Source organism: Myotis nattereri (assembly GCF_964212035.1).
Source record: "Myotis nattereri genome assembly, chromosome: 5".
Lineage (NCBI taxonomy): Eukaryota > Metazoa > Chordata > Mammalia > Chiroptera > Vespertilionidae > Myotis > Myotis nattereri.
In genome coordinates, this window is record NC_138080.1 from 68,078,691 (window position 1) to 68,214,586 (window position 135,896).

At 39.5% G+C, this 135,896-nt stretch overlaps 1 protein-coding gene and 1 pseudogene across 2 annotated transcripts; one reads left to right on the forward strand and one right to left on the reverse strand.

The window, feature by feature from the left end:
- Window positions 1-23,547: 23,547 nt before the first annotated feature.
- LARP1B (La ribonucleoprotein 1B) lies at window positions 23,548-120,769 on the reverse strand. The gene is given in 21 exon segments (XM_081091639.1): window positions 23,548-24,789; window positions 26,451-26,578; window positions 27,217-27,326; window positions 32,074-32,218; window positions 33,061-33,221; window positions 38,600-38,706; window positions 39,156-39,322; window positions 53,208-53,331; window positions 73,185-73,550; window positions 75,028-75,134; window positions 75,137-75,199; window positions 80,488-80,662; window positions 89,643-89,787; window positions 94,289-94,454; window positions 94,928-95,071; window positions 99,663-99,686; window positions 101,643-101,783; window positions 108,731-108,905; window positions 110,572-110,631; window positions 111,012-111,070; window positions 120,099-120,769. Coding segments are annotated over 21 exon segments (3,351 nt in total). The 5' UTR covers window positions 120,637-120,769; the 3' UTR covers window positions 23,548-24,543.
- Window positions 111,173-111,618, forward strand: LOC308519237 (large ribosomal subunit protein uL15-like; annotated as a pseudogene). Its single transcript has one exon. The product of its transcript is annotated as a large ribosomal subunit protein uL15-like (transcript).
- Window positions 120,770-135,896: the final 15,127 nt, after the last annotated feature.

A 135,896-nucleotide genomic window follows, 5' to 3' on the forward strand; every position in this document is an offset into this window, starting at 1 on the left:
CCTTTGAAATCCCACCCAGGGAGTCCTTTGCTCTCCTCCACAATGTCCTCCCACACTCTACCCTCTGCCCCCACCACTGCATCAGAGGCACTCCGCAGCTCCTGGTCTATTTCAATGATTATTTCGAAAAAGACAAGTTGAAGTGAGAAGCAAGTTTAAGTTTGATCTTGCCAAAGACACTGCAATGTAATCAAAGTATAATGAAGACAGTCCAGCCTACTACATTTGCCTGGGAAGAAATGCCTTACTTCTGGGGGAATACCTTTGCCCTCACAATTGTGCTAAAAGAGAAAAGCAAGATTAGAGGAATACATAGCCTTTTATGTGAGAAATATAAGACCAAACTGTTAATTCCTTCTGTGTTTTAGCTGTGTCTATAGTGGAAAGTGTTTAAGCCTTGAAGCGGGTGTGCTGTTTTTTGGTGACCTCGAGCAAGTTTCTGAGCCTCATTTTCCTCATTTGTTAAAAGGGACTAACAGTATCTGCATCACAGGTGAGAACAAGATAAAGGCCATCAACTCCATGACATATATACTACATATTCCCTTCATCTACTTGGCGAGTAGAAAGACATTTAAGTATCTTTTCAGGTGGCATATAATTTTCTAATTTAAAGTAACAATTGGAATAACCTTTTGTTAAATTGATAGTCCTAAATCTGAAAAATATTTCCCACAGTCAATCAGGAACAAAGTATTGATTTATTTAGGGATAGCATTAATACAATATTAAAGTTCAGCTATAATGTCAGGAGTCATAGATCACATTTATTAATATTCTCACATGCCCAACTCAACTTATTTAGAATCTGGACTCCCATGAAATGGAGGTTATCCTGAAATCATTTGCATAATTTAATCGCTGGATGAGATTTCAAAGATGGAATGGTGTGACTATATTAAATTGAGAACACCTCATTACTGAGCACCTTCATTTCAGAACAGTAAACACATTGTGCATATGTTAACTCTAGGAGAAAAATTGAAAATGCTACATTGCAACAAAGAATTCAGTACCAGTTAGCTTCAAAGATTTGTCCACATTGTTTTAGTTAACCTTATTTCAACTGCCATAAAATAATTCAGAATCATCTCATAACCCAACTTGTATTAAGCAAAATTAATGACTAGGGTGCTCTCTCTCCTGGTAGTGGGAGTACGCCCAAGCCTGTGCCTTTTCCTCTCCCTTTCCCCTCCCTGCCCCAGGCTTGTTAACATTGGCTTCCTCACTCCCAAGCTCCAAGGGCCCTTCCTTTACCTCTATAACTTGTTTCCTAAGTCCATTTCTTCTAGGAATTACTTATACCTCTGTGATTACCAAATAAATGTTCTCTTACAAAACAAACAAACAAAAACCCCAACTAATGATTAGAATAACTAAATATATTGCCAATGTACTCTTCAAAGATTTTCCTCACATGACTGAGTCCCTTACAGCAAATTAAAATTTCAATCATCCTAAATGTAAAAATCTTACACATCTAACATATTCTTGAGCAGTCAGAACTTAGTTCAAATTGGAATTTACTTATGGTTAACTACATGTCAACTTGGCTACTCCATGATGCCCAGTTGTTTGGTAAACGCTAGTCTAGATATATGTAATTAACATTTACAATCAGTAAAACTATCCTTCATAATCTGGGTGGATCTCATCCAATCAGTTAAAGACAATAGGAGCAAAGAGTGCGGTTTCCCAAAAAAACAATTCTGCCTCAAGACTGCAACAGAGAACTGCCTGAGTTTTCAGCCTGCTGACCTGCCCTGTAGATTTTGGACTCAAGGCTGCACATCAGCTCTTACCTGATTTCCAGCTGGATTGGCCTACAAATGTCAGACTTGTCAGCCCCCACAATTGTGTGAGCAATTCCTTAAAGTATTTTCTCATTATCTATCGATCTATTGGTCTGTGTCTCTGGTGAACCCTAATACAGTACTATTTTGTAATTGTTGGTACATGTGAGATTTTTGAAGTTTTAGTTTATTTTCATAATTAAATGACAGATCTCTCTTTATTCAGTACTTAATATTTCATCTCATACGGCCACCTGGGCTTCAGTTACTAAACTTTGACAAGCATTTCAGCCATGAAGTGTAATACTTTTAATATGCCTCCCATTGTTTCAGATAAAAATCTGAGATAACTTTTCATCTACTCTCTGAAATAAGATTTCATCAGAGGTCATGAGCCTGCCCGAGAGGAAAGATGAACACAGTCCTGCTCTTAATGATGCCAAGGTCAGTGTAAAAGTTAGAAGAGCATAAGGTAGTAGTTTTATTCAAAACACTTAAATTGACCCCAAGATTGATCTTTAAAATATTTTTTAAATTATAAAAACAGAAGTAACAAAACTCACTCCCTTTGGGGGGAAAAACCCTAAAATATTGCTGCTAATGTATTGTTGAATTAATGCTAACGACAACCATGGTTTTGTTTAGTGTGCATCCTCCTGATCTTTTTTTTAAGTATATATATTCATGTAGCTGTACCTGTGGAAACAGTGCAAAGCTTGAGTTCCAGAATCTGTAGACAGACTTCCTGGGTTTAAATCCTAGCTGTGTGACTTTAGGCAAGAGACTCACTTCTCCATGGCCTGGTTCTCAAATTTTTAAGAGATTATAAGAGTACCTAATCCATTGTTTTTTTGGGGTTTTTTGGGGGGTTTTTGAGGATCAAATGGGTTCATTTCTGCAAAGCACTTAAAACAGTGCCTGGCAAGTCATAAATACTATAAAAGATTAGTTATTATCATAAAATCTACCTTTTAAAAACTACTTCATCTCATTTTCCATACAATGATTTCAAGCAGTTCCTTACTACTTAGAATATTTACATTTACCCAAATAGTTTATCCCTTTTTTTATGTGATTCATCAAACTAAAGTATGGGTAGGGGGAGTGCTTGATAAACAAAAAAGCAGGTATATATTTGCACAGATGTCTTTGGATATCAGTGAGTTACCGCTTCACTGTCTTGAGTGACAAAGGGAGACAAATGATTGGTCCAGTTGAAAGTGATGTTTACACTGCAGATCTGCTTTCTTTTGAAGTTCCCTTTCCAGTGCATGTTCTCTTGTGAACCCAAAAGGATTAGGATTGCTGCCCAGAGGACAAGGTGAAAGGGCAATGTGCTTTTCTGATCTTCCTGGCATTACCTCAGGCTGCTCCTTAAGTGTAGACACAGCTCCTGGTACGAGGCCTGACAAGAAGCAGGCATTCAGCAAATGTTTTCTAATTAAATAAGTAAATGGATGGCCGAAACCGGTTTGGCTCAGTGGATAGAGCGTCGGCCTGTGGACTGAAAGGTCCCAGGTTCGATTCCGGTCAAGGGCATGTACCTGGGTTGCGGGCATATCCCCAGTAGGAGATGTGCAGGAGGCGGCTGATCGATGTTTCTCTCCCATCGATGTTTCTAACTCTCTATCTCTCTCTCCTTTCCTCTCTGTAAAAAATCAATAAAATATATTTAAAAAAAAAATAAGTAAATGGATGATACCTTTACTTTTCTCATGGGGGGAAAAACTTTTATTTTTTAAAAGGTGGGGGAAGGGTTTCTGTATCATCACTATCGGTTTCTGTCTCTGTCCCCTCTCTCAGATCCTCACCCTGTTGCATGAGCTCTTAGGAATAGAAATTGAATCTTTATGTATATAGCTCTAGACAGTATCTGGTCATAAATATGAATGAATAATGAATATAACTAAATTAGGTCTGTCCTAAACCAACACTTTCTCCTTAGGTTAACTGGAAACACGAGTGTTCTCTGAAGACATATGATCTGAGGTTCCTCCAGGGCAAAACCACCCTTTTGAGGCTGAGTCAGTACTAGTCTGCTTAGGAATCTTTTAGGAATTGGAGACCAAGGCAGATGTGCCTGGGGCATTTGGGCATTTTTCCATCCACCAAGCTAGGAAGTACTTATGCTTAACCAGATGGTCTTTGAGCTGATGCAATTGTGTTCCAGAGGTCATAAGAGAAAAAGTTGATGCAATAGTATCTGAAAGAGCCAATGCCTTGTTTCTGTTTATGTGGGAAGGGTTTTCACAACAATCCGCCTTCTTAAGAAGTGTACACACAGTTTGCCTGACCAGGCCCCAGTGGGAGACAGAGCATGAGCCCTGGTCAAGTGGAAAACACGTTTGCACTCTGAGAGACTAACCACCATCAGCACACTGGTCAGGGTGCTCAGAAAACAACAAACATACCATGCTTTACAAGAAAGAAGGAGAAACCCTGAGTCCTGGTGAGAGTTTTCATGTGGATCCCAAGACTAAATGGAATGAATGTTGCATTTCTTCATCCAAATGCAGTTAGTGAAGGGACAGGATGGAACATTCCAGCAGGCCCAGCAAGGATACTGAACTTTTCAGTTTGACAAAGGGTACTGTAAATGCATCGGCTAAGTAGGGACAGAAGTTAAAACAGTGTACTTACTATCAAATGATTGCTTCCTCTATTTCTGATTCCTTGTAGCGCTCACATTTGTTTAGCTCAGTTGGCAGAAAGGAAGTCAGCAGCAGATTTTAGGACCCAAATCCATCCCATCCACTAGATCTGAGTTCCCAGAGAATCCTGGGGAAGACTGGGATGATCTGTTAGGGCAAAGCACGGCAACTCCAAGAGAAAAGAGGGACCAGGAGAGCATTTTAATAATAAATTATTTTCCTGCCTTCATTCCTAAGAGCATACAGAGACTTTTACTTTCCTGGTGAGATCACAAAAACAAAGTGTGTTAACTCCAAACTCTTAGGCATTGATTCTTCAGGGAAGATTACAAACTACAACTCTTCCCTGCCCCATTTCATTCTGCATGAGGCATTTAAAACAAGGCCATTCAAAATGCTCCTCCAACTAGCTTCCTTTCTGAACATGGACTTTACAGTCAGCAGGTCTAACCTTGCAGTTAAGTTTAGCAGATGCCTTATCTTGCTAAAACAAATCATGTACCCTGAACTTCATGTAAAGGGATAATTTCACAAAAGTCTTAACCCATTTAGGACTTATATAAATTATGGCCCTAGGTTATTCAAAAGTCAGACTCTGTATATGTCTCCTCATACAAAGCAGGGCCTAAATTGATGGGGCTCTAAAAATGAGTTTCTTACCTGGGCATTCACCAGGATTTTGAAGCAGCCAAGAAATAAGGAACTGGAAAGAGTCAGGCAGACACCCTCTCTGGAAGCTCTCAGCCCATCTGTAACGTCCTTCACAAGGACGGACATGAAAACTTTCTTCAACACAGTCCCTTTGTGACCATACGGAGCAGGTGCATATTCAAACATACTCAAGATTATATATATACTAGAGGCCCAGTGCACAAATTTGTGCATGAGTGGGGTCCGTTGGCCTGGCGGGTAATAGGGGCCATAGGAGGTTGGCGGGAGGGGGGGGCTGCAGGAGGTTGGCTGGCCTGGGGAGCCATGGGAGGTTGGCAAGGGGGGAGGGGCCACAGAAGGTTGGCTGTGGGAGTGCACTGACCACCAGGGGGCAACTCCTGCATTGAGCGTCTGCCCCCTGGTGGTCAGTGCACATCATAGCGATCCCTCGAGCAGTCATTGGGTCGTTCAGTCACTTAGGCTTTTATATAGATAGATAATATATGTATATATATAATATATATAAATAATATATATATATATATATATATATATATAGCTTTATATATAATAGCTTTTCCCTTTCCTTGTAACCTGACTTGATCTCTATTTTGAACTTGCATTTCCCTTTGCAATGGATGTTAAAATGGCCCGAAATTCTTTGTAGCTCTTCAGATCAACAGGTGAAATCTATTTCCCACCTTTTGAATCTGGACTGACCCTGTGACTTGCTCTGACCAACAGAATACACTAGAAGAGCCATATGACTTCTGAGCCCAGCCTCAAAAGGCCTCACAACTTTTGTTCTTTTTTTATTTTTTTATTTATTGCTTAAAGTATTACAAAGAGTATTACATATGTGTCCATTTTATCCCCCCGCCCTAGACAGTCCCCTAGCTCCCCCTACCCCCCAGTGTCTTATGTCCATTGGTTATGCTTATACAACTTTTGTTCTTAATGCTCTTGGAAAGCATCTACATTGTGTGAAGAAAACTGGGATGAAAGGCTTGTGGAGAGAGGCCCAGCCATCCCATCTGAGGCACCAGGCATGTGAGTGAGGCCATCTTGGATGGTCCACCCCAGGCAATCCCCAGATAGCTGCAGCTGCATGTGCGACCCCTGCCCAAACCCTGAAGAGCCACTCCAGCCCACTGCCAACCCACAGAAACTATAAGCAAACGAAAGATGGTCATAGTGTATGGTAGTGCAATAAAGGATGGAAGGAAACCCTGTTAGGATACTATACATTGGCAATAGCACTTCATAAGGAGACCAGAATCCAGGTTCTAGTTCCAACTCTTCAGTGATCCTTAACAAGGATCTTACCTCCCTAGGGCTCAGCTTACTTATTTTCATTGATCTATAAAATGAAGACTATACCCCTGCCCTGCAAACCTCCCAGGGATACACTGCGACTCAAATGGCGTAAAGTGCGTGGCAGTCCTTGGGGTGCAGTGAAGCACTCTAACATGGAAACAGTTATCACCCATGTGACCTCATCATCTGGTCAGGTCCTGGATAGGTGTTAAGTAGGGTTTTCAGGTCAATAAAAGTTCAAAAGATACTCCCAAGGTCATCAGTAAAGTTTGTCTAGTCTTAGTTGACAGCTATTTAACCCATCACTTCCTGTCAACACCAAGAGGAAGTTGTGCTCTGCAGTGACTGCTTCAGTCCGTCCATTTCATATAGGCATCTGGGAAAAATCTCTATCTCCTGAACCTGAAAGAAAATACACTATTACTTATTCATTTATGAGATTGCTTTTGACTGGTGAAACCGCATGGGCTAGTCCAGGGGTAGGCAAACTTTTTGACTCGAGGGCCACAATGGGTTCTTAAACTGGACCGGAGGGCCGGAACAAAAGCATGGATGGGAGTGTTTGTGTGAACTAATATAAATTCAAAGTAAACATCATTACATAAAAGGGTACGGTCTTTTTTTTTTCAATAGTTGTATTCATTTAAAACGGGCCGTATCTGGCCCGCGGGCTGTAGTTTGCCCACGGCTGGGCTAGTCACAACAAAGGTCCTTTTTAAAAATACAAAACATGCAAAAACAGCAAAAGCTCTCCCCATTAGCTGTTGGTTTCACTTTAGAAGCAATTGTCAGGAGTCAGGCAGCAAGTTGTTTGGGGGCCCTCCTGACAAGATGTACATGTGATCCACAGAAGGAAGAGAGAAATCTCATCTTTGCATGTTAATTAAGAAGGACAGATGGCTCTGGGATTATTCAACCATATGTAGGTCAAGACTAAATGAATTAATAAGCAACTTAATTCTCAGCTGCCTCTAAGAGCTTATGGGGCATCTATGAACAAACAATTGCCATAGTATCCTGGGAAACAAGAGATGGGAGCAGGAGAGAGATTAAATTTCCTCACTGCACACTCAGTTCCACAGCCTGGGAAGGAACATCTCCATTTCTCTGCCACACACTGTCTTCTATATTGTATTTGAGATGTTAAAATTGAGTCAGCTTGGCCAGTGTGACTCAATGGTTGAGTGTTGACCTATGAACCAGGAGGTCATGGTTCGATTCCTGGTCAGGATCGGTGCAGGAGGCAGCTAATCAATGATTCTCATCATTGATGTTTCTATCTCTCCCTCTTTAAAATAAAAACATTTTCTAAAAAAATGAGTCAAAAGTTATCTTGGTTTCCTGCATATAAATTGTATAACTACAATTCATAGGGTCTCTCTCTTTTTTTAGGTTAAGCTTTCCTAACATTGATCATGTTAGGGCTGAAAGCAAAGGGAACAGCCATAAGGAGAAATGTAACAAGACAGGTAACACATGCTGGGGACCAAAGAAGGGGTTGGGCAACAAGTTCTGAAAGGCCTCCCAGGAGTAGGGGTTGCCGGAGGCAGAGCTTGAGCTGGACCTGGAAAGGCAAATAGCAACAATTAAAGGGAGAAGAGGACCAGGAAAACCATGAGCAAAAGGCAGCAGGAAGCTGTGCAAGGCAAGTAAGGGATGGGAATCCAGCCAGTATGCCCAGATGACGGCAAGGAATTAGATAAGTCGGTACAGGTGATTATCAGCAAGACAGCCCTGGACAGCTGCAATGCTGACACCTTACAGGACGAACCAGTCTTTCCTCTTCCAGCATTCCTGCCAGAGACCAAAGAATAGAAACTAAAAACCCTCCAGGAGTTTGTACTGTGCTAGGAAGGTAGTTTCCTCCCTCCTCTCTGCTCTCTCCACCCTTCCTGTACCAGTTACTGGCCCTCCCCAGCTTCTCTCTCCCTCCCTCTTACCAGGCTGACCTCTCTGTAGACCTGACTGGTTTTCCCTCTTCATCTCTTCTTCTAAATGGCAAGCCATTTGCATCTAAGGAGAGGCCTACATTTGTTCAACTATCTCTGGATGGGCAAGTTTAATTTTCTGAGCAAAGGGTGAGTGTTACAGCCAGTAGTCAGATCCAGCGCTACTGGTATTAACACGCATTTTGCCCCTTCTGCTTCCTGGGTAGATGAGAGCTGGTCTGGAGCACTGAAGGGAAAGAAAGGAGCACAGCTTCTCATCTCCTTAAAAACCAAACACTGAGCTGCTATGATTTGTCTTTACAGCAAAACCAAAGGGATGTTAAGATGAATCAACAGGAATACATCCATTTCTCAGTCTTGTGAAGCAGCTTAGGAACTTTTTTTTTAAAAGTCTTTTTAAAAATATACTATAGCACAAAATTCAAAAGGAATAGGGCAAAAAGTCTTCCTTGCACCTAACCCTCCAGTTACCCAGTACTCCCCATGGGCAACATTATCACTTTCTTATTTATCCTTCTAGGGTTATTTTATTTGTATACAAGCAGATATGTGTATTTTTTAACCAAAAGGTAGAATCCTAGAAATGATGCTGTGTTCCTTGCATTTTTCCTGTAACATAGCTTGGAGATTATTTCTTTTTTTAAAAAATATATTTTATTGATTTTTTACAGAGAGGAAGGGAGAAGGATAGAGAGTTAGAAACATCTATGAGAGAGAAACATCGATCAGCTGCCTCCTACACACCCCCCACTGGGGATGTCCCGCAACCAAGGTACATGCCCTTGACCGGAATCAAACCTGGGACCTTTCAGTCCACAGGCTGACCTCATATCCACTGAGCCAAAACAGGGCATATTATTTCTTAATATCCCATTATTCCATATCAACTGTTAAGTTACCACATTTCATAGAATCCCATTTTATAGTCATACTAGAGGCCCAGTGCATGAAATTCGTGCATGGGGGGGGGGTGTCCCTCAGCCTGGCCTACACCCTCTTGCAGTCCGGGACTGCTGGCTCCTAACTGCCTGCCTCCTGCCTGCCTGATCGCCCCTAACTGCCTCTGCCTAACTGCCTCATTGCCCCTAACCACTCACCTACCTGCCTGATCGCCCCTAACCACTCTGCCTGCCTGCTTGATCGCCCCTAACCACCTCTGCCTTGGTCCCCACCACATCAGCTTCATCTGGAAGGATGTCCGGAATGACATCCGGAAGGTCGTTCAGCTGTCCGGTCTAATTAGCATATTGTGCTTTTATTATTATGGACTCTTAACAATCAGTCTCTTATGGATAGTCAAGTTGTTCCTAATCACAGGTTATTAAAAAATGCTTCCATGACTATGCTAGTATGTATATCTTTGCACACATGTACTGACTATATTGGTAGGGTTAATTCCTGGAAGTGGAATTGCTAGGTCGAATGATAAATGCACTTCAAATTTTGAAAGTTTTTCTAAATTTTCAATCATATAACTTTTGTACCAATTTATACTCCCAAGAACAATGGCTAACACTTTTCAAAATATTGTTCTCTTGTGACTCTCCAATCCCTTCCTAAATGCAAGGACTCTAGTAGTAAATCTGAATTTTAAGGTAGCTAATGACGTAATAAAAAAGGTCAGGTGACACCAGGTAGTGTTTTAAGCGTATATGCTGTTTACCAGGCATGACTTTTGCAATCCCACAGCCCTCCCAGCTTCTGCTGCAGGCATGGCCGCTATATTCATCTGCTGGCTCAAATAAGTCCACACTGTAAGCAGAAATATTATATGAGGTAAAGAAATTGCCATACTCAATGTCTTGAATTCTCTTAGAGCTTTAAAAGAATTATAAGGGAAACAAACACAGGTGGCGGCTGACCTAGTTAACTCTCTGGTATCACTTTGGAGCTACTTAAAATAAAAGTCCCGTGGAACACAAGGAAGGACATTCATAAAGTCCATGCTAAAATCATTATCCTAGCCGAAACCGGTTTGGCTCAGTGGATAGAGCGTCGGCCTGCGGACTTTAAGGTCCCAGGTTCGATTCCGGTCAAGGGCATGTACCTGGGTTGCGGGCACATCCCCGGTAGGAGATGTGCAGGAGGCAGCTGATTGATGTTTCTAACTATCTCCCTTCCTCTCTGTAAAAAATCAATAAAATATATTTTTAAAAAAATTTTTTTTAAATAAATAAAATCATTATCCCAACATAAAAGCAATTTTTTTAGTAACTTTGAAATCTGAGATCTATTTTAATTGCATGGTCGACTAGAATCAATTTAAGTTAAAGCATATCCATGCATGCTTCTCGTTTTTCTTTTACATGTTGCCTTGCCATCCTTCACAATGTTCTCCCAAATAAAGTCCTTTCCCATGCCATGCCATCGTGTAACAGAGCTTCTTACTTTGGTTCATGCCTCATGTTCTAAAATTATCCCATCTCCCCAAATAAGGTTCTTTTTTAAATTTTTTATTGATTTCAGAGATGAAGGGAGAAGGAGAAACATCAGTGATGAGAGAGAATCATTGATCAGCTACCTCCTGCATGCCCCCCACTGGGGACAGAGCCCACAACCAGGGCATGTGCCCCTGACTGGAGTCAAACTCAGGATCCTTTAGTCCACAGGCTGAAGCTCTACCTACTGAGCCAAACCAGTTAGGGCAGTTCATTCTTCTCTGAACCTAATTTTTCATGAATTTTCAGCTGAGGGGCTATTATTTCCCCCTCCTAAAAGTACTTAAGATTTTCCTTTTCCTTTTAATCCTCACCCGAGGATATGTTCTTATTGATTTTAGAGAAAGGAAGGGGGAGAGAGAAAAATGTCGATGTGAGAAACATTGATAGGTGGCCTCTCATATTCACCCCGACCGGAGATCGAACCAGCAACCTAGGTATGGGACCTGAGTGGGAATAGAACCCATGACCTTTTGGTGTATGGAACAGTGCTCCAACCAACTGAGCCTCCCAGCCAGGGATATACTTAAGATTTTTTAAAAAATATATATTTTATTGATTTTTTACAGAGAGGAATGGAGAGGGATAGAGAGTTAGAAACATCGATGAGAGAGAAACATCGATCAGCTGCCTCCTGCATACCTCCCACTGGGTACGTGCCCACAACCAAGGTACATGCCCTTGACGGGAACCAAACCTGGCACCCCTCAGTCCACAAGCCGACGCTCTATCCACTGAGCCAAACCGGTTAGGGAATACTTAAGATTTTTAATAGCAAAAACAGATTAGTGCCAGATAGTAATTTACATGTATTTTCATTTATATATTGGAGTAGAAAAAATAAAAAATAATTAAACATTGGAATAGAATAAGGGCCCATAGATTAACCTAGTTTTCCCAGTTAGGGCACGTTAGCTCAGAATCAGAATTTGGATGTAGAACTACTTAACTCCAAGTTCACAGTTTCCTCCCTCCCATTAGTCTTTTTGCTTGAAAACCCCCTAAAATACTTTTCATACACTTTGTACCCTTCATGTTTTAAGTTGACATTTAATAGTTGCAAAGGTTATAATTTTTAGCATATAGTAAACAGACACCTATAAATAAAAGTATAAACATCACTTTTTAAGTGAGTCCAGTAAAACCCAGATATAACTTCTAAGTCAATGTTTTAAAATGTATGAGCAAGCTCTTCTTTAACATTTAGAAAACTTACACCTTTCCCTTTTCTCCTTGAACTTGTACTTCCATTTTCTCCAGGTTTTTGTTCTAATACATTTTAATGTTTGAAAGTCTTATTGACCACCAGATATAGATATGTATCTGCAACAAAAATAAGTATATAATTTAAATTTTATTTACTTTCCTCTGACCATAAGTAATTTTAATAAAAATTTTCCTCTACATTATTATAATTATTAATACATAATTGATCAAGACAACATGTATGCACATTTTGATAATTATTTAGAGTCCCAAAGGGACTTGATGGTGATTCAGGGGAGGTTTCTCCCATCTTAGGGCTCTGCTCTCTTCAGCATGTGGCTCCCACACACCGCAAAATAGAGACAATGAGCAAGGATGTGGCACATGGGCAGGTCTGGAAGTGGTGCCCCTTACTTCCTCTGCCTTCCAATACCCAGAACCAGCTCTCCCAGCACACGTAAAGCAGCAGGAGCATGGGCATGCTGTCCAGCCGTGTGACCAGGGAAGGAGATAGGGATTGGATGAACAGCTTTCTGCCACAAGTTTATTGGAGATACAGTGGGGCCTTGACTTACAAGTTTAATTCGTTCCGTGACGGAGCTCGTAACTCAGATTACTCGTATGTCAAATCAAAAAGTGAACGAGTGAGACATGTGATGCTGGGCTGATATTGTGGCGTTCACTGTGACGTTCGCTGCGCCAGCTAGCGGTGGGGTATCTGAAGCTGACTCATAACCCGAATTTTAGCTCGCAACTCAGAGCAAAAAATCGGCCGAGAGACGGCTCGTATCTCAAAAAACTCATTAGTCGGGACACTCGTAAGTCAAGGCCCCCCTGTACATGATTGAGAAGAATCATGATCCAACTTTTAAAATAAATCTAATAAAAGAAACACTTTAGTCTGCTAAAAATGTCTGTCTGGCAGCCATTTAAAAATAAGGTCTAGCCCTAGCCAGTTTGGCTCGGTGGATAGAGCGTCGGCCTGCGGACTGAAAGGTCCCAGGTTCGATTCCGGTCAAGGGCATGTGCCTTGGTTGGGGGCACATCCCCAGTAGGGGGTGTGCAGAGGCAGCTGATCGATGTTTCTCTCTCATCGATGTTTCTGACTCTCTCCCCTCCTCTCTATAAAACATCAATAAAATGCATTAAAAAAAAAAAAATAAGGTCTAGCCCTAGCTGGTTTGGCTCAGTGAACAGAACATGGGCCTGCAGACTGAAGGGTCCCAGGTTTGAATTCTGGTCAAGGGCATATGCCCAGGTTGAGGGCTCAATCCCCAGTAGGGGGCATGCAGGAGGCAGTCGATCAATGATTTTCGTCATTGATATTTCTCCCTTCCTCTCTTAAATCAATAAAAATATTTTAAAAAATTAAAAAAATAAGATCTAGCCCAGCCAATGTGGCTCAGTGGTTGAGCATCGACCTATAAACCAGGAAGTCATGATTCTCCCGGCCAGGGCACATGCCTGGGTAGCAGGCTTCATTGATATTGCATCTCTCTCTCCCTCTCTAAAACAAATTTTTAAATTATTTTAAAAATAAGATCTTATAAATAGGAAATAGAAAGTTTTAAATATTTTATCAGATGATATTAGACTCAGTTACCGTAATATATATTTTGTATGATTTAAGAAAAACATGCTCTAACTTTATCATTGTAACACATTGAACACCAAACAAAAATACCCAATGCCTTACTCTCAACAGAAATATTTATAAAGAAGAGAAATTCAGCAAGTCTTATAACGTTATGGAAGGTCAATGAATCATTCAAGGTTTTACCTTTGTGTGGCTTTCACTTCTAGAGCAATATTTGGGACTAGAGGCCCAGTGCGCAAAATTTGTGTACTGGAGGGGGTTGTCCCTCAGCCCAGCCTGAGCCCTCTCGCAACCCAGGGCCCCTCGGGGGATGTCAGATTGCTGGTTTAGGCTCCCGAGGGGTCCCAGATTGTGAGAGGGATGTAGCAGTGTGCCAGGGGTTGGTGGCCAGGGAGGAGCCAAAACCAGGGCCAGGCACTGCAACGCTCACGCTTATCCTGGCCCGCCATGCCTGCTGCCACCACTTAGTGCGGTGGAGTCGTGAGAGGCTCCCGCCTCCGCTGCTGCCCTCATCAGCTGTGAGCCCAGCTTCTGGTTGAGCAGTGCTCCCCTGTGGGAGCACACTGACCACCAGGGGGCAGCTCCTGCATTGAGCATCTGCCCCCTGATGGTCAGTGTGCATCATAGTGACTGGTCGACCAGTCGTTCTGCCATAATGGTCGCTTAGGCTTTTATATATATGGATGGATAAAGGCAATGCCTTTCTTTTACAAACTGGGAAAAAGACTTTTAGGAACTTGAGCATATAAGATCCATCAATTTTAGGGGGAAATGCTTATGGAAGTTAATAATGTGGAAACTGACCTTTTTAAAATGACCTATGCCTTTGTAAACTCCTGTTAAAGTATTTATGTACTCCTGGCAAGCCTCCAATTTAAGGACTACTGCATTATACCATATTGCCTCAACTACCCAAAGGTTTCCAAAAGTATGTTTTTGACAAACTCATGAGATATTTTGTTGCTTCCCTTGGTTGACTATACATTCTGTTTTATGCAAAAGGAAGTAAGTGGCAGTGAGAAGGTCACTGTAGTGCCCCTGAGTCTACTAGAGGAATAGATCATAGAAAGGCAGATTCTCATATCCTGCTGAAGGACTGGATATTTATGATGTGGCAAAAGTAACAGATTGTAGTGATGCTGGGTAAAAATGAGTAAAATTGTTAACTGAATGAACAAAAGGAAAGAACTACAAGTGAGACATTACCATAGTTCAGATTCCTGACCTGGTGAGTGCTTACTGCATGCAGACATCATGTTAAATGCTTTCTTTACATCTAATCTTTAGAACACTATGAGGTAAGCACATTTTGTAGATGAAGGACTGTAACAGTGAGGGGAGCCAGGATTCAATTCATGTTTCTAACAAGTTAAGTTTGGAATAATAAATCCTAGTAGTAATCTGATATAAGTAAGGATTATCTTCCCCAAAGAACCCATAAATATACAAAATTCTACTAAATTTTGGAGTTTCATAGAGCCTCCCTTCTCAAAGCTGTTAAAAGTCAACCTTACCTTAGAATATACTCAAGGGCATTTAACTGAAAACCAGAAAAGTTTAACATTAACATCATAGTACCATGATTATGTTCATATTGTAATGAAGATCTAATGTATCTTAATGAACCCTGAGAAAGGTACTCAATTTTGTAGACCTGGCATATTAAAAACAAAAAACAACAAACAGCATACCTGCATTTTTAATGAAGCAAATATGTATATTGGCAGAAACCATTCTATTAACCAAATCATGTCTTAACTGGCCTAGTTAAAAACAGACTCACTGTAAAGAGTATGAAGCGAGAGGTTCTTCCTGTTAATTAACCATGTGGCATATTCCCTTCAAACTGTGAACACTGACTAGAATATCATTATTTCTGAATAATACTATAGTATTTTCTGTTGACAATAATCCTATAATACTAAATTTTCTAAGCATATTATAAAATGTTCAGTTTAGTTTTTATTTTACCTTACCTATTTGTGCAAAACCATTTGTTTTTTTGTTTTGTTTTGTGTTTTTTTTGAAGTTGGAGTAAAAATGTATCCATTTATTAATGATCAGTAGTGTTACATAACTAAAATTATATTTGTGAGTTTAAATAACTTGCTTTTATTTATTTATTTTATTTATTTATTTTTTTTTTAAATTAAATCTTTATTGTTCAGATTATTACATTTGTTCCTCTTCCCTCCCCCCCCCCCCATAACTCCCCTCCTCCCAGTTCCCGCCCCACCCTCTGCCCTCACTCCCCACCCACTGTCCTCATCCATGGGTGCACGATTTTTGTCCAGTCTCTTCCCGCAACTCCCACACCCCTTTCCCCCCCAAGAATAGTCAGTCCATTCCCTTTCTATGTTCCTGATTCTATTATAATCAACAGTTCATTCTGTTCATCAGATTATTTATTCACTTGATTCTTAGATTCACTTGTTGATAGATGCATATTTGTTGTTCATAATTTGTATCTTTACCTTTTTCTTCCTCTTCCTCTTCTTAAAGGATACCTTTTAGCATTTCATATAATCCTGGTTTGGTGGTGATGAACTCCTTTAGCTTTTCCTTATCTGTGAAGCTCTTTATCTGACCTTCAATTCTGAATGATAGCTTTGCTGGATAAAGTAATCTTGGTTGTAGGTTCTTGGTATTCATCACTTTGACTATTTCTTGCCACTCCCTTCTGGCCTGCAAAGTTTCTGTTGAGAAATCCGCTGACAGTCGTATGGGTATTCCCTTGTAGGTAACTTAGTTTCTTTCTCTTGCTGTTTTTAAGATTCTCTCTTTATCTTTTGCTCTTGGCATTTTAATGATGATGTGTCTTGGTGTGGTCCTCTTTGGATTCCTTTTGTTTGGGGTTCTCTGCGCTTCTTGGACCTGTAAGTCCATTTCTTTCACCAGGTGGGGGAAGTTTTCTGTCATTATTTCTTCAAATAGGTTTTCAATATCTTGCTGTCTCTCATCTTCTGGCACCCCTATAATTCTGATGTTGGTACGCTTGAAGCTGTCCCAGAGGCTCCTTACACTATCCTTGCATTTTTGTATTCTTTTTTCATTTTGCTTTTCCGGTTGGGTGTTTTTTGCTTCCTCGCATTTCAAATCATTGACTTGATTCTTGCGCTCCTCTGGTCTGCTGTCGGGAGTCTGTATAATATTCGTTATTTCAGTCAGTGTATGCTTAATTTCTAGGTGGTTCCCCAATATAAGATCGAGGGTCTCATTAGTTTTCTTGTAGATCTCATTAAGTTTATCTGCGGCTTCTAAACAGTTCTTGAGAGACCTTAAAAGTGTGGTTCTGAACTCTATATCTTCCATTGACAATTTTGTCCTGTTTCTTTGTCTCTGCATTTTGTTATGCTTCCTTGGTGCACCCCCTAGTGGTCTTTGTTCGCAGTCTTATAGTTAAATCTTGATTGTTGTAGCTAATTCCAGGGAGGGTTTGACCTCCAGGCCAAGTGGCTATGAGAATCAGCTGTGTCAGCAGTGAGAGAACTTCTGTCCTCTAGGGAGGTGCTAATCTAGCCTTTGCCTGAGGCTATCCGGCAAAAGCCTCTGTGCAGGGCTTGGGCAGGGCGGGTTGCACAGGATCAATAGGGTGGGCCGGAGAGAGCAGTTATGGCGGCTCTCAGTCCTGTCCCCAGGGGCTCTGCCTCTCTGAGTCCCAGCACCCGCTGCAAACCTCGGAGAGAAAGCTGCACTCGCTCTGATCGAAGCCAGACAGTCGCGCTTCTCCCGTTTGAGTCTGGGTCCCTAAAGACTCGCCCAGATCTGGAGCTCAGAGTCTGTGACTCCCTCCCGATTGAAAACGCCAACCGCGCCCTCCGCCGCCAGCCCGCTCCGCGCACTCCGCACCTCAGAATTTGACTTCAGCACTGCGCCTCCTCTGAGTGTCCGTTCTCTTTCCTCCTAGTTGTAGGACTTCCACTCAGCCAGCGTTCCTGTGGTTCTGGATGATGTCCCTTCCGTTTTTTGGTTTCACTTTTGAAGTAGTTGTTCAAAGCAGCAAACTCCTGCGTTAACCTATGCCGCCATCTTGGTTCTCCTGCAAAACCATTTGTAAGAGTAACATCTAGTATTAAGTTTCTCAATTTCAGGCAGGACCCATTTGCTAACTTGCTGTGTGATTTAGCTACACAGCTTAAGTTAGCCAGACATTTAAACAGATGTAGTTTACAATTTCCGTGTGTTTACAAACTGAGAGTTCATCACTAGTAGTGCTAATGAAGTACTTCTAACTTTTTTTTTTAGCACTTTTTAAAATATCTATATTTTTATTGATTTCAGAAAGGGAGAGGGAGAGATAGAAACATCAATAATGAGAGAGAATCATTTACCAGCTGCCTCCTGCAAGCCCTCTACTTGATATTGAGCCTGCAACCCAGGCATGTACCCTTGGCCGGAATCAAACCCAGGACCCTTTAGTCCACAGGCCTATGCTCTATCCACTGAGCCAAACCAGGTAGGGCCACTTCAAATTCTTAAGTAAAAGGTCAAGAAAACAAAGCAATAGTATTTTTATCTTTAACCATACACAAATCTTAATGTTGTTGCTGTATTTACTAATAACTAAGCACCACTTGACGTTCCCCTAACAAGGTAGTCAGGACTTGTTAGGAATGCAAGAGTAATTGATATAATTATATGTCACCACAAGATGGAGTTAGAGTTCTCCAAACACACACTCATTCTGTCAAAAGACTACAGATCTTATTCCATCCTGCCATCTAGTGGCAATAAAAGTAGGCATTACTCTATCACAGCAATTTTCAACCTTTTTCATTTCATGGCACATACTAATTACTAAAATTCTGTAGCACACCAAAAAATTATAATCTTGCCATTCTGACAAAAAAAAATAGGTATAATTTTGATTCATTCACACTACGTGGCTATTGTGTTGTTTGTTGCCTTTTTTTATTTGATAATCCAAGGGAAAAGAAGGTCAGTGCCCCTAACTAGTTAGGTATTGCATGCTTTAAGAATTCTTTTCTCTCTTTTTGTGTGTGTGTGTCTTTCTCTCTCTAAAAATAAAGAATTATTTTTTAGGGATTGGAACCAAGATGGCTGCATAGGTTAATGCCAGAGTTTGCTGCCTCGTACAACCACTTCAAAAATACAACTAAAAGACAGAACGGACATCATCCAGAACCACAGGAAGGCTGGCTGAGTGGAAGTTCTACAACTATGAGGAAAGAGAATAACATACCGAGACTCAGAGGAGGCGCAGCGCTGAAGTCAAATACTAAGGTGCGGAGGTGCACGGAGCGGGCTGGTGGCTGAGGGTGCGGTTGTCTTTTCCAATCGGGAGGGAGTCTCAGATTCTGAGCTCCAGATACGAGCGAGTCTCTAGGGACCCAGACTCAAACGGGAGAAGTGGGACTGTCTGGCTTCGGTCGGAACTCGAAGGCAGCTTTCTCTCCGAGGTTTGCAGCGGTTGCTGGGACTCTGAGAGGCAGAGCCCCCCGGATGGGACTGAGAGAAGCCATAACTGCTTGCTCAGCCCGCCCTGTTGATCCCCTGGGACACGCCCCGCCCAAGCCCTGCACAGAGCCATTTGCCGGATAGCCTCAGGCAGAGGCTAGATTAGCACCTCCCTAGAGGACAGAAGTTCTCTCTCTGCAGACACAGCTTATTATCACAGCCACTTGGCCTGGAGCTCAAATCCCCTCTAGTATTACCTACAACAATCAAGGCTTAACTACAAGACTGCGCACAAAGACCACTAGGGGGTGCACCAAGAAAACATAAAAAAAATGCGGAGACAAAGAAACAGGACACAAATGTCAGAAATGGAAGATATAGACCTCAAAACCACACTTTTAAGGTCTTTCAATAATTTTCTAAAAACTGCCGATAAGTGTAGTGAGATCCTCAAGAAATCTAATGAGACCCTCGATGTTGTGATAAAGAACCAACTAGAAATTAAGCATACACTGACTGAAATAAAGAATATTATACAGACTCCCAACAGCAGACCAGAGGAGCGCAAGAATCAAGTCAAAGATTTGAAATGCGAAGAAGCAAAAAATACCCAACCAGAAAAGCAAAATGAAAAAAGGATCCGAAAATACGAAGATAGTGTAAGGAGCCTCTGGGACAGCTTCAAGCGTACCAACATCAGAATTATAGGGGTGCCAGAAGATGAGAGACAGCAAGATATTGAAAACCTATTTGAAGAAATAATGACAGAAAACTTCCCCCACCTGGTGAAAGAAATGGACTTACAGGTCCAAGAAGCGCGGAGAACCCCAAACAAAAGGAATCCAAAGAGGACCACACCAAGACACATCATAATTAAAATGCCAAGAGCAAAAGACAAAGAGAGAATCTTAAAAGCAGCAAGAGAAAGAAAATCAGTTACCTACAAGGGAGTACCCATACGACTGTCAGCGGATTTCTCAACAGAAACTTTGCAGGCCAGAAGGGAGTGGCAAGAAATATTCAAAGTGATGAATACCAAGAACCTACAACCAAGATTACTTTATCCAGCAAAGCTATCATTCAGAATTGAAGGTCAGATAAAGAGCTTCACAGATAAAAAAAAAAAAAAAAGCTAAAGGAGTTCATCACCACCAAACCAGTATTATATGAAAGGCTGAAAGGTATCCTTTAAGAAGAGGAAGAAGAGGAGAAAGGTAAAGATACAAATTATGAACAACAAATATGCATCTATCAACAAGTGAATAAATAATCTGATGAACAGAATAAACTGTTGATTATAATAGAATCAGGAACATAGAAAGGGAATGGACTGACTATTCTTGGGGGGGAAAGGGGTGTGGCAGATGCGGGAAGAGACTGGACAAAACTCGTGCACCTATGGATGAGGACAGTGGGTGGGGAGTGAGGGCGGAGGGTGGGGCGGGAACTGGGAGGAGGGGAGTTATGGGGGGGGGGGGAAGAGGAACAAATGTAATAATCTGAAACTGGCTGGGTAGCTCAGTTGGTTAGAGCATTGTCCTGATTCATCAAGGTTACAGGTCAGGTCACATACAAGAAGCAACCAATGAATGCATAAATAAGTCGAACAATAAATTTATGTTTCTCTCAAAATGAATTTTAAAAATTAAAAATTCTTGTGGCACACCAGTAGAAAATCACTGCTGTATTGAATCAGTCTTCCTTATGCAAGAGGAAAATAAAGATAAGCAGGTCACAAGAGCTAAGAAATTAGTTGAAAGGCAAGATTAAGTACAGGGAAAAAAAAGTAGTATCATTTAGTATAATGGCAAGAAGCATGAGAAAGTGTCAGATTGGAGTACCAAACTGGCAAATAAATTGAAAAAATAAAAACCTCTTTCGCTAGCTACCAGTAAGGTGCTTGGTCCTTCTGAAGACACTAGGGCCATATTGGGGTGAGGCCCTCAGTTCATCAGGCAACTAGCACTGTGCCCCAGCATGGGCCCTGCACTCATCCACACCATGGCCTCTGTCTCTGAGCTCACCTGCATCTACTTGGCCCTCAACTTGAGGATAAGATCAATGTCCTCATTAAAGAAGCCGGTGTAAATGTTGAACCTTTGTTTTTTTAGTTAATCCCTCACCTGAGGATATTTTTCCATTGATTTTTAGTTAGAGTGGAAGAGAGAGGGAAAGACAGAAACATCAATTGGTTGTCTCTTACACGCGCCCCAACCAGGGCCGGGCTGGGGAGGAGCCTGCAACCAAGGTACATGCCCTTGACTGGAATCGAACCTGGGACCCTTTGGTCCTCAGGCAGACACTCTATCCACTGAGTCAAACCGGCTAGGGCAATGTTGAACCTTTCTGACAGGTCTGTTTGCAAAGACCTGTTGCAATATCAACAAGGGGAGCCTCATCTGCAGTGTAGGGGCTGGTGAACCTGCCGCAGCAGCTGTGCTGTACCAGCAGGAGGTCCTGCCCCTCCACCACTGCTGCCCCAGCTGAGCAGGAGAGTGAAAGGAAAGAAAGAAAAATAGAGGAGTCTGAGGATGACATGGGCTTTGGTCTTTCTGACGAAACCTCTTTTGTATCACATTCAATAAAAAGCTGAACTCTGCAAGAAAAATAAAAATATACTTTAAACATAACTTCCTTCCTTAATCCCTTTTAGTAGGAAAGTAGTTTTGATTTAAACTTTTTAACACTGCCTTTTGTATGAAATAAAATTTTTTAAAAACCTGCAAAATAATAAGGATGGAAGCATCTAAGGTCAGTAGGGTAAATTTTGGGTAGGGCTCTTTAGATTTATAGCCAATAATGTTTTCTTTTTATTGAATAGCAATGCTTTTATTTGAGTTTGATTTGCTGGAATTCCTTTAAGGAGTATACTTTTTTAAAAGTTTTACCCAAAAAATGTACATACCATGTCAAATATACACTAACAAAATTCAAAAGTGAAGTGTTAATATACTTGATAAGTAAAAAAATAATATAGTTAATGAGCAATATTATCACTCAGTAGCATCTTGATGAAAATGATGACATTAGCCAGGTTGGTGTGGCTCAATGGGTGAGCGTCAACCCATAAACCAAGAGGTCTCTGGTTCAATTCCAATCAGGGCATATGCCCGGGTGGCAGGCTCCATCCCCAGTAGGGGGGTGTGCAGGAGGCAGCCGATCAATGATTCTCTCATCATGGATGTTTCTCTCTCTCTCCCTCTCCCTCTCCAAAATCAATAAAAATATATATTTTTAAAAATAATGACATTAGAATACTATTTTTTGCTGCTAAATCTTTCAGAGAAAGATTGATAATAAGCAGTGTTGGTGAGGATGTAGGAAAACATGCTGAAGAAAGTATAAACTGTGCAACCATCTTAGAATAGTACGTTAAATGGGAATACATTTTTACTTAGAATTTCTACTTCAGGAATTTATGCTAGGCAATAACTCCAAGTTTATACATAAAAGATTTTATCTATAGGGATGTTATTAAATTGCTGATTGTAAAGAACCCAAACCTTCCCACAAGCTAAAGTTAAACAATAGATGATAGTTAAATAAACTATGGTGAGTACAATAGATGATAGCTTAAAAAAAAAAATAGATGATAGCTAAATAAACTATGGTGAGTCCACATGCTGGAACACTATGTAAATGGTAAAAGTCATGTTGTGGAAATATCAATGGCATCAGTAAAATGCTCACCTCCATGTGAGAAAACAGATTATTATGCTATATGTATAGCATGATACCAATTTTGTTTTTTCTGTTTTAAAAAGGTACTTTTATTCTTTGTGCTTTTCTAAGTTCCACAATGTACAGACATTAATTTTATAATAAAAATGTGACAGAAATTACTAATTTATTACACATCACAAAATTCTTGATTACTATATTTTCATACAAAATATACAATTTTCCAATCAAATTTAGGTAAGTACAAAAAATCTTATATTAAATACAGGTTTCAAATGTATGTGTTCAAAAAAAAACGGATATTGAGAGAAAAATTTTAGATCATTTCAAGAGATGACTTAAAGGGAATAAGCATGGTTTGGTAATTTCTTACTGAAAAGCCAAAGCTACATATCCACTTAAGAAAACATTTAAACATTTATTATCCTAATTCATTAGCTGTTTTGCATTGTCTATTCAAAACTCTAAGTAAAATTTATTTTATTTTCTAAATATTCAAATTTGACTGTTTCTTAAAATTAAAACATCAAAATGACCCCCAAAATATTAAATATTATAAAACTGAAAGTTATTTATGCATGGGAAATAACCTAATGAACATCTCTTATTAAATAGCCCATTTATCCAAACAAGATTATATGTATTTCAATGTTGCCATTTTATAGGAAAAAGACACCAAAAAGAAAATAATAAATTAATTCAGTGTATTAAACCAGCTGAATACAAGAAAATATGTGCTAAATAAAAATGAATATGTTTATAACTGAAACTTTATTCACAAAATATAATGGTCTTCTAATAGCAATGTTTGAATATTACAACTAAACAAAAGTAATGAAAAATCAATTCAAATAACTTAGAAAGTGCTTTATTTTTTAATTCCCACAAAAACTGAAACTATCATTTACATCAGTTGCAATAGCAATAAAAATTAGAAATCAATGTACTATAACTCTTGAAAACACAAGCATAAAAAACTAAAAGCAACAAGAAGGAAATCTAAGTGCTCCTTTTAAATTGAAGATAATCTGTTTGTGATATACCCACCTGCAGATGTACAAAGAGCATTCAAAACAGTGCAAGATTTAATTAATTTAGGACAACATTCCAACCCAGTTTTCACTACTTTTCAATTGCTTTTGCAGGTTTATGTAGAATCACAAAAAGTAAATCACTCCTAATATGTAACCAGCTAATACCAATTTACAATACTCCACACCAACACAACAACAACTATAGAAATCATGAGGTTAAACTCACAGGGGAAAAAGGAAAATCTTGCATCCAAAGTGCGTATGCTTTAATATAACTGCAATATATTTCTACTTTTGTTAAAAACAACAAAAAAAAGGTTTTCTTTACACATCTAAAAGCAAATGTATCATTTCATATTCTTTTTCTGAATTAAAAAATATTTACGTAATCTTCCTTTGTTTTTAATTTCAAATATGAATTGATAGTGGGGTAATTAGATTCTTTAAGAAAGCTCTATAGATGAATACAACATACTATATCTTCTTTAAGAAGTATGACCTGAAATGTTAGGCATTCCTTGTGTTGTTTTTGAATGTATTTTAAGGAATGCTGTTCTTGTAAACAATGGCCTTAAAAAAGAAATACTGAGACCTATTCATTACTAGAGGATCTCTATAATAGATCACCAAAACTATCCTGTTCATGAAGTCAGGGAAAACATTTTTAGAATTTATCTTGCTATGGAAAAAAAATGGTACCACTTTCTTCCTTCTTCTTTTTTCTGATCATCACAATTAAACATCAGGTTTTCCCAAATAAATACTGATGTAAATGTTGATTTCAAGGGCAAGCAACTTTCATAAGCATCTACTTCTCAGACATTTCACCATTTGTGGAGACTGAGGCAGCACTGTTCTGGTGTGAATTGTCACTGGACTCCTGTGACATATTCCTTCTGGGAGAATGTATTGGAACCTGAAGTTGACTGGCAGATGCAGGCTTAGCAGCATTTGGTGACTTTGTGGAGGAATTAGATGGAAGTCTATGATGATCACTCTCTGAATCAGAAGTAGACGAATGTCGTTTTCTTCCAAATTCCTCACTAATGGGGGGCTGCAAATTATGAAAGACAACACAGTAACGATTATACTATTTTTCCTCCATTTAAAATCTAAGGCCAGACTTCTCCAACAAAGAGGAAACTGTTTGTGCTTCAGCAGATTTTATTAGTATACAAAAAACTTAACAGCAATTTAAGGTATTAACTTGAATGTCCTTCCAATTAAATCATCTTGCTAGTATTTTTTCATTCTTTCACTCAACACATGTTTATCAAGCATCTCTTATGTTTTAGGGCTTGAACTACACAGCAGGTAATAAGTGTAAGCTTGGGTTCCTTGCTTCAAGAAAATGTTTCACAAGGATTATTTTCCATCTTTATTCAACCTCTATCAAATGTTAAGCATTTATAACTTTAGTCTCTTCCTCAGCCATAACCTCCTATCCTAGGCTTGCTTAAATGGCAATGTTTAACAAACAGATAAATGGAAGCAACGGGGGGAAAAAGAGATACCAAGTCAAACACCTTCAGCAAGTTTGAAGGTTTCTCTCAAATTTCTAGGATAAGGACTGGAGAGCATTACTGATAGTACTACATTTAAACACTTTCAACCATAAATATCCAACCCCTTCAGACAGCAAGGACAGAGAGGCAGGTAGAAGAAAGGTATCCTGCGTTTTTTAAAATCAGTCTTTTAGGCCTTTCCAGTGACCAAGATTTTAGAGCCCACAATGACACACAACCAAATATTTTCATTTGAAAACAAGTTAAGACCATAATCTCCTCCACCAATATTCTATTGTATTTGAAAGTGGAGGCCTGAATTCTTAGCTTCAATTCAGAAAGGACAAAAGTCACTATTATAAAGATAGCAGGGATGTCTCTGTGACAGAAATGGTTAGGCCACTCTAGAAACACAGCTCTTCAGTCCATTAACTCCATCCCTGAGCCATCTAATCCAGCAGTCGCCAACAAGTGGTCTATGAGGTCCAAAAGGTTGTTGACCACTGGTTTAAGAAAACCTTTGGAGCTGCGGTCACCAACCGGTGGTTTGCAGACCACTGGTGGTCTGTGAGGTCCGCAAGGTTGGCGAGTACTGATCTAATCCATTTAGATACAAAATTTCAAGACATAGTACAGTACTAAGTAGCGATGAACCTAGCCTTCCTTTCATCTCTATTTTATACGTCCTGATGCTTCTTTGTCTTTTCTGATTTCTCTGTTCTCTTCTTCATCCTTTTTATCTTTTTATGTTCATCCCATTCTTTTTCTAATGCCTTCCTCTTTTAAAATCACATTGTTTAAAGCCTACCCTATTATCTCTACAGATGCACCTAACATTCTCGCCTAATTTTATTATGCAGGGAACCCAAGATTCATGTTACATCAGCATATGTTACAAAAACTATAAAAGCATATCAAAGGTGAAAAAATTTCAAGCTGCTAAGTGAGAAATTTGCAACATATCCACATAAAAGTTACTAAATCTATAATTTAACTATAGGAACATATCAAAATTGAAGTGAACTGACAATTGCACTGTAGTTATGTAAGATGTTAACATTTGGGAATTCTAGGTAAAAGAGTATATGGGAATTCTCTACTATTTTTGTACCTGCTTTAAAGTTTGATTTCAAAACTGGAAAGTTAAATTTTCAAAATAAAAAGTTAAAAAATAAAATTAGTAATACAGAGGAAAGGACTTAAAACTTACATCAACGCGGAAGTCTTCTAACCTCTTGAAGCTACAGAGGTATTCCTGAAGTTTTGGGTCAATAGACTGTGTATTAGATTGCGAATATTTTAGATAAGCCCAAAACTTTTCTAATCCATACAATTGACCTAATAACAGAAAAGAATATACATAATTATATAGAATTTTTTAAAAAATGATTCATATTGAACATAATCCTACCAGCAATAAACCATTTACCTTCCAATACACATATTGCTTAAGTCTGGAGAATAAGACATTTTAATGAATAAAGGCAGCTAACATTGAGCATTTACTATATACAGTGGTTTATTACATATTAAACTAATCTGAAGCATATACAACCCTGGAATATAGTTGCTTTTGTATATATTACTGGTGAATAAGCTGAAACTAACAAGGTTAAGTAACTTGCCCAACATCACATAGCTAATAAGCAGTGGAAATGGGACTCGGACCTCACCCAGGCCCTGTGCTGTCACCCACTGTGCTGCCCCACCATTCCAGGCACATCCACTGATGCTACACAGAACTCTTACGTAACAGAATATCAGTGAGTAGCCACATTTGTCAAGTGAATAATGACAAATACAACTCTTCACAGGAAAGGTCTTATTCCTTATGGTGCCCCAACCTTCATCAAGCACCAACTAGGGGCCTGAAGATATTAAGTGGTCTGCTTTGAAGACAAAGTTATGAATTCCCTATTCATTGATACTCAGGTTTACAATGAACAAACAGAATAAGTTAGTTTTTGTTTTGTTACCAGATTCGTAGTCTTTTTTGGTTTCTTCTTGGAAATCCTTAAAAATTTCTTGTCTGAATTTTTTTTCCAGTCCGTAACTATAAAACCTGAAAAGACATTCTAATCCATACCTATGAAAAAGAAATAAAATACTCATAATTTCTTTGCCATGACAATATCAATATCTCATATTTAACAGCACTGATACAAGCAAATATGGCACAAATAACCCCAAACAAAGAAAAAATGTTTTAAATGTTTAGCATGCAGATGTTTAGTTGAAGCAGTAACTAGTAATCCATAGTTGGCTTTGCTGTTTTTGTTGACTCAGCCATAGCACTCCTGGAGGTACACTGGGAGCATGGAGAATGAGAGGAACCCTTGGACAACGAGAATATAACTTCTTTAGACTGACAAAAGATCTCTCCCTGGAATTGCTAAGGAACTAGTCAAAAGATTTAATGATAAATTGGGAATGTTTTAGATTTTTCCCAAACCAAGGTTTATAATGGTGTGTTTGTGCATGGTATTAAATATTCTTGAACATAATCTTTACTCTAGAGAGATAAAGACCATACTCTTATGCTCTAAACCTTAGGTGTTGTTGACCCATTCGATAAAGTACATTTCATAAAAGACATTTTGCTAAAAGAATTTTAATCACTAAATAAATCAGAAAACAAATGTCCTTGTTTTCCTCTTTTAAGTACCTAGAAAATTGGAGCCCTAGCCGGTTTGGCTCAGTGGAATATTGGCCCACAGACTAAAGGGTCCTGGGTTTGATTCTGGTCAAGGGCAGGTACCTGAGTTGCAGGCTCAATCCCTAGCCCTGGTCGGGGCATGTGCAGGAGGCAACCAATCAATGGGTCTCTCTCACATCGATGTTTCTCTCTGTGTGTCTCTCCTGTTCCCTTCCACTCGGGTGGAAGAGTGTCTTTTCAGGTTTTATAGTTACGGACTGGAAAAAAAATTCAGACAAGAAAATTTTAAAGATTTCCAAGAGAGCCTGAGACAAGTTGTTGATAGTGGATCAGCAAACTACATGGACTCAACCTCCAACTAACGGTGATGAGTAGAACTCATGAGAGCAGACAAAAATCAACAGGACAGCAGTGTAAGGGCCATGTCTAGCTCACTCAACTAAAATATGCCACAAAAGATTCCTCATTTTTAAAATCCTTGTCAGTCTGGGTGCCTCAGTGTATTAGAGAAGAAGGGTGTGTGTGTGTGTTTTATAATTAGCTGATTTACAAAATAAAGAGTAATAGTCCAGAAGAATATCAACCTGCCAAGAGAAATGCAGGACTACCAACTACACACCCACAGATGAACTGGAGCCCTGTGCTCTGGTAGCCATAAGTGATGCTACTCTTGAGCTTGTTTGACTGAAGGTTAAGGGAAGGAAGGATTAAAGGAACACCAGTCCAGAATGACAAATCTGCCTTGACTCTCTTCTTAAGGGATCATATTACATTGATATCAGTGGTTCTCAACCTTGGCTACATCTAAGAATCATCTGGGAGCTTTTAAAAAATACTGATGTGCAGGCTCCACTGAAAACCATTAAAATTAGCATCTTTGGGGATGAAGCCTAAGCCCCTTTCTTCTTTTCTCTCTGAAAAGCAGAATTTAGAACTTTTGGGTTTTATCAAATTAATATTTTAGAGGAATGTTAGAATTTTTAGATTTTTGGAAAGAGCTAGTAGACTACTACAACATTTGAGTTTTACTCTTATATTTTAACAAATCAATTCCAAAGACCAAAAGTATAACATTAATAACACAACCCAGCCGAAACCGGTTTGGCTCAGTGGATAGAGCGTCGGCCTGGGGACTGAAGGGTCCCAGGTTCGATTCCGGTCAGGGGCATGTGCCTGGGTTGCGGGCACATCCCCAGTGGGGGGTGTGCAGGAGGCGGCTGATCGATGTTTCTCTCTCATCGATGTTTCTAGCTCTCTATCTCTCTCCCTTCCTCTCTGTAAAAAATCAATAAAATATATTTAAAAAAAAAATAACACAACCCAAATATGCAGCATAACTGCTAGATGAAGAGCACGGCAAGTGACCAGCATCTTAGTTGTCATTTATTCACGTACCACTCACTGTGAGACTGCTCAAAGACTAAGAACCAGAAAAAACTATATTTGAATTCTAGGCTTATAACTATATCCCTTTAAGTAGGGATAAAAATATCCTACTTTTTAAGAATAGATGAGATACTCATTGTAAAGCACTTAGACCATGGCTGGCACATTAAAGATATGTAATAAATGTTATTTCTCTCCCTCCTTGAAACCATCTTAATGTTACTTATTGTCAATGGATATATTTAGTAAAAATCTTCTTCCTAATAATAATGACCACTCATTGAACACTTGCTATGTATCAGGTAATATGTTAAGCTCTTTACATGGTGTTTTGTTTAATCTTCACAATAACCTTACAAGGGTATCTACCATAATTTCCCCAACTTTATAACTAACCTAAAGCTTGGGGGGATTATAATTTGCCAGTCACAATAAATTAATGGGCTAGAACTCAAAACTATGTCTCATTTGAAAGCCTCCCAGTGCTGAACTATTATGCTCTACTTCCTAAGAAATAGCTAATCCAGTCTAGTCATGAACACTGAAGAAACAGACCCAAAATTATAAAAGATGTTGAAAAGCTATTAGAAACATACACAGAGAAGGAACTCCCAACCTAGACTTGGGTAGGAATGGAATCAGAAAAGTATTAGAAAGTCCTGCAGAAAAATAGTTTGCTTATTAAATAGCAAAATATGCTGAAATTAATTATAAGCATGGCTTTCAAACTTTTCTGAGTTTAATAGTAAGAAAAATATTTTAATTTGTGAACAAGTCAATACAACACTCATATACACTGTGTGTGTACATAAAAGCACACGTAAGTTTTTTGAACTACTTTTAAATTTCTACGTATGTATGAATTACGAGATAATTTAATCTTACTATGTTCAGTGCAGTCGTATTGTATTTTCTACAGTTTATTTTTAAGCAAGTCAGGATCACTACATTGATTTCTCAACTCTTCAATGGGTTACAAACCACACTGTGAATGTTAACATCGAGATCAGAAATGGCCAAGTTTGCCTTTTATGTCAAATCTGGTAAACTAGCTAGCAATGACATGTGCCTGTCATTCCTTACCAAGATAAGATGCAAATTAAATGGGCTTTATTTTTACAAGTCAGTGCAAATGTAATGTTTTCTAAAAAATTTTCTTGCAGCAAATTTTTCCCTCTTAAAGATCACAATATCTTTTTTTTTTTTTTTTACTGATTTCAGAGAAAAAGGGAGAGGGAGAGGGAGAAACATAAATGATGAGAGAGAATCACTGATTGGCTGCCTCCTGCACGCCCCCTACTGGGGATTGAGCCCACAACCCCAGGCATGTGCCCTCGACCAGAATCAAACCCAGTACTTCGGTCTGTAGGTCATTGCTCTATCCACTGAGCCAAACCAGCTAGGGCTAACAATATATTTTTATTTGAGATTTACAAGAGGAACCCATTTTTAGACCTTGAAGAGAGGTAAATTTAGAAAATATTGAGTGGAAAATTATCTTTTTTCTTCTTTCCATCACTACTTCTTCCTCCCTTTACCCAGGAATAAATAGCTTGTAGTAGTCCACTCCGTGTTCTTTCTCACTCTCTTGGTCTGGTCTCAACTCAGCCTTATAGGCACTCTCAAAATTCCCCTTGAACATTTCCTCAAAAAAAAAAGCAAGGTTTAACTCAGGGGTCCTCAAACTACGGCCCGCGGGCCACATGCAAATACAGATATTGTATTTGTTCCCGTTTTGTTTTTATACCTCAAAATAAGATATGTGCAGTGTGCAAAGGAATTTGTTCATAGTTTTTTTTTTAAACTATAGTCCGGCCCTCCAACGTTCTGAGGGACAGTGAACTGGCCCCCTGTTTAAAAAGTTTGAGGACCCCTGGTTTAACTGGACAAAAAGAACGAGTTAGCAAAGCAGAGGGAGAAAGAAAAGAACAAACAGGTAAGGATATCTAAAGACAATTTGGATGCTAGAGAGCTTGGTTCACTCAGAGAACACATAGTTCAGTACCACTGCTGTCTAGAGCACTAACTGCAGTAAAAATGAAATTGGACAGGTAAATCAGGTCATATCATGAGAGGTCTTAGTTTTTCTTGGCTCAAGCACATATTAATTTGGGGACATATATGCACATGCAAGGGAAGTCTGTAATAGTGGGGACAAGAGAGAGAGAAATCTTTCAAATGTCATTTGGCCTTTATGCCATCCCTAAAATGGTCCCAAATGATCCCACCTCCTGGTATTCACAATCTTGTACAATGCCCTCCCACACTGTATCAGGGTGGGTCTATGAATGACACAATATGGCAGAAGTGATAGTATGTCACTTTCAAGTATAGATTATACATGACACCGAGGCATCCCTCTTAGAAGTTCTCCCTCTTTTGTGGTTCACCAGCTCTGAGTCATGTCGTGAGATGCCCTAAGCAGAGGCCTGTATGGTCAAGACCTAAAGGCTCCTGCCCATAGCCATGTGAATGAGCTTGAAGAGGATCCTCCAGCCAGTCAAGTCTGTCGCCCTATCCAACACTTCAACTGCCATTTCCTAAGAGAATAGAACAAGAACAACCCAGCTAAGCTGTTCCTAGGGTCCTGACCCATAGAAACTGTGGATTAATAAATGTTGTTTTAAGCGTCTGAGTTTGGGGGTACTTTGGTGTGCAGCAATAGACACTAGAACAGCCTCCCTCCAGTTATGCAGGCTACTTTCACAGTTCAAAATTGGGCTACTTTTCAGGCCTAGTTCTTATTTTTAAAAAATCTCTCAAAGTGTAAAAATACAAAAAAATGTTGGACCTGTAATTTTCTTTTGCATCTTCCCAAGCAAGTTGTTTAAATTCCTCGTACATTTTTTTATTGAAGTGGTCTCTGAGGAAAAAGGACCAGAAACGAAAGAGAGTATTCATTTCTTGGGACTGGCCAACTCCCAAGCGCTTTCTGTCTGGAAAAAGTTAAAATAATAAAACATTTTTAAAGTAAAGATACTTACTGAAAGCAAAACAACAGACGTTTTACATAACTTAAAGAAAACTGAAACATATTAATCCTCAAAACATATTTGGGTTTCTTCTAAATAAATTTAAGCATTTGTCAAAAGTAACAAGAATATGGTAAACTTTCTTTCTTCCTTTTTTTTAAACTTTATTTCTTAACTAGAGGCCCGGTGCACAAATTTGTACACCAGTGGGGTCCCTTGGCCTGGCCTGCAGGATCGGGCCAAAACCAGTTCTCCGACATCCCTCAGAGGTTCCAGATTGCGAGAGGGCAGAGGCCAGGCCGAGGGAGCCCACCTGTGCACAATCGGGGCTGGGGAGGGATGCAAGAGGTTGGCCAGCTGGGGAGGGACCAAGGGAGGGCTCCAGGGTGTGTCCGGCCCGTCTTGCTCAGTCCCAATTGGCCAGACCTCAGCAGTAAGCTAACCTACCAGTAGGAGCATCTGCCCCCTGGTGATCAGTGCATGTCATAGCGACTGGTCGACTGTCTGCCCCCTGGTGGTCAGTGCACGTCATAGTGAGCGGTTGAGTGGCTTTAGCGTATTAGCATATTATACTTTGATTGGTTGAATGGCCAACTGGACACTTAGCATATTAGGCTTTTATTATATAGGATGTGTCTAGGCTACAAAATACATGAATAAGAATATATATAAACATATTTACTTAAGGTAACTATAAGTAAAACAAATAAAAGAATATCTTAACCTAATATTAAATGTCACAATTTGAAATTTTTAGAATTACATTTTAATTTTAAATATAGCTATGTAAAAGACAAGTGTCTTACCACTTAGGCATCTTCGATGATATTTGTGGTACACTTGCTGGGTAAAGCCATTTTCCTTCAAAAGTTCATGAGAAGGATGCTGGAACTTCGGGAATGAGTGAGGAGTGCATCCATAACTTCCTATGAGTTGGGAACCTTCTGAAGGTGAAGCATTTGAACTGCTGTTTGAGGAGGGGGGGAAAGCCTTCAAACTAAAATATCAAGAACCAAGTGTTTAAACCGATTTGCACTACTGGTTCACTACTGAGAATATGAGCAATGGAAAAGACATTAGTCCCCAAAACGCTCCTAAACAAATGACATAGAATTTAAGCTCAATACACAGGTAAATTCAGAAGTTGATTTAAAAAGTCATAAATTCTGAACCTAAAATAATAACTAGAAGCAGATAACTGAATAGCTAGCTTATTCCTCTTCCAGATCCATTATTTAGTTTAGATAATTTTTTGTGGTAGTAGAAAATTTTTCAATTTTCTTGAGTAATTAGGCTAATGATGTAAATTGAGTAAGTGAAAATAATGAATAAAATCTGGCATAAAGACAATAATTTCACATACCTGCAATTTTGTAAATCAATTCCACTTCTGAAATATTTCCTAAATTCATTTTTTTTTGGATTCCATTATTCAAATTATACTTTCTGACGCTTTCAATGGAACTAACTGTTATCTTTGTTTTTCCATCACCCTCCCTCTATCTTGCCACCAAAGTTATCTTCCTAAGACATTGTTCTATATTGTTGGTTCTCAATCTGTGGTCTGTAGATGCTTAAAGGGATCCCAGGAATTCTGCAAGGTCAAAACTAAAATCGTATTTGCTAAATTTACCATGTTAACATTCATACTGATTATACTAAAGCAATGGTGTATATAATCACTGATGCAAACTGAGACAGTAGCACCAAATCTCATTTTCTAGCGCTTGTATTATTTATTGCTATGCACTTGCAATTTCTGATGTCCTTGATGAAGCAAAAAAAAATTTTTCATGAAATCTCAACCCTTGAGTATATGTCCTATTGTGTATGACAAAATGGAGCAGAAACTTTCTTTAGTAAAATGAGAAAGTTCTGGAGATGTTTTACAACCAAATGACTATACTTATCACTACTGAACAGTACACTTAAAAATAGCTGAGACAATAAATTTTATGTTATGTTTTTTTTATCACAATTAGAAAAATATGGGATGGGAGGAAGCAAAAACACTTTTGTGACAAATCAAAGTCAATCGACTAAATGTCTATTTCATTCCTAGCCCCCAATGTGATGGTATTAAGAAGTAATTAAGCCAAAACCGGTTTGGCTCAGTGGATAGAGCATCAGCCTGCAGACTGAAAGGTCCCAGGTTCGATTCCGGTCAAGGGCACGTACCTTGGTTGCGGGCACATCCCCAGTGGGAGATGTGCAGGAGGCAGCTGATCGATGTTTCTCTCTCATCGATGTTTCTAACTCTCTATCTCTCTCCCTTCCTCTCTGTAAAAAATCAATAAAATATATTTAAAAAAAAAAAAAAGAATAGTGTTCTGAACCATATCAAATTCAAAACCATATTTAAAAAAAAAAAAAAAGAAGTAATTAAGTCATTAGGGCACAGCTCTTAGGAGTGGGATTTGCCCTTCTTGTAAGAAGAGACATGAGAGAGCTTGCTTCTTCTCTCTCTCTCTCTGCTCTCCATCATGTAAAGATACAAGATGGCCATGTGGCCGAAAACCGGTTTGGCTCAGTGGATAGAGCGTCGGCCTGCGGACTGAGGGGTCCCAGGTTCGATTCCGGTCAAGGGCATGTACCTGGGCTGCGGGCACATCCCCAGTGGGAGATGTGCAGGAGGCGGCTGGTCGATGTTTCTCTCCCATCAATGTTTCTAACTCTCTATCTCTCTCCCTTCCTCTCTGTAAAAAATCAATAAAATATATTAAAAAAAAAAAAAAAAGATGGCCATGTGAAAACTGCAAGTGGTCCCTCACCAGACACTGGATCTGTTGGCATCTTGACCTTGGAACTGAGAGAAATGAAGATTTCTAGTTTAAGTTACCTAATCTATAGCATATTTGTTATAGCTCAAAGAGAAATGTCTTAAGTCAAAGCATGTGTGTGATAAAGTTGTAAGCTGAACTAAGTGACTTTTTCATAGAATACCATTTTTAATTAGAATAACCAATAAAATATGGTTATTCAGATTTTGTTTTGTGTAAGACAAAAATGAACAAAATTAGTCTATAATATCAAGGAAAAATTTGAGCTCTCATGCAAAAATTAAAATTTTGGAAACCTGTATTTGTCCCCATGAGTTTGACAGTTTCCACTAATACCTAAAGACTTTTTTTTAAAAAATATATTTTATTGATTTTTCACAGAGAGGAAGGGAGAGAGATAGAAAGTTAGAAACATCGATGAGAGAGAAACATCGATCAGCTGCCTCCTGCACATCTCCCACTGGGGATGTGCCCGCAACGCAGGTACATGCCCTTGACCGGAATCGAACCTAGGACCTTTCAGTCTGCAGGCCGACGCTCTATCCACTGAGCCAAACCGGTTTCGGCCCTAAAAACTTTTCTAATGAAATTAGTGGTGACTTTTTTAGGAGTCTGTGTGTACAAGTCTCTGTGAGTGGTAAAATATACATGACCCTTATAATGTAGTAATTCTAGCAATCAGATTCTTCCTTTTCCCAAGGCTTTGTCAGTTTTGTTTTTGTTTGTTTTATTGTTACAGGGTGTTTCTATGCTGGAGAGAAGCCTGGGATAAAAGCTTAAAGTTTTCTGAGGATTTTTCTGAGCATGCATCGTTCCTTGAGCATGTGTGGTAGTTTTCTACGTTGCCCTCTATGAGCGGTTGTTTTTTGAATGCCCCCAAAATAGGACATTCAGACAGAGGGCAATGAAACAATGGACACCAGACACTGTGGCTGCACCTTGTTGATCAGAGGCAGTTCGCATTCAGAACACAGAACTCCAGCAAGCCAGACCATAAAGTGGGTAGCCATCTTCCAGTCTGTTCACAGAGCTGGGAGGTGGGAGATAGGTAGCTGCTACCATATCAAAGGCTGACACTGACCAACATTAACCACAATTTACCAGATAAGCTTCCCCTGGAAGCTTTAAATGTTAAAACAGATGCCCTAGCTGGTCTGGCTCAGTGGATATAACGTCAGTCTACAGACTGAAGGGTCCCCGGTTCCACTCCAGTCAAGGACACATGCCCAAGTTGCAGGCTTGATCCCCAGTAGGGGGCGTGCAAGAGGCAGCCAATCAATGATTCTCTCTCATTGATGTCTCCATCCCTCTCTCCTTCATCCTTTCTCTCTCTGAAATCAATAAAAATATATATTTTTAAAAATCACTGGTATGAAAAGGTCATTGATATGGTTTCATATTCCACACTGCAACTAAATTTTTTTTAAAAACTACCACCCATTCAGCTTTGGTATAATATCAAACAAGAATATCTTCAAATTATCTGAAAAATGCCGAAACCGGTTTGGCTCAGTGGATAGAGCGTCGGCCTGCGGACTGAAAGGTCCCAGGTTCGATTCCTGTCAAGGGCATGTACCTGGGTTGCGGGCATATCCCCAGTGGGAGATGTGCAGGAGGCAGCTGATCGATGTTTCTCTCTAATCGATGTTTCTAACTCTCTATCTCTCTCCCTTCCTCTCTGTAAAAAATCAATAAAATATATTTTTAAAAAAATTATCTGAAAAGGCTAAAAAATATTCCTCCCTTTCCTGAATTTTATTCTTCTACTTCAACAAAATCAACAAATTACAATTAAATTATATTAACTTATAATGGATTTATTACTGTTATTTTAAAATGAATATTTATATTTTTTCAGTTTTACTTTTTAATTCAGTAAATTATATAACTCCCAAAACAAAAGCTCTCTGAGGTCCAATCATTTTTTCAAGTCTAAAAAGGTCCTTAGGCCAAAAAGTTTGAAAAGCATTTAACTAAATCACATCACTTTTGCTGCTCAAAACCCATTACCTACAGAGTAAGTCCAATTTTCTCAACAGGATATTCAAAAGGGCCTTACCAAACCTTGACATAATTTTTGCAAGAATCATTTCCCATAAAATCCCATTATGGTATTCTCATACCTTAGGCTCCAGGTGCATGTAAGTGATGTGCTACACTACGATATATTTTTATATTTCTAGTAACTTTGTTATTTCCTCCCTTCTAAATCCTCTACCTATTTCCTACCTTGGCCTGTTAAAATCTTACTCATCCATCAAGATCAATACTAATTGTCCATGCCCAGCAAGTTTCTCATGACATCCCCCAGGCAAACCTAATAAACCCTGGGAAAATTAAAGTTATACAAAGTAGTTCTATATTCAACACCATTTGTTCACACAAGGTCATATCTGTCTTGAAGTGGGAGAAGTAGTTTCATTCACCTGGTCTTTTACTGAGTACTACCTATACCAGGCACTGAGGTTCTGCCATCCCTGAATTTACTATCTGAAGAAGACACATACAAAAATTTAAATAATGCCTGTAAAACATTTAGCACAGTGCCTGGGGCACTGCTGAAAGAATGTAGTAAGCATTAGCCAGCATTAAATAACTGCACTACTGCCGAACCGGTTTGGCTCAGTGGATAGAGCGTCGGCCTGCGGACTAAAGGGTCCCGGGTTTGATTCCGGTCAAGGGCATGTACCTGGGTTGCAGGCACATCCCCAGTAGGAGATGTGCAGGAGGCAGCTGATCGATGTCTCTCTCATCGATGTTTCTAACTCTCTATCTCTCTCCCTTCCTCTCTGTGAAAAATCAATAAAATATATTTTTTTTAAAAAAAATTGCACTACAATAACTATACCAGTGATGGAGAACCTATGACACCCGTGTCAGAGGTGACACGCGAACTCATTTTTTTGGTTGATTTTTCTTTGCTAAATGGCATTTAAATATATAAAATAAATATCAAAGATGTCTTTGTTTTACTATGGTTGCAAATATCAAAAAATTTCTATATGTGACACGGCACCAGAGTTAAGTTAGGGTTTTTCAAAATGCTGACACGCTGAGCTCAAAAGGTTCGCCATCACTGAACTATACCATGGCTGATACACATCACAAAGAGCCAGAAAGAAAGAACTTTCAAAAGAAGGAGCAGTGAGAGACAAGGGAAAGCAGAGATAAAGAAGCCCTGCAGTAAAATAGAAGGCAAAGTCACGGTACAGGTAGGCCCAGGAGCCTCCATCTTGTGAGGAAGTCAATTAAAGATTAGTGAAAAAACTGTAGATGACACAGATATCAGAAATAAAGAATTACTTTGATGGGCTGGACAGGACACAGCTGAGGAAAGAATTAGTAAATTTGGATATACATCAATCAAAATTTCCAGAAAAAGATTAGGAAAAAAGATAAGATCATCCAAGAGCATTTACTTCTCCTCCTTTGGTTTCTCTTCAGTATTTTCATTGTTCTATAATTTGCTAGTATTAATTTGTAAGTTATTTCCAACTATCTAATTAATTACTGTTTTCAACAAACTTAAAATCAAGAAGAAAACAATGTTTGACAAATAGAGTACCTGACAGAGGGTGTTCTTGGCCCGTGATCTCTGGAATCCATTACCCAACCAACATGACACTCCAGAGGGGGATTTGTACTATGTCTTGTTTTTCTCTTTCTTGGACTCTAAAGAAAAGTCAAACATTGCAATAACTTTCACTAGTATGAACTTCTCAAGTAAATTAAACCCCTCTGACTGTAAACCAACTCAAACATTTTCATACTGTGGATGACACATTATGAAATCATATGAAGTCACAAAACTCAAACTATCACATACAAGTTACAAAACTTAACAAATAAGGCCCTTGGCTAGACTTCAAACTAAGGATGAAAGGAAATACAATTTAGCATAATTCTCCATTATACCTTATGATCATCTTTTATTATACTATCCAACTGTACAGTAGTTATTCCTTAACCTAAGAAAACATCACTATAGTAAAACACCGTTTTTAACAAATTCTTACAAGCTAAAATACACATTTTTAAATGTGATATAAACTACAAAGTCTCATTTTGTAATGTTAAAGGATACAGAATGTAGGCTTTATATTCCTGGTTGTTTTGAGTACCTTTATATCAAGGGCTTTTGATTCTTTAACCACAGGATAAAATCTTGGTGTTTTGTTTGGATCTTGTAACCTGGGTGTTCGGGGTGTTTTGGGTATCCTTGCAGGATAAATTCTAGAAGATTCTGGAACTGCTGTTGGCAGTGAACAGACTGTTGTTGAAGATATTTCTGAAACAACAAACAGTTTCTGAGCTAATTCATCAGTCAAATCAGCAAAATAAAAAGCTACTAATAATATTTGGATGCTAGACAAATTATTTTACTTTGAGAAAAAGGGTAATTCTGAAATTCTTTACTCTCAAAGGATTTCTTCATTGGAAACAGTTCAAATATATAAGAATAAAAATTTAAAAAAATCACTTGTTTACAAATTACCTAGCTTTTCTAAATTTTAATTTTGCTGTATCTTTTTTTTTTTTTTTAATTAAAAAAAAACAGCCTGGAGCCCACTGTCTAACCTTCCCTAATCACATTTTACTTTTCCTCCTCAGAGATAACCAGAGTCTTAAGTTTAAGATTTTTATCAATTATTATACATGTAATAATATTATATTCCATAATAAACTTTATATAAGTGACATCATACTATATGTATCATTTTGAAAGCTTTTCCAGTCAATATTTTGTGACTTGAATAGTCATATTTGCATAGCTCTGGTTTATTCATATGACTGCAAAATATTATGCTGTTATACAAACATATCAGAATGTATTCATTCTCCTGAACATCCACATTTATGTTATTTCTAGTTGTTTTGTTTGTTTTTTGGTATAATCAACACTTCTGCACTGACAGTAAAAGAACATGTCTTCTAGTACAGGTATGAGCATATTTCTAGTTTTCATATCTGAAATGGAAATGCTAAGTCAAATGGCACATGCATCTACTGACTTACTTAAATACTGACTGCAAGCTGCTTTGTATAGTGGCTTCATCAATTTATAACCCCACCAATTTCACACCCTGGTCAAGACTGGTTTTTGTTCAGATTTTTAAGTATTTTTCCATCTTATGAGATTTAAATGGTATTTGTATTTCCTTGGTTACTAGTGAAGTTGAGCATATTTTCATATGCTTAGTTATCACTCCGAGTTCCTTTTGTGAACTTTCCATTCACATCCTTTGACTATTTTTCTATTCATTTGTTTCACTAATTAGTTTGTGAAAATTCTATAGCAAAATACTAAGCAAGCACATGAATTAAGTAGTAATGTCAAAAGTGTAAGCTCCAGCCCGCTGGTGTGGTTCAGTGGCTGAATGTCGACCCATGAACAGGAGGTCACAGTTCGATTCGTCAGAGAACATACTTGGGTTGCGGGCTCAATACCCAATGTAGGGCATGCAGGAGGAAACCAATCAATGATTCTCTCTCATCATTAATCTCTCTCTCTCTCAAATCAATAAAATACATCTATCATCTATCTATCTATCTATCTATCTATCTATCTATCTATCTATCTATCTAAAGTAAGTGTCAGCTCCAGCCTTCACCAGAGATGCTCAATTGATTAGAGCAGTGATGGTGAACCTTTTGAGCTCCGTGTGTCAGCATTTTGAAAAACCATAACTTAACTCTGGTGCCATGTCACATATAGAAATTTTTTGATATTTGCCACCATAGTAAAACAGACTTATATTTTTGATATTTATTTTATATACTTAAATGCCATTTAACAAAGAAAAATCAACCAAAAAATGAGTTCGCGTGTCACCTCGGACACGCGTGTCATAGGTTCGCCATCACTGGATTAGAGCAACGACCCTTACACCAAAAGGTGGTGGGTTTGATTGCTGGTCAGGGCACATACCAGGTTGCAAGTTTGATCCCTGGTCTGAGCATGTGGAGGAGGCAACTGATCGATGTTTCTCTTTCACATCCCTGTTTCTCTTTCCCCCTTCCACTCTCTAAAAATCAATTTTTAAAAATGTAAGCTCCATTTCTATATGATTTTTCTTCAGACTTCTTTAGATTCACACAAAAATCTTTTGTTCATTCAAATACTGAGTGCCCACTATTCTAGACAAAAGTTTGTAAACTCAAAAGTGAACTTACCCACTCTATTAGCTTGTCTCCCTGTCTTGCCATCTCCCCTCCCAATCCACTTTCTGTACTGTTACCAGACTTTCCTGCTTTTGTCATCTCTGCATTTTATCCATTTATTATTTGATTTATTAAATTAAAATTTATTTTCTTACAGATCATCCTATTAGAGACTTAGCTAAGGCTAAGTCTCAGTGCTTCCCTAAAAGAGCCACAATCTTTTATTAGTGCACTAGTGCCTATAATAGCATTTAGAAAAGGTATATCCCCACCAAATGACTGATCAATTTAACAGAATTGTATTAATGCTGTTTTTCCTTATTCCAAAAATATAATCTCAAGGATAACATTATGATCTTATACTGAAATATATGTAAAAATCAGTGCCTTTGTAGAAGATCTAGGAGCAATAACAACCCAGAAACAGAAAATTTCCCAGAAACCAGACTATAGTCTTTAAATTCCATTTCCTACTGACTTGGTCTGCTAGAAGAAATAAAGTCTGGAGCAAAGCATAACATGAGCCTGGAAAATCTGGAGCCAGACAGCAATGAGGTTAATAAAGAAAATACTGCCCAGCTAGTATGGCTCAATGGTTGAGCAGTGATCATGAACCAGGAGGTCATGGTTCGAGATTCCCAGTCAGGGTACATGCCTGGGTGGCGGGCTTGATCCCCAACAGGAGGCATGTAGGAGGCAGCCGATCAATGATTCTCTCTCATAATTGATGTTTCTCTCTCTCTCCCTCTCCCTTGCTCTCTCTGAAATAAATAAAAACATATTTTTTTTAAAAAAAGAAAAGACTAGCTTAGGTCATGAGGACACAACAGAAAACTTAAGGGTACCCCACTAGTAAAATGAAGTGATCTGACCACTAAAAATAATGACTGAAATGAATTAAACATATCAAATAAATAAGCTCTATAAGTTCATAATGGCACTTTACAACTTAATCATATTTGTAGGTTGCTGGGACACCAACTCATTCAGAAAATTGATACATTGAATAAAAAAGAAAGAAACAAGTATTTACCCTTCCTTTCCTGTAAAAATTGAGTATCAGGGTAACCAAAAAATTGATAAGAGTATTCTTTCAAGAACTGAAGGTAAGGGGTAAGAGATCAACCAAAGGACTTGTATGCATGCATATAAGCATAATCAATGGACACAAGACGCTGGGGGGTAGGGGAGACTGGGGGAAGGTCAAGGGGGGGAAAAAGGAGACAAATGTACTACTTGTTGTAATATTTTAAGCAATAAAAAAAAACAGTAACAACAAAAAATAAATAAATAAAATAAAAATAAAAAAAGAACTGAAGGTAAGAAATACAGAAGGAATTTTTTTAAAAAAGAGACTACTGTAAATCTCCATTTAACATCATCAATAGGTTCTGTGACTTTAATTGAAACAACATATAACAAAATCAACTTTACCACAGGCTCATTTATATAGACAAAGAGTTAAGTTCCTATGGCATCTTATCAACATTTTAACAAATGATGTTCAATGAAATGACATTATTCAAGGACCTACTGTATATTGCAACTTTAATGAAGTATAAAATCTAGGGAATATTCATCAATGACTGTATAAAACCAGTTGGTAAAACACAGAAGGGAAATTCAACACTGAAGACATAAGCCATGAAAGAAATAATTGATAAGGTGGACTTCATTAAAATTAAAAATGTATGCTCTGCAAATGAGACTGTTAAGAGAATGAGAAAGAAAACAAGCCACAGACTGAGAGAAAGTATTTGCAAAAACATAGCTGATAAAGGACTGCTATTCAAGATAAAACAAGAACTCTTAAAACTCAACAAGAAAACAACAAATGCTGGCGAGGATGTGAAGAAAAAGGAAGACTAGTTTCACTGTTGGTAGGAATGCAGGCTGGTGCAGCCACTATGGAAAACAGTATGGAATTTCCTCAAAAATTTAAAAATCGAACTTCCTTCCCTTGACCCAGTGATCCCACTTCTGGGAATACATCCTAAAACCCCCAAAATTCCAATAAAAAAAGAATATATGCACCCCTATGTTCCCAGCGTTATTTACAATAGCTAAGATTTGGAAACAGCCCAAGTGCCCCCATCAGTAGATGGATGGATAAAAAAAAAACTGTGGGACATTTATACAATAGAATACTATGCAGCTGTAAAAAAGGGGGAACTCTTACCCTTTGGGACAGCATGGGCAGACCTGGAAAATATTATGCTAAGTGAAATAAGCCAACCTGAGAAAGACAAATATAACATGATCTCACTTATTTGTGGAATCTAATGAGCAGAATTAACTGACCAACAAAATAAGACCCAAAGCATGGAGGCATAGAACAGACTGACATACCTCGATGTGGGGTTGGGGGGACAAGAATAGATAAACCAGAGAACTTATATACTTACAGGCATGGCCCATGGACACCAGCAATAGGCTGGTGAAGACATGGCAGGGGGTGGCAAGGATGGGACTGGGAGGATGGAGGTAAAGGGAGGGAAAAGGGGAGATATCTGTAATACTATCACAATAAAAAGTTTATTTAAAAACCATGAGTCAAAGATCTAAACAGGTATCTTAAAGATGTACAGATTGCAAATTAGGAAATAAAAATATGCTCCACATCATATGTCATCAGAGAAATATGAATTAACATGAGATACCACAACACACCTATTAGAATGGCCAAAATTAAGAACACTGACATCACCAAATGCTGCAGAGGATGTGTAGCAATAAGAACTCTCTCTCATTCATTGGTGGTGGGAATGCAAAACAGTACATCCAGCATGGAAGATAGTTTGGTGGTTTCTAAACCTAAACATACTATCCTATATAATAAAAGCCTAATATGCAAATCAATTGAACGGCGGAATGACCGGTTGCTATGACGCCCACTGACCACCAAGGGGCAGACACTCAAAGCAGGAGCTGCCCCCAGCCCACAGGCCCCAGGCCAGCTAAGGTGGGTGCCAGCAGGGGCCCCCTGGTCGCCCTGCAGATTGGTCCTGATCGCTGGCCAGGCCTAGGGACTCTACCCTTGCACAAATTTTGTGCATTGGGCCTCTAGTTATTATATAATCTAGTAATTGCCCTCCTTAGTACTTACCCAAAGGAGCTTAAAACTTATGTTCACACAAAAACCAGCACATGGATGTTTATAGCAGCTCTATTCATAATTGCCCAAAGTTGGAAGCAACCAAGACATCCTTCAGTAAGTAATGAGTAAATAAATTGTGGTACATCCAGACAATGGAATGTTATGCAGTGCTAAAAACAAACGAGCTATCAAGCCATGACAAGGCATGGAGGAACTTTACTGCATATTACTAAGTGTAAGAATCCAATCTGTAAAGAATCTGTAAAGGCTACATACTGTATGGTTCCAACTATCCAATATTCAGGAAATGGGAAACTATGAACAGTAAAAAGATCTGTGATTGCCAGTGGGGTGGGGGGGAGGGATGAATAGACAAAATAGAGAGGATTTCTAGGGCAGTTAAACTATTTTGTATAATTGTATGGTAGATACATTTCATTATATAATACCCTAGGGACATACAACACCAAGAATGAAACTTATGTAAACTATTAGAGGCCCGTTGCACAAAGAGATTTGTGCAATAGGCCTTCCTTCCCCTGGCTGCCGGCACCGGTTTTTCTCCGGAACCCGGGACCTAGGCCTTCGCTCCAGCCACAGCAGAGAAGGCCAGCCTCAAGGCTTTTCCGCTCTGGCCACAGCGGAGAAGCCAAACATCTTCAGTCTTCAGTCATCTTCAGTCATCTTCAGTCTTCGCTGGGGCCAGAGCCTTCAGTCTTTGCTCTGTGCCTGCATATGCAAATTAACCGCCATCTTTGTTGGATTAATTTGCATACTCATCCTGATTGGCTGGTGGGTGTAGCAGAGTGACACCAATTTGCATGTTTCTCTTTTATTAGTGTAGATATTGAGTGATTTCTACAGCAATGAAAATACTAAGTGTAATCTACACTAATAAAAGAGAAACATGGTAATTGGCGTACGACCGCTACCCTTTTCATTGGCTAATCAGCGAGATATGCAAATTAACTGTCAGCCAAGATGGCAGCTGGCAGCCAGGCAGCTTGAAACTAACATGAGGCTTGCTTGCCTCAGAGACGGAGGAAACCAATGTTCCCCGCCTGCGGCTGCAGGCCTCTGAGCCGGCAGTTTAAGAAACTCTGTAACAAATACCGCCGGACTTCAGCCAGCAGATTCGCAACATTGTAAGCAAAGGCCAGAAAGCTACTTTCAGCCACGGAGGCCTAAGAGCTAGAGCCAAGCCTCAAGCTAAAGCTGGCCCAGAATAAAAAAAGAAAAAGAAAAAAAGGAGCAGTTGGGAGCTTCAGTCACCCACAGCCTGAAAACAGCCCTCAGCCCCTCACCCACACTGGCCAGGCACCCCAGTGGGGACCCCCACCCTGAAGGGTGTATGACCAGCTGCAAACAGCCATCATCCCCTCACCCAGGCTGGCCAGGCACCCCAGTGGGGACCCCCACCCTGATCCAGGACACCCTTCAGGGCAAACCAGCCGGCACCCAACCGTGCACCAGGCCTCTACCCTATATAGTAAAAGGGTAATATGCCTCCCAGCACCGGGATCAGCGGAGCCATGAGGCCTCCCGGCACCGGGATCAGCGTGACAGGGGGCAGCGCCCAAACCCCCTGATCGCCCTGCGGCTCTGTGTGTGACAGGGGGTGGGGCCACAACCTCCCTATCCGCCCTGCTCTGTTCGTGACAGGGGAAGGCGCCCCAACCCCCTGATCAGCCCTGCTCTGTGCCTGATAGGGGGGAGCTCCCCAATCCTCCCCCCACCCCCCACGGGCCCTGCTCTGTGTGTGACGGGGTAGAGCCATAACCTCCCCATTGGCCCTGCCCTGAGTGTGAGAGTGGCGGCGCCTCAACCACATGATCAGCCCTGCTCTGTGGGTGATAGAGGGCGGCGCCCCAACCCCCTGATGGGCCCTGCTCTGGGCGTGACCGAGGGTGGCACCGCAACCTCCCCATCGACCCTGCCTTGAGTGTGACAGGGGGCGGTGCCCCAACCCCCCAATCGGCCCTACCCTGAGCGTAACTGAAGGTGGCATCACAACCTCCCAATCTGTGCATGATAGGGCGCGGCGCCCCAACTCCCCAATCAGCCCTGCTCTGAGCCCGACCAGGGGCTGCACCGAGGGATTGGGCCTGCCCTCTGCCACCCGGGAGCAGGCCTAAGCCAGCAGGTCGTTATCTCCCAAGGGGTCCCAGACTGCGAGAGGGCACAGGCCGGGCTGAGGGCCCCCTCCCCCCCCCGCCGAGTGCACAAACTTTTGTGCACCGGGCCTCTAGTCCTATATAATAAAAGGATAATATGCAAATTGTTCCCTCAACCTGGAGTTCGACTGGTAGTTTGACCAGGGGGCAGGGCCAGGGCCAGCCTGCCAACCGCCCACGGCCCCTCCCCTCAGCCAGCCTCGCCCCCAATTGGCCCTACCACCCTTATCGGGGATAGGGCCGGCCAACAACCTTCCGCGTCCCCTCCCCCTGGCCAGCCCAGCCCAAATGGCCCCGATGGGGTGGACCCACCAGACCCTACCCATGTACAAATTCGTGCACCAGGCCTCTAGTAATATAATAATGGATACACTTTATCGTAAATTTGTCCAAACCTATAGAATGTACAACATCACAGTAAACTCTAATGAAAATGATGGACTTCAGTTGATTATGATGTGTCAATGTAGGTTCATCAATTATAACCAGTACACTACTCTGATGTAGAATGCTGCTATGTGGAAGCAACATCCTTCACCAGGTGGGTGATGGCTATGCCAACTTGGGGGCTTGGAGTACATAGGAAATTTTTGTGCCTTTCTTTTAATTTTGCTGTGTGCCTAAAACTGACAAAAAAAAAAAAAAAAACAAGTTGAAGGGAAACTATGATGAATCAGGCTGGTAACATGTAAACCTAATGATCAAATCAATCAAAACACCAGTAAAAGTGAGCCTGAAAGACATTGTATGATGTAATAGAAGTAAACAACTGTGCCTAAGAAACAGTCTAGCCACCAGAAATAAAAACCCTGAATATACTAAATCCTCTATATCTAAATACCAGTTCCTAAGAAACAGAGGAAATAAATAAACATATTAAATGATATGAAGATACAATCAAGTAAATCATAAGAAATCCTATGACAGCCCTAGCTGGCTTGGCTCAGTGGATAGAGCGTTGGCCTGTGGACTGGGGGGTCCTGGGTTCGATTCCAGTCAAGGGCACATGCCTGGGTTGCGGGCTCGATCCCCCGTGGGGGATGAGCAGGAGGCAGCCAATCGGTGATTCTCTCTCATCATTGATGTTTCTATCTCTCCTTCTCCCTTCCTCTCTGAAATCAATAAAGAAGTATATTTAAAAAAAAAAAAGAAATCCTATGACAAATTAACCAGTTTCTTTGACAAATCACTGGCATAGAAAAACAAAAGATGAATTATTATAGATTAAGAGTAACTTAATGGTCCTATTAATCAAATGCAATAAGTACACCTTGTTTGGTCCTGATTCAAACAACTGATTTGAAAAAGATATATTTCAGTTCAGTCTGTATGGCTCAGTAGTTGAGCATCTACCTATGAACCAGCAGGTCATAATTTAATTCCAATCAGGGCACATGCCCAGGTTGCAGGTTCAATTCCCAATAGGGGGCATGCAGGAGGCAGCCAATCAATGATTCTCATCATTGATGTCTCTCTCTCTCTCTCTCTCTCTCTCTCTCTCTCTCTCTCTCTCTCTCTCTCCCTCTCTCCCTCCCTCCCTCCCTCCCTCTCTGTAACTCTCTGAAATCAATAAAAATATATATATTTTAAAAAGTAGTTAAGATAGTAACACGTACAAAAAATATCTATAGATAAAAGTTTTATTGCTATAAATATAAGTGATTAAGGAACAAGAATATATTAAAAATTTTTAATCATCTATAAGCCTCAAGTGACATAAATATCATCTAGATATTAGAACTTTTTAATCAAAATCAGGGGCCATCTCTTGCACATAAATGTTCAAATAGCATTTTTCATAACAGCCAAAACTTTCTTGAAAACATCCAAATATTCATCAACTGGATAAACAAAATGTATCTGTCCATACTACAGAATACTACTTAGCAATAATAAAGGAGCAAAGTACTGATAGATGTTACATGAATTAACCTCAAAAATATAACTAAATGATTCCAGCCGAAACCGGTTTGGCTCAGTGGATAGAGCATCGGCCTGCGGACTTAAAGGTCCCAGGTTCGATTCCGGTCAAGGGCACGTACCTGGGTTGCGGGCACATCCCCAGTAGGAGATGTGCAGGAGGCAGCTGATCGATGTTCCTCTCTCATTGATGTTTCTAACTCTCTCTCTCTCTCCCTTCCTCTCTGTAAAAAATCAATAAAATATATTTAAAAAATATATATATATATATATATATATATATATATATATATATATATATATATATAACTGAATGATTCCAGTTAAATAAAATTTTTAGGAAGTACAAAACATACAGACAGAAAACGGATCACTGGTTAATACAGACTGAAGCTGCGTGTTGAAATTAATTGCAAATTATCACAGGGAACTTTTTAGCATGATGGACTTGTACTAAAACTGAATGGTGGTGCTGGTGTACAACTATACAAATTTACTGAAAAGCATCAAACTATATACTTAATGTGGGTTAATTTTATGGTATATAAATGATGCCTTAAAAAAGCAGTAGAAAAACAAAAGATTAGACCATCTGCTCTTCAAGGAACCTCAATTGTGATTGTTTACCACACAGTTTCTGCTAAAAGTTTATCAGAGAAGACTGATATTTCAGAGGACTAGGCTAAAGCACTGATTTTCAAAGTGTTTTCCCAACCAGTGGTATCAGGATAGCCTGGGAACTTGCTAGAAATGCATAAACAAGAAACACTGGATACAGAGCCCTTTAATTTGTTTTAACAGTGACTCTGATACTTGATAAAGTTTAGGAACTAGTGCACTAAAGGGTGTGCTAGCTAATATACTAATTTTCCAAAATTTATTGTTACAAAATCAAATCAGTTCACAGCTATATACCTGGACCATGTGAAGCTTGCCCATAGTACTCATTGTCTTAATGGACAGAAATTGCCTTTATAAAAACAGAACATTATTTTATGCTGTTTATGTTCACCGAAGGCTGATAATTAAAATGCTACATGCCCTGCCGGGTGGCTCCATTGGTTAAGCGTCATCCCATGTACCAAGAGATCTCTGGTTCAATTCCTGGTCAGGCCACATGCTGGGGTTGCAGGCTACATCCCTGGTACGGGGTGTGCAAGAAGCAGCCAATTGGTTTTTACTCTCACATCGATTTTTCTCTCTCTCTCCCCGTCTCTCTTCCTCTCTCTAAAGAAGAAGAAGGAAAAAAAAGATGCCACATGACAACTGCCACTTTATTTATTTACTTTTTTAATAAATAAAATGCCACTGAAGCAGAACTCAGCAAAATTTTTGCTTTTCCAGTCATAAAGTCTAGGAGAGAGAAAAAGTGCAGAGATAAAAAGTTTTTTGAAGCTGAAACCGGTTTGGCTCAGTGGATAGAGTGTTGGCCTTCGGACTAAAAGGTCCCAGGTTCGATTCCGGTCAAGGGCATGTACCTGGGTTGCGGGCACATCTCCAGTAGGAGATGTGCAGGAGGCAGCTGATCGATGTTTCTCTCTCATCGATGTTTCTAACTCTCTATCTCTCTCCCTTCCTCTCTGTAAAAAATCAATAAAATATATTTTTTAAAAAAAAAGTTTTTTGAAGATATAATAGCCCAGACACAGCACACTCTAAATCCTTAAAACTTAAAATTCTTGAAAGCAACTGGAAAAAAATAACTAATGTATCAGTAAGATGGATAACAGAAAGGAAAATTTCCAAGCACTCAAAAATTAATACATTTGTAAATAATCCATGAATCAAAAAGGAAGTTTCAAGAGAAATGAGAATACTTTGAAGAAAAGAAAAATTAAAATATAACATCAAATTTGTAAAATGCAGTTAAAAGAGTGCTTAAAGAAAAATATGTATGATTAAATACCTAAGTAGAAAAGTCTCAAGGCAATAATATAAATTTCGTTCTTCATATCAAAATTGGTGTAATACACCTAAACAATGCTTAAAACGTATAGTATTAATTGCTTATAATAGGAAAGAAGTTCTCAAATCAATTATCTAAGCTTCTGCTTTAAGAAACTAGAAAAGGAGTAGCAAAATAAACCCAAACCAAGCAGAAATATTAAAGATTAGAACTGAAAATAGTACAACTAGAAAAAATATAGATCAACAAAAACAAAAGATTTTAAATATTTATATCGAATGTAAAAATTTAAGTCTCAATATGATCAAGCCTTTGTAGCAAAATAATACTTATTGAAAATTCAGGACCAGAAAACAGGTTAAATGAACCCATTAGGATGCAATCCGTAAAATCCAGAATGTGAAAAAAAATTCTTAGTATAAACAATCCCATTTCTTCAACAATAAATTGCAAGGAAAAACAATAATATGAACCTATAGACTAAAAGAGCCATATCAACCTATTACATTGTTTGGAACTTACATGGATATGATTTTTAAAAAACATGATGAATGAGGAAATTTGAAAACTAAGTATTCTATATTAAGAAATCACTGTTAATTTTAGCCCTAGTCAGTTTGGCTTAGTGGATAGAGCATCGGCCTGCAGTCCCAGGTTCGATTCCAGTCAAGGGCATATGCCCAGGTAATGGGCTCCATCCCCAATAGGGGGTGTGCAGAAGACACCCAATCAGTGATTCTCTCTCATCATTGATGTTTCTATTTCTCCCTCCCTCTTCCTTCCTCTCTGAAATCAATAAAAATCCTACATATTAAAGAGCTAATATGAAAATGGTCGTCACACCCTCATGACACTGTCACAACTCTGACACTCAACACTGGGGAGAGAGGAACGGGGACCAGCCAGGCACAAATAAGCTCGTGAAAGAGGAATGGGGACCAGCCAGGCACAAATAAGCTTGAGAGAGAAGAATGGGGATCAGCCAGACTGTAGGCTGGGAGAGGGACAAGCTGCCTGCCCCGCAGTCCTGGGCACCAGCGGCTGCGCCTGCACCCATGACCCAGGAGAGGGAGAAGTGGCATGTCCCGCGGTCCCGGGCACCAGTGGCTGTGCCTGCAGTCCAGGAGAGGGACAACCCACCCGCCCGGCAGCCCCGGGTGCCAGCGGCCCAACTCGGGAGAGGGACAAGCCGCATGCCCTGTGGTCCCAGGCACCAGCGGCCAGGGCTGTGGCCTGGGAGAGGGACAAGCCACCTGCCCGTGGTCCCCGGCGCCAGCGGCTGAACCTGCGGCCCGGGAGAGGGACAAGCTGCACGCCCCGCAGTCCTGGGCACCAGCAGCTGCACCTGCGGCCCGGGAGAGCAACAAGCCGCCCGCCCACAGTCCCCTGCAGCTACAGCTGGCCCAGGCGAAGCTGGCCTGGGTCCTGGGTGCCTGCGGCTGGCTAGAGGGAGGGAAGCCCAAGTCCGGGGTGACTGCAACTGGCCGGAGGAAGGAATCCTGGGTCCTGGCTGCAGGGCAAGGCAGAGACAGTTAGGGGCGATCAGGCCAGCAGGGCAGCAGTTAGGGGTGATCAGGCCAGTAGAGGAGCAGTTAGGAACTATCAGGCAGGCAGAGGTGGTTAGGGGCAATCAGGCAGGCAGGCAGACGAGCAGTTAGGAGCCAGCAGTCCTGGATTGCGAGAGGCAGTCGGGCATCCCCCGAGGGGTCCCGGATTGGAGAAGGAGCAGGCTGGGCTGAGGGGACCACCCCCACCCCCGTGCATGAATTTTGTGCAGCGGGCCTCAATTATATTATAAAAAAAAAATTACTGTTAATTTTAGATATGGTAATAGTGTTGCTTATGTTAAGAGATATTCCTTATACCTATTTTTAAAAATATATTTTATTGATTATTTTACAGAGAGGAAGGGAGAGGGATAGAGAGAGTTAGAAACACTGATGAGAGAGAAACATTGATTCAGCTGCCTCCTGCACACCCCCTACTGGGGATGTGCCCACAACCAAGGGACATGCCCTTGACCAGAATTGAACCTGGGACCCTTCAGTCTGCAGGCCGACCATCCACTGAGCCAAACTGGTTAGGGCTATTCCTTATATTTTTAAAGACACATACAGAAATGTTTAGAAATGAAAAAATATGAATAATATGATTGGGATTTTGCTTTAAAAAAATCAAGTGTCAGGTGGCGTTGAGATGAAACAAAATTGGCAATGGTCTAATAAAGTAACTAGTAGTTAGGTAATAAGTACACAGAGGCTTCATTAGATAATTTGCTCTACTTTTGTATAGGTTTGAAGTTTTCCAAATTAAAAGTTTTTCTTTAACCTGACTTCAAGAAAAGACTATAACAAAGTCACTTACACTTGCCTTGAAAAAGTCAGATTAATTTTATGATTATTCCAAATGTATTTAGATTTCCATATAAAGCTAAGATCTTAAGACGAAAGAATGAACTAGTGGGGTATTTTTTAAAATCAGCAAGTCAGTGAAAATTTATCTAAGTTTTGAGAAGAAAAACATTCCCACAATCTCAAAATCAAAAGAGACACATAGAGGACCAACTGATTCTGCCTACTTTAAAAAAATAAGCAACCAGGTTTGAGACAGTCTGGTGTTATAACAGATGACTCCTAGGTCACCTATGTAATCACCTGCCTATTCACTAAGAGTAAAATGGCATTCAAATTCTGCCCGTTTACTACAAGGCTATCTTACCAATCTTAAAATCTGTATTTTTAGGTCTTTAAAATATTCTGAAGTTCACCAAAAGATAAATAAAAAGTTGACTTTTAAAATTCTAGCCTTTTACCAAGTATCTAAATGTTTTTATAAATAAAGGAGCAAACTTTAAAAACAATTTAGAACTGCTTTAATAGAATTCAGACACTTACACAAAAGCAGATTTACATACCTTGCCTGGACTTCGAAGGTGCTACAGGAACTTCTTGGTTTGGCTCAAAAGGAAGTTCAGGTGTTAGGTTTTCAAACTGCTCTTTACTAATGAGATTTAGCTTCTTAAAGTTCTCAACTTCTTGCTGAAGTAGAATGGAGGAATCTAATTACTAAACTGGCTAATAGCATAACTAACAGACAATAATTGATACCAACCTCAAAAAATGAGTTTTTATATTGCAACAGAATAAAAAAAATGTTCTAATAAAGAATCTAGCATTCTACTTAATAATTAATATTCAGAGTCTAAAGAGGCATAGAGAACCCTGAAATATTATACTTTGTAATTAAAACAGAGCATTCATTCTAATTAAATTTGCTGAGCATTTACACACAAGATTACTAGGGTATTATAGAGGTTACTAAATAAAAAACAAAGTATCCATCCATCCGACAGGTAGCTATGATGCACACTGACTACCAGGGGACAGACGCTCAGCGCAGGAACTGCCATGATACACACTGGGCATTTAAAAATAAACAGCACCACGGACCTGGCGCCAACAAACCACACCTGGCTTCCCCCAAGTGGGACACAGGCCCCACCACCACTCCGGAGCGACACCCCACCAAATCGCAGTCAATGCTGCCGAGACCCCATGGCACAAAATGCGGCCCACAGCTCAACCCAGCCTGGAAAACAGATGCTATGGGCGCCGCCAGGTAATGATGTCAGGTAGCAACACCCGGCTTTCTCTCCCTAGTGACTAGCCTCCTTGAGTTTTTCAGCCCAGGAACCCAACTTGCTTTATAGCCAGGTGCAAACATTTTACAACTTAACCAAATGTTTGTGAAGCGTTTTCACGTGCCTCATCTCATTTGATCCTCACAGAAGTCCTGGAGTAGGTAGATAGGAGACTCAGTAGAATCCTATTTTCTTTTCATTAGCCGGAAAATGGAGATTTAGAAAGTTTAGAAACTTAACCCAACTGAAAAGAAATGTTGGAACTTGAAAATGACTTCAGGTTTTCTCACTGCGCAGAATATAGTCAAACACTGCTACAGTTAAATATTTTACCCTTTGTTCTCCCTGCATGATCTACAATAATAAACTGCTTCATGTTGATATTTACTGCTGTGTTGCTGACAATTACCTGAAAGAGAAGTTGGGACGCTTCATTGGGCTGGGAAAAGTTTAGCTAAACCAGAAAGCAGGCCTAATTAAGCAAGTTTATTCTATATATATAAAAGGCTAAGTTGACTCGTGCATGTGCAATACATATAAAGCACTCACTATTCTATTATAGAGAAAGGGTGAATAGCGATATTAATATATTTCTTCTAATAAATTTCCTTTCAATTGCACAAATCTGTGCACCGGGACACTAGTGTAACATACATTCCCTACCCTTAAGAAATTTACAAGTTAGCTAGAAAGAAGGAAATGTACCCATAAAAACTAATAGGCAGTACATGAAAAGTGATAAGGGATAGGACAAAAGCAGCTCTCTTTTTTATTATTAATTAATTTGTTGTTGTTAATCCTCACTTGAGGATATTTTTCCATTGATTTTTAGAGAGTGTAGAAGGAAAGGGGAGAGAGGGAAACTCCCATATAAAAGAGACACATCAATTGGTTGCCTAACGCCAGAGCCTGCAACCCAGGTAAATGCCCTTAAGCGGAGGAGAACCAAGATGGCGACATAGGTTAACGCCGGAGTTTGCTGCTTTGAACAACTACTTCAAAAGTGAAACTAAAAGAACGGACATCACCCAGAACCACTGGAACGCTGGCTGAGTGGAAGTCCTACAACTAGGAGGAAAGAGAAACGCATACGGACACTCAGAGGAGGCGCAGTGCTGAAGTCAAATTCTGAGGTGCGGAGTGCGAGGAGCGGGCTGGCGGCGGAGGGCGCGGTTGGCGTTTTCAATCGGGAGGGAGTCGAAGACTCTGAGCTCCAGATCCGGGCGAGTCTTTAGGGACCCAGACTCAAACGGGAGAAGCGGGACTGTCTGGCTTCGGTCAGAGCGAGTGCAGCTTTCTCTCTGAGCTTTGCAGCAGGTGCTGGGACTCAGAGAGGCAGAGCCCCTGGGGACAGGACTGAGAGCCGCCATAACTGCTCTCTCTGGCCCACCCTATTGATCCTGTGCGACCCGCCCCACCGAAGCCCTGCACAGAGGCATGTGCCGGATAGCCTCAGGCAAAGGCTAGATTAGCACCTCCCTAGAGGACAGAAGTTCTCTCACTGCTGACACAGCTGATTCTCATAGCCACTTGGCCTGGAGGTCAAACCCTCCCTGGAATTAGCTACAACAAAGATTTAACTATAAGACTGCGAACAAAGACCACTAGGGGGTGCACCAAGGAAGCATAACAAAATGCAGAGACAAAGAAACAGGACAAAATTGTCAATGGAAGATATAGAGTTCAGAACCACACTTTTAAGGTCTCTCAAGAACTGTTTAGAAGCCGCAGATAAACTTAATGAGATCTACAAGAAAACTAATGAGACCCTCGATCTTATATTGGGGAACCAACTAGAAATTAAGCATACACGGACTTAAATAACGAATATTATACAGACTCCCGACAGCAGACCAGAGGAGCGCAAGAATCAAGTCAATGATTTGAAATGCGAGGAAGCAAAAAACACCCAACCGGAAAAGCAAAATGAAAAAAGAATACAAAAATGCAAGGATAGTGTAAGGAGCCTCTGGGACAGCTTCAAGCGTACCAACATCAGAATTATAGGGGTGCCAGAAGATGAGAGACAGCAAGATATTGAAAACCTATTTGAAGAAATAATGACAGAAAACTTCCCCCACCTGGTGAAAGAAATGGACTTACAGGTCCAAGAAGCGCAGAGAACCCCAAACAAAAGGAATCCAAAGAGGACCACACCAAGACACATCATCATTAAAATGCCAAGAGCAAAAGATAAAGAGAGAATCTTAAAAACAGCAAGAGAAAGAAACTCAGTTACCTACAAGGGAATACCCATACGACTGTCAGCTGATTTCTCAACAGAAACTTTGCAGGCCAGAAGGGAGTGGCAAGAAATATTCAAAGTGATGAATACCAAGAACCTACAACCAAGATTACTTTATCCAGCAAAGCTATCATTCAGAATTGAAGGTCAGATAAAGAGCTTCACAGATAAGGAAAAGCTAAAGGAGTTCATCACCACTAAACCAGGATTATATGAAATGCTGAAAGGTATCCTTTAAGAAGAGGAAGAAGAAGAAAAAGGTAAAGATACAAATTATGAACAACAAATATGCATCTATCAACAAGTGAATCTAAGAATCAAGTGAATAAATAATCCGATGAACAGAATGAACTGGTGATTATAATAGAATCAGGGACATAGAAAGGGAATGGACTGACTATTCTTGGGGGGGGAAAGGGGTGTGGGAGATGCGGGAAGAGACTGGACAAAAATCGTGCACCTATGGATGAGGACAGTGGGTGGGGAGTGAGGGCGGAGGGTGGGGCGGGAACTGGGAGGAGGGGAGTTATGGGGGGGAAAAAGAGGAACAAATGTAATAATCTGAACAATAAAGATTTTTAAAAAAAAATGCCCTTAAGCAGAATCAAACTCGGAACTCTTAAGTCCACAGGCCAACGTTCTACGCGCTGAGCCAAATGGGCTAGGGCCGTGGTCAGCAAACTGTGGCTCGCGAGCCACATGCAGTTCTTTGGCCCCTTGAGTGTGGCTCTTCCTAAGCCTTAGGAGTACCCTAATTAAGTTAATAACAATGCCTACCTATATAGTTTAAGTTTAAAAAATTTGGCTCTCAAAAGAAATTTCAATCGTTGTACTGTTGATATTTGGCTCTGTTGACTAATGAGTTTGCCAACCAAGCTCTTGAAGAATGAGAATTTAGAGAAAGAGAAAAGCATTCTAAATTAGGTAATGTGAGAAAAGATGAGAAGCTTAAAATACGCAATCATTTATTAGAAAGTAATCCAGTGAATGAGAAAATGTTTTTAGAAACCAGTGGCAAAAAGGCCTGACAAATCAGAGAAAGCTGTTAGATCTTTACTACCACATCGACAAGTTTTCACTTTATTCTCTACCAATGGAAAACTTGTGAAGAAGGATAAATCTAGATGGACCTGAAGTTTCAGTTCCGAACCCTTTTATAAAGTTAGCAGCAAAATGGGTCAGTAGATCTGAGTTTACCTCAAAGAAGAATCCCTGCCTTTGGGGCTCCTAAAACTTCCCCTTTCTAACTATGATGTTTCCTGCCCTGACCTACACATATGTAGAGCTGCAATTTTCAACCCATGTGCCCGGCATTTTAAAACATTCCTCAGAGCAAGATGACATAAGCTATAATCTCTATAGTATAACTAGAGGCCTGGTGCATGAAAATTCATACACTGGAAGGGGGTGTCCCTCAGCCCAGCCTGCCCCCTCTCACAGTCCGGGAGCCCTCAGAGGTGGGAGGTGACCCGGAGATCAGGGGAAGGCTACGCCCCCATCACGCCTCTGTTGCTGCCACTTCCGGCAGCCGCCATCCGAGGCTTAGCCTGAGCCTCAGTCAGTAGGGGGTGCAGGAGGACCTGAGGCCCCCCGGCAGAGCTAAGGGGACTCCAGTGGTAGGCGCACAGAGCAGCCAGCCCACCCCGATGTGGGCGCCGCCATCTTGTGATTGTCAATTTGCATATTGCCTCTTTATTATATAGGATGGCTAAAATATCCAGTTTAGTTGTGAAAAGAAACAGGAAAATACATCTCATTGTCAGGAAATAAGGCAGTCAATAGAAACTATTTTTCAGATGTTTCAAACATTGGATTTTAAGACAAGGACTCAAAAACATTTTTAATATGTTTTTTAAGTTGACTTTTTAGAGAGATAGGGCGGGAGAGATAGGTCAGGAGGAGAAACATCGATGTGAGAAACAGCAAATGGCTGCCTCCTACATGCCCCCTATTGAGCCCACAACCTGGGCATGTGTGCTGACCGGGAATCAAACTGGTAATCTTTCAGTGCATAGGACAACACTCAACCAACTGAGCCATACAGGCCGGGGCTAAAATCTAAATACATAAAAGCCTAAGCAACTGTTCCGACAGTTGCTATGACATGCACTGACCACCAGGGGGCAGATGCTCAAAGCAGGAGCTGCCCCCTGGTGGTCAGTGCACTCCCACAGTCAACCTCCTGTGGCCGTCCAACCTCCCACAGTCCCTCCCCACAGCCGATTGGCCCTGATTGCCAGCCAGGCAGGGGGACCCCACCCGTGCACGAATTCGTGCACTGGGCCTCTAATTGTTATATATTTATATAAAATATATATTTATATTTGACAAACTAAAGAAAACTATGGTCTTTATGAATGAACAGGGAGGAAATGTCAGCAGAAAAAAAGGAATCTACAAAAAAAAAAAATTGTAGAACCAAAAAGTTTGTATTTGGATGAGCTTAAAAATTGAGTGAAGATGGTAGACAAATGTTAGTGAAATTGAAGGTAGAACTATAGACATAATCCAATCTATAAAACAGAGAGGAAAAAAATGTAAGAAAACAGAAAAAATCTCAGGGGTCTGTGAAACCATCAAATACTTTAACTAAAGTCCTAAAATTTAAAAAAAAATAGAAATAAAAAGCCCAGCCAGTGTGGCTCAGTGGTTGAGGGCCGACCTATGAACCAGGCGGTCACAGTTACATTCCTGGTCAGGTCACAGGCCCAGGATGTGGGCTTGATACCCTGTAGGGAGCATGCAGGAGGCAGCCTCTCATTGATGTTTCTATCTCTCTCTTTCCTTCCTCTCTCTGAAATCAATAAAAAACATTTTTTAGAAATTTTTTAAAGAGTAAGAAAGAAATAACTGAAATTTTCCGATTTTGAAGAAAAATAAATTATTGGTCCAAGAATTTCAGTTAACTATAAAATGGGTAAACTCAAAGAACATCACTCTGAGACACATCATAGTTAAATTGCTGAAAAGTAGTCGTAAAGTGGAAAACTTGAAAGCAGTGTGGTAGGAGACACATTACATACAAGGGAACAACCATATAAATAATAGTTGACTTATTAGAAACAGTAAATGTCAGAAAACAATGGAATATCATCTTTAAAATGGCAAAAGGAAAAACTATCCATCTAGAATCCCTATCTAGTAAAGACATCATTCAAAAATCAGAGTAAAATAAACACATTATCAGGTAAATCAAAGCTGAGATGACTTGTTGTCAACAGACCTACAGTATAAGAAATGCTAAACAATGCTATTCAGGCTAAGAGGGAAATTATATCAGATAGAAACAAATTATCGAAATGAATAAAAGAGGTAAATATAAAAAGCTGATTTTTGCTTTTTACTATTTCCTTAAAAAAGAACCTGTTAGTTTGAAGCAAAATAATATTTTAAGATACAATTTATAATATATGTAAAAGGACATGACAACAATAGCACAAAGGTAATGGAATTATATTTTTGTAATTATAAATTACATATTTGTAAGCCAAAAAGTATTAAATGTTAAGTGAGATGTAAAAAGAAGTAGAATAATGGCTCTAAATAGATTTTGAAAAGTTAAGGAGGCATACTATTAGTTATAGAGTAAACACTTTTAAAATGTTTAAAAGGCATAAATAAGAAGTCAAAAAAGGAAAATGAAATATTATAAAATGCTTGAATAACCAGAGGTCACAAAAAACATTAAAACTTAATAAGACCCAATTGTACAATGTCTCTAAGTAACTCTCCTTTAAAATAAAGGCAATAACAGACTGAAACTAAGGAGATGAAAGAAAACTGACAGGGTGACTTTAAGACAGAACATTATAAAAATTAAGAGGCACATTTCCTGATAAGAGTCAATTCATCAATACATAATTATATATGTATATCGATGTATGTATGCATATTACATCTCATAAAAGAAACATATTGCATCTAATATACATATAAGTACTGCAAAATTCATGAAGCAAAACTGACAGCTCTAAAAGAATAAATTTCAACCACAATTGAGGATTTTAACATCCTCTTTCAGTAATTCAGACAAAAAGTCTGTAAGATTTGAACACCATCATCAAACAATCTGGACTGACATCTGCAGAACATTATACCAGTAACTGCAAATTACAAATTATTTCCAAGTGTAGATAAAATCTTCCACTACAATACACCATCGCCTGGGTCATAAAATAAGTTTCTTCTTTCCTGTTGAAGAAGAGGTTCATAACTAAATTCCATGGTCAATAATGGTAGTTATCTATTGCCTAGATTTTCTGGTTTAATTATCTCCATCCACCTCACTCCCACCAACATCACCATTATGAATTACTTGGAGGTTATATTTTCAACAGTCAATCATATTCACTACCACATTCTCAGCTCCCAGTATGGTCTGGCACACAGCAAGCACTCAGCATGTTATTAAATGAATCTCTGGCAAGGAGTTAGTTTAGTATATAGCTACCATATTTAAGTATGTGTGTTAAAATAAGGACCTCTGCATGAGTTGGGATTTACACCAGGCCCATCCCCCTAGGTCTCTCCCATGGTGCCCCATGCCAGAGCAAACTATGGCCTTGAACCATTGCCTGGCCTCTGCCTATAGGACGCAGGCAATGAAGTGAGTTGCACAGCGAGGAGGGTAATAGATTAAATAAGAGACTGGCTTATGCAAAAGACTATGGCTGGAATTTAAATAGTGAGGTACAGCCCAGCCAGCATGGCTCAGTGGTTGAAAGTCAACCCATGAACCAGGAGGTCATAGTTCAATTCCCGGTCAGAGCACATGCCTGGGTTGGGACTTGATCCCCAGTGTGGGGCATGCAGGAGTCAGCTGATCAATGATTCCCTCCCAGCATTGATGTTTCTCTCTCTCTCTCCCCCTCTCCCTTCCTATCTGAAATCAATAAAAATATATAAAAAATAAAAATAGTGAGGTACATCCTGAAATCAGGTGTCCTGATTCACTTGTCTATTCAGCAACAAGTCAAATCTAAACAATTTATAAAGAGAGAGTGACTACATTGAGTCTCATGTTACACATGAGCAGAAAGTAATCTGAGGAAGTCTTTCAGCATAAGGTATTAGGAGACAGAATTAAAAATTTTGCATTTGAAAATATATAACACAGCCCTAGCCAGTGTGGTTTAGTTGCTTGGGCATGCGTCCTGTGCACTGAGAGGGTGGTAGTTCCATTCCCGGTCAGGGCATATGCCTGGGCCGCAGGCTCCATCCCCAGTAGAGGGTGTGCAAGACACAGTCAATCAATGTTTCTCTCTCATCCATGTTACTCTCTCTCCTTCTCTCTTCCTCTCTCACTAAAATCAATAAAACCACATTAAAAAAAAAAAATACGTAACACAAGGACTAACGATGGAAATGTCTGATGCTGGCACCAGGAAAGAATTCCATAGACTGAACTTTATTAATGCAGTCAGAATTTCTATGTAAAGCCTGAGCTGCTGCATTCTTTATATTCCTGGGTTCCCCTCCATTTGTATCATTCACTATTCCTGGTCCCACCTAACCATATAGCCAAACACACGCCCAGTTATTTTAGTTTTCAAAATCCTTTACAACCCTATGAAGTAGAGAAGACAAGAATGATCCCCACCCTAGGTTCAGAGAAGTTACTTTTTGGTCCAGAATTGCATTTAGTGCAACTTGCACATGAGTTGGCTCTTGGTCAGGAATAGGTCCAAGCTTTGCCAAAAGGGTTCTCACTTGGTGTTCTTCTCTAGTGAGAAGAAGAATGGCTCAAGTGGTGGAGTGAGGGGAAATTTAGGGTTCTCTCCTCTTGCCAAGTCAGTAGGATGCCACTGTCTCTATGATAATGTGGCATCTCCTACTGAACCTGAACACCATTTTCAGCTATATACCAAGGACTTCCCAAAAATTAAAGTTCCTCTTACCATCTGCCACAAATACAGGCAAAGACCTGCCTGTACTTGTAAGGTGGTACATTTACACCATAGAATGCTATGCAGCAGTAAAAAAGAAGGATCTCTTACCCTTTGAGACAGCATGGAGGAACTTGGAGAACATTATGCTAAGCAAATAAGCCAATCAGAGAAACACAAGTATTACATGATCTCACTCATATGTGGAATCTAATGAAATAAACTGATGAACAAAACAGATCCAGAGACATAGAAACATGGAATCTCAGAAGGAAGGCGGAGATGGGTGGGTGGGAAGAGATCAACCAAAGAATTTGTATGCATATATGCATAACCAATGGAGCGAGGGACAAGGGCTGGCTAAAAGGGGTCAATGAGGTGAAAAAGAGGACATATGTAATACTTTCAACAATAAAAGTTTAACTTAAAAACATATTTGCATACAAGTTTTATATGGACATATGTTGTCATTTCTCTTGGTCATATACCTAAAAGTGGAATTCCTGGGTTGTGTGATAACTGTTTAACCTTTTGAGAACTGCCAGACTGCATTCCAAAGCAACTGGACCATTTTATATTCTCACCAGTATTCTATGAGAATTACTACTTCTCATCTCACCAACAATTGTGTGTATTGTTTTTATTATAGTTGACCCTTGAATGACATAAGTTTGAACTGGGCAGGTCCACTTATACCTGAATTTTTTTTCAATAAATAATATGCAGTCAGCCCTTTGTATACTGAGGTTTCACATTTGTGAATTCATCCATCTGCGGATCAAATATAGTATTTTCAATCCACAGTTTGGAATCTGTGGATGTGAGGGACCAAATGTAGGCACTCTCCTATACCATTTTATTTTAATATATTTTAATTGGTTTCAGAGAGGAAGATAGAGGGAAAAAGAGAAACATCAATGATGAGAGAATCATTGATCAGCTGACTCCTGCATGACCCACACTGGGGATGGAGCCTGAAACCTTGGCATGTGCCCTGACCAGAAATCAAACCATGACCTGGTTCACAGGTTGATGCTCAACCACTGAGCCAACCCAGCCGGGCCTATGCCATTTTGTATTAGGGACTTGAATATCATACAATTTGTATCCTAGAACAAATCCTCTGTGAATACTGAGGGGCTGTAGTTAATTTTACACATGGATTTTCAACTGTGCAGGGATGAGTGCCCCTAATTCCTAGAGACAACTGTGTACTCATTATAGAAGATATGAAATGGTATCTCTTGGAGTGACTTTTTAAATTGGGTTGTCTTTTGAGTTGTAAGACTCCTTTATTAAATATTATTTGTGAATATGTTCTCCTAACCTAATTTTTTAAATGCTTTTTAAAGCAGTTTTAGTTTTACAGTAAAATTATACAAAAAGTATGCAGTCACTATATACTCTATACCCTCCCACACACATGGTCTCCCCATTATCAACATCTTATGGATATAACTTTTCAGTTCTTTTGAGTAAGTACCAACATAGGTGATTTGCTAGATTGCATGACAAGGAATATGCTTAGTTTTTGTAAGAAACTGCCAGTTTCCAAGGTGGCTCTACCATTTTGCATTTCCACTACCAATAAATGAAAGTTCCTGTTGCTCCACATCCTCCCCAGTATTCGGTGTTGTCAGTGTTCGATGTTGGCCATTCTGTCTGTAGCAGTATGTTGTTTTATTTTACATTTCCCTGATGGCATATGGAGTATATTTTCATATGCATAACTGTCATCTTTGTCTTTTTCAGGTCTTTGGCCCTTTATTTTATTTTTTAGAGAAAGAAGGGAGAGGAAGGGAAAGGGAGAGGGAGAGGGAGAGAAAGAGGGGGGCAGAGGGAAGGGAGAGGGAGAGAGAAAAAAAGATGTGAGAAAAACATCGATTGGCTGCTTCCCATAGGAGCCGGAGTAGGGATCTAACCCACAACCTAGGTATATGCCCTCACCAGAATATCGAACCAGCATTTTTTTTTTTTGTATATGGGACAACATTCCAACCAAGAAACACACCTGGCCAGGGCTTTGGCCTATTTTTAATCAGGTTAAATTTTAAGAGTTCTTTGTATATTTTGGATAATAATTTTACCAGAAATCTTTCTGCCATACTGAGGCTTGTCTTCTCATTCTTGACAGTATCATTCACAGACCAGTTTTTAGTTTAATGAAATCCAACACCAATCTCTTCTCTCATGGATTGTGCTTTTGATGTCTTATCCAGAAAGTCACTGCCCAACTCAAGATCATTCAGATTTTCCCCAATGTTATCTTCTAATAATTTTATAGTTTTGTGTATGTCATCCATTTAGGTGTGTGGTCCATTTTGAGTTAATTTTTGTAAAAATTATAAGATCTGTGTCTAGATTCATTTCTTCCCATGTGGATGTATAGTTATTCCATCACCTTGTTGAAAAGAATATTTTCTCTATTGTATTACCTTTGCTCCTTTGCCAAAGATCAGTTCATTATATTCCAGGCTCTCTATTTTGTTCCATTGACCTATTTGTCTACTTTTTCAACAGTACCACACTGTGTTGATCACGATAGCTTTACAGCAACTCTTGAAACTGGGGAGTATCAGTTCTCTGTTAATAATGAGTTGGCTATTCTGGGTCTTGTGTGTCTCTAAATATAATTTCTGGAATCAACTGGTAGATATTCACAAAATTAATTCTTGGAATTTTGATTGAGACTACATTGAATCTAAAGAACAAATTGGGCAGAACTGACAATACTGAGCATTCCTAAATGAAATAGTTCTCCTTTGATTTCAGCAGTTATATTCCTCACATGAATCTTATACATATTTTCTTAGATTTACACCTCAGTATTTAATTTTGGGGGGTGGTAAACTAAATGGTATTATGTTTTGTCCTTTCACTATCTTTGTGGTGTCCTTTAAAGCACAAAATTTATGTTTTGATATTTTTTATTTTGTTGCTTATGCTATTATTGTCATACAACAAACCATTGTCAAATATGAATTCATAAAGATGTTCTTCCAGCCCTAACCAGTTTGGCTCAGTGGATAGAGCGTAGGCCTGTGGACTGAAGAGTCCCAGGTTCAATTCCAGTCAAGGGCATGTACCTTGGTTGTGGGCACATCCCCAGTAGGGGGTGTGCAGGAGGCAGCTGATCGATGTTTCTAACTCTCTATCTCTCTCCCTTCCTCTCTGTAAAAGATCAATTTAAAAAAATGTTCTTCCACGTTTTCTTGCAAAGAGAGTGTTTGTTCTTATAGTTGTTAATTTAGAGTTAATTTTTGCACATGGTAAATAACCATGTCATCTAACTTATTCTTTGGTACGTAGATATGTACTTGTCTCAAGACTACTTTTTCCCTACTGAATAGTTAAGCACTTTTGCCGAAGTCAATTTATCACAGACACAGGGGTTTATGTGTAGACTCTCAATTCTCTTTCACTGATCTGTGTGTCTATCCTTATACTATTACAAGTAAGGGCTGTGTATAAATACCTCAACTTTGTTCTTTTTCAAGGTAGTTTTTACTATTTTAGGTCCCTTCTTGATTTTCCAAATGAATTTCAGGTCAATTTGTCAATTTCGGCAAAGATGCCAGTTAGGATATTGACAGATTACATTGAACCTGTAGATTCATTTTGGTTGGTTACTGCTTTATGATATGTATTTTTCCAAACTTTTCAACTTTTTGCTTTTTATTTTTTTTAATGTGGTATATGTAAATAACATAATTTGGCTGTATTTACATACAATTTGACTATTTATTTTCTTTTAGTTATTTTCTTAAAATATATTTTAATTGATTTTTTACAGAGAGGAGGGAGAAGGATAGAGAGTTAGAAACATTGATCAGCTGCATCCGGCATGTGCCACACTGGGGATCGAGCCTGAAACCAAGGTACATGCCCTTGACTGGAATCGAATTGAAGACCTTCCAGTCCATGGTCCAACGCTGTAACCACCGAGCCAAACCGGTCAGGGCTCTTAAATATTTGAGTTTAATTCTACCACATTTGTGCTGGAGGCCTGGCCCCATTTCATACTTTGACTTGTTCCATTTTCCCTTTATCCTAGTTTCAAGGTTATTTCCTCTAATTCTATTTTATTTTAAATCCTCACTCAAGGGTATTTTTTCCATTGATTTCCAGAAAGAGTGGAAGAGAGGAAGGGGAGAGAAACATCAATGTGAAAGACACATCTATTGGTTGCTGCCCACAGACATCCTGACCAGGGCCAGGGATGGAACGTGCAACCCAGAAACATGCCCAGGATTGGAAATTGAACCCTCAACCCTTTGTCTATGGTCTGACACTCTAAACCAGCCGTGGGCAAACTACGGCCCGCGGATCTGGCCTGTTCGGCTGTTCTATCCAGCCCACGGAGCCGAAAGAGCGGAGGATTCTCTTGCTCTCCCCTCCGCTCCTTCACCAGCAGCAGTGTTAACATGGCAACGTCGGCCGCAGCTCCTTCTTCTGAGTCCAGTTTAAGAACCCATTGTGGCCCTAACCGGTTTGGCTCAGTGGATAGAGCATCAGCCTGTGGACTGAAGGGTCCCAGGTTCGATTCCGGTCAAGGGCATGTACCTCGGTTGAGGGCATATACCCAGTAGGGGGTGTGCAGGAGGCAGCTGATGGATGTTTCTCTCTCATCGATGTTTCTCTCTATCCATCTCCTTTCCTCTGTAGAAAAATCAATAAAATATACTAAAAAAAAAAAAAAAAGAACCCACTGTGGCCCTCGAGTCAAAAAGTTTGCCCACCCCTGCCACTGAGCAACCAGCCAGGGCTAATTTTATTTTTCATATGACTATCCTTCAAATGGCAACATGAATACTCTAACTATAACCAATCTTCTTTACAGACTAAAAACCTTTGAATACTATCATTTATTGCTCTCATTAATAACTGTTAATGTTATATTAAATCTACAAGACTTAGTTTAATACAGATAACATATATTTAAATTTATTTTCATATTTATCATTTGCTTTGCAGTCCTTTATGCATCTTTGGCATCTGCTCCTTTTTATAATACCTCTGCAATTTCCTTTGATGAGGTTCTGCTGGTTGCAATTGCTCATATATTACCCTCGTACTTGAAATCTTTCTTTCCAAGGCATAAAATTACAGTATGTCAGAGATCCGTTCCTACGGCGTGAGGTAACATGATTTTGATTTTTGCAGTAAGTCAGAACCCACCTACATATAAGCACCTACTTCACTCACATGGAACACATACACAGCAGTAATGAAGTAAAACAGTAAAAAAAAATTAGAAGATAACAATCCCTGACCTTTGCTTATGGTAAATAAATAATAAAAACCATAAAGCACATATGTACATACATTGAAATGACGGAACTTTTTTTTTTTTAATAAATAAATGGCTGTCTGTATAGGCTTATAGCAATTTTTCCTTGGTGTATTAATACTGTCTTTCCATTCTTGCATTCAACTGTTGCTGGTGGCAAGTCATCAGTGAGCTGTCCAGTCACTCTTCTATCTTTGAAAGTAAATCTTCCTTTTATTTCCGACTGCTGTACTAGGTGTACCAGTTAATAATGAGGATTTTGTAATCAAAGAAAACATGATAATTTTAAGAGAAACATAAAAAGTGCTTTATTCAAAGTAATGTTCATCGCTAAGCTACACATTTCCCCCATCATAAGGTAATCTGTGGATACCATCCCAATAGAACAGTGATCGGCAAACTCATTAGTCAACAGAGCCAAATATCAACAGTACAACGATTAAAATTTCTTTTGAGAGCGAAATTTTTTAAACTATATAGGTAGGTACATTGTTATTAACTTAATTAAGGTATGCCTGCGCCACGTCTCCCGTCGCCGGACCGACCAACACCCCCCACTTCTTCTAACGCCACTTCTTCAAAATAGACTCGCCCAGGCCGAAAACCGACTTCTGCACATGGGCCACGAAGTTTCAATAGCACTGTATGCGCGCCCGCACGTGGTATTTTGTGGAAGAGCCACACTCAAGGGGTCAAAGTGCCCCATGTGGCTCGCGAGCCGCAGTTTGCTGACCACTGCAGAGGAATAGGTGAGAAAGCAAGTTAAGCTCTCTCTCACTGAGGGTATATTTCTTGTGGGTACCAATTTACTGGGAAAAGGACTTTGGTTGGAAACCCCAGCTGTGGTTAGGCCCTATGTTTGTCTTTTACCCCTATACTTTAGGTCAGTGGTTCTCAACCTTCTGGTCCTTTAAATACAGTTTCTCATGTAACCCAACCATAAAATTATTTTCGTTGCTACTTCATAACTGTCATGTTGCTACTGTTATGAATCGTAATGTAAATATCTGATATGCAGGATGGTCTTAGGTGACCCCTGTGAAAGGGTCATTCGACCGCCAAAGGGGTCGCGACCCACAGGTTGAGAACCACTGCTTTAGGTGGCTTTAGCACAGCTGATTTTTTCAAAAGCAAAACTAGTTTTAATATTCCAGTTCTCTAAGACTTTAATAACTTACCTTGAAGATCTTTAATTATTTTTAAGAAGATGCTTTTTTACCTATTAGCAGAGCTTTTTTTTTTTGGTCTTTAGCAATAAGGACAAGCCCAAAAGAGAAAGCCTATACTCACTCTTTGGTGCAGGTCAATACTGCTTTTGAATTCAGCAACAGGTGGTTATTTTTTTTATGTTTGTTGTTGTTGTTGTTGTTTGCGGGGGGGAGAGGGGGAGTTGCAAAGTCAAATGATTGATATCAAACTATCCTATCAATTTGGCATTCTTTTCATTCACAACTAACTCTATTTTCTGACACATCTGATTATTCTCTCATCTTGAAGCCAGTTTTTTGCTTATACAACACTTTCCTAAACCACTTCTAAATGATCATTCATCAGGGTTCAGATCCAGGTCTTCACATTTCTATTTTTCCTCTGCCACCAATTTACCTTAAATTACCAACATCCACTACTTTAATAGCCTCTCAATTGGATTTCTTCTGCCACTCTTGTCCCCATCTAATTCATTCTCTACTATACTAACCAGAGATATCTTTTAAAAATAAAATTAATTATGTCCTGTTGTCTCTGTAAAACCATTTAAAGTACTGGTTTTAAACTTGAGGTAAAATTCAAAAACTAACATGGCCAACAAAGCCTTGTATGATCAGGCTATATATCCATAACTGTCCTCTTATAAACACACTAACTTGACCAGGCTGGTGTAGCTCAGTGGTTGAGCGTCAACCTATGAACCAGGAGGTCATGGTTCAAATCCTGGTCAAGGCATATGCCTGGGTTGCAGGATCAATCCCCAGTCTGGGGCATGAAGAAGGCAGCCAATCAATGATTCTCTCACATCACTGATGTTTCTTTCTCTCTCCTTCCTCTCTGAAATAAAAATATATTTTAAAAAAACACAACAAAACAAAAATAAAAACACTGATTTGCTTTTCAATTCCTTATGCCACACCCTTTCTCATCTCAGAAACCTGACACTCTTCCCTCTTCCTAGAATATGGTTTACCTCCTCTGTGCATGGTTTATTCTTACTCATACTTCAGAACTGACTATAATTTTGGCTTTCTCATAGGCACTGCTTGACAACCCAATCCAAAAGCATCCTATTTGTTTTGTTGTTGTTAATCCTCACCTGAAGATATTTCCCCTGACCAAAGTTGAGGATCGGGCCTGTAAATGAGGTACACGCCCTTGACCAGAATCAAACCCAGGACCCTTCAGTCTATGGGCCAACACTATAACCAACCACTGAACCAAAATAGTTAGGACCTGTTCTTTTCCTTCAAGAATACTTATCATAATCTGTGTTTAAGTACTTACTGTGGGTTTGTTTCAATGTCTGCCCTACCAATTATTTGTAAGAACCAGGCATGCAGACACACTATTATCATTTTACCATCCCAGTTCCAGGACCTAGCAGTGTCTGGCACATAGTAGAGATTAATAAACATATGAAGATAGAAGGAAGGCCATGAGACATATGAAAACATGCTCAAAGTCACTAATTATCCGAGAGATGCAAATCAAAATGACAATGCGGTACCATCTCACACATGTCAGAATGGCTATCATCAACAAATCAACAAACAACAAGTGCTGGTGAGGATGCGGAGAAAAAGGAACCCTAGTGCACTGCTTGTGGGAATGCAGACTGGTGCAGCCACTGTGGAGAACAGTATTGAGTGTCCTCAAAAAACTAAAAATGGAACTCCCATTTGACCCAGTGATCCCACTTCTAGGAATATATCCTAAGAAACTAGAAACACCAATCAGAAAGGACATATGCACCCCTATGTTCATAGCAGCACAATTTACCATAGTGAAGATCTGGAAACAGCCTAAGTGCCCATCAGCAGATGAGTGGATTAAAGAACTGGTACATCTACACAATGGAATACTATGCTGTGGTAAAAAAGAAGGAATTCTTACCATTTGCAACAACATGGATAAAACCGGAGAGCATTATGCTAAGTGAAATAAGCCAGTCAGAGAAAGATAAGTATCACATGATCTCACTCATTTGTGGAATATAATGAACAACATAAACTGATGAACAAAAATAGATCCAGAGACAGAGAAACATTGATCACACCATCAAACCTCAGAGGGAAGGCAGGGGAGGGTGGGGGGAGTGGGAGAGATCAACCAAAGGACTTGTATGCATGCATATAAGCCTAACCAATGGACACAGACAACAGGGGGGTGAGGGCATGAGGGGGGTGCTGGGGGGGCAATGGGGGTATAAGGACACATATGTAATACCTTAATCAACAAAGAAATTATAAATAAATAAATAAATAAATAAATAAACAAACAAACAAACATGAAATGATCGATTTCTCTCTAAGAAGACCCACAGGAATTATAAATAAGAAGTTAGATGATAGGCTAAAACATGACACTTACAAATAGACCCACAATGCTTAGAGTCATATAGCTCTAAGTCAGCGGTTCTCAACCTGTGGGTCGCGACCCCTTTGGGGGTCGAACGACCCTTTCACAGGGGTTGCCTAAGACCATCGGAAAACACATATATAATTACATATTGTTTTTGTGATTAATCACTATGCTTTAATTATGTTCAATTTGTAACAATTTAATTGGGGGTCACCACAACATGAGCAACTGTATTAAAGGGTTGTGGCATTAGGTAGGTTGAGAACCACTGATCTAAGTTTTGAATTAACTCTTTATATGGCTTTTAATTATTATTATCTACACTTTAAAGCAAATAATCACCTACAAATAGCCCATGTTTCTCAATGTGGCATAAAAGTTCATTATTTAGAACTCTGAAAATATTTTCCCACAGGAGCAAATTGTATACAGTGGTTAAATTCCTTTGGTTAGTTCAGAATGTCTAGTCCGTAATTCATTTATCCATTTTAATAAATATGAATTGAGCACTACTTAGTGCCGGGAACTGTTCTAGCACTGGAGATACACTAATGTACAAAATAAGACAAAAATTACTATCCTCATAGATCTTATATCCATGTGATCAAAACAGAAAAGAAGTGCAATATACAGAATGGTAGAAGCTGAAGAACAAAGCAGGGTAGAGGGATAAGGATGAATGGAGTGTAACTTTAACCTATTATTAATTTCAAAAAGGATTTAAGTTGGGTATTACTTATAAAACCCAAGTATCACAAGTAAATTAACAATGATTATACAAGGGAAGACTTTCAATGAAAAAAACGTTATAAAAACAAACTTCCTCTCTCACTGCAGGACAGAGAAAACTGGCTCTATGTCACTGACAAGCTACCATACCCTGAGGCAGGGTCTCCAAAAAGGCAGTGGCTAGAGAAGCGGGTGAAAACACTGATGGAAATTCCAGGAAGAAAAGAAATGAAGACAAGGAAAGCACACTTCTTATTGGTGATATGAAACTCCATGGACAGCCAGTCCCCACTATTCAACCACTAGGTGGCTGGCTTTTCTCTTTCCTACATTATAATTATATAACTTTCCCCTCATTCATTATTCACTCAAAACAAATACTTAACTTTGGCTGGGGGGCGGGGTGCGGGGTTCTGACCAATTTAATGGCAGAATAGATTCCTTTTAATAACTACCTATCCCATTAAAGTTCATACAAAAAATGCAGGTGGCCAGTTGACTACACTGGCAATCTCATATTTTACCTTAATAATTGAGATAGGTATCAGAATAATATAAAGAAGATAAAAATGAAATGAAATAAAATTAAAAGGAACAAGGTTTCAATAGCATCCCTAGCACCACAGTAATGACTGGAGAATGAAAAACAATCAGCCATTTTAATCTTCTACATTTGTCCACAATCAGTTCTACTATCACAGAGAATGCACCATAGATTAAGGTACAGGAGGCAACAAAAGTAACCCAGCTCAGAAGCCCCACTCATATAGCTGTGGTGACCAAAGCCAGGTGAGGAATGAGCATGTAAACTAAGACTGTCCTTAACTTCAGGTTTTATTCCTTATGAGAAAGGGCCTTATTATTTTCACCTAAAAAAAGCAAAGATTTTAGTCAGAGTGCTAATATTTTCTTTGTAATTTAAGTATTTATTACACTGTAATTTTTTTCAGTGATCACACTGAGCCCCAAGCTCTGCTTTATTTTTTTGGTTTTAATAATTATTTATTGTTGAAAGTATTACATATGTCCCTTTTCCCCACCTTAACCCCCTCCAGCCCGCCCCTGCCTCCCATCTTCACCACCCTATTGTCTGTGTCCATGGGTTATGCATATATGCATATAAGGTCTTTGGTTGATTACCTCCCACCCACCTACCCTCCAAGATTCCGCACTCTGTTCCATGCTTCCATGTCTCTGGATCCACTCCACACATCAGCTTATTTTGTTACTTAGATTCCACATATGAGCGAGATCATGTGATTGTCTTTCTCTGACTTATTTCAAAGTGCTAATATTTTCTTTGTAATTTAAGTATTCATTTCACTTGTAATTTTAATAAGATATTATTTCTCAGTTTGTGATTATCAGATATATTTCTTGGAAATTTTCAAATTAAATATAATTTCTTTAAATTTTTCTAAAATAAAGACCCATAAAATAAAATAAAATTTAAAATTTAGGAAAATATATGCAACAACACACTGTCAAGCCATAGTATCAGCAGAAAGATGTTGGCCAGAAGCAATTACCTTTATGGCTGTGTGTGTGTTTTCATTTTCTTCCATCCACAAATCCTGTTCATAATAATATAAGCCATCGTTGATAACTTTAGCAAGTTCAGATGTAATTTTTGCCTGAGACATGTGGTTGCTTGTTCGATCTCCTCCAGGATGTTTTCTCATGTAAGGTGGTGTTTGAGTTACAATCAAAATCTTGTTTAAATCCTGGTCATCAATTTCATAATCTGAATCATTATCAGACCAATCAGTAAATGTGTTTTTTCGTTCTTCTACTTGTTCCATCTCTTCATCAAATAAGAAATCAAGTTCTTCTTGTTCTTGTTCATCTGGAGGATAGAGTTGAACTGATGCATCTTCCGGTAGAGATGCTGATTCCTAAAAGAAGAAATTGGCATTTTATACAAAAACTTTTCTATCATTTTAAACAAATTATATAAGCAAATTGAAAGATAAACCATTATTTTTAGAAGAAATGTTTAAATGTGGAGATTTTAAATATGGAGAGAAAATGTGGCTCTTAGTATAAATATGGTAAATTTTTGTCAGTGAGTCGAGGACACTACTCTCCCTCTTAGGTTTGCTGTGACAAATATAAAAAATAATCAGGATCTTTAGAAAATCATGTTTGGAAAAGCTTTGTTAGGTTTTTCAAACACCCCCAAGGAAAAATAAAACAAACTCTTTTAATATTTAAATGTGCTACATTTAACTACTATTGCAAATTAAAAAGTTATCTTAGATCAGGATTTCTCAAACTTAGCACAAGTAGGATGTTTAGCAGCTTCCCTGGCCTCCACTCACAAGGTGCAGTAGTACTCCCCCAGTTTTAACCACCAAAAATGCCTCCAGATAATTGCCAAATGCTCTCTGGTGAGGCAAAATATCAATACCTCCAGGTCCATCAGAGGAGAACCACTCATAAATCCTGCATGTTTCCTTTCTTCATGCTTTGATCTTAGGGATAAAGAGCGCTGTTCATAATAACCTTCAATATCATAGCTTTTTTATCCTTTTTACATCTGTGCCCAATTATTTTTAGTGAGCTTTTCCTTATAAAGCTTATTTCCACTATTCGAATCATTTGAGTGGCACTGTTTACAAGTTCATTTTTAATAAACTTTTTCAAGGTAACTGCACATTCACATAGTTATAAAAAAACAGAGATCTCAATATTCTTTATCCAGTTCCCCCCAATCTTGCAAAACTATAGTACAATATCAGAAACAAGGTACACACTGATATAACCTATCAATCTTATTCAGATTCCCCCAGTATTACTTGAACTCATTTGTGTTTGTGGTTTAGATCAGAGCAATTTTTATCACCTTTGAAAGTTCGTGCATCCAGCCACCAAAAATACAATTCTACCACAGGGATCTCTCCTATTGTTTCCTAACCACACCCTCCTCATTCCCACCAAGAAATCAATTATCTTTCCCTTTCCTATTGTACATCACCAAAACATAAAAAATTCTGATATTTACCCTTTACAAGTACTTATTTGTATAAGAACTTTAAAAATAATTTACAAGGTTACAAATAATATAACAAGGTTATAAAATTAAAAATTTAGAATGTTAAAAAAATAACCTATATTGTCAGCTTTTAAAAAATGGAAGTATTCAAATTTAAATTAGTCACAAGTAAAAAAGCCAAATCTTATTCAGAAAAGATAAATTTTAAAAGCTGACGCCACATAACGTATTTTCAGCTAATGAGTAACCCACAAGTTTTTACTGAAGGCCATGGTCCCAATTTTTAAATTTATAAAAATGTTTCCTAATTTTATATATATATATCTCTGACACTTCATTAAAATTTATCACAGTTCACTTGGTTTATAACAACTTACATTCAATTTCATTGGGGATGAACGATGTCTCTTTTTTCCTTCTATCCAAGGTTCTGAGTCCAAGTCAGGCAAACTGGTAGACAAAACTCTAGTCATTGCTTGGAATTACTTGTTTCAGTACTTTTCTTTGTGTTCAGTGGACTTCCAATTCTTGGAGAATTGGGGGCAGACTCTAAAATTTTAAGTTAGTTCGGTAGTTAAAATAATAGTTTTATTACTTATAAAACATTTCATTTTTTTCCTTGGGCTTGATTTTTTTCACAAAGCATGATAAATCAATCTCAATTATAACCTTTTCAATGATTTTCAAACCTGAAGAGTTTGTAAGATGTATTCAAGTGAAACCAATGAATAATAAGTGCAATGTCACCAACGCTTACAAAGTCCAAATTCATTAAAACTTCTCCAGAGTATCAACGAAAGTCACTAATTATGACAGTATATCTATTTGGGAATCAATTCTCTGTAAAGTCTTATATTAAAATCTATTAATCATAATGAAATTAATAAATCCTAAAGCTATTAAGCCAGTTAAACTAAATACTTATTTTATTGTGGGCAAAAATCAGTCCTACATTGTTCTGGTAGGTTTTATACTAATACAGCCATCACTCCTACACTTTTCACATTTCCTTTGATTGACAAGGTTTACCTAAATGCAGTGTGCCTACTTAGCTCATACTGAATAAAGAGTAGAATGTCATATCATTAAAGTGCACTGCCCTGGCAATAACACTTAAACACTTTATACCTCTATTGGAATTAAAAATGCCTTTCTCCACTCTATCTTTTTTTTTTATTCAAAGTATACTCATAAGTAAAATCCAAACTGAGTCCTTCATAAATTCCTTTTCTAAAAGTTAAAGACTATTTAAGTTATAATGCAATATAAACTTGCTTTGGACAAAAAGTGTCTTAAAAACAAATTTATACTGCAGAATTCGAAGCACCATTATTTACCCCTCAAAAGCCAATTCCTTAGAAATTTTGAAAAGTTGAATATATTACATGGGGAAAACTGATATAAATGAACAATTTTCATTTTATTTGCTAAATTAAAATGCAAAGGCACATTTCAGGAATCTGAGTTTGAGAAGAATATTCCAAGATTTTAATTTCATCTACTACATACTACAGGTAAGTTTATCTTTTTGATGGACACATAGAGCTAGTTCCAGGAACCAACCATTAGATTACTATATTGCTTTAAAGATATGTTTTATATTTTTAAAATGCTCTAAATTGCACTGTCCAATAGCAGCTACTAGCCGTATGAAACTATTGAGCACTTGAAAGATGACTAGTCCTAAAATGTACTTAGGGTAAGTATAAACACACACCAGATTTCAAAGACATGGTACAAAAAAAACCCAAAAATATAAACACACACCAGATTTCAAAGACATGGTACAAAAAAAACCCAAAAAAACAGATCCATAATTTTTTATGCTAATGCTATATTTAGCTATATTAAATTGTGGGGGTTTTTTTCCTTCATTTTAGAGGACGTTTATTAAAGCTGGGGATGTGAAACAAGAAATGGCTAGGGATATGAGCCTGGACTGGTCTGCTTTGCCTCACTAAAGTCAGACAAAAGAGGGCTTTGGGGACATAGATACATTAATCGAATCCAGGACCTTTCAGTCTACAGGCTAACACTCTATCCAGAATCAACCTGGCTAAGGCTGGCATATATATTTCTATTGAATTTTTTTTTTAAATATATTTTATTGATTTTTTACAGAGAGGAAGGGAAAGGGATAGAGAGTTAGAAACATCGATCAGCTGCCTCCTGCACACTCCCTACTGGAGTTGTGCCCGCTACCAAGGTACATGCCCTTGACCGGAATCGAACCTGGGACCCTTGTGTCCTCAGGCTGACGCTCTATCCACTGAGCCAAACCGGCTAGGGCTCTATTGAATATTGATGCTAACTTCCTTAATTAATAGTATTTAGGTGATCACGTGAGCCACAAAAATAGTATGAGGAAAATACTAGTTTCGGGCTGTCCATATTATTCAAGTTATAGAGAACCCTATTTCTAATATTATGAATCATCTACGTTCATGGAGTTAATAAAGCTTTAAAACTAGACACAAAACCACCACCCTAGAATGTGTGTGAGAATTAAGGAACTTAGCATTATGCACCTATTAGGAAAATCAGTTGCTACAATTTTTTAACATAGATATTTAAACAATTACTTATACTTATTACATAATCATCTCTAAATGTTCAAGCTTGAATGTTTCTACCATGAAGTCAAGTGTTTTTACTATATTAACAGCACATGTGCTTATAAATTAAATGACATTAAAATACCAAAGAAATTGGGTAGGACAAGAAAAATTTACCTTTTAAAGGGTGTTTACCTTATAATTAAGCTATACATATGCTTTGTGTGATTGTTTTCTTTTACAATGAAAAGATGTCAAACTATATGTGTGAAAATTTTAAAGGTTAATAGTAAAGCACTAATCTTCCAAGACCAAATGAATTTGAATATGGCTTGGATTACTTGACACTAAACTTAGACAAAAAATTAAATGCATACTTTGACATTTATGATTTCTAGTTTGTAAGAACTCAATAGAAAAAAAAAAGTATTGTTGCAGTTTTCAGTAATTGAAAATTGTCCATATAACTTTGGATAAATCACCATATACAGAGTGGGACAAAAACAGGTTTACAGGTGTGAGTTTATCTTTATTACATTATTTTATTATTTTCCATATGAACAACTCTAACCATACTTTTGCCCCACTGTATATAATCCATATTTACCTGTCACAACTCTTTTAAAAGATCTTTTTATTGATTTCAGAAAGAGAGGGATAGAAACAATGATGAGAATCACTGATCGGCTGCCTCCTGCACACTTCCTACTGGGGATCAAGCCTGCAGTCCAGGCATGTGCCCTGACAGGGAATAAAACCTTTACCTCCTGGCTCAAAGGTTCACACTCAACCATTGAGCACAAGGCCAGGCTGTCATAACTTTTTTTTATCCACCCTGAATCACAGCAGTAATTACATAGATTAAATCCCACAGGTTAGCAATCATTAAGGAAAATCTTATATATAGTTTTAGGGCCAAATAGAAACAAACAAACAAAAAACAACACAAGATTGTCAGATACCTGACCTCTCAATTTTGGTGAATGAAATTCTCTTACTATTGATAGCACAATACCATATCCATAGAACTGCAAAACCTAAATTTCAGAACACCTTACCATTCCCATAATCAACCTTTTCTGGTGCATTAAGGTCCTCTGTTCAGCACAAAGGTCAATCCATGTTAGACAATTCAAGCTCCATAGAGGAAAAAATAGAAATTTTAATTTTTTAGTGAAAAGGACCAAAAATGTTTAATATTTTACCACACAAATCCCTTAGAAAACATATTATCATGGGTTATGTTTTTGAAAGTTAAGGTCTTCTCATCTGAGTAAAAAGGATATAGGTAAAAGTTTCACTATTTTTATTTATGCATGGGTACAGATAAACACAATCTAAATTTCCTATCCTTTATTCCCATTTCAAATTTTTGGTGCAGTACTCTCGACTGAATTTAGGAAATTAAGGCTTTCTTATCAAAGGAGAATTGTTAAGGCCAGAAATCTGGGCAGTCACAGGAAAAGACTGAATTTACATGATTATTCCTATGATTTAAAGTGAATCAGCATAACTCAAAACACATTCCATCTTTCTATAATGCCTTCATTATCCATCTGGTCTCTGATGTATAATGTAAAGAACCTACATTTTTTAACATTTTAAATGTACATTGACTTGTTTCAGGCGGTGTATGTGTGCATGTAAATGAGTATATTAAAAAAAACACAAAAATTTACAAGACATTGTGATTTTATTCCTGTAATTTTATTAATAATGCATAAATCGCTTATGAACAGGCATCACCAACTTGACTAACCTATCTTAGCTACTCTGTGGAAGAAGTGTTTTCTATTTTATCTAACTCAACTAATGCCTGTTCATGAGCAGGTTAAAAATGTCATCTTGGACCCCACATTTACACAATATATTAATCTAACTTATACAGACAGCATATCTTTATTTTAAAAACCTTAAAAATGTTTCTTCAAATTTAAAACACTTGCCCAAGTTGCGTTCTAGGTTTAGAGACACAGAGGGCTGACAATCAAAGAAACAATAAATAAAATTATCTGTGAGACTGTCCATCAGTACTTTTTTGATGGCAGGTGCCTCACACTAGTGTATAAAAAATAAATTTTAAAGAGCGAAAAAAATACTTTCATTTCTTAAATTTCTTATCCCTTAGTGTCCACATTAATAAATCTTAAAGCCCATGTAAAATATGACAACATGTGAGATACAGTACACTATAAAGAGGGGCAAATTAAATAGCAAAGGACCTAACAATCTGGGAAATGCCACTCAAGCCTCTCTATTTCTACTTTATTGATCTGGACACAAGTACATAAGTCTAAAAGGAAAAGACAGAATCTTGTAATATTTTCAGAATGAAAATTAACTTTCCCACCGTGAATAAAAAGTAGCACATGCAGCCCAGGTTATTTACACACAAATGGGCAGCTCCTATAAAAACAACAGCAGTCCTCTGGTCTGTCTCTCATCATCATCATCATCATCATCATCATCATCATCAAATAGGTGTTTATCTCCACTGTAGTGTTGACCCAACGTCCTCCACAAGGAGTTGGGAGTAGACATTCTTGCAAAGAAGTAACTCTGGTCGCTTTCATTTCTGCAGCACGATTTGTTCCAACATTTATAATGATATTTCAGTGAGTCACCTATTCCTCTGCATATTCCGATCAAATGACATCCAAGAGCATCAGAAGATCATCACCCTGACTGAAAAAAGTTTAAGCACACATATTTTTTCCCAAGAGGGAATGTCTTAAAAATGATCCAGGAAAAAAATCTTAACATTAAAGCAGTTTTTGGAAATTCTATGTACCACCAATTCTTTAATCAATAATTATAATAACTTCATAAGAGAACCCCAATTATGCATTAGAATATAGGTAGGTCATCTCATCTTTTCAAGACAAGATTGGAAGTACAAGATTGCTAAGAAAATTAAATAAAGTCTTCCCCACTCTTGGGTATAAGACTTAGATACTAGAATCCTACTGGATTATTCCAAGTTTACATGAGGAAAACTGCCACAATATATCTATAATCATTTAGCAAAATTAAGAGAAGTACAAACTCCACACGACAAAGTACACAAATAATTTAAGATAGAGCAGAGCTTCATTCATAATTCTTAAAACCCTATTTAATTTATAGCTCGTGTGGGAGACTATTATGAGTAGAATTTAGAGCATCAAAGTCACTTAGTTATCTTTAATTTTCATACTAAAGCTAAATAAGCTTTAAAAAGATAGGCAAATTGCATCAAAAAGCCCAGAGTTATGCTGTTTGCTGTAGAAGAAAAGCTATTACCTGCATGTGAATAAAAGGTTTGGCCTGGTACAAACTCTGGGCAGTCAATCAGTTGAGAGAAGTCTGTTTGTGGCACTCTACGTGGAGGAGGGCCCGGAATTGGCCATTTTTCTGGTTCTATCTTTTTTCTCATTTTCTCATCCACAATTTCCACTTCTGTGCTATCTTTCAGTGCCTAGAAATAGGAATTTTGATTAAAGAACTTTCTTTCAAAAATTTTAATTGTACATCCTTACTTCCAATAACCTAAAAATTCTAAAAATTACTCCAATTTCATAGGTGAGGACACTAAAGTTCAAAGAAATAAAGTACAGCAATCCCCCTCCATCTGCAGTTTCACTTTCTGCAGTTTTAGTTACTTATGGTCCAAAATAGTAAAAGAAAAATTCCAGAAATAAACAATACATAAACTTTAAATTACACACTGTGTCCTGAGTAGCATGATGAAATCAAACACTGGAAGTGAATTTTCCCTTTGTCCAGCATAAGCACCCTATTAGTTACTTAGTAGCTATCTGCTACTAGTAGCTGTTACAGTATCACAGTGCTTGTGGTATGTCATCTTTACTTTCTTTAATAATGGCCCCAAAGCACAAGAGTACTGATGCTGGAAATTCGAATATACCAAAGAGAAACCACATAAAGTGCTTCCTTTAAGTGAAAAGGTATGTATGAATATGAAAAAATTTAGCACATGCAATACATATGGTTCTGTACTTTCTGCAGTTTCAGGCATCTGCTGCAGTTCTTGGATCATATCCCCAGAAAAAAAGGGGAGATTACAGTAACTTGATAAAGGGCACAGATTTTTTTCATATATATATATTTTTTTATTGATTTCAGAGAGGGAGAGGGAGAGAGAGAAACATCAATGATGAGAGAGAATCACTGATTGGCTGCCTCCTGCATGCCCTCTACTGGGGACAGAGCCCACAACCCGGAATCAAACCTGGGACCCTTCAGTCCACAAGTCGACACTCTATCCACTGAGCCAAACCAGATAGATCAAAAAGGGCACAGATTTATTATTCCATATAATAAGAGATGAATATGCTAATTATCCATTACACTGTAACATCACGACCAAATCTACAACTGATGGAGACCTGCAGGAGGGCGTGACAGCAAGCTACTCATGCACGGATTTGTGCACAGGACTACTAGTGAGTTAATAACAGGACTCAAATCATTTATATGTTCACCAATAAAAGTCTTAGCAACTAGGCTTTGGGGTTTCTCGAAAATAAATATGCTAAATTTAAGAATAATATAAAACTAAAACAAAATTTCTTCAAAATAATTGATCAGAATTTTAACTAAAATTCAAAGGTATTCACCTTTTAGAAATAAAGAAAAATACAAATATGATAGAAAAATTCAACATATGTACTTATTAACTTTAAAAATTTCAAGTTACGTTTTAGTTAAAGAACACATATGTTTCACTTCAAGAATCTTATATTTGTATGCCTTTAATAATAGTACAGTACTTACTTCAAGTTCTATTTTTCATAACTAGACATTACTTTAAAATTAGTATTAAAAATTGTTTAAAAACAAACTTTTGATGGGAATCAGAATACTCACTGAAAGAGGAGTCTGAAATATGAAAGGAAAAAAGAATACTATAGTAAAGGGTTTGAGTTGGTGATATATCTATTTTTCTAACATAAACTTTCCTAGTTTTGTCCACTGAACACTTTATAAGCAATGACATCCCAGTAGCAAACCAGTATTCCCAGTATCCAGATCTTGCAACATGGATAAATTTTAAAAATTACAAATAAAAGAGTCAGGAGACAAAAGAACTCCATTTATACAACAACAGGCAGAGTCAATCAATTTATGTTAATAGAACAAAACAGTATTTTTGGGAGATAGGAGAGGAAGATGGCTGCCAACGGGAAGGCAGACTACAAGATAGTGTGTGAATGAGAGAATGAAAGGAGAGTGTGTGGACGTATGGGGAATGTATATTTGTGGATGAGGGACAGCTATACTCTAAGGTACTGTTGGGTACTGCCTGACTGGGCAGCCTCCACTGCTGCTAAAATGTCTCTCGGAACGACCGGCTCTGCCGCGTAGACCGTGCCATCTTGAAGGAGAGAGTGGCTGTTACTGGAAACCTATACATCCCGGGACTCTACAACCACAACACCCAGGGACCAGCTGCAAACCCAGAACACCGGATCTCCAGCAGCGCAAATACACGGACTCAGATGAGTTCTGCTCCTTCTCACGGGAAGGTCAGATTTCGCCTAGGGAAAGGTGAAGTCTGCAATCCAGGCAGGAGAAACCCACACGATGGGATCTGGAGGTTTGAGGGAAGTCTGAGCCCCACAAAATCCACAGCCATGCAGCCGTGGGCAAACTATGGCCCGTGGGCCGGATCCGGACCGTTTGAAATGAATAAAACTAAAAAAAAAAAAAAAAAAAGACTGTACCCTTTTATGTAATGATGTTTACTTTGAATTTATATTAGTTCACACAAACACGCCATCCATGCTTTTGTTCCGGCCCTCCGGTCCAGTTTAAGAACCCATTGTGGCCCTCGAGTCAAAAAGTTTGCCCACCCCTGGAGTGTGATCCGTGAATGTGGAAGGGGATCCGCAGGGCTACTGGCAGACGGTAACTCTAAAAAGCAACCCATAGCCGAAACCGGTTTGGCTCAGTGGATAGAGCATCGGCCTGCGGACTGAAAGGAACCAGTCAAGGGCATGTACCTGGGTTGCGGGCACATCCCCAGTGGGAGATGTGCAGGAGGCGGCTGATTGATGTTTCTCTCTCATCGATGTTTCTAACTCTCTATCTCTCTCCCTTCCTCTCTGTAAAAAAATCAATAAAATATATATTTTTTTTTAAAAAAAGCAACCCATAGCTGGACTGGGCGCAAAAAGGCAGCCTGAAATTTTGCCAGTGTGCTGGCTGTTTAGTGCCAGGGGAAAAAAGACGTGCACAGAGATGTTCACAGAGTTGCATGCAGTGTAGGAGAGTAAAAGTCGCAAGTTCGCGCACTTACTCTGGCTCTTTTTTTCTCTTTAAATCCTTGATTTTGGTTACTTAGCCCAGTACATAGGATCACGCAGTTGGGGACACTCTAAGAGACTGAAGGGGAAAGTTGTTTTGTGGAACCTGGGGATCAAAGTGGGGAATAATTATCAGAGAACCAGCTCTGGGGCAGTCCATTCTTCCAAACCAGTATTAAGTGCGACAGGAAAAACAAAATCTAAATACTGGCTAGAGAGGATTTATAGCCCCAGAGGTCAATCCAGAAACACTGCGACCCAGGGGTTGAATCACAAATTGACTCTTATGTAAACACAAATAAAGGAGTCTAAGAAACAAAGTAATACTGCCTGCTTGAAAATCAGGACTGTGGCTTACAACACAGAGGAGCAGTGGAACGCAGAGAACTTCAATACTGTCCTGACTACCTGACAGAAAACAGGCATGTCAAACAAAACAGTAGAGGAAATGAATGACCTTCACTACAGCACATTTTTATTTTTTCATCTTTTATTTAGGAAACTATATATTTTTTATTTTTTCCTCACTTGATTTTACCTTTTTAATTATACTTTTATTTTTAATCAGTATTATTACTAGTACTATTTTACTTTTTGTTTACATGTCATTTTATTTTCTCTTTATTTTGGGATTAGTGTTCTACATTGTATTTTCATTTTTCCTATAGCATCATTTTACTCTATCTCAACTTCACCTGTATACCAAAACTCTCTTCCTCACTTTTCTCCTTTTTTTTTTTTATATATATTTTATTGATTTTTTACAGAGAGGAAGGGAGAGAGATAGAGAGTCAGAAACATCGATGAGAGAGAAACATCGATCAGCTGCCTCCTGCACATCCCCCACTGGGGATGTGCCCGCAACCCAGGTACATGCCCTTGACCAGAATTGAATCTGGGACCTTTCAGTCCGCAGGCCAACACTCTATCCACTGAGCCAAACCGGTTTCGGCCACTTTTCTCCTTTTATTGTCCTGTTTCTCTTACCCTATTCCTGCTTTAGATTTTCCCTATTCCTTTTTTTTACCCTGTTAAAAATTCACCCAACTTATATATCTAATTTCCGATCCCCGGCTGTTAAGTCCATACATACCTCTATTCGCTTTCTTCACTATCCAAATTTTTTTCTCTTCCCTTTTTTTTTGTTTTTGTTGTGTGGTTTTTTTGTCCTGTTTTCTTTTGTTCTAAGTTTTTTTCTTTTATTTTGTTATACCTTGCTTTCTCTGTCCTATTGTTGTTTGCTTGATTGTTGATTAGATTGGGTTTTTTGTGTGCTTGTTTCCCTTTTTGTTTTTTGCTGTTTTTCCTCTCCTCGTTTGTTATTAGTTGTTGTTTGTAGTTTGCACTCATCTCTGGGTGTTTGTTGTTTGCCTTTATTGGGATTAGTGGTTGTTCTATTGGAGTTTTCTCCTCAGATAGTTTTTCCCGCTGTCTTTTTTATTCTTTCTTTTCTCTCTTACTTTTTTCCCTTTTCTCAATATCATTTTTGCGCTCCTTTTTTTATTCTTATCCCCTAATTCTCTTTTCCTGGTTGTCACCTTTATTTGGGATTATTAGTATCATGAATACATTTGTGTTCAGCGCCTTTGCGTTGTGCCTTGTTGTGTTGTATTTTGTGCCTTTAAATCAACACAGGAGAGAGAGAGAGCGCTACATAACTGGATACCCAGAGAAGAGAGATCATGGGGAGACAAAGAAGCCTGCATATAAAAGAAGGCATCACCAGAAAAGGATGTAAACAAAATGAAGGCAAGCAATATGTCAGAGAAAGAATTCAGAGAAATGGTCATAAGGTGGCTGAAAAGAATGGAAGACAAATTCCACAATATGTGTAAGAACCAAGAGGAAATGAAGAAGAACCAAGAAGAAATGAAAAATGACATCACTGCTTTAAAGAACTCAATGGAAAGCATCAACAGTAGACAAGAAGAAGCAGACTACCACATCAGTGAGCTAGAAGACAAGGTAGGAAAAAATACACAAGCAGAGCAGCATCTAGAGAAAAAACTTAAAATACAGGAGGAGAGCCTAAGGCAGTGGTTCTCAACTTTCCTAATGCAGCAACAGTTCCTCATGTTGTGGTGACCCACAATCACAAAATTATTTTCGTTGCTACTTCATAACTGTAATTTTGCTAATTATGAATAATAATGTAAATATCTGATATGCAGGATGTATTTTCATTGTTACAAATTGAACATAATTAAAGCATAGTGATTAATCACAAAAACAATATGTAATTGTATATGTGTTTTCCGAGGGTCTTAGGCAACCCCTGTGAAAGGGTTGTTCGACCCCCAAAGGGGTCGTAACACACAGGCTGAGAACCGCTGGCGTAAGGGAACTTTGGGACAACATGAAACGAAACAACATCCGCATAATAGGGGTGCCAGAAGGAGAGGAAACTAATCAAGGAATAAAAAACCTCACAGGGCCAAAGAGCCTCACGTAGCTCGCAAGCCACAGTTTGCCGACCACTGTCCTAGAGAGATGCAAATCAAAACAACAATGCAGTACCATCTCACACCTGTCAGAATGGCTATCATCAACAAACAACAAGTGCTGGAGAGGATGTGGAGAAAAAGGAACCCTTCTGCATTGCTGGTGGGAATGCAGACTGGTGCAGCCACTATGGAAGACAGTATGGAGTTTCCCCCAAAAGTTAAAAATGGATCTGCCATTTGACCCAGTAATACCACTTCTAGGAATATATCCCAAGAAAACAGAAACACCAATCAGAAAGGATATATGCATCCCTATGTTTATAGCAGCATAATTTACAATAGCTAAGATTTGGAAACAGCCTAAATGCTCATCAGCAGATGAGTGGATTAGAAAATAATGGTACATCTACACAATGGAATACTACACTGCTATAAAAAAGGAATTCTTACCATTTGCAGCAGCGTGGATGGAACTGGACAGCATTATGCTAAGTGAAATAAGCCAGGCAGTGAAAGAAAAATACCACATGATCTCACTCATTTATGGATAATAAAGAACATTATAACCTGATGAACAAAAAGATAGATACAGAGGCAGAGAAGCATTGAACAGACTGTCAATTACAGTGGGAAGGCTGGGGAGTGTTCGAGGGGGAAGAGATCAACTGAAGGACTTGTATGCATGCATATAAGCATAACCAATGGACACAAGACACTGGGTGGGTGGGTTGAGGGTATGTGCCAGGGGGAGGGGAAGCCACGGTAAGGTCAATGGGGAAAAAAGGAGACATATGTACTACTATTTGTAATACTTTAAAAAATAAAATAAAATTTAAAAAATATAAAAAAGTAGTTTGGTTTGGGATAGGAGAGGTGGGGATAGTGACTAGAAAGGGTCACTGAGGAAGTCTTTAGAGTACTAGATACCAGATTATATCTTACTAGAGGCCCGGTGCACAAAAATTTGTGCACTCGGGGGGGGGGGGGGGGAGGGAGAGGTCCCTCAGCCCGGCCTGTGGCCTCTAGCAGTCTGGGACCCCTCGGGGAATGACCACCTGCTGGCTGAGGCCTGCTCCCCGGGGGATTGGGCCTAAGATGGCAATCAGACATCTCTCTGGCAGCCTGGCAGCCCTCGGGTATGTCCACTTGCCAGTGGGGAGCAGACCTAAGCTGCAGTTGGACATCTTTAGCACTGCTGAGGAGGCAGGAGAGGCTCCCACCACCACCGCTGTACTGGCAGTCATCAGCCTGGCTTGTGGCTGAGCAGAGCTCCCCCATTTGGGAGCGCATTGACCAGGGGGCAGCTCCTGCATTAAGCGTCTGCCCCCTGGTGGTCAGTGTCATAGGGAGCAGTCATTCCCAGTTTTCTGCTGTTAGGGTCAGTTTGCATATTACCCTTTTACTATATAGGATAGAGGCCTGGTGCACGGGTGGGGGCTGGCTGGTTTGCCCTGAAGGGTGTCCCGGATCATGGTGGGGGTCCCGCTTGGGTGCCTGGCCAGCCTGGGTGAGGGGCTGATGGCTGTTTGCAGCTGGTCTCACCCCCTTCAGGGTGGGGGTCCCCACTGGGGTGCCTGGCCAGTCTGGGTGAGGGGCTGAGGGCCGTTTTCAGGCTGGCCAGCAACTGAAGCTCCCAGCCTCTCCTTTTTTTTTTTTTTTTTATTCTGGGATTTATTTACCTTCTATAATTGAAACTTTGTTGCTGTCACTGGAGCTGAGAGCCAGCTCCTTATCGCTCCAGCTCTGAGGCCACGGCCTGCTGAAAGCAGGTATCTGGGGTTTGTTTAGCTTCTATAATTGAAACTTTGTTGCTTTCAGAGCACAGCAGGTGGGGAACCTTGGCTTCCTCCATCACTGGAGCAAGCAAGCCTCCTGCTAGCTTGCATGGCTGCGTGGCTGCCGGCCGCCATCTTGGTTGGGTTAATTTGCATATCGTGCTGATTAGCCAATGGGAGTTGTAGCTAAGGTATGGTCAATTACCATGTTTGTCTATTATTAGATAGGATTTGGACAGGGCTTATGCAATTTTCAAAACTCAATCTGAAAACCCAAGATCTCTGCATTTTACAGTATATTTATACCTGAATCAAAAAAAACCTAGCCCTAGCTGGTTTGGCTCAGTAGATGAAGGGTCCTGAGTTTCATTCCAGTCAAAGGCATATGTGCCTGGGTTGTGGGCTCGAGCCCCAGTAGGGGATGTGCAGGAGGCAGCCAATCAATGATTCTCTCATCATTGATGTTTCTATCTCTCTCTTCCTCTTCCTTCCTCTCTGAAAGAAAAAAAAAGCAAAAATCCTTCTCAAAATTTATGAGTTTAAGTTTTTCAAAATAATATTTTGGAAAAGACTCCCAATAGTGTTAGCTAGAACATGCAACAAGTCAAATTCTCAACACTGGTAGTTTTAACTGGTTCAACACTTTATGCATGTGCAAAGATCCAGACATAAGAGAGCAGAACATATGTACTGGGAAAATGTTCACCAGGATCTTCAAAAGCTAAGCATTTATTTCCTGTTACCCATCAGTTTCACAGGAAAATAAGTACAGGTGTCATCCAAAAAATATATGCACTGATATATTTTGTATATATGCACTGATATATACAACAGTATATCACTCAAACTGAAAAGAACTCAAATGTCTATCAACAAAAGCATGAAAATATTTGAGTTACACAAAAATAGAAACACAACTGCTACACACTAACAATGGATAAACTAACAGAAATAATGATGAGCAAATATCAGATATAAAATAATACATAGAACTAATTATGTGAAGTTTAAAAGACAGGTGAGGGAGGGCTCTGAAAAGCAATTTCCTTTGAGTAGAGGAGTGGTACTGACTAGGATGGGGCACAAGGGAGTTCCTAGAATGCTGAAAATGTTCCATTTCTTAACCTAGGTGGAAGTTACACAGGTTTATACACAGAGAAAGTAATTTGTAATCTTATGATTTCTAATATACACCGTATAAATTATGCCTGTTGAAAAGGGAAAAAAATTAAAGAAAAAAACCTGGGGAGATGAATGCTTTTACAAAACATGCTGTGTTTGAAAAAGGGCAATATAACAGCGAATGTAGTCTAGTATGAACTATCTTAGGAGGAATACACAAAAAAGAAGTAACATGACTGTCACCAAGGAAATTAGTTTAACTAGTTTACTACTGGTGAAAGGTGAGGAAAAGGAAAGTTTGTGCTTTGAATCTCGAATCATACGGAATTTATTCCCTATTGGGGGGAAAATTAATTCAGTAAGAAAATAAAGAGAACAGAAAGTGGAACAAGAACAAAATCAAGCAATCACAATCATCAATATTTACCCACTAGAAAGGAAAACATGTCCACACAAAAATTTAATAAATGGAAATACACACTAAAACTGGAAGAAGACTAGGGCCAAAAAAAGCCAATAATGTTCAAGTTTGAAGGATCAGTTTAAATACAGGAGGAAACATCACTAGTAATTCTTTAAGTGGTTTCCAAGGTTAGAAATTTATTTGAGCTTGATAAAAAGGAAAAAAAGCCATGAGATTCATCCAAAGCCTTAGACTACTACAGATTGTTTTGGGGGGTTTTTCCCTCATAAAAATTATAATAGAATTTATATTTTAGAGCAGTTTTAGGTTTGCAACATAAACAAAAATGCAGGCTGTTTTATCTGTTTTGCGAATGTATAATTACCTCTAAAATGAGATTAAGGTTTGTAGTGAGAGCCTGAACACGGTGGAAACCAGCAATCAGGGAAATAGGCAAGAAACCTTGCTCATCCATCTTTCTCCTAAGAAAGAAGTCCCGTTCCAAATTTTCTATACTGAAGTAATATTCACTAAAAAGAGAAACAATAAAATATCAATTTCATCCATTTGTTCAACAGCAAATAAAAATATCTATTGCTTATAGTATCAGCTTCTAAAAACCTATTGTAACTTATTAATAGCATTATACAGATTGAATACAACACAGAGTAAATATAAGAAATGATAGTACTTATATGTGGAATCTAAAGAACAATATAAATGAACAAGCAAAACAGAAACAGACTCATAGATACAGAGAATAGGCTGGTGGTTGCCAGGGGAGAAGGCAGCTTGGGGAGTTGGCAAAAGAGGTGAAAGGACTGAGTTGTTAGTACAGATTGGTAGTTATAAAACTGGAAGTGATGGGGATATAAAAGTACAGCATAGGAAATAGAGTGGATAATATTGTAATAACTAGAGACCCAGTGCACGAAATTCGTGCACTTCAGGGGGGGGGGGGGTTCCCTCAGCCCACCCTGTGTCCTCTTGCGTCCAGGAGCCCTCAGGGGATGTGCATGTCATAACGACTGGTGGACCAGTAAACTGTCTTCCCCCTGGTGGTCAGTGCATGGCATAGCGTGTGGTTGAGCGGCCTTAGCATATCATTAGCATATTACGCTTTGATTGGTTGAACAGACTACCAGACACTTAGCATATTAGGCTTTTATTATATAAGACTGAAAATGGTGCCAGTTGGGTATGGGCCATATCAGGGGAACACTAGGTAAAGTATACGACTGTTTAACCACTATAATGTACACCTGAAACTAATATTGCATGTAATTGAAAAAAACAAAACACCAAAATCCTACCAAATTAATAATGAGTAGAAAAAATTTTAGAATACGAGTTATCTTCCAAAAAACTAACAGTAATTCTAAAACTAATAGTAAAATAAAACTAATTTTTACACTTAGATCACCTTAAGTATAAAGAATTAACCACAATTTACTTTAAAAGTTCAATAACTGATTTTTAAAATGAGTCACTTAGCTAAAAATTTTCATTACAAAGATATTTTTATTTGCTTTGTTTAAACACCAAATAACAAAAGCTAAACAAACACATGTCAACATACTACCTTCCAACTTTTCCCCATCACTGAGAAGAATGGTATATGGGAAGTATTCTTTGTCAAGTTTACAGAGCACATTACAGTTTGTTCTGTTTTCTAAACTGACAGGGTACTGACATTGTTTCAATACTTCTGAACCCTAGTAATCAAGTACACTGTTTAGTGAAAAACTTAGTAAATACATGGACTCAGGCACACACACAATTATATATTTAAATAATGCAAGATCTCCCCCTTTCTTTGATGGGGAGATAAATACTATAACTGACATTAAGATTTAACAGCAAATAACTAAACAAAGAATTCTTATGACATCAGGAGGTACGTGGGAGGGTGGGGGGACAAAAAAAGCTTAAACACTTTAATCTTTCCTAGGAAACTATAGAGAGAAATATGAGTGAACAAACTGTATAATCAATAACTACAAGTTCCAGGATACAAATATGAAGAATATATTTAACAAGGCACTTGAGAAACACATGTTTAAATTATACCTTCCGTATAGAAAAATAAGAATTCTAAAGAGACAGATCAAGAGAATAAATGGGGGGAAATGTAGAATTCAAAAGAAATACATGACATCAATAATGATATGGTCAGCAGCTTAATTCTATACTGTTCCCAAATACAAAGTTTGTAAAGTTGGGAGCTCATACATTTGGGTGTAAGTTTGGGTGACTAAGATACACTTGAAGTATTTAAGTCAAATTCTACCTGTGAAGAAAAAAAATCACCTATAAATGAAAACTGACTTTGACCTACTTTTCACTGGAGAAAAAAATATCTTATTTTAGAAATGTAAATATCCAAGTTGTTTCTTTATACTCATATTTATCCAATTATCACAATGCAAAGCTCCCTTGCATCAGGGAAATACTACTGACATTTCAGCAACATTAGTAAATACTTTATTCTTCAACAGTGAAAAATAATCTAAGTCTTAAAAAAATTTAACATTCTGATTTTTGTTATACTTCAAAGGCCCTTTCACAGTGCCTGGAACAGCCGTGGGCAAACTACGGCCCGTGGGCCGGATCCGGCCCGCTTGAAATGAATAAAACTAAAAAAAAAAAAAAAAAAAAAAAAAAAAAGACCGTACCCTTTTATGTAATGATGTTTACTTTGAATTTATATTAGTTCACACAAACACGCCATCCATGCTTTTGTTCCGGCCCTCCGGTCCAGTTTAAGAACCCATTGTGGCCCTCGAGTCAAAAAGTTTGCCCACCCCTGGCCTGGAATGTGATGAGCACAAATATATGTTCTTAAATTCTAAATCATTTAAGGCATTTTATTTACTCAGAAGTTAAAATTGTTCTTTAGTGAAAACGTCTCTGAATCATTAAGATGCCTTTTACTCTAGTACTTTGTGAAATTCATAAATCACCCTAGTATCTATAACAAATTTTTTTGAAACTTCGTATAAACATACTCGTATCTATATCTTAATGCCAAGGACTGTCCCAGCTAGAAATAACAAAAATCTTGAATTTTCAATATTTTGACATAAAAAAGTATACATCTTCAGTTAAAATGATTTTAAAAACTCCATAATCGGCTCAGCCTCTTACTTCAAAATTCATTCAGCATAATTTTCCACGAGTAAAAGTTTTTCAGTAACTTCTTAAAGAGAAAAATGTAAACCCTAATCAATGAGCCTACTATGTATGAAAAACCTCAAAGATACAAAGTCCACTGCCAGGTCTCAGAAGGGATCTGGGAAAAAGAGTTACAAAAATGTAAGAATAGTAGTTTGAAGTTGGCAGCCACATGCCAAACACTGTCTGTCCATAAAAAGTGTTTGCATTAACTGTAAATAAAGAAGCAAGACCAAAATAAACAAGCTGCTTCGTATTGTAAGCCAATCAAATCAACATCTAGATGATGATGCTGATCAAGAAATTATTTTCTAGCTGTGACTGGTTTGGCTCAGTGGACAGAGCGTTGGTTCGATTCCGGTCAAGGGCATGTACCTTGGTTGCGGGCACATCCCCGTGGGAGGTGTGCAGGAGGCAGCTGATCGATGTTTCTCTCTCATCGATGTTTCTAACTCTCTATTCCTCTCCCTTCCTCTCTGTAAAAAATCAATAAAATATATTTTTTTAAAAAAGAAATTATTTTCTAGTGACAGAGTAGGGTCCATTTTCTTTCTTAAATAGATGTTTTTAACATGCTTGTGCCCTTTCAAAAATAGCTTTTTGCATTCCCCTTGTAAGGTTACAAAAATTAAAATTTCAGCAAACTGGTGAAGCAAATCAGTTGGAAACATTTTTTTTTCCACCACTATATTAACACTATGTAAATATGCAAACATCCTATACTACACTAATATGAAGAGCTAATTTTTTTTCTTAAAGATAACAGAACTGCCGAAACCGGTTTGGCTCAGTGGATAGAGCATCGGCCTGTGGACTGAAAGGTCCCGGGTTCGATTCCGGTCAAGAGCATGTACCTGGGTTGCAGGCACATCCCCAGTGGGGGATGTGCAGGAGGCAGCTGATCGATGTTTCTCTCTCATCGATGTTTCTAACTATCTCTCTCCCTTCCTCTCTGTAAAAAAAATCAATAAAATATATATCTAAAAAAAAACATTAAAAAAAAAAGATAACAGAACAAACTAATGTTCTCTTAACCAATTTCAGTATTCAGAAAGCAACTATTATGAGAACTAGATAAGAAATCTCAACTAAAAATAAGGTAGTCCTCATTTAATGTGTCAAAGAATGAAAACTTAAAAGTTAAAACGGAAACTTAAAACTCTGAAGTCAATTGCTAAGGAAGTTTCAAGACAATGTTTTTGTAAAGTATATAGTTGTCTAACCACGGTGCTGTATACCTGAAATAACAAAGTAACAATGAATGTAAAATGTAACTGAAAAATAAAATTTAAAAGATAAAATCACTATTCTTGTCATCCATATTCATTTGCAAAATTTGTAAATAATCCAAACTTCTTGCTCATTAAGAATATAGTTTTCTATTAGATTTAATTGCTCATAATTATGCCATGACATTATAAGTAATGTCCCTTAAGCAAATACCTAAACAGTAGACAAAGCAGTATCATAAATAACATGAACCAAATATAAATTTTTAAAAATACTTATTTTACCAACATATGCTAAAAAAGAAAAGAGAATACAGCCCTGACTGATATATAGCTCAGTAGGTTGGGTATCATCCCATGTACCAAAGGGCTGCCAGTTTAATTGCCAGTCAGGACACATGCCCGGTTGCCTGTTTGATCCCTAGTACAGGGTGTAAAAGAGGCAGCCAATGGATGTTTTTCACATACATGTTTTTCTCTCCCTCCTGCCCCCAACCCACCCCCCGCTTTTCCTAAAATCAATAAAAACATTTTTTAAAAATCACAATACAAAATGCTATCAATGATGTTAACTTTTGATATTGCAACAAACTTTATCATTACATCTACTTACAGCTTATCAACTTACATTTGGCGCTTAATATACTCTTTGAGCAATGCTTCTTCCACAGGATATACCTGTACACCAGTACCATCATCATAGTAATACATCATACTGGTATTAAGTTCTGTTTGAAATGGTTGATCAGTCCTTTCGCCATGTTCTCGATAAGCATATGAATAATCAAAGTTCACTTGATGAGAAGAAAAAAAAAGAAAGGTGGTCACAAACTTTTTTAAAAAACAGAAAAAGTTACTATAAAGAAAAATTCAAAGTACAGTACTTCAAAGGATAAAAAATAAAATCATTTATATTATCAGACAAGTAAATTAGTTACATATGAGATAGGGGGAAAACTAAGGCTGAAGGCTTACACACATTTTTCAGTTTATCTAATAAATTAAAAAAAGACCTAGCCAGTGTGGCTCAGTGGATAGAGTAGCAGCCTGCAGAATGAAAGGTCCCAGGTTCGATTCCAGTCAAGGGCACATGCCTGGGTTTTGGGCTCGATCCCCAGTAAGGGGCGTGCAGGAGGCAGCCAATCAACGATTCTCTCTCATCATTGATGTTTCTATCTCTCTCCCTCTCCCCTCTCTGAAATCAATAAAAATATATTTTAAAAAAATAAACCACACACACACACAAAAAAAAAAATTCATGCCATACATCGAGAATTTCCTCTGCCTCGGCCTCTTCCCCGTCCTCGGCCTCTTCCTCGGCCTCTTGAGGAACCTCGGATATTACCACCTTCACTTCTCACACTGGAAACTTCATCTTGATCATCTCTCTTTTCTCTATCACGTCTCCAACCTTTTTGAAATAAAAATAGTTTTATATATTCCAATTTGCAGCGATGAATAACATGATTATCTTTATGAAAACCTGGTAACCACTTCTCTTCACTTTGTATCTAGTTATTTAGTAACCAGGCAATCAATCTTCAGATAGATACAAACTTAAGAGATCCCACAGAAATCTGTCAAAATGTCTCTGGCAGCCCTAAATGGTTTGGCTCAGTAATAGAAAGGGTCCCGGGTTCGATTCCAGTCAAGGGCATGTACCTTGTTTGCAGGCCCATCCCCAATAGGGGGTGTGCAGGAGGCAGCTGATCGACGTTTCTCTCTCATTGATGTTTCTAACTCTCTCTTTCCCTCTCCCTTCCTCTCTGTAAAAAATCAATAAATTATGTATCTTTTTTAAAATGTCTTTGGCATAAAGGGAGCCCACAAAAGTACTGACATATAAAAAAGAAATTCTAGCCCTAGCCGGTGTGGTTCAGTGGATAGAGCGTCAGCCTGCGGACTCAAGGGTCCCAGGTTCAATTCTGGTCGAGGGCATGTGCCTTGGTTGCGGGCACACCCCCAGAAGGGAGTGTGCAGGAGGCAGCTGATTGATGTTTCTCTCTCATCGATGTTTCTAACTCTCTATCCCTCTCCCTTCCTCTCTGTAAAAAATCAATAAAATGTATTTTAAAAAAAAGAAATTCTAGTAAGTAAAAATAACATACTAAAAAAATACTTATTTTCACAAAATGTTTAAGGAAAGGGTGTTTCTATTTAAGTAAAAGATGTTTCTCTTATTCATTTTTTAAAATTTAAATCCTTTATTGTTTAAAGTATTACATAGGTCTTCTTTCTCCCCCACTGACCTCTCCCCGGCCACTCCCACTCCCCAAAAGGCGTTTCTTTTAAAGAAAAAATAAATAAAACCACAAAACATACTGGGAGTAGATATCTGCAATACAGTACACAAATTATAATCAGAATATAGAGAAGTCATACAAAGGTCTTATACACAAACGTGCACACACTGGAACTCATAGGGAAATAGCTAGAAGACAGGTAGGGCAAACTAAGAAATGCAAACAATAAATATAGAAAATGGTTCTTAGCCTCATTGGCTGTGAGAGATGCAAATGAAAACAATGAAAGAGCATTTCATCTGCTCCACTCAGACAAACATTTCAAGGTCCTGCCAATATCAATTGTGAACCAAGATGGTAAAGACAGAGTATCTGTACACTGCTAGTGAGAGAAAAAATAGACACATCCTCTTTAAAATATTGGAATAATTAATTACACACACACACACTAGAGGCCTGGTGCATGAAAATTCATGCACTTGGGGTGGAGGGGTCCCTCAGCCCAGCCTGGCCCCTCTCACAGTCCAGGAGCCCTTGGGTGATGTCCTACTGATGGCTTAGGCCCGCTCCCCTCTGTGGGAGGCAACCAGGCTGGCCCCAACCCTTGTCCACCGGTGGGTGGGGGGCGATCTGGGGCGAGGCCAGCTGGGGAGAGGCTGTGGGAGGTTGAGGCACAGCAGGTCGCACCCCATCCAGCCTCTGTGGAAGCATGGCACCAGGACTGACCCAGCGCCACTGCCTCTCCCATGCTGCCTCTGCGAAAGGGGCCGTAAGTGCTGGAACTGCCTGTGCTGCCACCTCTCCTGTACCGCCGGCCCTCAGCCCTCGCAGCTGCTGCGGCTTTTGACTGGAAGGACATCAGTCTATCTGGTCTAATTAGCATATTACCCTTTTATCAGTGTGTGTGTGTGTGTGTGTGTGTGTGTGTGTAGATAGATAGATAGATAGATAGATAGATAGATAGATAGATAGATAGATAAATATGCTATAGATCAGGGTTTTCAACCTTGACAATATAGACATTGTGAGCCAGATAACTCTATAATGTGGGCTGTCCTGCAGTACGGTATGATGTTTACCATCATCCATGGCCTCCACCTACATGCCAGTAGCACACACTCATCTCCCAACACTCCCCACCTCCAGCTATGAAAACCACTGTTAACATCCAGTCAATATCAAATGTCCCCTTGGGAGGAAAAAAAAATCACTCCCATTGAGAATCACTGACCTAGACTCTGCAAATTCTTCCCAATAACAGTATTCTCCAAATATTTCTGCCTAAACCACAGTAAGCCTTTTTTTTTTTCCATCCTCACCTAAGGACTTCATTTGAAAGAGAGAGAATATAGAGAGAGAAAGGGGGGAGGAGATAGAGAAAAAGAAACATCCATTGGTTACCTCCCACGTGTGCCCTGACTGGGGAATGAACCGGCAATTTATAACAGTAGCATATCTGGGAATCAAACCAGCAACCTTTTTGGTGTATGGAATGATGCTCCAAGCAACTGAGCAACCTAGCCAGAGCCAAAGTAAGCCTATTTTATGTTATACTGTAGTATACAAGCAAAACATTTTTGTAATTTAAACACAATTGTCATAATAAATTTACTATGTGAAGTCTCCCAGTCTATCAATTTTTTTTAAGATATTTGATCATGACCCAATACACCAATTTTATAGTGCATCTTATGGGTTGCAGTCTAAAGAAATTACTCTAGAGAACCTCCTATATACACTTACTGGAAAACATGCATAAAAATGTTCATGACAGCATTTCAATATCAAAAAATTGCTAACAATTCAAAACGTCCACTAACAAAACAGATTTTTTTTAAATATATTTTATTGATTTTTTACAGAGAGGAAGGGATAGGGATAGAGAAACATCGATCAGCTGCCTCCTGCACACTCCCCACTGGGAATGTGCCTGCAACCAATGTACATGCTCTTGACTGGAATCGAACCTGGGACCCTTGAGTCCGCAAGCCAACGCTCTATCCACTGAGCCAAACCGGTTAGGGCAGCGGTTCTCAACCTGTGAGTCGCGACCCCTTTGGCAGTCGAATGACCCTTTCGCAGGGGTCGCCTAAGACCATCCTGCATATCAGATATTTACATTACGATTCATAACAGTAGCAACATTACAGTTATGAAGTAGCAACGAAAATAATTTTATGGTTGGGTCACAACATGAAGAACTGTATTTAAAGGGCCAGAAGGTTGAGAACCACTGGGTTAGGGTTTTGTTTTTAAAATAAAAAAACAGATTTTATCAAATAGTGAAATACCCTTTAGCAGATGGGGAAAAAAAGAATGAATCACAGCAATACAACCAATATGTATAAATGTAAGGAAACTAAGTAAAGCCCTGGCCTGTGTGGCTCAGTTGGTTGCAGTGCAGTCCCAATTCCTGGTACCCCAGGGCATGTGTGGGAGGTAACCAATCGATGTTTCATTGTCATAGTCAATGTTTCCATCTCTCTCTCTGAAGTTAAAAAAATTAGTGTCAAAGACTATGAACCTTAAAAATTACACTAAGTAAAAAAGATTAGTGCCAAATAATATGTAAGTGGAGTCATACTGGATGTCAATTTCAAAAAACATTAAAATAATAAAGCTTGAGGCTTTTTTTTTCTCAGAAGGGAGGCAAGCAGATGAAAACTGCAGAGGGCACACAAAGAAGGTAATACTAACATGCATTTTAATATTAGTCTTTATAACCTTATACATAGAGGTGGGCAAAAGTAGGTATACTTGCTAGTAAGAAGAAATATATAAGAATAAACTGTTTTGCATATTCATGACTGTAAACCTACTTTTGCACAATCCTGTATTTTCTTATATACCCAAAATTTAATTTAAAAATTTAATTATGAACATACTTTTATAACAAAACATTGATATATCTGAGAAACTGATAACAAAAGGAAAATTTTTCTGTAGATAGCTCTTATAAATTTAAAATCATATTTTGTGGAAAATTTAGTAAATATAACTACTGACTAGATTTTTAAATTGCTGTTAACTAGATTTTAGATATAAGGGAATTAATTTTGACAAAAGAAAGAAAAGGAAAAGAAAGAAAGAGAGAAAAAGAGAAGAGAAGAGAAGAGAAAAGAAGAGAAAAGAAAAGAGAAGAAAAGAGAAGAAGAGAGAAGAAAAGAGAAAAGAAAAGTTGGTGCCTGGCTGGCATTGCTCAGTGGTTGAGCTTCGACCTAGGAACCAGGAGGTCACGGTTCCATTCTGGTCAAGGCATATGCCAGGGGTTGTGGGCTTGTTTCCCAGTGTTGGGCATGTGGGAGGCAGCCAATCAATGATTCTCTCTCATCATTAATTAATCTCTCTCTCTCTCTCCCCCCGCCCTTCCTCTCTGAAATAATAAAAATGTATTAGAAAACAAATATAAAACTAACAAAAACAGGAAAAACCCTACTGCTCTTATCACCAGTAATATGTAGAAAAGATAATAGAGCATGTTAAAGAATATCATGACCAAAGCAATAAAAAGTAAGGGAAATTCCCTAAGACTTATGGCTTAACAAATAGTCATGGGGAAAAAAAAACCCTTCAGGTGAGAATGTAAAATGGTACAACCAATTTAGAAAACAATCTGGAAATTTCTCATAAAGTTAAATATGTACTTACCATACTACCTAACAGGCCCCTCCTAGGTGTTTACCTAGAAACTGACACATATGCCCACACAAAGACTTGTACATAGATGTTCATATTACTTTTTTTGTTGTTAATCCTTACCCAAGGATATTTTTCCATTGGTTTCTTAGAGAGTGGGATGGAGCGGGGAGAGACAGAAAGAAAGATCGATGTAAGAGACACGTAACAATTGGTTGCCTCCCAAACCCACCATGACCAGGGCCAGGGATTGAGCCTGCAAGCGAGGTGTATGCTCTTGACCAGAATCAATGCCAGGAGCCTTTAGCCCAACGGCTAACGCTGTATCCACTAAGCCAAACTGGCCAGAGTGTAGTATTACTTATAATATGCAAAAACTGGAAATAAGTCAAATATCTACAAATATTTGAATTGATAAAGGGGTATATCCAGTCAACACAAAACTATTCTGCAATAAAGATGTAGAACTATTGACGTCTGAAACATTACCGATGAATCTGTAAAGCATCATGTTGAGCAAAAGGACACACAAGAGTACATAATATTTCTTATATAATTCAATATATATGAAATTTTAGAAAGGGCAAATCTAACCTGACAGAAAGTAAGTACATTAGTGGTTGGGATAGTTAACAGCAACTTAAGTGCATTTTAATATATATGATTTATAGGCTCAGTAAAGTTGATTTTTAAAAAAAGGATCCAGAAACCACCGAGAAAAGGCTCCCAATAGTCAAATGTGAGACAATTTGAGTATCAAATTAAATAATCATGGCCATGGATCATAACTCACTGGAAAAAATTTTTAAAGAGTCCATAAGTTCATTCTGATAATAATGGGAAGTTGTTTATGGTGGAATGTCAACTAATAAATATAAAAGGAATAATGCAGCAAGAAAAAAAACCAACATTTGCAAATGTTGTGGTAATAACTGAATCAGGTAAGACTCATCAATGAAAACTAAAGTGCATGTGAAAAGTCTTAGATTTCCACATCTCAAAGTCTTGCCCCACAAATAAAACTAATTACAAAGGAGAAAAGAATATCTATAAATTAAAAAAGCCTGCCAAACCGGCGTGGCTCAGTGGTTGAGCATCAACCTAAGAACGAGGAGGTCACTGTTCAATTCCCAGTCAGGGCATATACCCGGGTTGCGGGCCCCAGCTCTGGTAGGGGGCATGCAGGAGGCAGTCAACCAATGACTCTCTCTCATCACTGATATTTCTATCTCTCTCTCCCTCTCTTTTCCTTTCTGAAATCAATAAAAATTATTACACCCTTGAGTACATCAAATTGAGTGCTCAAAGAATCACCAGTAAGATGATAAACTAAGATCATGTGCAGCTCCTTGTGATGCTTGGAGAAGAAAACCATTAACTTTTGCAGTATTCCTGACAAAAATTCATAAGCCAATCTGATCATAAAGTAACACCAGAAAATCCAAAGTGAGGTATATCTGTCCTGCAGTCTTCAGGAAAAAAAAAAAAAAAAATCAATGTTATGAAAGACAAAAGCAAAAGAACTATGACAAACTAATGGACATTAAAGATAAAAGACAGTTAAAAGCAATGTGTGATCTAGATTAGATCCTAGAAAAGAGAGGAGGAAAACTACCTGTAGACAGTCACACTGTTATTACTGTTTTTACGACATATATTCTGAGGGTATTTAGGGTTAAAGAGAAACAATGCCTGGCCGTGACTAGTTTGGCCCAGCGGTTAGAGTGGTGGCCCTCAAACTGAAGGGTCTCGGGTTCAATTCCCAGACAAGGGCACTTAACCAGGCAGCAGCTCTGTCCCATGTCCTGATATGCAGGAGGCAACCAATCGGTGTGTCTCTCTCACATCAATATTTCTTCCTTTCTCTCTCTCTCTCTCTCTCCCCCCCCCCACTTCCCTCCCTCCTCTCTCCCTAAAAATTCAATGGAAAAAATATCCTTGGGTAAGTATTAAAAAACAAAAAAAAAGGAGGAACAATGCCTGCAACTTACTCTCAAATAGTTTATACTATTCATGGTAATTAAAATAATAAGCAAGAAACTAATAATAATAAGCAGTAAGACATAGTGTCTTAGTCATTTTTTCCCTAAGAGTGTATCTTACTTCGTGTATCATTTCTCCTATTATTATGTGATGATTTATTTGCTTCAGGTTGACATCTTGAGCAGTTCCGGGATCCTGGTCTTTCTTGACTATCTGGTCTTACATCATCTAAGTGGAGTGGTACCCACTTGTGCTTATTAGCTAGAAGAAAACAAAATAAAATAATTTAATGACAACACAACTTTTAATTTTACTAATTTTGAAAGGTCTCTTGAGATATCTCCTCACACCTGTCAAAATGGCTATCATCAATAAATCAATGAACAAGTGCTGGCAAGGATGTGGAGAAAGGGAACCCTACTGCATTATTGAAAGGAATGCAGATTGGTGCAGCCACTGAGGAAAGCAGTTACTTCAAATAATTAAGTTAGAACTGTCTTATGACCCAGAGATTCCTCTTCTGGGAATACATCCAAAGAACCCAAAAACACTAATTCAAAGAAATATATGTATCCCTATGTTCATTGCACCATTTACAACTAGAGGCCCGGTGCACAAAATACGTGCACTTGGGGGGGGGGGGGAGTCCCTTAGTCTGGCCTGTGCCCTCTCACAGTCCAGGGGAGCAGGCCTAAGTCGGCAGTCGGATATCCTTAGCACTGCTGCAGAGGCGTGAGAGGCTCCCACTACTGCTGCTGCACTTAACAGCCGTAAGCCCAGCTCAGGGCTTCTGGTTGAGCAGCACTCCTCCTGTGTTGAGCGCCTGTCCCCTGGTGGTCAGCGCGCATCATAATAACCAGTCGTTCAGCCGTTAGGTCAATTTGCATATTAGCCTTTTATTATATAGGAGGATAGCCAAGATTTGGAAGAAGCCCAATTGTCCATCAGTAGATGAGTGGATAAAAAAACCTGTGGGCCCTGACTAGTTTGGCTCAGTGGATAGAGCGTCGGCCTGCGGACTGAAGGGTCCCAGGTTCGATTCCGGTCAAGGGCATGTACCTTGGTTGCGGGCATATCCCCAGTAGGGAGTGTGCAGGAGGCAGCTGATGAATGTTTCTCTCTCACTGATGTTTCTAACTCTCTATCCCTCTCCCTTCCTCTCTGTAAAAAATCAATAAAATATATTTTAAAAAACAAACAAACAAAATACCTGTGGTACATTTACACTCTGCAGTAAAAAATAAAGGAAATTTTACCCTTTGCATGATGAACCTGAAGAACATTGTGCTAGGTAAGTGAAATAAGCCAGTCAGAGAAAGACAAGTGCCATATGATTTCACTTATGTGAAATTTAATGAACAAACCAAACTAACAAGCAAAATAGAGACAGCTCTCGTGGGTGGGTGCAAAATCGAGGGTGGGGGAGTGGTGAAAGATTTGAGCAAAAAAGAGAGAACTTACAGGGGATGTGCAGGAGGCAGCCAATCAATTATTCTCTCTCATTGATGTTTCTCTCCCTTCCTCTCTGAAATCAATAAAAATATATTTAAAAAAGAAAAAATATTAAAAGACTATATTTTAATTAAATGAGACTTAATTTGTTCTTAAAGGGATTATCTCTATAATACCAAAATAATTTTCTTCTCACACAGCTCTTTTAAATAAAGTATTTTCTGTGAATAATTCTAAAAATCAAATGAAAATTCAGTGATGAAGTATCACTGGAATTCTTTTTGCTTTTAAGTGAAATGCTCACTTTTCTGTTTAATACTAATAGATAAAGTGTTCAAAAATAGTACATGTACACACTACTCCTATCTAATACTTGATTCTTAGATTTGAGAATGGGGTATACCTGATAGGACATTATAATGTACACATTTGAAAGCCTGGATAGTGATTCAAAAAACTTTTAGTTTGAAATCACTAAAATATGGATAAAATATTGATTATTGATTTATTCAGCATTAATACTAATGAAAAAGGCTTTTCAAAATTAAGTGTAACAGGTATCTAACAGCATTTGACAAATCTTGTTAAAGGTACTACTCAAATTTCCTTATTTTTTTTTAACATGTGTTTTTACTGATTTCAGAGAGGAAGGCAGAGAGAAACATCAATGATGAGAATCATCAATCCGCTGCCTCCTACACACCCCACAGGGGATCAAGACGGCAACTCAGGCATGTGCCCTTGACCAGAATCAAACCCGGGACCCTTCTGTTCCTAGGCCGACACTCTATCCACTGAGCAAAACCAGCTAGGGCCATTTTCCTTACTTCTTTAAGAGAAATAAGGAATTTAACTTTCTTGTTGACAAAAAGATAATGTAATTCTCAAGATGGCCTATTCGTGGCTGTTATTGGATATATGTAATGCCTCCTTTTTCTGTCCCTAGAATCTCATCAGTCCTGAGGGATTCAGCTGCCTCCCAGGGTGATTACACGTTGTCCTGATGATGATCTATTCATCTATCTAAATGATCGCCATTGATATGCCCCGGGTTGAACTCATGCGAAGAGGTGGAAATGGAGCAGCTGGGTCCTGTATACTACTGAAAAACCTCCAGAGTTAAAAGGTACTGTTAACAGTAACCTGCTTTGCTTGTCCACTCAAAGGTCCAGCACCTTTTCTGGGGCCCAAGAATGATTTTGAAGGAAAGTGTAAGCTGTATTTCTGCTCAACTTCAGTCTGAAGTTAGAGGTCTAAAAAAAGAACAAAGCCTGTATAATGGAATCCAACTCTTTGAAGACGAGAATTTTCAAGCAAGTTCTTGTATAATCTAGCTGTTTAAATTTTCAAATAATCATTTCCATCCTTTAAAAAAGATTCTTTTTATCTTTAAAAAAAATAATAAAAGATGGCCTATTCGTGGATTCCACAGTCAAGGTTTCAAAATGTTTACTCTTCCAATATATATATATTTTTTGACCAAACAAAAAGACTCATGAGCAATGGAAACACTACTAAGGTAATTAAAGGAAAGGGAATATTATTGTGCTACTACAATACTGATTTCCTATAAAACCTACAAAAACGGAGACATGAGTAAAGAATAGGAAATAATCTAAAAACTCTTTAAAGACTAAATTCTATCAAGAGATTCTTGAGCATAACCAAGCTTTTTGTTTAAAGATAAAAATGTGTGCCTGGCTGGTGTGGCTCCATGGTTGAGGGTCAATCTGTGAACCAGGGGGTCACTGTTGGATTCCCAGTAAGGGCGCATGTCCCAGTTGTGGGCTTCATCCCTAGTAGGGACTGTGCAGGAGGCAACTGATCAATGATTCTCTCTCATCACTGATGTTGCTATCTCTCTCACTGAAATCATAAAACATTTTTAAAAAATGTATGCTCTCAGAAAGTCAATTCATGGCTTGAGTACATGAATCATTCTAACTATAAACACCCAGATTTTAGTGTTGGCTGATAGTTTTAATTGAAGCAATTAACAAGGAAAACAAATCTTAGAGGAGGATGACAGGTCTGCCACCTTTTTGTTATATTTTGCATATAGTAAAATGCAAATCGATCAAACAGTGGAACGACTGGTCGCTATGATGCACACTGACCACCAGGGGGAAGACACTCAACACAGGAGCTGCCCCCTGGTGGTCAGTGCGCTCCCACAGGGGGTGCACCGCTCAGCCAGAAGATCTGAGCTGGGCTCATAGCTGGCAAGTGCAGCAGCAGTGGCGGGAGCCTGACAGCCAGCTTAGCCCACCACCCGGGGGGGGGGGGGGGGGGGAGTGGGCCTAAGCTGTCAGTCAGACATCCCCCTCTCCTGCCTCCAAGGCAGTGCTAAGAATGTCTGACTGATGGCTTTCATACTGTGAGAGGGCACAAGCCAGGCTGAGGGACACCTCCCCCTGCCATGCACAAATTTCATGCACCAGGCCTCTCTATAAATAACAGTCAAAAAGACTACCTATGTGTCTAAGAAGCATGAAAAAGTTTTAAGAACTGGGGAAATTTTTTTCTCATAACCACATGGTTGTAGTATTGGCACCACCTTTGAGCAATTAGCCTTGGTTCATTGTACCAAGTGAGCCTAATGCTTACCCTGCAGCTAAGGACTAGATAACAGTTAAAACAAAAATCAAGTAAAGTGCGTAATACATGTAGATTGCTACTTCCATTATTAAAGAAGTTCGCTGCTGACTACTGGATTATGAAATGTCCCCTATCATGCCTTATAACCTCCATGAATTAAAATGATTCAACGGCCCTAACCGGTTTGGCTCAGTGGATAGAGCATCAGCCTGCGGACTGAAAGGTCCCAGGTTCGATTCTAGTTAAGGGCATGTACCTTGGTTGTGGGCACATCCCCAGTAGGAGGTGTGCGGGAGGCAGCTGATTGATGTTTCTCTCTCTTCAATGTTTTTAACTCTCTATCCCTCTCCCTTCCTCTCCGTAAAAAAAAAAAAAATCAATAAAATATATTTTTAAAATAATAAAAAATAAAATAAAATGATTCAACATCTTCCGATGGAACTCAAAATAATTCTAAGCTTGAACCCTGCATAATGTTGACTATGCCTACCTCTCCAATAGCATCTCCTGCCACTCTCCAAAGTTCACCTTGCCTCAGCTATGACCTTCTGACAGTTTACAGATTTTTTTCTGCCAAAAGGCCCCTGTAGACACTTTTACCTAGGCTCAGAACACTGATATATGGTTTTACAAAGCAGTTAAATCATAATGTGTCCCTAGACACATGAAAAGTTCTGAAAATATGGAAAAGGATGTAAAGACAGCATTTTTTTTTTCTTCAAAGTATAATGAGGGCACAGTATGAGGGAAAAAAAGGTGACCAAAATTGTTCTCACCTTTCTCTTAGAAAAACATTTTCTCAGAACTCCCTGAAAGACAGAGATCAGTTGCAATGCAGATTTAAAAAAACAACAGTTAGCCCAGCCAGCATGGCTAACTGGTTGAGCATTGACCTATGAACTAGGAGGTCATGGTTCAATGCCCGGGTTGTGGGCTGGATCCCCAGTATGAGGTGTGCGGGAGGCAGCCAATAAATGATTCTCTCTCATCACTGATGTTTCTATCTCTCCCTTCCTCACTGAAATCAATACACTAACTTTACACAACTTTCCTATCATGTATCTATACCAGGGGTGGGCAAACTTTTTGACTCGAGGGCCACAATGGGTTCTTAAACTGGACCGGAGGGCCGGAACAAAAGCATGGATGGAGTGTTTGTGTGAACTAATATAAATTCAAAGTAAACATCATTACATAAAAGGGTACGGTCTTTTTTTTTTTAGTTTTATTCATTGGCCCGCGGGCCGTAGTTTGCCCATGGCTGATCTATACTCATCTCTATTAAGTCCAACTTCATTTCATTCTCACATTTTAAAAAGTACCAAAAAAAAAAAAAAGGAGCCTAATAGTTCAGAAATGAATGCTACAAAAACATATGTTACCAGTTGCAGATGGTATCCTGAAGAAATTCAAAAATACTCATTGGTGACTATCTGGAATCTATTGATTAAATACAACTCTTCATTACTACAACTTTCTTCCAGAAAGTAAGACTAAATTAAACATATAGATAAACTAACCTCTCTTTCACTAATTACTTGACTGAGCCTCATTCTCACTGACATTTTCACCAGGGCCACATAATTTACAACAGCCAAGACATGGAAAACAGTCCACTGACAGATAAATGGATAACAAAAATGTGCTGAATGTAGTGAATGGGATAGCAAGAAGAAAATCCTATCATTCGCAACAGCACAGATACACCTTGAGGGCATTATGCTATGAAATAAGTGCGACCCTAACCGGTTTGGCTCAGTGGACAGAGCGTCGGCCTGCGGACTGAAGGGTCCCAGGTTCGATTCCGGTCAAGGGCATGTACCTTGGTTGCGGGCACATCCCTAGTAGGGGGTGTGCAGGAGGCAGCTGATCAATGTTTCTCTCTCATTGATGTTTCTAACTCTCTATCCCTCTCTGTAAAAAATCAATAAAATATATATTAAAAAAAAGAAATAAGTGTGAAAGATAAATATTGTTTGATCTCATTTAAATGTGGAATCTAGAAAAACTGAACTCAAAGAAAAAACACAGTTGGGGAATGGGAGAAGTGGGTGAAAATGATCAAAAGCTACGAACTTACTACTATGTAAGTTCTAGTGTGCAATGTACAGCATAGCAAAGATAATTAACAATACTGTATTATATATTGGGAAGTTGCTGAGAATAGATCTTAAAAAATTCTCATCTCAAGAAAATAAATTGTGCCCACTCAGTGGTTGAGTGTCAACCCATGAACCAAGAGGTTACTAGTATGCCGAAACCGGTTTGGCTCAGTGGATAGAGTGTCGGCCTGCGGACTGAAAGGTCCCAGGTTCGATTCCGGTCAAGGGCATGTACCTGGGTTGCGGGCATATCCCCAGTAGGAGATGTGCAGGAGGCAGCTAATCGATGTTTCTCTCTCATCGATGTTTCTAACTCTCTATCTCTCTCCCTTCCTCTCCGTAAAAAATCAATAAAATACATTTAAAAAATAAAATAAAATAAATAAAAAATAAAAAAAAGCTGAAACCGGTTTGGCTCAGTGGATAGAGCGTCGGCCTGCGGACCAAAAGGTCCCGGGTTCGATTCCGGTCAAGGGCATGTACCTGGGTTGCAGGCACATCCCCAGTAGGAGATGTGCAGGAGGCAGCTGATCGATGTTTCTAACTCTCTATCTCTCTCCCTTCCTCTCTGTAAAAAATCAATAAAATATATTTTTTTAAAAAAAAGAGAGAGAAAGTGGTATGTGAGTAATGCCAACTCAGCATGGCCTAAGTGGAACTCTTTAAAAAAATAAAATAAAATAAAATAAAAATTAAAAAAAAAAAAAAAAAAAAAGAGGTTACTAGTTTGATTCCTGGTCAGGGCACATGCCCAGGATATGGTCTTGATCACTAGTAGGGAGCCTGCAGGAGGCAACTGGTCTATGTTTCTCGTTTCTCCCATCGATGTTTCTATCTCTCTGTCTCTCTTCCTTTCTCCCTAAAATTTAAAAAAAAAAATTTTTTTTAAAGAACAAAACAAATTTTTAAAAAAAAGAAAAAAATGACTATGAATTCATGGATGTTAAACACCATGGTAGTCATTTTGCATTATATACATACATCAAATCATTGTGTTCTATACCTTAAACTAATACAATTATATCTCAATAAAATATAAGTTATAGATGAACAAACCTTTCCTTCGTTGATTATTTGACTGAGCTTCATCCTCACTGGTATTTTCACCAGGACCATCTAGTTTTGTTTCCCGGGTCTCTTTGCTCTCACTGTTATTTCTCTTTTCAACTTTGTCTTCTTTTTCTTTCTTATTTTGTAGCTTCTTATTTCCTTGGTTGATGATACTCTGACACTGCAAAAAGTATTTCTAAATGAAATAATTTTCATGAACATTTTCACTAACATATCCAAAAATCTGTGGTAATATGCCTTACCTAAATATTGCAAAACAAATGCCAATTTTTAAAATACAAAAAAATTCTTTTCAAAAGGCACTGTTGAGAGAAAAGTTAAGCCATAGATTGGGAGAAAATATTTCCTAAGTAACTGATAAAGAACTTGAATCCAAAATATACAGGGTTTGGCAAAGATGATTTACAGTTGTTCATATGGAAAAGTATTTAATAAATAATACAATAATAAACTGTTCTGTGTACTCACAGCTGTAAACCTGCCTTTGCCCAGCCCTGTATAATGAGCTCTCAAAATGCAATAATGAGAAACAACTCAATTTTCAAAAAATTAGCTAGAGTTGAACAGCTACTTCTTTAAAAAGATACACTGAATGGCAAATGTATATGAAAAGGTGCCTGACATCTTTAGTTAGAGAAATGCAAACTGAAACAACAATTTGATACCACTACACACCTACTATAATGACTAAAATTAAGAATGATGAGCTGGTGTCATTTTGGGGCTCAGCCCACCTGGTTTTCCAGATGACCTAATAAATTTATAATTCTTTAAAAAAAATGAACAATGAGTATTAGTGGTATGTGGAATAACTAGAATTCTCATTACACTGAGAGTGGGAATAAAAAGTTTAGTAGTTTCTGAAAAAGCTAAACAAATAGCTACCATACAATCTAGCCATTCTACTCCTAGGTATCTACCCAAGAAACATGAATGCATATACCGATTCAAAATTTGACATACAAATGTTAATATAACAGCTTTATTTCTAACAGCAAAAAAATAAGTACAATCAACACAAATAGGTGAATGGACAAACAACATTACACTCATACACTAATACTCAGCAATAAGAATGAACTACAGATACAAATATCACACACATATTTGCAGTTTATGTCATTCACATACCAATTAAGCTGTTTAAACTAATATATACTACCTACAATTATACACCACACAAATTACAAACAGCAAAGTGCACAGTGTCAAATGAAAACATGTATAACGACATATGCTAATCCTATAAAACCTCTCTTGATACAATATCTGAGAAACATCTTTCGGAGCTTCTTTCATCATTAAAATTCCAGCTGGACCGTCACAGCTCAGTGGTTGTGTGTGTAGACCTATGAACCAGGAGGTCACAGTTTGATTCCCGGTCAGGGCAACATGCAGGTTTGATCCCCAGTGTGGGGTGTGCAGGAGGCAACCGATCAATGATTCTCTCTTATCATTGATGTTTCTCTCTCTCTCTCTTCCTTCCTCTGAAATCAATAAAAAATATATATTTCTTAAAATTCCATTCATTGAACACTTATTGATGAGTGACATACATTTATCATATGTGTACATATATATAGTTAGCACTTCAACACATTGGCAATATTATAATTCAGAAAAAACAAACAGCATAAATTCTGAAATATAAAATGAATGGGCTTTAGATACATTATATGAAAATGGGCAAAACTATGAAAAGGGTAGCTACTGAGTTTAACAGTTCTTTATTAATGTAATTCTCTAAATTTGAAGTAAAATAAATTCTGCATGTTGAAGTGAGAACCTTTTCCCTATATAGAAAAAAAGCCTTAAACAATACTCACTCCAGTGTTCACTAATTCACTTGGTGTTGGCCAATTCGCCATATCGCTGAAATCACTAGCCTAAGAAGTAATAAATAGGTGTTATGTCTGCAAATTAGAAATTTTAAGTAGAAAAAATATTTTCTAAAGGTGAAAGCAATTTTAAAAACCACCTACATTCAATTTATATGCAGGCATTTGCCAAATTAATCCAAGTTTTCCAAACATCAGAACACTGAAACAATAAGGCCTTGGCCTATCTCTAACACTATTTAATGACACTGACTAAATGAATATAAATAGGATTAACAGAAGGGAGTTTGTGTAAAAGCTACAATTCTGTAGTATATTAACTTCAAATTACCATAATAATACAACTATAAGAAAAATTCACAATATAAGAACAATGACTTTTAAAATTAATATAGAGTACTAAAGAACTTCTTTGTGTAAAGACCTACCTTGTTGGATTTCTTTGTCTTGAGTTTTCCTGCTTTTATAATTTTTGGGGAACTGAGCTCTAAAAATAAACAAACAAAAAAAACACACACACATAGAATTGTTTTTACAATCACTTCATTCAATATATTTAATACAGTAACCTTGTATCTTGGACACTAGCATGCCATCCAGACTGAGGAAGACCCAGAAACTTCCAGGCCATGTGAGCCACAGCTACGGCTGCATTGACACAGGAAGCCCCCGGGAGGCAGAGGTAATGCTGGTGGCTTGTATAATCACAGGATCAACTTTTGACAAATATCACCCAGGTTACTTTGGGAAAGTTGGCATGAAGCATTACCACATAAAGAGGAACCAGAGCTCCTGCCCAACTGTCAACCTTGATAAACTTTGTACATTGGTTAGTGAGCAGACATGGGTAAATGCTGCCAAAAACAAGATTGGAGCTGCTCCTATCATTGATGTGGTGCAAATGGGCTACTACAAAGTTCTGGGGAAGGATAAGCTCCCAAAGCAGTCAGTCATTGTGAAGGCCAAATTCTTCAGCAGAAGAGCTGAGAAGATTAAGGGTGTTAGGTGGGGGCCTGTTTCCTGGTAGCTTCATAACCTTTGGAGGGAAGTTCATAAAATGCTCAGACGTGCTTTGAAGGGGGGGGGGGGGGGGGGGAAGTAACTACTATAATACCAATTTAAGTAATAAAATCCAAATGAATTTTAAGTAATAAAATTCCCAATAAAATCCAAAGTTCTGAGCCTCAAATTCCTAATAAAGGAATCATCTACATTTCAGCAAAGGTATATATATTCAAATTGGTCTTCGGTGTTCAAAGCAAGAGGTGCAAAATATAGTTTACTTAAACTGAGACTTATCTTTTCTCTAACAAAACATTAAAAATGAGAAATGTAGTATATTTCAATACAGTGAATTTAGTAACTCAATTCTCAATGGGATACATTTTTTTTCTATAAAATTAATACATGCTCATCAAGGAACATCCAGAAAATAAGTCAGAAGTCTTCAAACCATTTGTCTTTGAAAACAAACAAATTTGGCAGCTATAATAAATTAAGCCATAGCAAACAGGTTTGCACAAGAGTATCATGGAGCCCTAACCGGTTTGGTTCAGTGGATAGAGCGACGGCCTGCGGACTGAAGGGTCCCAGGTTCGATTCTGGTCAAGGGCATGTACCTTGGTTGCGGGCACATCCCCAGTAGGGAGTGTGCAGGAGGCAGCTGATCGATGTTCTCTCATCGATGTTTCTAACTCTCTATCCCTCTCCCTTCCTATCTGTAAAAAAATCAATAAAAAAAAAATATATATATATATATAAAAGAGAGTATCATGGAATCACCACTTGTCCCCACCGTAAATAAGAGCACAGAAGTGAACAATAATACATATTATACTGTCTCCAAATGAAGTTTCACAGTCTTTTAGTTGGCTTCACCACTTGGCAAGATAACCAAAGAACAATGTCATCTACCTAAGCATGACCCACAAAATAGTAAACATTAAAAGATTAAACTTGGGATCTGCAACACAGTAATAATAATTCAGCAAAACATGAATCCCAAAATTATGGCAATGACCAAGTCATAAAATAAAAGTATTCGAATTAAAAGCCAGAAGCAAATTCAAGTAAGATACAGATGGTCCCCGACTTATAATAGTTTGGTGAAAAAGCGATAAACATTAGGCAGAATTGTACTTCCAATTTTGAATGTGAGGTTTTCCCAGGTTAGCGATATGCTATATAATACTCTAGTGGTGCTCAGCAGGGGAACTGCAGCTCCAAGTCAGCCCACACAATCACGAGTATAAAAAACCAATACTCTACAGCAGCGGTTCTCAACCAGTGGGTCATGCCCCCTTTGGGGGTCGAATGACCCTTTCACAGGGGTCGCCTACCAGTGGTTCTCAACCTTCCTAATGCCGCGACCCTTTAATACAGTTCCTCATGTTGTGGTGACCCCCAACCATAAAATTATTTTCGTTGCTACTTCATAACTGTAATTTTACTACTGTTATGAATCGTAATGTAAATATCTGATATGCAAGATGTATTTTCAGGGGTCGCGACCCACAGGTTGAGAACCGCTGCAAAACACACATGTAATTACATATTGTTTTTGTGATTAATCACTATGCTTTAATTATGTTCAATTTGTAACAGTGAAAATAGCAACGAAAATAATTTTATGGTTGGGGGTCACCACAACATGAGGAACTATATTAAAGGGTCGAGGCATTAGGAAGGTTGAGAACCACTGCTCTACAGCGTACGAAATGTATTTTTGACTTGGAATTGGTATCAGTATATAACCCCAATATCATAAATCAAAGACCATCTTTTCTTACCACAGAGGGATGAAGGACAAAAGTTGAAGATGTCACCAGGAATGGGATTTCAGGGATCTTGAATACTGTAATGATTCTATTTCTAAAGCAGAATAGTGTGCCCTACCTGATTTGGCTCAGTGGATAGAGCGCTGGCCTGTGGACTGAGGGGTCCCAGGTTCCATTCCGGTCAAGGGCACATGCCTGGGTTGCAGGCTCCATCCCCAGTGTGGGGTATGCAGGAGGCAGCCAATCAATGATTCTCTCTTCATCATTGATGTTTCTCTCTCTCTCCTTCTCCTTTCCTCTATGAAATAAATATTTTAAAAAAATAATAAAGCAGAATAGTGAATACACAAGTATTTGTTTTATTCTTCTTTATACTTTAGGCACACATATATGTGTAGACATGTGTAAATATGCATAAGAATAAAATAAAAAAATTATATAGAGTGGTAAAAAAAATGGGCAAGTAGGACAAAAAAAAAATGGGGGTAGAAAAAAAAACAAAAAATCATATTTGCCTGAACATTATCTACTATTTCACCGAAGCATGTTTTATAAATACTATGTTTTATGAAGTTATATAACATAGTACATTTGGGGAACATTTCCCACAGGAAAATTAAAAACATGTCCCAAAATAGTGCTAAGTCAAGTAAATTAAGTGCCTGATACTTACAAAATACACCCTTATACAAACTACTTGATATAATGAAAAGTAAGAAGGAACAGGCCGCGCAAGCAAGTTTTTATGGCTTTATTACAAGTTAGACATAAATCACAAAATTAAGGTCAGAAATTAAAGATAAAATTATTCTGACCACACACAAACAAAAGTAAACTTTAAAATTTCAATACTGGCCCTGACCGGTTTGGCTCAGTGGACAGAGCATCAGCCTGCGGACTGAAGGGTCCCAGGTTCAATTCCGGTCAAAGGCATGTACCTTGGTTATGGGCACATCCCCAGTAGTGGGTGTGCAGGAAGCAGCTGAGTCAATGTTTCTCTCTCATTGATGTTTCTACCTCTCTATCCTTCTCCTTCTCCCTTCCGCTCTATAAAAAAAAAAAAAATCAATAAAATAAATTAAACAATAAAATAAAATTTCAATACTGGATGACACAATGAATTATTAAGAAACTGGAGAGCCCTAGCCAGTTGGATGAGTGGATGGAGCATCGGCCTGCAGACTGAGGGGTCCCAGGTTCAATTCTGGTCAAAGGCAACATGTCCAGGTTGCAGGCTCGATCCCCAGTGGGGGGGCGTGCAGGAGGCAGCTGATCAATGATTTTCTCTCTTCCTTCCTCTCTAAAATCAATAAAAATAAAAAAAAAAAATAAACTGGAGAAAAGAATACAGTGGGGCCTTGACTTAAGAGTTTAATTCATTCTGTGACGGAGCTCGTAACTCAAATTACTCGTATGTCAAATCAAAAAGTGAACGAGTGAGACACGTGATGCTGGGCTGATGTTGTGGCGTTCACTGTGATGTTCCCTGCGCCAACTAGCGGTGGGGTATCTGAAGCTGGCTCGTAACCCGAATGTTAGCTCGCAACTCAAAGCAAAAAATCGGCCGAGACAGCTCGTATCTCGAAAAACTCGTTAGTCGGGACACTCGTTAAGTCAAGGCCCCACTGTATTTGAATGTGACAGTTAATTTTTCTATTGATTTAAAACTCAGTATTATCACATACTCTGTCCCGACGCTGATTACAACTTCTAGCTAAAAGTAAAGAAGCTGGGGAGGACTGGGGGTGTGCCCGCAACCAAGGTACATGCCCTTGACTGGAATCGAACCTGGGACCCTTCAGTCTACAGGCTGATGCTCTATCCACTGAGCAAAACCGGTTAGGGCTCTTCACACTTTAAAAAGAAAAAAATTTTTAGTCAATTCTTGTGGATTCAAAAATTTTGGATTTTTGTTTAAACTTTAAGCTTTCTTTACTTCCTCTATAATGGGGAAATCTTTACATTTAACAGTGGAATCTATAATGCTGACAGTTTATTAATGGTGTATCTTATGTATACCTTGTAACTGGGATGTGCATATGCTTTCTTCCTTACCATAATTTAATCTCATCACTGAGGATGTGATAAACTGCGTTGGCCAATGTGGTTGGATACTCTAGGACAGTGATTTTTTAACACTGGTTACTAAATGGCCATTTGAGTTAGCTTACTTTTCCAAGAGGAAGACTTTCCTAAAACATTCCTGTTACAAAGTCCCAATTCCTCTCTTGGAAACAAGTTTCCTGATTAAGAAGTTTAGAAAAATGCCCTAACCGGTTTGGCTCAGTGGATAGAGTGTTGGCCTGTGGACTCAAGGGTCCCAGGTTCGATTCTGGTCAAGGGCATGTACCCTGGTTGCAGGTACATCCCCAGTAGGGAGTGTGCAGGAGACAGATCGATGTTTCTCTATCACCGATGTTTCTAACTCTCTATCCCTCTCCCTTCCTCTCTGTAAAAAATCAATAAAATATATTAAAAAAAAAAAGTTTAGAAAAAGAACTGAACTTTCAAAGCCAGCACTTTTTCCCTTTAAAAGCTAGCTATCCACAACTGCTCCCTCATGCTGTGAACTTTACAGGGGCAGGCTCCCAGAGATAGAAAAGGGAGGGCGGGGAGGGGAGGGAATTGCACTTGTGAGGTGCCAACTGTGTGAACACCATTCCTCTAATTCCAAGTTCAACATCAGGAAGTCCTTTGAGTTGCTTACTTAGACCACCGCATCAACCCAATCTTAGTATGGTTGAAAGGATGATCATGAGCTTAAAAGCCCTAGTTGGCTTAAAAGCCCAGTTTGGCTCAGTGGATAGAGCACTGGCCTGCAGAACAAAGCGTCCCGGTTTCAATTCCGGTCAAGGGCACGAACCTTGGTTGCAGGGTCCTCCAAAACCAATCGATGTGTTTCTCTCACAACAATGTTTCTCTATCTTTCCCTCTCTCTAAGAATCAATGGAAAAATATCCTCAGGTGAGGATTAACAACAACAAAGAATCTGAGTGATCCAAAAAGAAATACAAATAGTCAAACATGAAATGGTACTCAATTACACTAATAAATAAATGCACTAAAACAACAAAACATTTTTTCACCTATCATACTGACCAAAAAAAAAAAAAAAAAAGAATGCCAAGTGCTGGTCAGCCTATACAGAAATGGACATTTCCCTCAAGTTGTTGGCAAGAGTGTGTAGTAGTATAATCTTTTAATGATAAACTGTCACTTAAAATATAGTATATACCTTTTCCCCAGCCAGTATGGCTCCTATGCACCAGGAGATCACAGTTCGATTCCCAGTCTGGGCAGATACTGGAGTTGTAGGCTCTGTCCCCAGTCATGCAGGAGGCAGCCAATCAATGATTCTCTCTCATCACTGATGTTTCTCCCTTTCCCTTCCTCTCTGAAGTCAATAAAAATGTCATTCATACACACACACACACACACACACATATATACATACATATACATATATATATATAGTACTAGGGGCCTGGTGCACAAAATTCGTGCATGGGTAGGGTCCCTAGGCCTGGCTGGCAATCAGGGCTGATCAGGGCCTTCCAGCTGCCGACCAGGGCCTTCCTTCATTCTGCTCCTCCCCCTGGTGGTCAGTGCATGTCATAGAGAGTGATCGAACTCCCAGTCTCCTGGTTGAACTCCGGAGGGGACACTTGGCATATTAGCCTTTTATATAGAGAGAAGAAAATATACCTTTTAATAAAACAATTTTATTTCTGGAAAATTCTGTTGGAATCAAGATAAGATATAGAGATGCTGTATAAGATGGTCACTGCAGCTTATACAGTAAAAAAAAAAAAAATTTAAATAAGTAACCTGCATTCATTAATATGGAAAAGTTATATTATGGTACATCTACATAAAATGTAAAACTTTTAGAAATAAGATAAACCAAAGAACTTATATGCATAGCCCATGGACACAGGCAACAGAGTGTTGAGAACCTGGAGGGGTGGAGATAGGAGCAGGGAGGAGTATCACTAATTCTGCACCTACCTTCTGCATACCCTCTCACTGGGGATCAAGCCAGGAACTCTGGGCATGTGCCCTGCCTGGGAAGTGAACCAGCGACCTCATGGTGCATGGGATGACACTCAACCAACTAAGCCACACTGGCCAGGGCTAGAAAGCTGATATTTTAGTATGTAAACTATAACCATGGCTACAAGTGATTAATAAACCCCATACTGTGATTTTAATAAAAGTCCCCAAAATAAATAAAACTACTTTAAACAAGGTTAGGAGAGACTGAGGAATTAATTCTTTTTGGTTTCCTGAATGAATTCAAAAGTGCATTGACACTATTTTAGGACTTCTGGGTGGGCCAGGCTTTGGTTGAAAAGAGGTATTTATCTGGATTACCAGAAACAACAATATACAGGCTAGATCCCAAAATAGAAGTGTCTGAAGGAACAATAATGCCTCACCTGTAGTTCCTATCAGAGAAAATTCATGATTAACAATCCTGAAATACTCGCCTACATTTGTTATAATGTTTCTATCTCTGGTAATAAAATTTCTTGCAGTATGTTGGGATGGAATCCTCATACCTCATTAAGAAAGTGACTGTAGCCGAAACCGGTTTGGCTCAGTGGATGGAGCGTCGGCCTGCGGACTGAAGGGTCCTGGGTTCGGTTCCGGTCAAGGGCATGTGCCTGGGTTGCGGGCATATCCCCAGTAGGAGATGTGCAGGAGGCAGCTGATCGATGTTTCTCATCGATGTTTCTAACTCCCTATCTCTCTCCCTTCCTCTCTGTAAAAAATCAATAAAATATATTAAAAAAAAAATGACTGTAAATCCAGGTTTGGCCATGGCAGACATGGTTTAAGTTTGTTATCCAAGCATAATTAATATCCTACAGGCCTATTAATAGATTGTTTTAATTTAACACTCCTTAGTTTTTACCTACTCTGTACACTAAAGGTCCTCTGCAGCTATTTTATTATTCCTGAAGTTGTAAATCTGCTTAGGAAAATAGGAGGCCAAGACTATCCAGTTATATATAGATGCCACTCTGGTATTAGAAACCAGAAGAGATTAATATATCCACTTCATTCATTTATAAGGCCCACAAATCTTGCCAAAAGTCTAGCTAGATAGTAACAACATCTGGACTAAAACCCTAAGTCTTTCTTACAGTGCATTTCCACACCATTCTCTTATTTATATTTCTTAAGTTTCCAACTACAAATAAAAATTGTGGTAAAACAGTGTAGAGACAGGATTAGAGAGATAAGTTTGCAGAATAGAATTTCTACAGGAATAGAATGGATTCCAAGAAAATAGTTGCCTACAGAGAGACACCAGCAAAATTGAAATTCCCATCAACCACACCATACAACAAGCATCAGCTTGTTCTTAATCCCCAACAAAGATTAAGATACTCAATGAAAGCACCTGTAGGTTAATTAATTATACTAAACTGTTAAGTATTTTTCACATGGCCATTTTCAATTAAAATTCCTGTCTTACCTTAATGATTAAAAAACCCGTCAAACTGATTTTATAGTCAACAAAGAATTTGGGCTTTTTGATAGTTCACTGAATATAATGTATATTATATTGTAAGTCTAGTAAGTAGGGAGATGAAATAACCATAAGGATTCACTAGGGCTTTTTTCTCTTAGCTAACTGTATGGACATTTTGCTTTAAGATTTTTGCTCTCTTCAGCTAGAATAGTAGTAAACAAATAGATCATTGCAACTGTAGAGAATGATGGCAATATTAAATTTAAAACAAAATTTTAAGTAGTTTTTCTCCAAGTCGTAATTTATTAATGATGAACATTACTGTGCAAAAGCTAAGGAAATCAACTAACTGTTGTAGTTCTTCTGAAGAAATGCTTTATATCTACAATACTACAATGCCCGTCTACAATAATTACATTTCCACCATACACTTTATTTCAACTGATCTCCACGGATCTATAAACATGCCCCATATTTCCCTATCCCACTGCTAACCTTTAATTTTAAGAAAAAGATCTGTAATGTCTATGTTAAAAGTTCAACTGAAAAAAAAAAAGTTCAATTGACTTACAAGTTAATTTACAAAGGTTTGGGGTTTTTTTGGCTTAGTTTTTACTATTTCCATTTAAACTTTTAAACAAAGATGCAGCTGCTACCATCAAAATAAAGTACCCGAGGCCACTGGTCAGCATTCAAGGGCAGCTGGAAGACGACCATTTCCCTACCGTGCAATCCTCTCTCCTGTCAACTCTCCTCCTCCAGTCCTTTCCCACCCAATCATAACCCAAAACATGCTAGCAGCGGCCAGAGCCTCGTTTTGCATCCGACTACGCAGTGTTTTGAAAACACTGACATGTCCAGTTGACCCATGATTTCACGATAAATAAAAATCAAGCACGGCCGCGCTTCCACATATACGTCCCCTAGCTTCGCCTCGTTCTAAGACGCCCACGAACACTTCCCTCCGGGGTGGACCACAGTCGCCGCCTAAACCCAGCTTCCCGGAGCCCCTTCCCACGTGGGGGCAACACCGGCGGGGCCGCGCCCGCCCGCCCGCCGGTCAAGGAGACGCCGAGGTCCCACCTCTCGCGGCCGCTCGCGTCCATGTCCATTTATGTCAACAGGCAGAGTGAATGGCACCTTGGCACAGAGGACCTCGGACTGACAGCGAAAGGCGCCGGCCCCTCCCCCGCCCGCGCCCGCCACGCGAGCCGCCCCAAACACACCCCCCGGTGCCCGCCGCAGGAGCCACCGACCTGCTTCCAGGGAGTCCAGCGGGGGCGGCGGCGGCTCCGACCCGGTAGGGGACAGGTGCTGAGGCGGCTTTTTGGTCCAAGGGTTCTCCTTCGGCGGCGGCGGCGGCGGCGGCGGCAGCGGTGGCTTTTCTTCGGAGCCGGCCGTCGCCTCCTCCTCCCGGGCGTCCTCGGCCGGCGGGTCCCGCGGGGGCGGCGGCGGCGGCAGCGGCTCCCCGCCGAAGGGGCCCCCCGGCGGCACGCGCGCCCGGTGCGCCAGGTGCAGCGCCAGAGGCCTCACGGGCACGGCCGCCTGGGGCACGCTGTGACCCAGCACCGGCGCCGGCGACGGCTCTCCCCGCGCCCCCGCGCTGGTGGCGGTGGCGGTGGCGGCAGCGGCGGCGGCCCGCTCCTCCTTCGCCGCCTGCTTGCCCTCCTGTTCGGGCGCGGGCAGCTGCTCGGCCTGCCGGCTCACCCCGGGCGACGGCGACTCCTCCTCAGCAGCCGCCGCGGGCGGCTCTTCCCGAGAGTGAGCGGCAGGCACCGGAGCGCGAGCAGACATGGTCCCCTTGCCCCAGCCGCCCCAGCCGCGGGAGGCCCGGGGCCAGGGAGGCCGGGGCCAGGGAGTCCGGCTGCCCGTCTCTCCGCCGGGGCACCCACTGGCTCCGGCCGGGGGCACAGAGCCCGAGAGCCCGGCCGCCGTCGCCGCCGCCGTCGCCGCCCGCGTCGGCCGAGGCCGTGCAGCGCCCGGGGTGCCGCCCCTCCCGCGTAGAACGGAGCGCTAACCGCCCGTTGGCTCCGGCCGCCTCAGCGACGCACGCCCGAGCCAGCCAACCCGCGCCGGGCGCCGCAGCCGCGAGCCGCCGGCCGCCGGCCGCCAGCCGTCACCTGTCGCGGGCAGCGAGCGAGCGCAGGCACCGGCTGGAGGACCTCTAGCGGAGTGCCGGCCGCACGCGCCCGAACAGCCGGTAACTGCTCGCGGGGCGTGAGGGGGCGGTCCTGGGGGGTGGGGACGGCGGGGCCGGGGGCGGGGCCTCCGGGAGGAGCGTGACGTGGCTACTCGCCGGCCTCGGCCCTCGCCCGGCCGCCGGCCGCCGCCCGCGGAGGCTGACTGACGTGCCCGCCCCGAGGGCTGGTCCCGCCCCAGCGGCCCGCCGAGGGGGAGGGAGGACGAACTGGGCGATTCCCGGCTCCCGGGCTCAGGCCGCCCGGGCTGCGGGCGCCTGGGCGGGGCGCGCACCCGGCCTCTGTGACTCGGGCGGGCTCGATGGCCGGCGGGCCGGCGGGCGTGGGGGGGCGGGGCCGGGCGGGGCGGGCTGCGCACGTGGGACCCGGCGGAGCTTTGCCCCGACGCCGAGGCCGTGTCGTCCCGAGGCGAGGCCCGGTGGTCTCGGCCGCCCAACTTGGGCCTCTTCCGAGTGAGCGGGGGCCCCGGACCGAGCCGCACTGTCCCGACGCCGGTCGCCTCCCCCCCCACCCCCCCCACCCCACCCCACCCCACCCCTCGGCGCTTTGGGGCACCGTGGCCACCTGGGATCTTGAGCCTCGTCCAAAATGAACACAGTGCAGACTGTAGGTGCTAGGGAACCTTTGCCCAGGCAGCTCGTTGAGTGCGCTTCCCTGCCCCAAGTCCAACCCACGAAATGGAAAGGGCTCTTGGGTGAAACAAAAGTTAATATTGCTCTTAAAATTACTTGTTTCCTTTCATTTGTAAAGAAAACACTTGCTTACAAACTAACGATGCCCCAAATGTTTTTCCCAGGAATGGATACATGTTTTGATTTTTAAAATCCGATAAGACCTTCTAATTGCCACTTAAATCAATGAGTGATGACATTGGTTTCACGTGAAGTGCACTTAGGAGTTAAGAACGTCCACGTTCGGGGGCAAGGTTGCTGAAAATGGGCTCCGCCTGAAGGCTGTCACACTAGACAATGTGTACAGGACTCCCCTCTCGGGAGTCTCACTTCCTAAAGATAATCAGCTATGCAAATATTACAACAGCTATAAATAAAGCCTTTCCTGTTTTATATATATATGTATATGTGTATATATATATATATATATATATATATATATATATATATATATAGCTAGTGCCCAATTTATCTGACCTAAGCAATCTCCTAAATCCATTTCTAGTTAAACAGGGATTTTATTTGCACCCACAGTCCCAGAGGGGTGCCCTCTTTACTAACCCCTTTATTGGTGAAGCTTTGTGTTTTTAACTAGAAACCAGCTGCTCTTCCTTCTAATCAGCCTTTGGGAGTCCTGCTAGGTAATGCCTGACTCTCTTTTCCAAAAGCCTATCAATACATTCACACTTGATGAGACTCAGAGAACACAATTCTATTTGACCTGTAGCTATTTAACTATAGCTGCTTAACGATGGAGATTATGAGAAACATGTCATTAGGCAATTTCTTCATTTTATGAACATCATAGTGTACTTACACACCTAAGCTGTGTGGTATAATGTATATTGCTTAGAATACACTCTAAATAAAATACAGTATAGTAAATACATAAACCAGTAACATACTCATTTATTATCAAGTATTAAGTATTGTACATCGTTGTATCTGCTACTGGCAGTGCAGTAGGTTTGTTTACACCAGCATGACCACAAGCACGTGAGTAATGTGTTGTGCTATGGAATTATGATGGTACGAAATCACTGGGTGATAGGAATGTCTCAGTTCCATCATAATCTTATGGAGCCACCTTCATATATGTGGTCAGTCATTCACAGAAACATGGTTATTCGGTGCATGGCTGTATATATGGGTTTAAGGTTGATTCAGTGAGAGAACTGTTCCGTGGGCCCAGTGGGCATTGGCTCAGTGGTTGAGCCTCGAAAGGTGGGGCAAGGAATGGATTAACAAAAGAAATGGGCCAGGCCATCTTTTTTGAAGGAGGGTTTTTATCATGCAGATAGCTTCTTCCTTCTATGGAGATTACCTCATAGGAATTGACCAGAAAATTCCCGACAAGGTTGATTAAGATTGTGTTTCTGACCGAGGCCGGTTTGGCTCAGTGGATGGAGCGTTGGCCTGCGGACTGAAGGGTCCCGGGTTCGATTCCGGTCAAGGGCATGTACCTGGGTTGCGGGCATATCCCCAGTGGGGGATGTGCAGGAGGCGGCTGGTCGATGTTTCTCTCTCATCGATGTTCCTGACTATCTCTCTCTCTTCCTCTCTGTAAAAAATCAATAAAATATATTAAAAAAAAAAAAAAAGATTGTGTTTCTGGTCGAGTTTGAAACTGCAAGTAGATCAGATTTTTTAAAAATGTTTTTATTGATTTCAGAGAGGAAGGGAAAAGGAGAGAGAAATAGAAACATCAATGATGAGAGAGATCATTGACCGGCTGCCTCCTACATGCCCCACATAGGGATTGAGCCCACAAACCGGGCATATGCCCTGACCAGGAATGGAACCGTGACCTCCTGGTCCATAGGTCAATGCTTCATTCTTTTTTTTTTTTTTTTTTACAGCAAGGAAGGGAGAGGGATAGAGAGTTAGAAACATCGATGAGAGAGAAACATCGATCAGCTGCCTCCTGCACACCTCCTACTGGGGATGTGCCCGCAACCAAGGTACATGCCCTTGACCGGAATCAAACCTGGGACCCTTCAGTCCGCAGGCCAACGCTCTATCCACTGAGCCAAACCGGTTAGGGCAATGCTTCATTCTTAACCACTGAGCCATGCAGGCCAGGCAGAGCAGATATTTAATCTAGGCTTGGTATCATGGGATTTTAGCACAGGTGACACCATTTTGAGACTGATTTTTCACTTTAACAGTTGTTTTCCTCTTTGCTTTTTTTATTATTAAAGTGAAAAATCATAAAGGTACTTTATTAAAGAAACACAGGAGGACTTTCTTGGAAATAGGTTGTGCTCAAAGAAGGAGACGAACTTGAGGGTAAATGTGTTCTCAAGGGGTCTATAAAGAGCTCAGCAGTAGGAGTTTGCAATCTTCACTGTAGGGCAGTGCCTATAATGTCGGTGAAGGAATTTGGCTACTTGTCCATCTTTTAAACATATATTAATGACTGCTTCCACATAGCTGCCTCTTGGAAACAACTTCACCTGTCTTCTCTTTGCTCCTCCACATCTACTCCACCATTTTCCTGCTTTTGTGCCAGGGAAGGCTGACCGTTAGATTGTAGTAATAGATCCCTGACCCTCCTTTGTCTCTCCATGGGTTCAGGCAGTGGGAAGTATCTGCAGGTGATTGGAGGCCAGAAGATAGGTCATAGTCCTTATTACCCACAAGTTATTATCCATCCTATGGATTATTTCCCTTGGGTAGGGTCATCATTTAGCCTGGAGGAACAAGTTATTTGGTTTAAAACACTGACATCAAGGAAATGGGGATGGGAGAGCCAGTTATCAACAGGACTGTGAGAAAGCTGTATCCTTTAACCTAGTGGTTCTCAACCTTCTGGCCCTTTAAATACAGTTCCTCATGTTTTGACCCAACCATAAAATTATTTTCGTTGCTACTTCATAACTGTAATGTTTCTACTGCTATGAATCATAATGTAAATATCTGATATGCAGGATGATCTTAGATGAGCGCTGTGAAAGGGTCGTTCGACCACCAAAGGGGTCGCGACCCACAGGTTGAAAACCGCTGCAAGTTTAACCAGATGTTCTTCTCTCTTCCCAATTGTTAAAAAGAAACAAGGTGGTATCACTTGCCCCACCCCCACCCCACAACAAACCTAAACTTAATTGTTTTCAGCCCCTCCCAGGAATGTGACCTTAAACCAGTCTGATTTACCTACGTTAGTGAGGTAACCTGCTACCTTTTTCAACCCAATTAGATCTTTAAATTTGCTTGTTTGAATTTTTGTTCAACAGATTTGGTGACAGTAATGGTGGCATTTGAAGGGAAGTTCTGATAGCATTTGGGGGCAGCAAAAAAACAGGTGTGGTGCCCAAGAACTTTTTTGAATTCTCTTGTCTTGCTGTTTCTGAGGGCCATAGGTGTTCTGAACTCCTGCTGTTTGCACTGAGCTCTTGATCTAATTGGCTGTCCAATCCACAGATTAGGAGGTCAGTTCGAGCTTGCAGACAGTTTCACCCAGAACACACGTTTTTTTTAAAGCCTTTAGTTCAGTCCACAGTTCCCCAGTTGTTTGAAATTCCTTCCTGCCAGTTCCAGTCTGCAGCCCCCATTCACTGGAGGTTGCTGGTTTAGTCCTTTCCCCAGTTCCAGTCTGCAGTCCCTATTCACAGGGGTCTGCTGGTGTAGTACATACTGGGAATTGCTGATGGTGTGCACAGCCTTCTATTGGTCAGTCCATCGTGACACTTCTTTGGTTACTGCTCGTTTGTTAAAGTTCACGTTTGTACGTTTTATTTTGTGTAGATTAAAAGCTAGTACAGCATCTTCCCTGTTGAGAATTGTTGATAGTCACTGTTAGGTTTGATCAGATAATTGAATCGACACCTCCTCTCTTGGGAACTGACCTTTAGGTCACTTCACAACAGACATTCCCTTTCCTTAGACCACATTCCATTTCGCCAAGACCACATTCCACTTGCTAAGACCATCATCCTTCCCCTCCAGACCTTCCTTGGATTCACACCTGCCCAAGGAATGCTCCGCGCAGGAAAGGCCATCCTAGAGTCCTTTAAAATCTCTGACTCCCTGTCCTCGGGTACTGGCGCCATGTGGGGGCTCAGCCCATCTGGTATCCAGATGACCTAATAAATTTATAATCCCTTACCACTTGGGCCTCGTACATTCCTCCTTCGGAGGCAGCTGATCGATGTTTCTCTCTCATCGATGTTTCTGATTATCTCTCTCTCTTCCTCTCTGTAAAATCAATCAAATATATTAAAAAAAAAAAAGAAAGAAAAAAAAAAAGAGCATGTGCCTTGGTTGCGGGCACATCCCCAGTGGGGAGTGTGCCGGAGGCAGCTGATCAATGTTTCTCTCACATCGATGTTTCTAACTCTCTATCCCTCTCCCTTCCTCTCTGTAAAAAATCAATAAAATATATTTTAAAAAAAAAGAAAAAGCAACTCCTTCGCTGGGCTCTTTGGTTTATTTGATTTTAATTGATTTGGGTCTTGAGGACTATGGCTCTGAAGTACATTTTAAACAGTGGAAATTATGCTGCTTATAGTTAATCTCCCTGATGCATTGTATCCTTTCAAAAGCTTTAAATGCATGTTCACAGCCACTGACCACCAGGCAAATGATCTCCTCAAGATTGGAATATCGCCGAAACCGGTTTGGCTCAGTGGATAGAGCATCGGCCTGCGGACTGAAAGGTCCTAGGTTTGATTCCGGTCAAGGGCATGTACCTGGGTTGCGGGCACATCCCCAGTAGGAGATGTGCAGGAGGTGGCTGATCGATGTTTCTCTCTCATCGATGCTTCTAACTCTCTATCTCTCTCCCTTCCTCTCTGTAAAAAATCAATAAAATATATTTTAAAAAAAAAGATTGGAACGTCAAGACCCTGGCCTAAACTGATCAATTGGTTGGAGAGTCATCCCAATATGTCAGATTTCGGGTTTGATCACTGGTCAGGGCAGAATGTAGAACAAGTCAATCTCTCTCTAAAATTAAAAAAAAAAAGTTTTAAAAATGTTTCTTCCTACTTATTTGAAAAAAGACTGGAAGGTCAAAAAGAATGCAGAGAATGACCTACTAAAGATTGTGAACCTGAAGTCATAACCTAACTGTTTGGTAATAGAAAACTGGAATCTAGAGTACAGGTATAGGGTTGTCTTTTCAAAGAAGGGAGATAAGTGCTGGCTGGTGTGGCTCAGTTGGTTGGAGCATGGTCCCATGCACCAAAGGGTCTCAGGTTTGATTCCCAGTCAGGCACATACCTCGGTTTTGGGTTTGATCCCTGGTTGGGGCCTATCCGGGAAGCAATTGATCCATGTTTCTCTTTCTCATTGATGTTTGTCTTTCCCTCTCCCTTACATTCTAAAATCAATTTTTAAAAACATGGGGGCGGGGTGAGGGGGGGGGGACGACAGTTCTCTAGGCTCTCAGAAGTTATGAAACACCTAATTACCTTACACAAACTTGATATTCAAATGATTGTTCAAATGAGCCTTTGAAAGATAAATCTTGTTTTTCCTGTTTAGAGTACTCTAATATATCATCAAGTGATTGAATCCACTCCTTCTCCCTCCCCCTGGTGTCTCAGGAAAGTAAAGTCCCATAAGAACATCAAGGCCTTTGTTTTATTACCAGTGCAATTTAGGTTCAGGCTAGCGAAAACCCACTGTGCAAATAGGTGTACTTTATGCTGGAGAGATTTCAGAGAATGCATTAGATATAGTCTGTTTCAAAGTCCTACAGTCCAAGGAAAAGATAAAAACGAACCCAGAGATTTGTAACTTCCTATAAAATGACTTTAAAAGAGACCAATTTTTCACGGAACCAATATTACCTCCAAGTCAAAGAGCCTTGGACCCTGTTTATCATAAAAGACATGAACTAAATGCTTGGATTAGTACTAAATACTTGCAATTATCTCTAACCTTCTAGTCAGGGTCAGTGCTAAAGTGTGTTTGAAAGGCTTCACATGTACCTTCCCTTCAATAAATACACTGATATATTCAATCTTAGATAAAGTGAGAAGGCAAGGGAGGGAGGGTAAGGGATCAACCAAAGGACTTGTATGCATGCATATTAGCATAACCAATGGACACGGACACTGGGGCGGTGGGGGCTTGTCCTGGGGGATGGGAATGGCGGGGGGAGTGGGAGGGGGGGAGGGGAGGTGTCAATCAAGAAAAAGGAGACATATGTAATACTTTAAACAATAATAACAAAAGTGAGAGTAAAAGCACCTTCAGGAAACTCCCCCCCCGCCCCCCCCACTTATCTGTATTATACAAATAGGTAAAAAAGACAAAACAAAAACACCAAAAAAACAAACAAACCCCTCCGCCCCCCACTGTGCTATGACAACATAGTTTCAAAACAAATCTAGGTAAGTAGGAACTCTCTTAAATGTTTAAGTGTCTTGCCTAAGAACTCACCACCAATAATAGCTAGGATTGATATTCTGCCTTTCCTGGCAAACTATTTAGACTTCATTTACAATGTGGGTGGAAGAAAAAAAAAGGGGGTTTCTGTGAAAAGTAACCTCAGGGCTATCTGACCTCATAGTGGGCGGTCAAGCCTGAGGCCTATAAACCAGCCCTGTCCATTGTTCTTGTGCATGTAGGTTAACACCCCTTTGAAACATCAGTATTACCCCTGGAAGGGGGCATTAACCCTCAGGGGAGCACATAATCTTATTAACTGTTTTGCAATCCAATCCCTGCCTGGCTTTTGCCAACCACCATGAAATTTTCCTTACTTCAAATGCATAAAAGAAGCTGGGAAACTTATTTCAGTAGTGTATTGGCTCCCATGCATATGTTGTCTGTTTGGCTCAAACTCCTAAACATTCTCTACAGGTTTGGATGTTTTTTTTCTCCCCTTCCCCTTCCCCTTCCCGTTCCCCTTCCCCTTCCCCTTTTCTTTTCTTTCTTTCTTTCTTTCTTTCTAAATATATTTTATTGATTTTTTTATAGATAGGAAGGGAGAGGGATAGAGTTAGAAACATCAATGAGAGAGAAACCAATCAGCTGCCTCCTGCACACCTCCTACTGGGGATGTGCCTGCAACCAAGGTACATGCCCTTGACCAGAATTGAACCTGGGACCTTTCAGTCTGCAGGCTGATGCTCTATCCCAATGGTTCTCAACCTGTGGTCGCGACCCCCTTGGCGGTCGAACGACTCTTTCACAGGGGTCGCCTAAAACCATCCTGCATATCAGATATTTACATTATGATTCATAACAGTAGCAACATTAGTTATGAAGTAGCAACGAAAATAATTTTATGGTTGGGTCACAACATGAGGAACTGTATTTAAAGGGCCAGAAAGTTGAGAACCACTGCGAGTCTATCCGCTGAGCCAAACCAGTGGATAGGGCTGGATGTTTTTCTTTCTTTTTTATTTTTTTAATATATTTTTATTGATTTCAGAGAGGAAGGAAGAGGGAGAGAGAGATAGAAACATCAATGATGAGAGAGAATCATTGATCAGCTGCTTCCCGCATGTCCCCTACTGGGGATGGAGCCTGCAACCCCAGGAATGTGCCCTTGACCGCAATTGAACCTAGGACGACCTTTTAGTCCGCAGGCCAATTGCTCCAAGCCAGACTGGCCAGGGCTGGATGTTTCTTACATTGACAAATTCTACGCCCTATTATTTGAAAATCCCTGTTCTTTGAGAACTGGAAGTGAAAAAGTAATGCTTCTTTGAACTTCATTTATTTTTAGGGTATTTTGAAAAACAGTTAAATATTACTATCATTATTATTAAGTTATTGTTGATACTGTCAATGGACTGACCACACTTTGAGCAGCAAAGTGCTAGGGTACATATACCTCTTTTTTAAAAAATATATTTTATTGATTTTTTACAGGGAGGAAGAGAGAGGGATAGAGAGCCAGAAACATCTCAGCTGCTTCCTGCACACCCCCTACTGGGGATGTGCCTGCAACCAAGGTACGTGCCCTTGACTGGAATCGAACCTGGGACCCTTCAGTCTGCAGGCCGATGCTCTATCCACTGAGCCAAACTGGTTAGGGCAATTTTTTTTTTTAAATATATTATACACCTCTTTCTTTGTGGAATTACCCAGGTCCCGTATGTGGGAAAACTGTTTTACTTTAGGTGGTCACAGATTTGACTTCTTATAGTTGTTTACATTTTCTTTGACTAACAAAATCTGGTAAATCTGCACATTAGCTCTTTAGGTCCTGAGAAATTTATTTCTGGTTCTTTTTGTCCAACATGTTGTAATTAAAACTGTCTCAAAATTATTCATACAATCATTGGTTTCCTAGGATTCTGTCTGTATGATTATTCCTAGTATTAAGTTATCTACTCCTGCAAAACATACTTTTCCCTTTGTTTCACCTGCCATAATCTCCTTTTATATCCAAACCCAGCTTCCATAGCAACCTCTACACAGGACCTCCATTCCCATTCTGTAGTTTTCTAATTAGAAGTTTAGTTTTCTAATTTCTAGATTTTAATTGTTTGCAGTACATTTACTAGTATAAATGTAATCATATCTAATAGTGAGCTATACAACATTCAGACAGCAATGCTTTGTCAGAATGCTGGTCTCCCTGGGATCAAATATTTGGAGGGAAATTTTGGATCTTGTATATAGATATTGAATATGATTCTGTTAGAGCTTCCCTAGCTTATTTTTATTTATTTATTTAATATTTTATTTATTTTTAAATATATTTTTATTGACTTCAGAGAGGAAGAGACAGAAACATCAATGATGAGAAGAAACCACTGACTGACTGCCTCCTGCATGTTTGACCGAGCCTGCAACCCAGGCATGTGCCCCCGACCAGAATCAAACTCGGGACCCCTGGGTCCACAGGCCGATGCTAGCCACTAAGCCAAACCAACCAGGGCTAATTTTTTATTTTTTAATTTAAAATCTTTATTGTTGAATTTAAGGAGACATTTTTCCTTTTTCCGCCATTTACCGCTCCCTACCTGCTCCTGCCCCCAGCAAATGCCCTCACCCACCTACTGTCTGTGTCCATTGGTTATGCTTATATGCATGCATACAAGTCCTTTGGTTGATCTCTTACCTCCTCCCTACCCCCGCCCCCGCCTTTCCTCTAAGGTTTGTCCATCTGTTCAATGCTTCTATGTCTCTGGATCTATTTTTGTTCATCAGTTTATGTTGTTCATTGTATTCCACAAATGAGTGAGATCATGTGATATTTATCTTTCTTCAACTGGCTTATTTCACTTAGCATAATGCTCTTCAGGTCCATCCATGCTGTTTCAAATGGTAAAAGTTCTTTCTTTTTTATAGCAGTGTAGTATTCCATTGTGTAGATGTACCTATTTTTTATTTTTTGAAAGTGTAGTTATTTATTAATATATTTTTGTTGATTTCAGAGAGAGTGAGAGATAGGAACATCAATGATGAGAATCAATGATTGGCTACCTCCTGCACACCCCCTACTGGGGACTGAGCCTGCAACCTGGGCATGTGCCTTTGACTGGAATTGAACCTGGGACTCTTCAGTCCACAGGCTGACACTACCCACTGAACCAAATTGGCTCGGGCCATTTATTGATTTTAAAGAGTGAGAAAGTGAAAGAGACAGACAATCAATTTGTTGTTCCACTTATTTATGCAATGTGCCCTGATCAGAGATTGAACCTGCAACCTTGGCATAGGGGAACGATTCTCTAACCAAGTGAGATATCTAGGCAGGGCCCCTCCCTAGCTTATTTATGCCTTACTTTATTTGGGTCATAATATAACTAAGGAATACATACTTCAAATTTGGATACATTAATGAAATGTGACATATTTATGTTTTCTATATCTACATTAATAAAAGAGAAACATGGTAATTGGCGTACGACCGCTAGCCTTCCCATTGGCTAATCAGGGCAATATGCAAATTAACTGTCAGCCAAGATGGAGGCCGGCAGCTTGAAACTAACATGAGGCTTGCTTGCTTCAGTGACGGAGGACTCCAACGTTCCCCGCCTGCGGCTGCAGGCCTCTGAGCTGGCAGTGTCAAACATTGTAACAAATGTAGACACTAAACAAAACCCCAGAAACCAGTTTTCAGCCGGCTGGGATCTCAGAGCTGGAGTTGATACAGAGTTTCGAGAACCCGAAAAAAACCAGATACCTGCTTTCAGGAGCGGAGGCCTAAGAGCTGGAGCCTCAGAGCTAAAGCTGGCCCAGAATTAAAAAAAAGAAAAGAAAAAAAGGAGCAGTTGGGAGCTTCAGTCCCAGCCTGAAAACAGCCCTCAGCCCCTCACCCAGACTGGCCAGGCACCCCAGTGGGGACCCCCACCCTGATCCAGGACACTCTTCAGGGCAAACCAGCCAGCCCCCACCCGTGCACCAGGCCTCTATTCTATTTAGTAAAAGGGTAATATGCCTCCCAGCACCGGGATCAGCGGAGCCGCGAGGTCTCCCGGCACCGGGATCAGTGTGACAGGGGGCAGCACCCAAACCCCCCAGATTGCCCTGTGGCTCTGTGTGTGACAGGGGGCGGGGCCACAACCTCCCTATAGGCTCTGCTCTGTTCGTGACAGGTGAAGGCACCCCAACCCCCTGATCCGCCCTGCTCTGTGTGTGACAGGGGGCGGTGTGCCAACTCTCCTATCGGCCCTACTCTGTGAGTGACAGGGGGGAGCTCCTCAACCCCCTGATGGGCCCTGCTCTGTGGGTGACAGGGGGGAGCTCCCCAACCCCCTGATGGGCCCTGCTCTGTGCGTGAAGGGGGGGAGCTCCCCAACCCCCCGATTGGCCCTGCTCTGTGCATGACAGGGGGCGGCACCCCAACTCCCCAATCGGCCCTGCTCTGAGCCCGACCAGGGACTGCACCTAGGGATTGGGCCTGCCCTCTGCCACCCAGGAACAGGCCTAAGCCAGCAGGTCATTATCTCCCAAGGGGTCCCAGACTGCGAGAGGGCACAGGCTGGGCTGAGGGACCCCCCCTCCCCCCCTGGAGTGCACAAATTTTTGTGCACCAGGCCTCTAGTTTAAAATAATATTCTTTTTTTTTTTTTTTTTTTTAAATATATTTTATTGATTTTTTACAGAGAGGAAGGGAGAGAGATAGAGAGTTAGAAACATCGATGAGAGAGAAACATCGATCAGCTGCCTCCTGCACATCTCCCACTGGGGATATGCCCGCAACCAAGGTACATGCCCTTGACCGGAATCGAACCGGGACCCTTCAGTCCGCAGGCCGACGCTCTATCCACTGAGCCAAACCGGTTCCGGCTAAAATAATATTCTTAAACATAAGTAACTTTTAAATAAGCTTTTATTGTGAAGTATAAAATATTTGGAAATGATTTTAAAAATTTCAGTTACAATGTTAACAATTCAATATTCTTTACAAGAGAAAGCACCACATTAAAAAATTACTTTCATAAGAAATAATTTAAAATGCATAAAATTATTTAATAATAATTAGAACATTAGGAGATCATGGAATTCAGAAAATTTTTCTAACCACACATCTAAATCAGGAATCTCAAACTCAGATGTCTTTAGAGTTAAGTATGAAACACAAAGTAGTGACATGGTCTAACATGAGGGAGTCCAGTAGACTGTGGCAAACAGGAATGCATGCCAATCTGAACACATTTCAAATTTTGAAATATTATGCATACTGGATAAAGCAACTTTGGACTAAGCTGGCCTGTATTAACTACCAGTTTGCAACTTGGCCTAAATGAATTTCTAGCAGTTTATGTACCAATGCTCAAAATGGCAGACAGCACTGCTTTCTGTGTGTTTGTGTATGTACTTATATATGCGCATATATATTTTGGGGAAGTAGATAAAAAATGTAAAAAAAGGTATTTTGACTTTGAATAATTAATCAGTTTAGGTAACTGCTATGGTATATTATTTTTTTGAGAATTTAAGTTTATTTGAGCCAATGGATGACATACTGGGAAACAAGATCTCAAGTGTTCCCCCAGAGATATATTCTTAAAACATTTGGTTAGGAGATGAAATCTTTAAAATACCTTCTTTCACACTTATTTGGGAAAAATTAGTTATGTCCAAGAGTTAATTAAAATGAAATATTAAAATTTCATTCTTTTACCAATAGCAAGTCACACAACATAGTATATTATTGCTTAGTGAGAAATATTTACTACTATGCCATCAATGACTTTAGTAATTTTAAAAGTTTTTAAAAATTAAAAAGATGTAGGCATTAGAGTGACAAATCTCCTTTAACCCCTAGAGTGCCGGGGAGCGTGATCGCGCTCCTCCTGTCTTTCACCAAAAGTGCCGGGAGCGCTATCAAAGCTTCGAAATGGCGTCCAGTTCTAAGTGTGCTTTTATTAGTGATGATGATATTGCTAAATATGTCAATGTAGTAAAGGTTTCCTTAAGTTTTTGAATATGTAACTTCATTTACTTGCGATTCATAATTTTTTTCCTAAACTGCTGTAAAATCAGCAAAAATGCCTTGGCAAGTTTAGCATAGTTCCTAGGATATTGGTTGGCACTCAAAGGGTTAAAAAGACTACAAAGGCACATTATAATTCAAATATCCTTACTAGACTAGGAATACACATTTAAATACAATCTATAGATAATACAAATTTCAGATAAATAAAACTCAAATACATTCTAAGCCTTGACACAATACCCAAAAATATTTCCTACTTTTGAGAGTATTTTAGCTCTCAGCTTCAGAAGTCTATAATAAAAAGAAAGCACCAAATCTAGCCATGTAATTTTTCAATTAAAAAAAGTTATTAGTTATATCTTTTCTGTAAAGTTTATTTAGGATGGATTGATTTCATTATGGCCATTAATTTTTGAAATTAAAAAGTCAAAATGGTTACATTCTTGGCCTAAAAAGTGAAGTTAGATATATCAGGGTTTGCAAACCCAGAGTAGATATAAGAAAATGTTAAGACACGATGTCTCAATTAATGCAATAGTTATTTCCACTGATCATGACTTCAAAGTTGTTAAATAGAAATACACTTGGCTTTTTTTTCCCTAACCCAATATTAGGCATTTATAAAGTTTAGCCAAGTCTTTTGCATCATGTCTGCATTCCCACATTCATTTTAATTACTAAAAGCACTTATATACAAAACAATCAGGAATTTTTAGAATTCAAAGTTAACAGGGATTTCATACATCATAAGTATTTCCATGGCAGAAAATTAAAGAGGAAAATAAGATTATAAATGCGCTATGGATCCACAAAAGAAATAAACATGTTTCTCAAAGCAAGTCAGTAGAAATATCATATAAAGGTATACAATACAAGCTGATGTATTACAAACTTTGACTTAGCAGCTCTGTATAAATCAATACAGTTTCTGTGAATACATTTACTTTAATGTATTAACTATTCATAATTAAAAATGTAAAGTTTTCATACGTAGAAATATTGAATATTTGGGAGTCCCACAAACAATAACAAAATACTTCAACATTATTTCATCCAAACATTGGTTTAAAGTTATTCAAATGCATTCAAAGACTATAGTTGACTGACCTGTAACACTGAATTCCAGACTAAATAGATAGCAATGAGATATACACTGAGTGGCCAGATTATTATGACCACCCCATCAGTACTTCGTTGGGCCACCTTTTGCCTTCAATACTGAGGCGATTCTTCTTGGCATTGACTCCACGAGATGCTGAAAGGTGATTCGAGGAATCTGACACCATGCCTGATGCATAGCACTGTCCAGTTCTGAGAGATTTGATGGTTGTGGAACCAGCTGCCTGATGGCTCTTTTAACTTCATCCAACAAATGCTCAATTGGATTGAGATCTGGTGATTGTGGGGGCCACCTAAGCAAGGTAAAGTCTCCCTCATGTTCTTGAAACCACTCCTGCACAATACGAGCACCGTGGCATGGCGCATTGTCTTGTTGGAAGAAGCCATCTCCATTGGGATACGCCATCAACATGATAGGATGAACTTGATCAGCAACGATACTTAGGTATGTTGTGCTATTCAGACGTTTATAATGATCTGGCCCTCTAGCAACTTCAGCGCGAAATTATAGCTAATTTGCCTACAAACGTCAGGTGGTCATAATAATATGGCCACTCAGTGTATAGTGCTGTCTTACTGATTTCACATCGTCAAAGGATGAAACTCCTTTTGTGAGAAACATGATGGCCACATTGGTTACATACAGTGATCCAATCATTTAGCATATTTGTGCAGAAAGCGTTCAAATGCATCATAGATGGCTCGTCTAAAAGA